General features: G+C 38.5%; 6 protein-coding genes across 8 annotated transcripts; 4 read left to right on the forward strand and 2 right to left on the reverse strand.

Annotated features, from left to right (window-relative positions):
* The first annotated feature begins 1,466 nt into the window (after window positions 1-1,466).
* Window positions 1,467-10,364, forward strand: ANKS4B (ankyrin repeat and sterile alpha motif domain containing 4B). Its single transcript, XM_082772166.1, has 2 exons — window positions 1,467-1,856; window positions 5,060-10,364. Exons 1-2 carry the CDS (start codon window positions 1,693-1,695, stop codon window positions 6,108-6,110), a joined length of 1,215 nt encoding a protein of 404 aa, XP_082628292.1. The 5' UTR covers window positions 1,467-1,692; the 3' UTR covers window positions 6,111-10,364.
* A 149-nt stretch (window positions 10,365-10,513) lies between these two features.
* CRYM (crystallin mu) lies at window positions 10,514-20,426 on the reverse strand. Its single transcript, XM_082772167.1, has 8 exons — window positions 20,160-20,426; window positions 19,766-19,916; window positions 18,648-18,710; window positions 16,241-16,342; window positions 15,527-15,710; window positions 13,263-13,384; window positions 12,483-12,567; window positions 10,514-11,817 (listed from the first exon to the last, which is right to left on the reverse strand). The coding sequence occupies exons 1-8, from the start codon at window positions 20,330-20,332 to the stop codon at window positions 11,753-11,755; spliced, it is 945 nt and encodes a 314-aa protein (XP_082628293.1). The 5' UTR covers window positions 20,333-20,426; the 3' UTR covers window positions 10,514-11,752.
* A 433-nt stretch (window positions 20,427-20,859) lies between these two features.
* UQCRC2 (ubiquinol-cytochrome c reductase core protein 2) lies at window positions 20,860-31,348 on the forward strand. The gene is made up of 14 exons (XM_082772165.1): window positions 20,860-21,014; window positions 22,405-22,497; window positions 22,606-22,755; window positions 23,649-23,713; window positions 24,701-24,757; window positions 25,129-25,253; window positions 25,772-25,869; window positions 26,293-26,350; window positions 26,513-26,608; window positions 27,476-27,675; window positions 27,943-28,023; window positions 28,578-28,654; window positions 30,131-30,284; window positions 31,107-31,348. The coding sequence occupies exons 1-14, from the start codon at window positions 20,979-20,981 to the stop codon at window positions 31,188-31,190; spliced, it is 1,374 nt and encodes a 457-aa protein (XP_082628291.1). The 5' UTR covers window positions 20,860-20,978; the 3' UTR covers window positions 31,191-31,348.
* Window positions 31,349-31,501: 153 nt separating this feature from the next.
* Window positions 31,502-39,436, reverse strand: PDZD9 (PDZ domain containing 9). 3 transcript variants are annotated; one of them, XM_082772170.1, is made up of 7 exons: window positions 39,339-39,436; window positions 38,507-38,582; window positions 37,447-37,569; window positions 35,684-35,804; window positions 35,069-35,245; window positions 33,349-33,544; window positions 31,502-32,229 (listed from the first exon to the last, which is right to left on the reverse strand). In XM_082772170.1, exons 4-7 carry the CDS (start codon window positions 35,793-35,795, stop codon window positions 31,911-31,913), a joined length of 804 nt encoding a protein of 267 aa, XP_082628296.1. In that variant the 5' UTR covers window positions 35,796-35,804; window positions 37,447-37,569; window positions 38,507-38,582; window positions 39,339-39,436; the 3' UTR covers window positions 31,502-31,910. The 3 variants fall into 3 exon arrangements, with proteins under 3 accessions (XP_082628296.1, XP_082628294.1, XP_082628295.1); XM_082772168.1 differs by lacking the exon at window positions 39,339-39,436 and adding an exon at window positions 38,698-39,014; XM_082772169.1 differs by lacking the exon at window positions 39,339-39,436 and adding an exon at window positions 38,698-39,014 and having other exon boundaries at window positions 38,507-38,585.
* Window positions 39,170-70,024, forward strand: MOSMO (modulator of smoothened). The gene is made up of 3 exons (XM_082772172.1): window positions 39,170-39,430; window positions 57,489-57,701; window positions 66,197-70,024. The coding sequence occupies exons 1-3, from the start codon at window positions 39,325-39,327 to the stop codon at window positions 66,379-66,381; spliced, it is 504 nt and encodes a 167-aa protein (XP_082628298.1). The 5' UTR covers window positions 39,170-39,324; the 3' UTR covers window positions 66,382-70,024.
* A 173-nt stretch (window positions 70,025-70,197) lies between these two features.
* On the forward strand, window positions 70,198-98,229 carry VWA3A (von Willebrand factor A domain containing 3A; the record flags this gene model as incomplete). The annotated part of the gene is made up of 32 exons (XM_082772393.1): window positions 70,198-70,260; window positions 71,033-71,115; window positions 71,348-71,468; window positions 72,283-72,407; window positions 72,482-72,556; window positions 73,949-74,003; window positions 74,730-74,828; window positions 75,868-75,974; window positions 76,260-76,385; window positions 77,696-77,804; window positions 78,446-78,511; window positions 78,974-79,099; window positions 80,511-80,649; window positions 80,739-80,846; window positions 81,083-81,159; window positions 83,022-83,116; window positions 84,598-84,717; window positions 85,595-85,669; window positions 86,365-86,509; window positions 87,502-87,700; window positions 88,117-88,187; window positions 89,132-89,290; window positions 90,073-90,163; window positions 91,270-91,380; window positions 91,855-91,952; window positions 92,100-92,252; window positions 92,961-93,069; window positions 94,375-94,519; window positions 94,945-95,089; window positions 96,132-96,283; window positions 97,414-97,540; window positions 98,128-98,229. Exons 2-32 carry the CDS (start codon window positions 71,051-71,053, stop codon window positions 98,227-98,229), a joined length of 3,495 nt encoding a protein of 1,164 aa, XP_082628519.1. The 5' UTR covers window positions 70,198-70,260; window positions 71,033-71,050.
* Between the last annotated feature and the right edge of the window lie 5,990 nt (window positions 98,230-104,219).

The raw sequence follows: 104,219 nt of genomic DNA on the forward strand, positions 1-104,219 counted from the left end.
TAAATTTAACTCAGTGCTGAGCCTGGTTAAACAGAAAATAGAATAAATCACTGAAGTTTTTATTAGAAAGGTATAATCAGCAGTGCCAGGAACCTGACAAGAGCTGAGGGTAACTGTCCCCTACAGCAGGACGGAGGTGGGCCTGGGTGAAGCACAGCCCTTCCTCACCAACCCGGGGGCCGGGCAGCAGTGGGGCAGCCCTGCCTGTGGACTGCATGAAGGAAAACCAGAGCTTCAGCTTACCCCTAGCTGGACTTGTTTATTCAGAGATTCAGACCTGTTACAGGACCTGACAGGCTCTTCTCTACGTGGAGGAAAATGTTGGTACAAGCTTGTTCCTGAAGAGCTCTTCAGTCCCTGTCTGAGAAAATAATTATGACAGAAAGCCCATTTGGAGAGGTCTGCTGTGCATTACATGGGTGGCATTATGGGAAGTAAATGAGGTGGCTCTCCATCCAGTAATTGCACCAATTTCAGACAATGAGCTGGTTTGCAATTGCTACCACTTCTGTAACAGGGGCATAATAAGCAACAGAACCTCACTGCTAATTGCTGAGAGTACTCTCTTTGAGATACAGGTTAATTCAGTTAGTCATGGAAAACAGCTTGAGAAAAAAGTAACACGGAGCTGGCAGCTGTTGTCAGCGTGACCAGAGTAACAGACAGCCCGGGACATTTTATTTACCTACTGATACCTTCTGAGCTCCTGTCTTAAAGCTGACCTTTTATGTGGTTTTCTCTTAGCAATTCTTTTGAACTGAAAAATTAGAATTGTGGCCTAACTCTAAGAGCTTTCACTCACAGATGTAGCCCTTAACTCTACTGAAATCAATGTAAACAACTTCTAAAGCAGGAAGTGCTTGTGTGAAAATGGGACTGGACCAATCTGTTCCAAGGCGATGACTGCAGTGCATGTGGGGCAGTGGGCTCGGGAACATCATGTTTCTATTTCTTGAATTCCCTGTGCCGTCTTGAGGAAATCATTCAGATTTTTTCACCTGCATCCAAACATAGAGATTACAGTACCAGTGAGATGACTTTACATTTGCCAAGTGTGTTAAGATCAGAGACTGTGGTTTTCCCTACTGTGCCTTGTGGACCAGCTGGCCAGTCTTAGCCGAACACCTCCCGGTCCTGACAGGCCTGCTTCCACCCACACATCCGTCTGCGTGCACCAAATGGCTTCATGGATGTGGCTGTTTTTGCTGGGGAGAGGCTTGTTTTCAAATGCAGTAACCCAAATAAATGATAGGTTACAAACAGCTTGTCCAGTGAAGGTTCCACAGTATTTCAGCCTATCAAAACTCAAGGGTTTGTTTTTACTTAGGGTGAAATCTGGTCACGTTGACATCAATGTTAAATCTTCTTTCAAAGACAGTTTTCCCAGAACAAATAAGTTTGGCAAAAGCAGCTGAGACATGGAAAAGATGAAGGAATCCCCTCTGTGTTTAGACAAATATGCACTGAGAGGTAAGCAGCAGAGCCACCCCTCACGAAATGAAAGCATTCAGCATACCACTGCCTTATTGCAGAACTCCAGTTGTTTGCTAGGGTGAACTTTGCCTCCTCATATTCATCCTCAAGGTGACGTCTCAACTTGTAATCATTAATGGACTATCTCTGTAATGGAAAGGTAGCTGTACTGTCTGGATATCGGACAGAGCTGCTTCGGGAAACCAGAAGTTCCTGAAAATGTCGAGCAGGTATCACAAAGCAGCAGCTGATGGCAATCTGGACCTCTTGAAAGAAGCCACTAGAAAAGATCTTAACACTTCAGATGAAGATGGGATGACGCCCACCCTTCTGGCAGCATACCACGGGTATCTAGAAGCTCTAGAGGTCATATGCCGGAGAGGGTGAGTGAATCCGCCTCCATTTCTCGTGAGCTTGTGGCTCAAAAGTATAATTACTGTGTATTTCTAATGCTGCTGTGACACCAGACCCAAAAGGCTGAAAAAATCCTGGTAATTTCTTTCAATGCATTGCCAAGAACTGTTTCTCCTCATTCATATGGGTTTAAGCCCAGAACCTACAAACAGGTCTGTACATGGGGTTGGTGAAGCTCTCTCTAATGGAGAAGTGGGCCAACAGCCTTTTGTGGTTATATATCTTTGGAACTGGCTTTAAAGGTAAATGCCTTGTCTGAAACTTTTTTAGCAAAAAAATCTATCTCTTTTGCTTCCTAAAGTGCAGGTACCACCAGAAGATCTAGTACTTTACAGAGGCAAGTCATGACTGATAGTTTTGAGACAGTAACATCTAAAAATGTTATTTCTCTGTTTTTTATAGTATTAGCTACTACCATCACACTAAAAATTGTAGTACTGTTTCAGAACTTGGGTAGGGTCCTTGCAAACTGAAAAAGAAAAAAAAAAAAAAAGGTTTTCTACTGTTTTTTTTTTTCTTTTTTCTTTTCTTTTCTTTTCTTTTCTTTTTTTTTTCCTAATAGTAACAGTTCTCATTTTATCATTTAAATGTACTAATTTAAAAGGTATTATACAAAAGACCATTACCTCTACATATCATCTCAGTATTTTCTCTGCTTGGAGTCTACATTTTAAACTGTGATTATCTAGCACGATTTAATAGAAGGAAATGCAGTAAATAAAATATTCTTTCTGGGATGAGATGAAGATCGACCTGCATTTTCAATCATAATAGTTTAAAGAAGATTGGAGTGAAAAGTTGAATAACTATTTGGATATATTTAATGTTCTTTTCTTAAAAAAATAGAATTGAAAATATAAAATAAAAAGGGATTTGTCATAGACTTGCTTTAAGGTTCATTGAACTCAGGTGTGGCTGTAATAGTACAATAAAAAAGACCTTTGGACTCTATAGCTATGGCTGTGTCCCCCAGGAAAAGCGAAAATAGACTGACAGTTTTTCAACTTGTATAAAGGCAGCTCCAAGGAAATACCTAGAGTCAATAAAGGTCTCTGAACATCTAGAAGACAGAATGACTACCTAATGAACAAATAACTAAGTAATCTTTTCAATATGTGGGTTAAAAATGTCTTCTACTATATATGCTCATAGAAGTCACAGCAGGTGACACAAAGATAAGAAATTTCTACGTGTTTGTTACTTAACGTATTTTTAACTCATTTTTTTTTTCAGTAGAGGACAACTTTGGGATAGTATTGCTCTCAAAATTATCAAACATATACATTCACTTCTATTTTAATCTAAGATTTCTTGCCACAATCAGTAGGCTGAGGCTGTCAGAGATATTGCTGTGTCTCAGTAGTTCTGTTGGCAGAAGCTGAACTTTGGAAGGTGTTCAATCTGTTCTGCAGTCAGGCAGTGTCTTCTGAAAAAGTATTTTAATTTTTTTAATGAAGCCATCCTTTCCTTGAAGCAAAGAAGGTTTCCTGACAAAGGCACTGAGATACAGGATATTTTTCCTCTAGTGGTTGCAGATTTTAGGACTCTGAAGCCTGCAACACAGTCAACCCTTGGAAAATGTACCAATACTAAAAATAAGCCCTTTCATCTTGTAAGAGTTTGTCTCCCAGACATTAAGAGATGTTTTCTCTGCCTGCTTTGAAGGCACATGAATGGAGGCAAGACCAAGTAGCAGATCTGCTCTCTTTTGTGTGAGCCTCCTTCATGCTTGAGAAAGCAGTGGAAGAGGAGTAAGAGATGCCAAAGTAGATGTAAAACTTTGCCCAAAGTCCCCCTGAGCTGGGAATTGACACTCTAGTTTGTGAATTGTTTGAGACTCAAAGGTTGGCAGGCTCCAGAGGGAAAACAGACCTCAAACAGCTCTGAAGGGGAGGATGGATGGCCCAGCCCTTCCAAGGCCAGGATAATGCAGACAGTTGCTAATGTGGGAATGAAGGAATCTGGCACACTTTGCAGCAGTTCTCCAGGGCACAGCCACAAAAGCAGAAATTTGTACACATAGTTTCCACATGTCTAAGTGGGAAAACTTTGATGCTCAGCTGCCACCTCCCTGTAGAAATGCCTGCACTCTCAGAGCCTGGCCTGCTCAGGCTTGCTCTTGTTTCTCAACACAAGTAGCTGCGTGCTTCAATTCTACATGGCCCCTAATCCCCCACTTGCCTGTAGCATTTTAGCTGAATTCTGATGTTCTCAGAACTGGCCTTCAGCAAATATGTTAGTGTTTTTAATTTTGGAGACATTCATTGACAGAGACCAACACCTGAAGGAGATTTTGTGATAGTATGTACAATTTCATCCACGGTACAACTGCCATGGAACAGATATCCAAGACTTTGCAAAATTTTCCAAGGTTATTAAAGGCTTTGGGATACTGTGGTTGCCTGACCTGTTGGTCACATATGACCCAAGTTTTGATCAGAACCATGGCTGATGTTGATCCCACCAAATACGAATGAACAGATTCAAGCCAATTCTAGCCTGCAAGCAGTAGCTCAATGTGAAGTCAGTGCAAGAGTTAAAAAGTTCTCTGGCTTTAAATTTTATTGAAAAGTCATGGTATTTTGTTTTCAAATGAGCTTCTGCTTTCCAAACCCCATGAGTAAAAGAAGCTTAAGGAGAACAAAAGTGATGAAGAAAAACAATAGCATCAGCCTCAGCTTAATCCAGCAGCAATGGAGAGAAATGTGTAATCAGGGCTTTACTCCTAATCATTTACCTATTACCTACCAAAGAAGTGACTGTATGGACACAATACGTATGCATCACTGCGATCACTGAAGAATCCTCCTAATATTGTCCTTGTGTTTGACAAACAAAAGGAAAGAGTCACCCAAAAGCCTCTAAAATATTCTGCCCAGGAGCAGTTGAAACAGTTTTGCAACCAGTTCCAATGAGTATAAGTCAAAGCCTGCTTTCAGCAGTCTGTGGCAGAGTAGGCAGGGCTGCGGCCTTTTGCCTGTATACCCAGTGCTTGAGGTAAGTAGCACCAATCGGCGCAGCACTGATCTCCAGGATGGAGCTAAGCTGACTCATTTTGTTTGTGCTGTAGTCCTCACAGCAAAGCTGAGGTAAATATTTACAATTTATTCAGTTCCACTGCAGTGTTATGCTTGGGTACGTCCAGCTCACTCTGTGCTATTTTCCTTCTCAGAGGTGATCCAGACAAATGTGACATCTGGGGAAGCACTCCTCTCCACCATGCTGCTTGCAATGGTCACATCCACTGTGTTTCCTTTCTGATCAACTTCGGTGCCAATATATTTGCTCTGGACAATGACCTCCGCACTCCTCTTGAGGTGGCTGCCAGCAGAGATCGCCATGAATGTGTCAGAATCCTGGACAAAGCTGCCACGGAGCAGAACCTGCTGAACCCAAAGAAGGTAGCCAAACAAAAAGCCCAGGCCCAGAGGAATGTGGAGAAACAAATTAAGGAATGTGAGAAGCGACAAGAGAAACACCAACATGAAATGAACAGGAATTATATGAAAGAAAATGTTGACACAGTAACCTCTTCCAAAGGGACACACTCTAGGGTAAAGATACCCAGTCTCTTCACTTCAAATACAACAACTCCTTTCTCCAAAAATCTGAAAGACACCTTCAAACTGAGGACAAAAAAGACAGCTGGTAGCACAAGAAGCCAGGAAACACAAAGCAATGGCCAAGCAGATGAGAAGGATAGGAGAAGTGTGATGCATTTATTTGATGAGAAAGAAGAGGATGAATTACTAAATGACAATGACAGTCGGCTCTCTATTTTCCAGAGGCCAGGTCTTGGCAAGATCGTATTTGGAAGGAATTTGGCTGCAGATGTAAATCCTGGAATCATGTTTCCTGAGAAAGAAGTCATAAGCTTTAAAATGTCCAGTGAACTCTTTCAGAATGAAAGTGCTGAGAATGACAGGGAAGATGATGTTGAAAATGGTGCTGATATCCCTTGGCAGGAGGAGGAAGGCATTTGGGATGATGAGGAAGCAGAAAACACACCCCTTGAGGTATTTCTGGCATCCCAGATGCTGGATGAGTTTCTTCCAGTCTTCATGAGGGAAAAAATTGATTTAGACACCCTGATGCTATGTTCTGATGAAGATCTACAAAGCATTCAGATAGAGCTGGGGCCAAGAAAGAAGGTTTTGAATGCTGTGAATAAAAGAAAACAGGCTCTCAAGAACCCTGGAAAGACTGTAGATACTTGCTTATAAATTAATGTACCTGTTGCTGTAACCTGCACACTGATTATCTTTTCCTGATTCAAAATAGAATGCAGTTCTTTTCAAACATCTGCTAAAATGGAAGGCAAAGAGGTTACCAATTGCTTTAGGTGGTATAGCAAGGTCAAAGACATAGATGGCTATGGTACACAGGATTTTAATTCAAGCACATTCTACCAAAAAGAACCGATGTGAAGGTAAAAAAAAAAACTAAAAGCTTTAGATTCAAAGCTTTTTCTCCCTTCTTATGGAGATTGGATTTCTTTTTGTCTGAATAACTTAAAATATTATTGAAGGCCAGACATAGCACATTCTTTATTAAAACCCTTTCTTTCTTCTCCAAAACCACAAAAAAAAAAAAAAAAAAAAAAAAAAAAAAAAAAAAAAAAGCATTCCCAAAGCTCGAGAGCTTAGAGTTTAGAGTTTTCTCCATTCACTCATTCACTTCTGTTAGGTTGCTACAAACTGCCTTTCCTGGTAGTGATGGTATGCTAGAAGGCGAATCTGAACCTTGATTTCAGCTGTGGCTTATTGACTCTTATAACTGCTGAATTAATATAAATATGAGTAATTTACAGCAAGTTTTGTGTTCTTGTCAGTCAGGCTTCTTGCTACTGCATTTATATTAATTTAAAAATATATGAAGTACCTTGCCAAGAGATGTTTGGTGTGAGTTGCATGTTCTTTTCTCTTGTATCACTACACTGGACCCATTTGCCAGCATCCATCATGTCCTAAGTGACATCAAGATGCAATCCATTTAACTACAATAATCTGAGGTTTTATTTTCAATATTTTTGATCTTTTCTATGTCCTCAGCTTGGCTCGTACAGGGTGCTTTTGTCATGCAAAGTCACAGAAATGAGGGCTTTTTCATCCAGCATTTTCTGTTGGTCATTTTCAGCCTCAGCCTGAAAATGGCATGTAACTGGGTACATATACACTGAGCCTAAATAAAGGGAAAGAGAAAGAAAACAATACACTGCTTCTGTGGAAGCTCCTGTTCTTTACAGTCCATCTGGAGGCACCCAGATCAGGCTTCTCTTCATCTGTCTTGGACCTATTCCCTTGGGAAGCCAGCACTATCTGACATGAATTAATCATTCCTGTTGTCCTGTGAATCTAATAAGGCTTTTGTAGTAGCCATGCTCTGGCTAACATCTCACATTTTAGAAGCACAATTATTAACAGGACTTTTACCTTTAAATCTCCTTTTATATCTTTCTATCGTATATATCTATCTATGATTTCTTCCTTCAGAGTGCACTCAATTTATGGACATTTATCAATCATTTATCTATTTCTCATGGTTCCTTCTTTCCACATCTCATTTCTTTAATTTGTTCACTGTGATTGCTTTTCTTGGCTGGACTTTATTCTGCATTCTTTTCTCCTTGGATTCCTGTACTTCAGCACATTGATATTTTCTCCTATTAAGCAGTCACATCAAAATCTTATGCTGTGCAACCTCAAGTGACTGCTGTGTTCAGCACAGTAATTAAAGCAGACAGCATCCCTCAGCCTCTGTGTTATTAACCTGCTGGGGTGTTTTGGTTTTGGCTATGAAACACCCAGATTTTTAACAAAACAAGAAGCAAATGACGAACTTTTTGTATTCATGGGTATGTGACAAGTGGATTTTGAAGGGTCAAACCCTATCATTCTCACTCACACAACTGCAGTAAAAGTGCAGGGCGGTTTGCTCGACTAGGCCTACAACCCCATTCCCCATCCTGCTCTACCCCATAAGCTATACAGCCATTTATTTTGTATCATTCAGGATAGGCACTCTCCCCCCCAGTCAGCCCCTCCATTTAGCTGCCTAAACAAAAGTTTGTGACCTTCCTACAACTCACCATCACTGAAAGGTGTTGCTCACGGAGGACCTGGTTAGTGGCTGCCCTTACAACAGAGCAGCTCCACCCCTGGGGAGCCACCACTGCTATTCTGTCAGGGACTAGTGCGGAAACAAGAAAACGGTCTTTGAACTGTTCTGTGCAGTTCTAAGGCAGCCCCTGCACTGCTGGCCAGAGTGCAAGGCAGAATTACTTTGTGGCAAAGGTAGAACAAGCCACTCCTTGCAGGTGTGGGTGGCTGAGGACAGTGCAAGAGCCACAGCCTCAGTGCTAGGACATCTGTGTCACTGCTGGGAAGCCAGGCCTGTCCCCACCCTGCTGCCAGCCTCAGCAGAGCAGGGGGGAGATCCCTCCTATTCCTCCCAGCAGCCACAGAAGCAGCAAGCCCAGCCTCACTGCTCTGCAGCTCCCCTGACACAAGGTTGAGACTACATCCGCACTGCTCTGAAGGCTTGTCACTAGTACAAGGTGGTGAGCATAACGCACCCTTAAAGCCAGACTTTAAACTGCATTGGATCCTCCAGGGAAATATTTTCCAAGATTCTGTTAAGTATGCAGGTGCCTCTGGCTGATCAGAGTCAAATGGAGTACCCATAAAGGCACCTGGAGAAATTACATTTTAGGAATACCAGATGGGGAGAATCTCTGAATTGCACTGAAAATTTTCTCTGCATATTCATCTGTAAACCTGCTTAACTGCTGAGAACCCTGACAGTCAGAGCGAATGGCTCAGACTACCTGCACATAACTTGGTTGATGCAGTTGTCACAAGCATGCAGTGTGTTTCAGTGTGTCCTTAGGCACCTGCAGTAACTACAGAGCCAGCAGATAGAGCACAAGATCTACAGAAGACCTTTGTCCTTCTAGAGCTGCATGTAGAAGCTGAAGTCCCCGAGAACCCCCCCTGGATTTTTAGGCAACTGAGTAAGCCCCAACATAGCAGCCATTTTAAACTCAACTAAAATACTCCCTGCCCTTTTCTTGCAGGGTGGTCTTGGAAATTGGCTTCTGGCAGAGAACAGTCATGTTGAACAACAGAGGGGAAAAAAACAGTAAGAATACTCACATTTCATTCCCCCCCCCCCAACCATGTTCTGCTGTTTCCCTAGTGTTTTTCACCACCCTGTTTCTTCTATAATTTGGAAACATTTAAATTAGTGAATCCTAGATCTCACTCCTTAGTAACATTAATACAGCACATTTAATGAGAGATGTGCATCACATGTGATCTTATGGTCCAATCCAAAGCCAAATTGTAAAACCATGGGATCTCACACAAACACAGCTCTGCCAACTACAAGAATTTATTTCCTTAAGGATTTATTACTCCTGATGTCTGTCCAGTGCAGAGGAGGGAATGTACAATGCAGGACAATGACTGCAAAACTGAGCATCACAATAGAGCAGAGCAGTCTGTCTGTTTTTCCCTTTACATTGTGATCACATTTACTGTAACAGCAGTCAGTGCAACAGCTTACTTTCCTCCTGATCTTCACAACAAACACTACCCAGAACAGACAAACAATGGATAAAAAAACGAAAGTCGAACGGCAGTAGCTATTTATTTTTAACATAAATCCAAGTTACACAAATCTTGAGACAGTAATCTGTAAGAGAAGAAAACATGGAAATTAAGACTATTTTTTACCCTTACCCCACCCCCAAAAATCTAAGACAACATACAAGCAACTTCCATTATAATTGAATTGAATCCTCTTCAAGAATTCAGAAGTAAAATGCTGAAGCCAGGCTCCCAGACCCTCCTATTGCCAAGGAAAGCTGGGAACACTGTTTTCAGACTCAGGTCTTTGGACTGGCTCTATCTACTTTTTAAAGTGCATAGTCTGTAGATGAGTACATGTGAATATAAACCGTATGTCTGCTTCCCAAACACGGTACCTCATCTGAAATTACAAATTTTTATCCATACAGGCACAGAACTTGGACAATATTCTTACAAATAGTAAGTGCAAGTGTCCATACAGTTCCTGAAGATAGAACACCTAAGGCTGTCACATTTGCCTCATGCTAGTGGAGTTCTCCATCACTGAAGTAACAGGCTCAGCCAACACACATTTCTGAATGCTTCATGAATGACACAAAGAAAAAGACATGTCTAAAAATACACAGGTAACTTTGCTATAATTAAAAAGTGTAAAATATAGTAGAGAAATATCTGTTCTTGTTTCCACTGATATAAACAAGATCAGTGGAATTACATTTTTATCCTCGTGAACACATCCTTTAGCCCCATTCACTTACTGGTCTGGTATCCTTCCATCCTGAAGTTGTATACATTACAAACTCTGCCACTTACTAGCTTTTCCAACTAATTTACACCAAGCTTATAATTTGGAGTATTACTTATGCCACATCTGCACTGTACTCATTAACATCTTCTACACTTACTTGAGCACCATCAGAGGCTGTAACACTAACTGCTTCTGAACCGCCTTCCTCTTGCTCCATTTATTCTATGTCATCTAATCCTTCCACAGAAGGAAGGAATAGCCTACATGAAATAATATGCAAGATGAAATAAAATTTCACAAGGCACAACTCTAGCTTGAGACAGGAATTTGTTTCCAGGGCAATGGCTATTTTTCAGATGCTCAATCTTTCATAAGGCAGTTGCATAACAGCACAGAACTGGAACTTCTGTAGAATGTCCCTGGGCTCCTCTTTCAAGAAAGGATCATTGAAATTCCTGCTCCAGCAAATACCCACTGGCATGAAAGAACAATTACCAAATGATGCATGGTACAGCCAAGATGAAAATATTTGCCTGTATACTTGAAGTTTATCCCACTGAACTCAGCATTGTTTCAACCTTCAAGAAACTTAGAAAACAACTTACAAACACAATAGATTAACAGGAAAATCTCCCAAGAGAATACAGGTAAAAGTTAAGTCAAAAAACATTTTTAGTGCTCACATTTTGGATGACTCCTTGCAACAAGAAAAGTGCAAAACTCCAAACAGGAATGTACTAAAAAAGGTACTGCATACAGTTTTCTCACAGTTAAGATGTACATAACAGCAGCTCCAATTTTGCACTCTTTGAGCCTTCCTGAGCCAGGTCTTTTACGGAAGCAAATCTAACCATAGGGAAGATTTGGAAGATTTTAACCATCATTCTTCATAAAGAAGTCCCACTCAGGAGCGTGCTCTTAAATGGAAATCAATTGTATCTGAGGGCAGGAAGTGAGGGCTGTCGGGGGCTGGAAGTAAGGATGGTGACTTCTAGACCCCAGCCTGAGCTGGAAGGGAAGATGCATGCTTGAGCCTAGGTGGGCTGTGTCCCCAGGAGAGACTGAAGACTAGGTAACTGCCCATGCAATAACAAAACCACAGTGGTATTTGAAGTACCATCACAGTTAAACGTCAAACTCTGTTCTCTGAACTGCTGTCTTCTACCCTGTAGGAATTACCCCTCTAGAAGCATGAAATCTACCCCCAGGTTCCCGCTACAGAAATAATTAAGGAGGAAATGCACTGATTCCAGAATTATACCAAAATACATAAATACCTGTTAATGTCAATGCAAATATCTAACACTTGGCATTTACATGAGATATATTTACTAATAATACTGAAGGTATCTAACACTTGTCATTGGAAAACACGTGACAGTTTACTTTTCATTCTTGAAAGTTGTAGAAGGGCTGCATTCAGACAGGATTGCTGCCCTTCTTGTTAACAAAAAATCCAAGGAAACGAAGTGCAAATTATTTTCTTCATATTTTATGGCCTTGTTGGCATCGTAGACTTCCCTCTTTAGTTAGCAGCTGACCAGGAATCATAAACAAATTTTGCTGCTACTGTATCTTCAACCGCCATCCCTGAAAGAGAATTAGTCATCTTCAAACAGTGCTTCAGCTGTATTAAATAATACAGCTTCAGAAGGAAAGAGAAAGACTTACAAAGTTATCTAATTGGACAGGAACAGGATTAACTCCCCAACCCAAACACCTGCAGTGTTATGTTCAAAGTTATTGCCACCATGTAATTGTGTGTCTGATATGAAGTTAATGTAATAGCAGGAATCTCATTTTCTGATTCAGTGTTCACATCACAGTTTGACCCTTTCAGATACATCATACAGCTCAGAACATGGTAACTCATCACCACTCCTGTTCCTTTCCCCGAACAGCAGCCACAACACTACAGTGCACTGACACATTATCTGTAGGTTGGACAGACTTCAGAGGCATGACAACAAGACATTCATGTTGGGGCTGCCTTAATAAACATTGCATTCATTTTTCAATAACTGTGAAATGGAAAAGGTACTTTTCCTATTGTTTGTTTGCTTTCTTATCTCTTTTCATTACATCAGTCCTGCTAAATCAATAAAAAGAGAAAATGCAAATCACAGTCTAGTTCCTTTTGTAGAACGTGTTGCCACTGCAGTTTTAAAGATGATCAGCAGTTTTCCCACGCATCGGGGACCTAATAAATAACAAGGCATTGTCTTCTGTCAGGCTTGCACACAGGAGGGGCTTACCTAGTGATTTAAAGACCGTTGTTTTCTCAGGCAGGGCTGGTTTTGTACCTTTCAGTACCTCTCCCAGCTCAGCAAAAATCTCCGCCTGTGAAAAAAAAAATAATACATATTTATACAGAAATGTAATATTCATATGTACATTAAAACTTTTTTTTTCCTGAGTGACTTCAAATGAAACCCCTCCAGTTCTGCTATCCCATAACTGATTCCTTCCTGTTGAAAAGCAGACCAGTATTCATATCAATAATACAGAAACTGGAAAGAAATCTCAGGAAAGTGGAATGCTTTTCAGAGAAAGACCATTTGTCAGTTTCCTCAGTAAATAAGCTTTTCAGAGTGGATAGCTTGTTACCTATCCAACAAAAGAGATGGGGCTTCACATACCTTACTTGATCTGACCCTCAGAAGTGGAAACCATATTTGTTCTGTACAAATATTAAAAGAGAAGAAGAAAACTCCAATAAACCTAAAATAGTCTCTTCCCATCAAACTTCTGCAAATCAGTAACTGCCTGCTTGGCTTCTGTCATCCAGTCTCTAGGGGCCAGATTTGTGTCAGTCACACTGAAATCTTATGCGAAAGTTACAGGTTTTAACAAGAAGATTTGAAAAATATGCAACTACCACCAAATGGTGCAGGAAATGTCCAGCTTTCAAAACAATACTTTGTACACAAAGACCAATGCTGAAAATATGCTAACGCCATATGGTGCCATGTAATGGTTAATAATGAATGCACATGGTTCTGTCAGAGAAAGTCCCTCATTTAAAAAAGCCTCACCTTTGATAATATAACATCTCCTGATTCAGTAAGAGCAGCCTCTCTGGAATCCACAAACAGAACAGAATTCTTCATCAGTTCATCATCCAGTTCTCGCCAGTCTGGTCTGCTTGCTCCAACAGCTGAGACAATAAAAGTAATGAACTTGGGAAGAACGTTTAAAGTGAATTCAAAACATGTTTTGTCCAAAAGACATGTGTGAACTAACAATGGACATTACTGTGGAAATATAATATACAGTCTCACATTGTCACTGATGACATGCTCATTGGTTTAAAAAACAAACAAACAAATAAAGATGCACCTGAACAACTGGTAAAGGCTGGGATTTCTCTCAACCTGGCCTCAGCTGTAATGCCGAGGTGTATATGGCCCATTTCTGTAACGTGCTGACTCCTTAAATTTCCATTAGTGTCAGTTAAAGATTACATTGCATCCAACCCTCCAAAAGCATTACCCTTATTAAAACATACAGCAACCTTGACCTCTAGTCAGATAGATGGTGCTGCTGACAAAGGTCTTGTAATCCTCGTAAGCAAACCCTGGACTACTGGAACCAGTAAGTCATTGCACTTCAACCTGCTGAAGCATTAAGCTGCAACTCTCTGTGAAGCAGATCTCACAGAACTGAGGTTCTTCGCTGGCACTGTTTCCATCTCTTTGGTAGAATGGTCAAACTGCTCCTACCAAGTAATGCTAAGAAGACAAAGGGGAGATAGCACTCTTAGCCCTTCCTCATCACATATATTTCTTGTATGGATGTGAAACTGTACGTGTAAGTACAAAACAAACAAGCCTTTGTTAACAGCACTGAGCATGACACCAGTACTTAACTGTGACATAATTATTCTTTTCTGCTTACAGAAGGCACCATCAGAACAGACCACAATCATTTGGCAAAGCAACTCAGGGAAGATAATCTTAAGGTTAAACAGACTACATCTCTTCTGCAGACAGTGGCCTCAGTTTCCGTGACTGCCAACTTAAACGATGGTGGCTGTTTATGTGTCACACCAAAACTAAGTTAACTAACAAAGCTTCTCTAAAACATTTTATATTTGCCAGAAGATTATCCTTGGCCAGACACTCTGGGTAGCTGAGGCATAAGAAAACTATCTCCCTTTGTCCATTATCTTTTGCACCCTCCTCCTCTTTCATCAGATCATTGCCAAATGACCTGAATTTTATCGTCCTTCAATTTGATCCAGACTGCATTCATGTTACATGTCTATAGAGACAAATAAGATTTGAACAATCCCTCATTTATCCTTAACAGATCAGAAACAAAGTAGTTTGCAGCAAAGACCTGAACAAGTAGACAGCTGAATTTTACTAACCAAGATTTTTAAACTTACAGCTTCTATCATCTCCTTGTAACACTGTAAGTAGTACAAAAAGAGCAGGTTATACACAGCTAGAGAAACTAAAGAAGTTAAACTGCTTGATTTGTCTTAAGTACAGAAAGATCATTACAAACTTTTCATAGGTTAATGAAAGTTTTACTGTAGTCAAACGTTTTCTAGAAGTGTCTGACCGTTACGGAATAACAGATTCCATGTTGCCTGAATGCCTAAATGGAGAAAGAAAAAGAAGACAAAGAAAGGAAAAGGTTTTTTGTGTATGTGTCTCTTCAGTGACTGTAGATCTTAATTGATTTTGGTTGTACTTCTGACTACCATGCCGTGACATAACACAGACAGCATTCAATGATAAAGGACTAAACTGAGTTTGAAAATTGGTAGGATGCTGCTAGAATGTGGGAACTTACTTTAAATCGTCCCCTTTGACAAGTCGCTTTTGTCTCATTACCGTGCCATTTGGAAAGTTCACAAGGTCATCTGAATTAGGCGCACAATTAAAAAAATAAACAAATCTCACCACATCCAGAAACTCCGAACAATAAGGTGGTAACATCACAAAAAGACAGGAAAAAAAAAAACAAAACCTCCCTATAATGAGAGGTCAAACTATGAGGTTCTTACTTGGTTATTGCATTTATTATTTTTTTTTTAAACTCCAGTAAAAATCAATGTGATCAGCCCCAAAATGAACAAATAGAGGAGCTTATGAAAGTGGATGAAGGAAGGATGAGTGCTACCAGCAAAACAACAGACTGAGCAGGAATCACTTTGGAAATAACATTTTTGTATGGGCTATTTAAATGGAGAGCAAGTGAACATGAAATAACAACACAGTAGCAAAAATGGTGTATGTGAACATACATGATAATAAATATGTCCTTAAATGATGAGAACATAGCATACCATTGATATGGGCACCTGGTTTTACCCACTCTCCAAATAAAATTGGTGTTGTTGCCATGGTGACTGTTATAATCACATCAGCCCCTGTAACTGCCTCCTGAGCAGAAGAGCAGACCTGCACCGGACCATTAACTGAGTTAGCAAACTTCACGGCATTCTCTTTTGTGCGATTCCATATCCTGACCTTCAAGGAAGAAAGAAAAAACAGATCAGCCTGGAGAGTTTCTCCTTGTTGAAACAGAATAGACTGTTTCAGTTTTCAGTCACATCAATCCTAAACTTTTTTTTTCCCCCTTTAACATTGCCACCATATAAGTGAGAAAATTCCATGGGTGGGCAGCTACATTTGAATTGGCTTTTTTGCAATGCCAGAGTAACAGCTCCTTGTCAAAACGTATTTATAAAACACAAGGATTTCCAATAAATACATTTAATGGAAAGTCACAGAAAGCTCACCCAAACATGGCATACATAGTAAGATTTTCTCAGGGAAAAAAACACCATCTGAAACATGACTTTGTTTCCAACACACTTGGACCAACATTTGAGCAAGAAATTTTACAGGTGTTCAGAGTATTATTGTGTTCTGCGTAAACAGGATCAAAAACACTGTTAAACTCTGAAGTGAAACTTTGTCTGTAGCATGTTTTATTTATAAAATATCCTCCTGAAATATCACAGACAAAAAAGAATGTGCCCTGTTGTGTCCATTACCTCTTTAAATGTAAACAACTCCATGAAGATTTCATAATGGCTATATGCTTGAACGCCAGCTCCCAAAATACACAGCACTTCTGCAAAAGCCGGCATTAACAACTGAGCGGTATCAAACATACAAAAAAAGCATAGGTAAGACAATATATTAACAGATAAGAAATAGGTATCAATATACTACAAAAAGAAAGCAGTAATCTTAATCCATTTAAACAACAAAAAATGGTTTTATGCAAAAGCTAGTATTAAATTCCTAGTAATAGAAATAAATATTCAATAACCACTATATATGTATATATATATCTATATGCACACAGATACATACAGTAATGCAAAAGCTAGCGTCAATAGCACCAAAGTATCCTTTGGCTTGATTCTGGATTTTAATTGTTCACGTTTGTTAAGTTCGAAATTCAGACTTAACATCCAACAGCGTGAACCAACGTAGATTCTGGGGCCTTAGCACACACTACTATTAGTATAATGTATCACATCTTTGGGATTAATCAAGTGTAAAACTGTAGTGTTGATGTTCTGTACTGGCTGAAAACAAGCATTACTTTCAGGTTCCTCTCACCCCTTGTTTTTTGTCTTTTCTCCTACACTGCCCATGTCCACATTTGAAGTTGTGAAAGCAGTGGGCCCTTTCAACGTTTTTCCTCATACATAAAATATTTCCCCAGATACCCTGTACTGCTACACGTATTTATTCTGTATCCCAAAACACAACGATCTCTAGATCTAGACACAACAGATGGTGAAACTCCTGATTTACAAGTCTGAGAAAGGAATTTTCTTAAAAACTGTATCTATGCACCATGTACTGCAAAAACAGCAATGTGAAAAACAAGATTGAAATGCAGACTTATGGCTGTTTTTGGTTTTCTGGTTTAGTTTTTGCCTGTGATTCACCACTATTTGGCAAGGGAGAAGAGAGGGTTGCTGGAGTCCAGCCCTAAGCTATCCTTGTGTCTTGTTTATGCATTTGCTGTGGCCACTCACTTCTGTATAAAAAGCTTTTGAACTGTGTAGGCTCTCAACACTTATTCTGCTGTAAGAAAATTGAAAAAAATCTCATTGATCACATTTTTCAGTAGCAAGAACTCTTTTTAATGTTTCTTTCAAAGACACAGAAGCACTTATTTCAAAGGTTCCTTGCATAAAAGCACTGGGTCTTTAAAAAGTGAATGCCATAAAGGGGACAAGATGACAACTATGAGCTAAACTCAAACACTCCTGAATAATTCCCAAAACAGCAGACAATAATGAAGGGTCTGATCGTGAAGTCCCTTTAGCAGCCAAACTCCTTTGAGGCCAGCAGAGCCCTGACTGTGTAAAAACTGTTAGAACCGTCTAAGTAGAAAATAGATTAAATGAATGAGGTCCTCTAACCTAATGTTTGAGGAATCCATTGTAAATTGTTCTGTCCCTTGGGAAGCTCTTGGGGACAGGTTCTTCACTCCAATTTTATGTCAGTTTAGTTCTATTGCCATGGATAGATTTAGGCTGGCATGAAGACAGCCACTAATGAAGTGGTGAGGTCAGCCTTCGGTCTGATGTAAAGCTGACAGGTGAAAAACAAAAGTACCTTTCAGCTCTGGCCCTCTTCTTACTGCCTCGTTCTCTGAGGTGAACACTAAAATACTGCTATACAATGGAAGGTGACTTGCTCTCTACCCAGTGCTAGGGGCACAGCCAAATATTGTTTTAAAAAAGAATTTGACAGCAACAATTTCCAACTGAAACAATGTAAAGCAACATACACTAAGATTTACATCACCTGTCTTTCAGACACTGAAGTTTATGGTTGTAGTCAGGGCTAGTCATCTGGACATCGTACAGTGACAGAGAAATTGACCAACAGATACCTCTGGACAAGTCTACCAACTATTATAGACATCACCTGTCTTAAGAGGACCCACACTGCCCCCCTTTTTCTTCTTTCTCCAGGTCCAATGAAACTCACCTGTACTGGCCTCATAGCAGAAAATACACATCTAAACAAAACTGAATACGTTACCACAGCTTTATCACCCAATGCCATAAGAAGCATGTTAAGACAAGCACAGGAGAAACAAAAAATCAGAGGAAACCAAAGCAAACTCCCTGAAGAATGCAGAATGAAGCACAAAAACACAGCACAGATTCCTCGTGCCATTACATACAAAATTTTAAAGCCAAACACAACTCACAATTAAACGAGAAAATAGTGCTTTAAGTTTTCCCTGAAGGTACGTACGTTATTTCTAACTTGAAGTAAATTGACACACAGTGAAAGACACGTCACTCTCTCTAGTTACTTGATATATATAAATAAATGTGTGTATGTGTGTGTGTACATATATATATATGGTGGTGATAACACCACAAACAGAGTCCATTCTGATTTAGGAAATAGAAGACATACCTTGGTAGCTATTGCAGAAACTGCTGCGGTTCGTTTTGCTGTAATAACACTGCCATCTAGAACCTTTTAAAAAAAAAAACAAAATGAGACTGAAACAAACAGTGAAAACATGTATAAAGGCCCAATATTTTCACCAAGTTGTGAATTATATGCATTAAGTTATATTAAGGGCACAGACAAAAATATAAAGGTCAGTAATTAGTACTACAGCAACCACAAAGCACATGAAGCCCATGTACAAAGTGGGCAGATCGTCTGCTTATTCCAGTTCTTTCATGCCCTTCCACCAGCACAAATTGAGTGAAAAATGGTCAAATCTGAGCTACTCCTAACTCACATGCAGGTGCACTTCACTTCCTTGGTTTCCAGTATAGGGACTGATACAACTGCAATACTCTGCACTCTGGTACAATCAGGGACCAGCTCAAGCTGGCAGTAATTCTTGAGCTGCACTGCTTTATCCTGTAATAGAAGGGTGACAGAGAACCATGGAACTCCTTGTGCGTGTATCATGCATGGGAGGACATTCCAGTCTCAAAGTGTATTAACTGCTATGTATAAATGATTTTTGGGCCTTTAAGACAAAGGATGTTTTTTCAATACAGTGGAGAATGAAAAGCTATTATACTTTTCATGACCAGTTTTTGTCCTTTAATAATCACCATTACAACAGTGTAATTTTTAAGAATGTTGGCCATTTTAATTATTAATTAAAAAAAAAAAAAAGACCATGAATACTATTCCCTTTGATACCAATTGCATTTCTCTTTAGATTTAGGCTTAAGATGGTGCAAGATTCTTCAATAAGCAAGCCTTTTTCCTTCAAAATTCAAGGTAAACATTTCCAGATCATCTCTCTCTTCTAGTCACCCTGAGAGCCAACAGACTCCCTTCAAATCACAAATTACAGTAAACAGCTGACAAAAGGACACAGAGTACTGTTTAACACGCATGAAAGATGTAAGACCTCCAGCCAAATTCCAATTAGGCACAAACACATTTTAATAATGATAAACTTACACCAGTTTACACCAGTGAAGTTCAATGTCTACAAATTAAAAGGGAAAGCTGGCAGAACATTCACAGAGGAGAATGCAGAAGTGTTGCACTCAACTCACAGCTTTTAAAGAGCCGTTGGTTGGGTCAAACAAGAGGACAGTCGCTTGGTGAGAGGGAACAGAAGAATCTTTCTTGTGCTCATAAAAAGTCACCAACTTGGTTGTCAGAGCATCGTCTGCAGCGCTGTAAGCAGGCATAACTCCCAGGTACCTTTCAAAGAGGATTACTTAATTTCAGCATCAGAGTCACCGAAACGGTTAACATCAAGCGCTTACGGGGAAGTTAATCAACAACTGGGTACCACCACCTTTCCCCGACACTTTGATTTCACCCATCCCTCTCCTTCCCCGCGGTGGACCCGACCTCCTCCCTCTGACAGCGGCCACGGGAAGCATCACCCCCTGCCCGGCCCGCTCCCCTGGCAGCCCGGGGAAGCCGCCCCGCTCTCCTCACCCGCCGTGAGGCCGCACCGGCACCACGGCGCGCACCGGCTGCACGACGCCCCCGGCTGCTCCGGCCGAGAAGTTGCCCAGGGCGGCCTCCAGCGCCGGCAGCAGGAGGCTGGCGCGGTGCAGGTGCTTCTCCACCTCGTCGCTGCCGATGAAGACGGGCGGAGCCGAGCCCATGGCGAGCGGTGGGGCCGAAGCACCAGGCAGAGACACGGGGCTGAAGCACCGGGCTCTGTCCCCACGACCGCCGCTAAGTACCCGGCGGCTGCCACCGCCCCCCGCCCCTCAGCAGCGCCGCCCCGCGGGCCCGGCCTCCCCCTCCCTCAGCCCCCCGCGCCCGGTCGCGCGTCCCGTAGTCCTCGCCCGCTGCAGAGGCGCTTCGCACCCCACACATAGAAACAGCGGGCGGTGAAACGGCCCCGCTGGGGCTTAAGCGAGCTCCAGAACCCCGAGAACGGCCGCTGGTCCCCCTCGGACACTGCCAAGAGACGGGGCGGCTGCGAGCGCCACCGAAGAGCCGCGCCATGGCTCGCTTCGGGCCCCCACAGCCACAAAATGGCGGCGCGCCCAGAGACCCCCAGCCCCAAGATGGCGGCGCGCCCCACAGCGCCCCGCGCAGGCCGGGCAGATACGGCCCGCACAGGCCGGGCAGACGCGCCCCGCGCATGCGCGCAGCCGCCCCCGCCTGAGGAGGACTTTTACCCGCGAGCAGTAGAGTTGTCGCTCTCGGCTCGCTAGAAAGTCGCGGCGGCGCAGGGCGTGCCGGGAAGGCAGAGTCTTCCCCCGGGGCAGCCATCTTGTTCTCCTCAGCGGGCGCGGCAGGATGAGGGGCTTCGCGGGGGTCGCGCCGGCTCTGTCGGTGAGCGCGGGCTGAGGGGTGCGGCGTGTGGCGGCGGGCAGGCGGAGGAGTAGGATGCCAGGGCGGTTGTCAGGGTCCTGGTGGCTGGTGAAAGCCGGCCTCAGGGTGGTGAGCCCGGGCGGGCCGCGTCGGTGGGCTCTGGGCGGGCGGAGCGGGCAGAGCTGTGGGGCTGCGAGTGAGGGGCAGGGGCAGGAGGACGGGGCCGGCAGAGGGCGAGTGGCGGAGCGGGAGCGGGAGGGGGCGGCTCAAGGTCAGGCAGGCCGCGGGCACGGCCCGGGAGGGCCTCAGGGCAGCTCCTGCTGGGCCGGGGGCTTCTCCCGGGGCTCCCCCGGGGCTCGGTTCGGCGGGGAGGGGGGTGAGCGGCCTCCCGGCGGTGCGGCTCGCCAGGGGCGCTTTTGCCAAGGTGATGCCCTTGGCGAGCGGGGCCTGGCGGCGGGGTGGTGCTGGAAAACGTCCCGGTGAGGCCGGGGCACGTCCTGGGGGAGCTGCCTGCTGGAAATGCCCTCAGGGGATTCTGTGTCAGAAAGCTTCGAAGTCAGTTGTAGGCATACACTACTAGTTAATAAATAAGAAGGCTTAGAGGTTAAGATTAGATATCTTAACGAATTTGTGGTGAGGGGAGAAAGGAGTTTTTTCTGGACTCGAAATATGTTAAATGGTGCCTGTGGTGAAGTAAGGGCAGTACCAGCATTGCTGTCCCTACTGCTGACTGCAGTGGTGTGCCTGTCACTCAGTTTTTTACTTTGAGATGTAAGGGGGTGAGGGTTTTTGATTTGAGAAGAGCAATAAATACGCTTACTTCACAGAGGAAAAAAATGTGGAAGGGAATAGCATTTAAGATTTGAAATCAACATTAATGTCACTTCAGTTGCCACCTGCTGAAAGGGAAAGTGGTTCAATTTGAAGGCCTACTTCTAATTATTGCTCTGCAGTTTGGGGACTTGCTTCTGTGTCCTATTTGTGCTCAGTAATCAGTGTAGATAGGTTGATATTCTGACTCTGAGTTGAACTGCCTGTACCACATAAAGTTACCTATGAAGTTATCCTGTGTTCATGGGGTTTACTTAGCTATTTGTTCAGTTAATTCCTATGCAGTAGTTTTACAGACTATATAATGTCAACAGAGATTCATGCTATGGGACAACAAAAAGAAAAATAAGCTTTCCTAAGTACTACTCATTGAACTTCCAAAAACCTTTTATAAATCATTGTACAGATTTCAACAGTGATGTAAAAATGACTGGAGGACTTAACAGGAAATAACTGTTTTTATTGTGGGACTTGAAGTTGTTTGTTGCATTTCAACTTGAAATTAATTTGCTTCTTCAGTATGCAATGTAACGTGATGAACTAATTCAGAAAATCCTTTCTTTTATGCTTTGTCCTCTAGAAGAGACTGTACTCACTTAAAGTAGCTCCTAAAGTTGCACCATCAGCAACTGCTGAACGAGTGAAATTATCTCCAGAGTCTGAGGATCTGGAGGTCAGTATGAATACTGGTATTTTTTATCTTTTTATTTATAAGTCAGTCAGAGAAGACCTGTGACAGTATTTCTAATGGATCAGTAAACCAAATTTTATTTTAATGCAGATCACAAAATTACCAAATGGCTTAGTTATTGCATCTCTGGAAAACTTTTCTCCAGCTTCAAGAATTGGTGTGTTCATTAAAGCGGGCAGCAGATATGAAACCACTGGTAACTTGGGAACTGCTCACTTACTTCGGCTTGCATCTACTTTGGTAAATTTTTATTCTCTGTTACTGTTTTTGGCGATAGATTAAATGGTGGGAAGCTTACATGTATGACTTCAAAAAGAGGTGATATGGTAACATGTAGCATACGTTATCATACAGCGCAGAAAACAATGTACGTTGATAGTTGGTTACTGGGCTTAAATGCAAGAAAAATGCCATTACTTCCTGGATGACAATGTTATTTATTTGGCTCTGTACTTTTTCATAGTGTCTTAAATTATATACACAATTCAACTATAATAAACTTTGCATGTAACTTAAGCTGCAATAAAAGATAATTCAGATGTCTGATAGAAACTCGCCTGTATGTGTAGAATGTTTCCAGATAGTTGTTCTATGCTTTTCTCAGTTGTTATCTGGCTGTAGCTGCGGATCCTTGCACACCAGCCAGATTGTGACAGAGTTACTCAGCACTAGTGACTGCTGTGAAATGTATTCTCAATCTACTTCAGTTTCAGGCAGAAAAAAATAATGTCCTAGCTGCCTATTACCTCCTTCCTAACCAATGCCAGAAGTCACTTTCCCCAGACAGCTTGTAGCCTAACAGTATGTGTAGGCATCTGTTGTCCTGGTTGTGTTAAGGTTATTTAAGTTAAAAATCCTATTAAATGTTTGATGAAATTTGGATTATTCTCATGGAATGGGACTGGGGAGCAACTATGTGAGCAATTACATTAGAAAATCAGAGCAGATGATAGAAATGATAGCAAGGATGCAGTAAGTTGGCTTAACTTTTCTTACATATATAATGTTTTCTGTATAAATGAATAAACAGATACTGTTTCAAATCTGCCTGAGTGCTGAACCACCTCTGGCAAATTTGTTCTTAAAATAGCTATAATTTTATTAATTTTTTTTTCCTATTTCTTTTTTAATAGACTACTAAAGGAGCATCTTGCTTCAGGATAACTCGTGGCATTGAAGCTGTTGGGGGTAGCCTAAGGTTTGTAACCGCACATAAACCTAATCTATTTTGGTAAGATAAAAACAAGCTACATGACAAAGGGAAACTTGAAACAATAAGCATTAAAATATGTAGGTGGATAAGCTCAGCGTGGGAATGGTGCACATTGACAAGGAATGACTTTTGTACTTCTCCTTTCACTAAGGTTCAAGAGTGCACACATGATTTGCATTTTAAATAATAGTTTTATGATTTGTACAGAAAGCTTAATGTGCTTTCTGCAGTTTAAGTCTTCAAGATTAAACTTGCTGAGGTCTGCTGATATTTTTATTATTTTTTCCCTTCTTTTGTGAATAGATAACACTCATACTGCAGTTTTGGGAACAATTCAAGCAGTTGCTGGATTTTGGGACTTGAGAGTTTAAAGTGTAGAAAACAAAACCTAAGAGAGAAAAGAGGGATCTAGCTGTACCTGCTTTCTTGCATTGTTTCTTGGAAATTAACCAGTAAGATTATTTTATGTAGAATTTGGTTAAAGACAGATTTAGATAAATCTAAACTTTACCCTTTTTGTTAAGCAAAAAAATATGTTGAGGCAAATGAAAAAGACAGACTGTTCTCTGCCCAAAGAGAATTATTTCTAAATTACCTTGCTTGCTATTTATACATGTTTTTCATGTTTGGCTTTTCATGTTTTGGCCTTTTTTTTTTTTTTTTTTACCTTGAATTATGATGGTATCCTATATTTGGATAGTCACAAGGTACTTGTTATAACCTGAATATACTTGCTATTACCTGAATACCTAAGACATGGGTTTTAGGTATATCTATTTCTCCTATAGGACTGTGTGTATCAAAATGCTCCTATTACCATTCCTTTAAACATTCATCTGGAACAGAGTTAACCTGAACTTGTATTCTAGTCAATACCTTGCTGAAAGCTTCAGGCTATAGGGGAATACGTGTAAAAGTCAATGTCTTCGTATGCTCTCTGCTAAAATGGCTTTTGTATTTTTTCTTGTTTAGTGTGTACTCAACGAGAGAGAAAATGACTTACTCTGTTGAATGCCTGCGTGACTATGTGTAGGTATCCAGATAAACTGTAAACCAAATAATTGTAATTGCTCTGTAGTAAAGCAGAGACTTACCATTTTAAAGGGTAGGTGTTACTCTAGTTTTAATGTCGTGGTAATAAATCAGTAAATTACTGCATTAATATTTAGCTTCTGTACTGCATTAATATTTAGCTTCTGTTTTTCTCTTACAAGCATATGGATGCGGCAGAACTGAATTAGAACTCTCATCTGTCATACAGCTGTGCTAATAACTACTCTGGCTTTAGTGACATACTCTGTTAATGTGCTTCTTATTGGGTGGTTTGAGTTGCTTTCAACTAGGAAAGAAATACATGTTACTTTTGTTGTGTTTAATCCCTTTGTAACTTTTTTCTCTAGTGATACAGTAATGGAGTACCTTCTAAATGTCACCACAGCTCCAGAGTTCAGGCGATGGGAAGTATCTGATCTTCAGCCACAATTAAAAGTTGACAAAGCAATTGCATTTCAGAATCCTCAAGTTGGTAGGTGTATTTTCTGATCAATGTATTGGCTTCATGGGAGTATCTTCAAAATGACAAACTTTGGAAAACTTTGCTTAGTCACCTGGTTATTCCATTTTTCACCCTTTCCCTGTTGATAGGTATTGTCTTTCTGTTGCTATGGAATTTCTTAGCAAATCCATGTTTTTTTTTTTCCAGCTCACATATAACAATGTTACTGTTTTTTACCACTCTCCATCCCAAAAGAAAAATGAACAAACAAAAAACAACTGTATCTGCAGCTTGCTGATGAGGCTCAAAAAGCATTGAGCATTTACAAGTGTTTAGTGTTTTTAAAAGGTAGAAGTCTGCAGACTGTTGCTTAAGGACTTGTCCAATACTGAGTTTTAGCTTATTACAGTCCTGCTATTGCAGATCTTGTGGATGAATGCCTTAGTGTGGAAGTGGACCATAGCTCAGTCACTGGTGTAACATTTAGATTCATTCATAATGTTCATTAAAGTAGCTATTATGTTAGTCATAAACTTTGTTCCTCTTAGGAGTGCTGGAAAACTTGCATGCTGCAGCTTACAAGACTGCTCTGGCAAACCCCTTATATTGTCCAGATTACAGAATTGGAAAAATTACATCTGAGCAGGTAGGATTCTTGTGTTATAAGTCTATCTTAGTTTCCTTAATAAGAATAGTTGATACTTGACAGAGAAAATTAATTTAGCAAATATATAGTAAGTATTTATTATCTTATTAGTCTGGTGCTAAACTAATTTGTAGCCTTGATGCTTTTAGTATTGAGTTTAGAACTCATATTCACATTTAAAAGGGTTGTTAACATCAGCGACTTTCTGTTGATAGTAAGGCTGTCAATGAAATGTGTCTTGTATAAAAGGGTTTTGCGGCTGTCACTGGAAAGCATGTAAAATGCTGTTCTACAGACAGTTCTTGGAAACATTGGAGTTGGTTGCTTTAGGAAGTATAAGGTCTGAACAGTGAATGTCAGGAACTTGCTTTTCATTTTTGTTCTTTATGCCAAATACCTTAAAATGTGACTTTACTGTTGCAGCTTCACCATTTTGTGCAGAACAATTTCACAAGTGCGAGAATGGCTCTTGTAGGAATAGGTATGTATGTTCTTTAATGGACACTGCAATTCATAAGGGAAAACTACTATAGAAATCTGAGTTCTCTGGAGAAGAAGATTGTTATGATAACACTTATGTTACTGAAAAACTATAGCAGTTACGTAACAGTGACATTACTTGGAATAAACTATTGCATTGCAGGTGTAAAGCATTCTACCTTAAAGCAAGTTGCAGAGCAGTTTCTAAATATCCGAAGTGGAGCTGGTACTTCTAGTGTAAAGGCTGTCTACCGAGGGGGTAAGTAAGTCTTCTGTACCTGTTCTGAATGATTTGGGGGGATTACTATAAATGTAGTATTATTTAAAGTTACAGATGAAAACTATGTAGATGTGCTAAGCGTTCTGCATGGGAAATAAAAATTGAGTGGTATCTCCCACCTAGATAAACAGAGGATTTTCCTTCTCCCCACCATGGAAGGTCCTGGGATAAAACAGAACCTGTGTCTTCAATAAAGCTTTACCTGCATGATCATTTGTTCTGTGAAGTGGAAAAACAGGCTGGCATATATTTTTTCTTGGCATATCTGGGAAGATTCCCTTAAAAATTGGGAAAGGTAGAGAGTAGTTTAAGAATGTCTAGAATCAGTTGGAGACTGTCTGTTAGGGAAGATCTGTTAGACTGTGTTAAGTGTTTCATAAAAGACAAAGCAAGGCTTTGTCAGAATTATGAACAGAGGGTACAGTACTTTTATATATTTGTTATCTGGAGACTCAGTTTTATCATCTTATACTTTTAGGATCAGGCTCAAATTAGGTGTAGTAATGTACTTGGTTTTATGCTTGCAAGACATTTATTTATTTTTTTTTGAACGCAGGGGATCTCATTAAATGCTTTTTTCAAAGGAATGTAATTGTTTTAATAAGTGTTAAGAGCAGTGTCTTAGGGTTGTAAGGGGGTTTAATGATTAGGAAGCTACATGATGACCTACAGCTTACTAACAGCTTCTTTCTGTCTTTCCTGACTATGTATGCAATAACTTCACAACCTGACTTCTCCATCACAAAAATAACCCCGGGCAGAAGTGTTTCCTTTCCCTACCTCTGAATGTGTAGCAGTTTTTAACTGAATGCTGCATAATTTTTTATTCTGTTACTGTATTTTTAGGAGAAATCAGAGAACAGAATGGTGATAGCCTTGTCCATGCTGCTGTTGTAATAGAAGGAGCTGCTGTTGGAAGTGAGGAAGCAAATGCATTCAGTGTCCTTCAGCATGTTTTGGGTGCTGGACCCCTTATCAAGAGGGGAAGCAATGTTACCAGCAAACTGTACCAGAGTGTTGCTAAAGCAACTACTCAGCCATTTGATGTAAGTTCAGAAAGTCACTACACATGTTTTAAGCAAAATGCATGCTATCCTTTGAGAGGTTACTCTTTCCAGCTAGAGTCTTCATTAGTTAATTCTTGCATAAGGTAAAATATTTCAGAGGAGGCATTCCAATGTGATCTTTCCTTTGCACAGGTGGAGTCTAGCTTCCTGAATTCCAGTATTTTGGATCCTTATAGTAATTTCCCTATGCTCAATACCGAGTTGTTCTGCTACTTGAGACAATAGATGATGATGTTTGTTTTTCAGGCTTCCGCATTTAATGTTAATTACTCTGATTCTGGTCTGTTCGGGTTTTATACCATATCCCAGGCTCAAGATGCTGGGCAGGTGAGTTGCCGATAAGAATTTAAGTATTAACAACCTAACTGACAAAATAGTGCTTTGGCTTGAGGCAGAGACTAATTTTTCTTAAATACAATTGATCTGCCTTCTTGTATGACAGTGCTGCGTGTTCGGTTACAACATTTCTGTAGGCTGGCAATGAGACTTACTTTCTCAAAAGTACAAATATGTAATATGAACTAGAGCTAGTAAAGTACCATGGATTGTTGATTGTAGAACTTGAAATTTTTAAACCTAAGTAGATTGTGATGAGCATGCCAGCTCATTAAGCTGACAGAACTAAATACTCTGAAAAATAGTGAGGCCATACAAATTAACATGGTGTTGCAATTCAGATCCAGACAGCTCTTTTTTAATCATGTTTTGGCATTTATGGGTGTTTTTAGTTTTGTTCTAAAGCTGTTCAATATTGAGGCTGACCTAACAATCCTACTACTATCAGCTGCTTTCCCCTGAAGTCTTTCTAAATATCAGATAATAGGAATAACATGTTTAAATTAAATGCTGGAAGAAATCTTATGTGATTTAATTTTTCTCAGGTCATTAAAGCTGCTTTGAACCAGATGAAGGCAATTGCTCAAGGCGGTGTCACAGATGAAGATGTCACAAAGGCAAAGTGAGTAAAGGACCATCTAATGTGATAGAGAGGTTCCTTAACGTGCAGCCACTTGTCAAGCACTTGGGCTATTCTGTACAGCAGGGCTTGTATAGTGCTGTAACTATTTCTATTGTGAAATGCTTCCTTTTCTGTGTTAAAATTGAAGCACTATCAATAGACTTTATTTCCCCTGAAGCTACACTGATTCTCTGTTAGCGGTATGTCCTCATAAAAACTTGTTCAATAAATGTTAATATTTTCAACTAACTGTTTCAGTGTAAGGAATTTGCAAGCATCAACAGATGATGTTGTTTTAATCATACTCCCTTGTACTAAGGCACTTAAATTAGAATTCTAAAATACATTATTTAGGTAATTCCCTGTACAGTCACACTGCAGTAATTCCTGAAACAGTCATATTAAGCAACTACGCCCTTCTGAATCTTCTAAGAATAGCAGTAATGAGGATTTACAAATGTAAAGCACTGAATTAGTGATATTACATCCAGGTGCTCTAAATATATTTTTCCCTTAGGAACCTTTGAGAAGGCGAAAATTGCTGTCAGAGGTGTAATAATAGCAGAGTTTTGGAGTTCATGATTTATAGAGGGCTATACACATTTAGTGAGATGGTGTTTAATGCTACTCGGAGTTTAAACTGCACTGAGCCTCTAAAGCTGTAATTGTACAATACAATATGGTACAGATTCACTCAAGTAGAAAAACAAAAATGCTGTCTGCTGTGTATGTGAAATGCTTATAGGACTCCATGTAAATCTTGATTACAGAATACATAAGCTAGACATGACTAGTTGTGCCATAGTCACTTGTAGCTAAATGGTACACATTCTGTTTTACATTTGTTTTACATGAGTGACAAAAAATTCTCAAGGTCAGTGATGTTTGTAGAATACCGCAATTCAGTCAAAAATAGCAAGGTACCTAGTCCTATTCTATTGAAATAAGCTATTTTCTGCCACTAACCCTTTTTTAATTAAGATTTTCTTGAGTAGCAGTAAGACTGTCTATACCAGGAAAAAAAATCACAGTATGAATCTGATGTCTTTTCCCAGAAAATTGAACTATTCTACAAGGAACATTTACAATCACTGCTGCTTTACCATAAAATTGCTCTACACACATCAGTTCTTGATAAGATGTAGGCATCAATTTCAAACCTGATTTTTTAACTTAATAGGTTTTGTCTAATTTGTGAAGTACTTGTATTAGTTACTTCAAACAGAAACAAATTTTGAGCTAGAGATCTCCTGATTGCGTGGGGTGGCTGATCATTCCGAGGCAGGTGGTATTCCATTACCCTGTTGATTTCATGCTTTGACTATTTGTGGTGCCTTTTTCAAGCATGAAAGGTTTCTATGGTTAGGAAAATCTATCAAAATCTTGAAAAGTTAAAATGCTAAAAACTCATTGCACTTGCAAGGGGTGGTAATAACAGAACCCATGTGCTCACTTGCTTAATGCTTTGTTTGGCAGAAATCAGCTGAAAGCTGCCTATTTGATGTCAGTGGAATCTGCAGAAGGTTTGCTGAATGAAATTGGCTCCGAGTCATTGGTTTCTGGCACACACACATCACCATCTGTTGTTGCTCAAAAAATTGACTCAGTATCCACTGCTGATGTTGTGAATGTAAGTATGTGTCAGCATTTACAGGTGTTTCTTAATCACTGTGTAAGATTTTAATACAAAAGTGGTGTTCATTTGTGTGTGTTTATAAAACACACACATCTTTTCTTTTAAGCAATTAGCTTACATATACCAGTTGTCTATCTTTTGAGGCCTTTATTAACAGAAGGCCCTTTAATTCAATTTAAAAGACTATATATTTATTTATATAAAGCCAGTGTAGCTGAGAGGATCAAACTGCCAACCAGTATTAAAGGAAAATGTGCTATGAGTTTCAGTATGGGCAGCTCTGTGTCAAGACTTCTAGGATTCCTGAGCTTAGAATACTTGGTGCGCTTAATAAAACAACTAGGCTTTCAGTGATAAACTGATATAGCAGCAAGGTAATTCAGAATAGCAATGTAGTTTATACTTGAAGCAAATTCCATCCAAAAATCCATCAGAGAGATGTTTTAAGACAAAACTTATTTTTCTAGTCATCACTTATTTGTGTTGCAGTAGTAACTAGCAATAGCTTTAGCAATAAGGACAGAACCACTGTATCTTGTGGTGGTGTAAGTAGAATTCTGGGAATATCCACTTCCAAAGATTTTATGCCTTTTATAGCTAGCTGTCATTCTGTCATTCCCCTTTAAAGTAATGAGGAGCTGAATTAGGAGCAAGTAAGCTTAAACAGCCAAATGAAAACTGTAGACTCAATGACCTACTATAGTAGGTCATGGAGTCACTTATTTCTTTTAATGACTTCAGGTTGAGGCTATGAGTGGCAGGAAACTCTGTTGTAGTGAATATATCCTTACATCAATTTTTCTGATGTGTTTTCAGGCTGCGAAGAAGTTTGTCAGTGGGAAGAAATCCATGGCAGCTAGTGGTGATTTGGGAAATACTCCTTTTCTTGATGAGTTGTAAAAACAAAGCTGGGATACAGTTTCATGATGGACCTGAACTATAAATCACCTGTGTTCTAAATAAATTACTACATTGTTATTTATGAATTCAGTTCTTTCAGGAAATTAACCTGGTGTAATTGTGGGCTTGCACTCATCAAATAAAGTGCTGAGTTCATACATTGTGTTGATTTTTTTCACTGAAAGTGGTATCTAAAGTGCTGGCAAGTCTGGCCCTATATGTTTAAGCTAAAACTGCTGTGAGAAAATAAGGTAACTTTTAGTTGATGTAAAAAAATATGTATGTCAAAAATGATCCTTGTGATCCAGATGAACCTTGTAATCATTACTGGTTGTCTATGTATTCTTGTATAGGAACAGGAAAAGCTCTAGCAGAACTTTGTATCTGCACCACCCTTGTGTTGCATAAATGAAGAAACTTACTTTCAAAAATAACTATATTATAGCTTCTTAGAGATTACTAGTTCCAGATGAATAGAGTTGCAGAGGTAGCAGTGTTTTGTAGTGTTGTGTCCACAACTAGCATTGACAGACACCTTTGAGAGGTGGGAGGGCACTGCTAAAACAGATCTGTATAGCTATCATATAATTTTAAATATGCTAGGACTTCTGTGTTTTTGGAAGTCTAGGCATGTATTAAAAAAAATACAACTTCTGAAGAAGTCAAAGTTTTGAAGTTTTATTCCAAAGCAAAGGCAAGTTCCTTCAGACAGGTTGTGTCTTATACAGAAGAGTGAGAAGAGGAACTGGTCTCACTGTTTTCCACAGTCCGATAGGAAGGAGGTCCAACACCACTAGCATCAAACTCAGAATTGCACAGTGCATCAAAATAATTATGAAGAACAATGTCACATCCACCGTCTCTCCCTTCTGTAAGTGTCTGGATTGTATCAGATACATGCCAACTCTTGTATATTGATGATAATTCATGAGTAAACTCAGAACAGGATGACTGGGAAGATGTATACCGAAAAGTTTCCAAGTCTGTATCATCATCACTACTGGTCCCAATGTCTTCATCCTCAGTGTCTTCACTTGTGCTGAAAGGATACAATGTGGAATTACTCAGATGTAGTAATTCCCTTAGTCATTTAGTTACCTTGCCTAATCATGGAGGTTTTTTTTTTTTTTTTTTTTTTCAAATAAAAAAGACTCCATGACTCCAAGAAAGACTCCAAAAGACTTTTTTTTTTTTTTTTTTTTTTGTTCCAGAGACAAATTCATTAGTTCTGTAGATGCTCTAATATCAAAGTAATACTATTGTCCATTACCGTTTGCACACTGTTTCTTTTGGACTCTGGCTAAGCTGTCATTTGGTCAAAAAAGAAAGCTATCCTTTTCCTGCTCTTTTGGAATAGTAAATGCTTTGATTTATTTAAACATAAGCCTAGAGGTTTAATCTTTTAGAAACCCTTTTGCTGCATGAGCTTCCTCTCTGTCTCATTGTTAGGCTGTTCCAGCCTAATTATCTGTTTTTCATACTTACGTTCCTTTCCTTATCTCTGAGGTTTTCTATTGTAACTTTGTGCCTCAGGAAAACTTGTAACTGCCATGTATCCTATCTAGATTAATTACACTTGCTATATGAACCACCTTTAGGATTGCGAGCAATACAGTTTTAAAAGCTGCTGTATTTATGTAGTGGTTCTCCCAAGATAGGTGCTTTTCCCCTCACAGTGAATTTAATGTTATTTGCTGCTGTCAGTAGTTTGAGTTATTAAGAAACAGTTTAGCTTTTAACATGGTTCTAGCAAGACCTCCATCTTGAGATCATTGGTTACTTGTAAGCATCTACATCCTTGGCTATTACGGAATCACAGAATTTCTAGGTTGGAAGAGACCTCAAGATCATCGAGTCCAACCTCTGACCTAACGCTAACAGTCCCCTCGTGGACTTCAGGGGAATTATTGGCAACCAGAATTTTTATGGTTTCTATGGAGAAAAGGACATGTCTAAAATAATATGTATTTTGACCCTGTCTTGAATGAAACTACAGAAGTAAACATCTCTCTTGGTATTTGATATTTCAAATTACAATTCTCCATGAGAGAAAGTAAAAATCTTTACAGACCCCTGAAATTAAAACGCTAATACTCTTTCTTGCTAGAATAATAAGCAAGGTATGAAATTCTAGTTATGTACAACACTTGCTTCTTACTCTTCTGTCATCACAGGAAGCTTTACTTCAGGAATTAATTCAACTGCACTCTGCCAGTGTTGAGGTACTTCAATAAAATTTCTGTAAACCCTGATTTGTAGAGTAGTCCCTACAGGAATATTGCGCAGGATTTTCCGAAGCTCTTGCAGAGTACATCCTAAAACGTCAGCATGTCCAATCTTTATTAGAACATCACCTGCCAAGGAAGTAAATTGACAGCAATCAGTTTTAAAGACTTTTTCAAGGGTTTTCTGTCCATATTACAAAATAGTCTTAATTGACATATTTTTACTTTTTTTTAAAAGCGTGTTTAGCAGCTCCTCAACTGGATGCAACTTTACTTTTGCTTTCTTTTTTTAGTGAAAGAAAAGCTCTTTAACAGCTCTGTCAAGAACTTTTTTACAACGCTAAGGAAAGCTGCAGTTGAGTTACATGCTTTGGGCTGTTTCTGAGTCAATGTACCATACTTTAGATTGCCTATTCAGCGTTACCTTGCATTTCTGTGGTATTTTATTAGGGAAGACAAAGGTACCATGGTGAATTCTCTGATCAGTAACATTACCTGTTGTGAAGAGGGGCAGTTATCGATAAACATGTATTGAACTGCAACAGAGCAACATAGGGGATTTAAATAAGCAGTAGAGCTGTCTGCTACCATAATAGGCAGATCAAGGAGCTTCTCTCCCTCTGCTCTCTTTTCTTTAACTATTTTTGGGTTACAAATGTCTGTATTTGAACCATATTTTCATTTACTTTTTCCATTAACTGCTACTCCTGCTCCATTATCATCACACTTTCTCTCCACTCTAGCTTGATGCAAGATACTGGTTCTACTGGGGCACACACAAGAATTTCTGGAACAAATACCAAGATATCAGATACCAAAAAAGCAACAGAAAACTTTTTACCAACAGTGGTATGTAAGTTCTCAGCTTCACTTAATCAGAAAGGTAAATCATGTGAGTTACTTGTTTCAAAATACATAGCCGTAAATGTCCATATATTTTAAAACATCTCCAAGAAACTACTGAAATAATCTATTAAACACCAGAATTCTGATTTTCTGCCCATACTATGCTGATACCTTTGATTTGCCACAGCAGTGTTATCTCTGAATTACAGACATAAGATAGTTTTGCCTCTGCTTCAGCATCTATAGTCTGATACACTACCTATCTTTTCAGTTCACCTCTCAGTTTTGTGCTAAATAATATCCTTCAGTGGCCACTAAAGATTTGTGTTGGGATAACCTCTTGCAGCATGAAGGTATTCTGAGGAAGCACCTATACTAAGCAGCCCTCAGGAAGTTTTGCATTACTTGTAGAATGAAATTATTTGAACAACAATGCACTGAACAAAGAAAGAAATTATTAAAGTTTCATTGCTATATAACGGTAATAGACAAACTATTTTTGAACAAACCTGCTGATGAATAGGAAATCTGTTTTATCTGCAGAATAATATAAAGATTTAAACCTTGATCTGATTATGAAATAGTCATCTTTATCAGCTATTTTAAGATCACAGGTATTCCATTATGGTGACGTGTTGGCACTGAGCTTTATACAGTTTATGCTAGTTTCTTTGCTCTGTATTTTTAAATTGAGTTTCTTTTGATCTATGTAAGTCTAGATAAATCAGAGACAGGCCTGAAGCACAAATGCAGAATGGCAATATTTTAATGCTGTTAAATTTGAATATTACTGTTCGGTTGGTTTACCTGGTTTCAGCTTTCCATCTTTAGCTGCAGAGCTTTTCTCAACAAGGCACATTATCTGGAGGTATGGTCCATTCTGTATGATTATAAGACCTAATCCTTGTTTGCCCGTCCTAATATTTGCCCTTAATTCTGTACTCCGTCTGTGCTGAGTAATGTTTCCCAGTGCTGGTGATTGTCCTTTGAAAAGTGAGGGGAAAATTTGAATAGTTTAAACTGTGATATCGTTATTCAATAAAATGTTTAAGGATACATTTAGCAGAAGCTGCACCTGTTCTTGATTGTCTAAACAGTTAAGTCCCTCATCCTTAACTGCTTCTCTTAGAAGCATTGCCTGCTGAGTAGCTGACAAAAAGCTATAATGACAACACTCAAAAAAGTCAGTTTATTCCATACACTATCTCTCTGCAAATAAATATCTTGAAAGTATTTTTTATTTAGAAACTTATTTCTTAAAAGTCACACATTTTTGACAAGAAAAAAAATCTAATACTTTTCTTACTTAAATATTCATTACAAAGGCTAATATATTCAGAGAAAGTAGAGAACAGGGTACAGAATAACAGAGCAGAGGAGCTGTCAGCTGTTAAGAATTTGAAGAAAGGATTGACTTCTTACCAAAAATGGAATTTTTCGTATCAATATTTACGGAGGAGATTGATTTCTGAATTTCCAGCAGATTGGTTTCACACCCTACTGCCAACGTGAGAGCAGCAACTGCAATTGCCATATTTAGCACCTGCAAAAATAAAATACTCTTGAGCATCCACTATCCGTTAAAATGCATAATACGGGTAATACAATATAAACAACATTATCCTAGCATCTCCACCAAGAAATATAATAGAGTAATAAACTACATTCTCTCAAGCCTGTTCTCCTCATCAATAACAAGGAAAAGTTAAGACTTACACACAAATGCTTGAGATTCCTAAAATAAGTCATCTTCCGTTAAAAATTAGTTATAAAATACTCTGTTTTAAGTAATCTCTAATTATCACTTCTTACGGTAATAACTTGAACTGCTGGAGATGTCTGTCTCCAGCTGTCTGAAATCACTTAATGAAAATTCCCACTATTTTTCTCTTTTGTAAAATATGGAACCTTCATCGCCTTTCCAGCGTCTTCTGTAAATCTTTGGATCAGGCTCTAATTGACAGCATCGAATATATGAAATTAGGATTAAAAGTATAGTAATGTGAATGTGTGATTTGTCAGTTTGGCTGCTGAACAGAAAAACAGAGAAGGAAGCAGAAACAGTTCAAATTTTCTTTTCCTTCCCCATGACAAATGCAGGATTTTTGTTGTTGATGAGCAGAGTACTACATCTGATTTGAATGAAGTATTTAATTTTCACGGCTGCTTAAGAAAAGCAAAGGAACAGTGACACTGGAACACAGTCTCAAAATTCTGAGATGTCAGATGTCTGGCCTAATACTCTTTCACCAGCTCAGGAATTTATGTAAAGTGGCGCAGTATTAATGGAAGGGATTTAAGCCTTTCCCAGGGTGTTCTTGCTCTCTTCAATAAATGTGTTTCAGTCTCCTTCAGCCAGAAGGGGGAACTGAATGCTCATTTCCTGCTTCCAGGATGAGTACTTAACTCCTAGGCCAATGAAGGTAAACAGATGATATTAGGATGCAGGGCTGCTTTATATCAATTTCTATCCACAACTTTTCAGCAAATTCTATTAAAGTTCTTGAAGAGTTGTAGGTCTGCAAATGATCACCACTGGGTAAAAAAAATGCTAGTAACAAATCCAGGTAACTCTAATATGAAGCCAGAATCCTGATTTTAAGTTTATTTTCATGTAAGTTATCTTGCTGGGCATAATAGTTTTAAAGCCATAAAAGCTGTGTCTAATTCAAAGCCCACAAAACATTTAAAGACAAGGCTGTGAATTCACTTTCAGACTTTTCTTCCTTTAACCATACACAGTATCAGTCTACTTAGTCTCTATGGGAATTATCTGGATTTAGTCATTGTTCTGTCACAGAATTTACATTACAGTTCCCCTAACATTGTACTGATTTTCTTCAAGGTCATCCTTAAATTCTGCAGTTTCTGCAGGCAGTAGCACAAGATCTTATCCAGCCCTCTTCTGCTGAAGAGTTTTCATTTCCTTTTGTCATTTGCCTATGATTCCACTTCAAATACTCAACCTCAAGAGCAGGAATATCTCTTGATACTATGAAAATGTGGGGCAATGGGACTCTGTGAAGGAGATAAACTGATAGAAGGACTGCTAGGAGGACTGACAGAAGATTCAGACAACTGAAATTTAGGACTGGAAGAACAGTATCAAGGCAGGATTAAGGAGTTGGAAATGAAGAGGAAAAAGAAACAGAGAGAGATTGAAACATCCTTAGTTTCATCCCCACCTGTAGCCCAAGACTGTTTATGTTCTGTTGAATCCAGGCAGAGATGTTTCTATGCAGTCGAAGTCACTGGGCAGGCATGTCTTCAGTGAGCCTCTTGGAAATGCACTATGCCTCCATGATGACCTGTAGAGGAAAAGTGTACCGGCAGACAAGGAGGCCACCACAACGCCCACTAACTGCTCAGAATGCTGGGGCGGGCAGATTCCAAGCCCCCTGCAATGGGTGAGCAGGAGTCTGCTGGCCAGAGATGCAAGCACAGGGACATGTGGCATGAGCCAAGGATGTGGCTGCACCCAGGGGGCTGCTGCAGTCTGGAGGAGTTACTCAAGGCAACTTAGGTTGCCTGTCTGTCACTATCTCAACCCTGCACGGGGCCTCAAGACTTCCCAGAGAATCTGTGTACTTCACACAGCATCCTTTGGCATGTGTTTGCCTCTGAATACACCTGAGAAAAATTAAGTAACTGACCACACAGTCTGCAAGGTATGAAGACTGTATTCTGTCACTATTTCTGACTTCAGATTTGTGTGTCAGAAGCCAGTGAAATAAATCATCCTTTTCTGTGTCCTCTCTACCCCTCCTTCCTTTACTCCCTTTGCCGTGAAGCTGAGTTATTTAATGATAAACTAATTTTGAGGCAGACTTTTACATAATGCTTGCACTGAAATTATTTAAACACCATTTAAAGCTGGTTTAACTAAAGGATAGTTACAGATGATTCTTGGAAATAACTTCTTTTCAAGACTGCTGGATTCCCATTGTTAGTGCAATGTGATTTTAAAGTATTCTAAACGAAATCTCAGTTCTCCCTCTTCTGCCACACACCAATTGTTCCCTGTTAGAAGGAAACAATTTCAGCTGTTTTTCATCAAAAGCCCTATTATGTTCTCCACCCTTATGAAAATCTGTCAAGGCTAGGAGAATAAATACAAGTATTGTCCTCCAAATAGTAAGGCTCACTGATTGCTGTTGAACACTTTAAGTTTACTTTCCTAACATCTCCTTTTTGTTGGTACAGCGTTCCATCTGCATTAGAGACAAAAACAAACAGCACAGTCACCTGCTTGGCTTCTGGGTCAGTTCAGACTTTCGTATACATCCAGTTCCACTCCTCTGTACGAACAGGTGGGTGTTTGCTGCTGGCAGGAGAAAACATTACTGCAATCAGGTATTTTATAAGCACCTGTGGATGTGGGGGCTGTCCGATAAATGCCCATTGTTTCATATTGCCATGCCACTCAGAATACCAACCAGGCAGTCACTGTGACCGAAGCTGGGCTGCCTCCCCACGTTTGGGGCATCCTTTATTGCCTCCAAGCATTTCCCTCTCCGGTATGGGTTAACCCACAGAGAAGCCTGTCATGAAAAGCTGAGGTATTTAAACGAGTTCTGGACAAGATTAGTTAGTTCTTTTTCCTCAACCCAGTACAGGGACAGCAATTTCGGCTCGGGGCAGGAAAAAGGACGGGCTGAAAAGTGAAAAACAAACTGGGGGGGACTGGAGAGCGTCGGGAGATATTGGGGCGCGGGCCGCGCCTCAGGCAGCAGCCCGGGGCAGGCCACGCCCACCCCCGAGGCCGCGCCCCTCCCCGATCGCCGCTCCCGGTATGGCCGCGGCAGGCCCCGCCCCCATGCGAAGCCCCGCCTCCCCGGTGAGCCCCGCCCGGCCCGGCGCGGCCCGAAGGCGGGGGGGGTTCCCTTCCGGAGCAGCCGCCCGCCCCCCCCCGCCCGCCGGGTTCGCTTCCGGCTCGGCCCGGGGGCCCCGTTCGTGGCGCCGCAGCCGCGGGGAGCGCGGGGCCCATGGAGCCGCGGCTGTGAGGCGCCCCCGGCCCGGGCCCGCTGCGGGGGGGAGCCGGGCGGAGCCGGGAGCCGCCGGAGATGGACAAACTGACCATCATCTCAGGATGCCTCTTCCTGGCCGCCGACATCTTCGCCATCGCCAGCCTGGCCAACCCCGACTGGATCAACACCGGGGAGTCCGCGGGTGAGGGGGCGCCGGGGGCTGGGGGCTGCCGGTGCCCGGTCCTCTGGGAGCGGCGGGTCGGGTCCTGCCGCCGTGCCCGGTGCGGGGAGGCGCAAACCCCGCGCAGGACGTGCCGTGCCGGCTGGCTTCTGCCAGCTTCTGAGCCTGCAGCTCGCCCGGCGTTAGTTTGGAGCCCGGCGTTGCGCTCCCTGAAGAGCGGGGCTCTGCTCGTCCTGCTGGTGGCTGCCAGCAGCGCAGCCCGCGGGGAGGGCACGCGTGGTGCCGGAGGGGAGCCGCTCCTGGCCGTCCTGCCCGCGAGGAGCCCGGTGCCCTCGTCAGGGAGGCAAAGCAGGCTGGTGTGCTGCACGTCAAGCTGGCTTTACGCTTCTGATCTCCAGGCAAACCGCAGGTGAAGGGAAAAAGGGTGCTGGGGTAAAGCTCTCTGTGGTAAATTCTTACAGAGGGCTTTAGAGACTTTCTCCCTCCGTCTTGCATCTTGCCTGATGTTTGTTGTCCATGAGAGGACGGAGCTGTTTTCAGTGGGGTTGTACTGCCTTTCTTCTGATGAAGTAGCATATTTAAAACGTTGGCAGCTAGAGACAGGTGACTGGGCATTCCCTCTGACCAGGCGTTCTTCATCTTTGTGACTTGCTTGACCAGCTTCTAGTTGCCTAGGACAGAACCTGGCTTTCCCTGCCTGGTCTGGAGAAGAGGAACGAGTCCCTTCCCTTCCCAAAGTTCGGCATTCAGGATCTCCCTAGATGCTTTCACTCCTCCCTATACCTAATTCTGGTGATCTTTCTGCCTATGGCTACATAAAGTAGTTGGTTCTTTCCTCTTACAGGTCCGCCTAGCAGCAGTGCTGCAGCAAGGAGCCCTTCTTTAGGGGCCTAAAGTCAAATAAAATAATCATCATTTGAAATGTTTAAATACATCTGTCTTAAGTCATTCCTCTTGTTGATAGACCTTATGCAGTGTTGAAAATGTTGGATTCTCTCGGCCTGTACAGAAGTGAGATAATAAAAACTGTTTTGAAGGAATTGCTCATGGGGAGGAGAAAAAAGGTCTTCGGGGAGCTAAGTACAGGCCACTTATATATTTGTTAAAGAAAACTGTTTAATATCTACTCATAAAACAAAAATAGCTTCTTGATGTATTGTTCCCAGAAATCACTAATTCTGAGTCACTTGATGGATGATTACTTGAGAATCATGTGCCATTCCTATCCCATACTGCTTTTAGGGGTACAAAGAAGTTTTGGTTTTAATTAAGCTGGCAAACACAAAATCAGTAGGGATTTTTTTGAAGCACTTGACTTTTTAAATCATGTTTTGATGGACCTAAGACTGGCTCTTTTGATGTGTTTTGAAGCCAAACAAGCTGATGGCTTTTTAAAGTCACAGAGGAGAGCTAGCTGTCATATGACTGCTTCCTTAATGACCATTTTGTAGATTTTTATTGATGTGGGATTTGATGCCCTCTATCATGAGACTGCAGGTTAAAAGCAATGTAAATGTTTATTCCTGGTACTTAGAGCTTTGCAAATGAGCCTTCTGCCCAAACGGCAAAGCAAGGAAGTGCAGGGATGCCCATTGAATCAAGGACTTCCTGTAGTAAACACTGTAGTATTGATTTACGAGGGGAATGTTTCTGAGTGCCATTCAGTAGCCAGAGGCTGCTGTGAAGGAGTGCCCAGGAAGACGCTGCCCTGACCGTAAACCCTGTCGCAGCTGCTAGCGAGATCCAGGGACACTTAGCAGAATACCACACTTGAACTGCATTCAGTCCCTCCGACTTCCATCCGTACAGCTAAATACTGTTTTGAAGCGTTGTGCTCTCAGCTGGTGAAAGAAACTATTTCTTTACTTAACCTCTGTATCCCTGGGTTCATCTCCTACGGGAATAATTCTAGAGTCTGCTTCTACAAGTCAGCCTAGTGCCAAGGAGAAAGGAGAGTAATGCTGTCCTCGGAGTTCTGAAAGGCAGTGTGAAGCAGCCTGGGCTGCTCGGTACTGCAGCTCTTTGAGTGTTGCATGTAGCAGAGGTCTGGCAAATCCGGGCTGACAGCACTGCATCAGCTCGTTTGGAGCTGTTTACAGCCATTAAGATTGGAAACCTGGGCTTATGTCTCAGGTTTAAAAAAAAAAAAAAAATCTACTCTGATTCAAATGCTAAACAGCATGTACATCTTACTCCAGTGGAAATACTGATTTTCTGCTTTAATACTTTTATGGTAAATCTAGATTAAGTATTTTGTTTTAAGGAGCCTATGTTATGCAGAGACCAGGGCTGATTTGTCTCCTAAATCTTACTCTTAAGAAAAAGCTTTGTAGTCAGTTGAAAAATGTTGTCTGTATAAATTCCTCTCCAGTGTTGTAATTATGAGGATTGAGTACAACTGAGAGCACTGAAGGTTTCAGATGCTTATCTGTCGTTAGGCCAGAGAGGAAATACACCTTCCTGGATGTGTGTCCAAGCCTTCATTTGGTGCTCTTTCTCTATGTATTTTTGAAAGACTTGTTCCTTCACGTGGCTTCAAGTATTTCTTTAAGATTGTAAAGGAAAGATGGAAATGAAATTTCAGAGTTCTCAGTGAGGTTTAGCACAAGCACAGAGTACTGACAACTCCCATGTGGAAACCTCGGTCTTCTTGCACAGGCATCCTTTTCTTTCTGACCTGATGCTCTGTGCAAGAAGTAAGGGCAGAGTTGGCTTTAAGTTAAGTCAGTGCCAAAACTCCCACTGATTTCAGTAGTAATTAATTTTGCTCTTGTATCTGTATACTTCAGCAATGAATTTCAAAAGCTGATAGTTTTATCTCCATATGTTCCCTTTTTGTGGGGGATGCTCTTTAATGATTTTGATATTTTGCCTTCAGTAGGGGAGGAAGGGGGATACAAGTTATTCTAGCATCAGCACTTGATCCCTTTATAGGTAAAAGGATATGAATAGCACGTATGGTTCAAGTTAGACATGTTAAAAGCTGTACATGTGGGGGGTTGATTTGAAATGCTTTTAAAATAGATCAAATAATTTGAAGGAATTTAATCAAACAAAATCCTCCTTCAGAAAGTTAAGCTATCCATTTGTTTATGTGACTTAGTCATCCCTTTCTGTGTAGCGTGATTGTGCATTTGATTCCAATTTATAGTACAAAATGTACCTTTGCTGTAGCAGTCATTAAATAAAACAGTGTCAGAATTTAAGGGTGCTAAATTCTGGTGGATGCTTCTAAAGCAAATACTTAAGTCCTGTAGTTTTCTGTAGCATGCTGAGTGGTAACAGTATGACAGTAAGTTGTGGCTTTCACTTGTCTCTGTTTCATTTACAAATGCTGACTTTCTGTGTATCTTCCAAAAATGTTCTGTGTAACTCTTGGTTTTGAATACTCGGTTGCAGTGACTTTCTGTGTATCTTCCAAAAATGTTCTGTGTAACTCTTGGTTTTGAATACTCGGTTGCAGTGTTATTTGTGAGGTATGAATCCAGAGTCAGCGGCATCCACGGAGCAAGCTATGCCCAATGGAAACTCCGCAGTTAATGAGGCATTAACTCGCTGCTCTTGTGCAGTAAGTGCTCTAACCCCATGTAGGAGATGATTGCCGTTCAGTGTTATTACACCACTTTTGATACCTCCTCCTGAGGAATTTCTCCCCACACTTCAAACAGTTGCTTTGTTGGGATCAGCTTATGAGGTATTGCAGGTGATATGACCTGGCAGTGATTTTCAGCTCCTGCTGGGCTTCAGATCAAACTGCTATGGAAATGTTTTTTCTCTAATTGGAGCTCTGGCTATGCATGAAACAAGCCCAAGGCCACATGAAGGTACTTGAGTCAACCGGTATTGCTAAATAAAGCATCAACAACTTAAAAAGGGTACAAACTTGAGTTCCAGCTGGTATCATTGTTCTAACAGCAGTTGTCTGCTGGAAAATGTAGCGATAAGATATTTAAAAATCAGTATGGCCCTTCAGGGTCTGTGCTGAGAACCTGGTAATGTGTCGTGCTGCTCTGTGGAGGAACTGTACCACAGAGCACATACTGTGGTATGTGCTGAAGTAGATACTGCTTTGTTTTCTTTGATTTATGTGTAACTGACTTCTCAGAAGGGTTGTGGTGATCATCTGTTAAATACCTTGCAATATACTCAAGCCACAACATGTTTGTCCCATCTCTTAACAGAAAATGATGTGGCGTGATAGGACGTAATTCCTTGAAATGCCTTTTTTCTGATTCTTTTGCACCATACCACGCAGTCACTGTGACAAGTTATTTGCCCTTCACTGACTTGTTTGGGATGTGTACTGCAAATATGGAAGAATGCTCTGATGATACAGAGAATGAAGAGTTACATGCTGTCATGGCTTAGAAATAGGCAACTACTAAAAAGCAATCTGCAAAGCCGTTGTGAACATCAGAGGTGTTTGAAGTCAGGTTCTGGAATATAATTTCCAATAATACACTTGCCTTTAGGTGTCCCAGGCGTTAGTGCAGGAGGCAGAGGCAGAGAGGTGGTGCTCTGTGGTACATTTCTGATCTGGGCAGCGAGGGAATCAGGACCTGCCATAAGATGTAGGCACTGCTACCAGTGCTTGCGGTTTAGCGATGCTGCCAGTGCCTCTAAAAACCACAAACAAAACCGCATAAGAACTGGTAAGGCCTGGTAAAGAATGTAGAAACCAAATGGTCTGAAGACAAGAGCAGCCTGATAGTAGATGTGCCTCCGCTGGGAGTGCGGTGCTGTCCTTAACATTTCCATTCCATGTCTCTAGATGTTTTTCAAGTGGATGTAAAAATCTGACAAAGCAGAGGGCTTGAATTGTGTTTGGGTTCTGCAACTGACCAGGCCTTAGGGCACAAGAAAAATTAATAGCAAGGCATTGTTGTAATGAATTAATGTTGTGCTTGCTCAACATTTAAACATATGGAACTGTTTTATGTGTAGGAAGAATCTCCTGAAAGAGAGCTGTGTCAGCCTGGTTATTTGAGCTTGCCAGGGCCGGGATGAAGAGATCTGGTTGGTTTTGTCCATGGAGGAACTGATGTTTTACATTTGCATTTTAACAAATACAAATTAACTCTGTCTGTTAGGTGAATGTTCTGTTTTCTCTGTAGTGTCTGAACATACAAAACCATTAGTTTGTGTGTCACCAAATCCTGTGGAATTCCTCTAGTGCTGAAAAAAACATAATTTGTGGAGTGCAGATCTGGGAGCCAATAATGTGTATTTTCCTTTCAAATCTAGCAGCTGGCATGACTGACTTTGGATGTTGGAAAGTTGTCGTGGTAGTGCTGCAATTCTTTCCTCAGTAAAACTGAGGTGGTATTCTTTATCTCAGAAATGCCTGTGAGCACTATCAGCAAAGCTTTGACTCTTTTTGTACCACAAAATAAGGATTTCAAACTGTTTGAAATCTGAAAAATGGAATCCTGTTAAAGACTTAGGCTTATTAAAAACATTTGTATCATTTAGTTCCCAGCCAGCACTTAGATGCGAGTAGCATTATGTAAACTCAATTTGTACTTCTGCCAAAGCAAAGATCAGTAGGTCAAACTTCTAAGCCTGACCTACATTTTTTTAATACGTATCTCACAAGCTCAACTTTTTCCATTCTCTTTTTTTAATTGTCTTGAAATGAACTAGAGAGAACTAACTTTTCTTGCCTGCTGTAGTATGGTATTTAGGATCTACACCTTATGCAGGAGTTCTTCTCCACCTGGATCTAGTATCCTTTTCCAGAATTTGTTGACATCTGCATATTTCAGAAAAAAATGTAACCAGAATAATTCATGGATAAGGAAGAGTATTAACCTTTGTGGAGGTTAAATGCTGCTTTCTGCTTTAGAATTAAATAGAAAATGGCATTTGTAGTATGGTGGAACAAATACGATATGGAGGCTGTTTTTAATTCTTGTACAAAGTAATATGGGAGTGGTAAATTATTACAAATTCATGGTTTATGAAACTTCAAATTTTAAAATAAATTTATTATTGCTTAATTAAAAGTTGTTATTGTAGTTTACAGTGCCTACAAATTTATTAATGGATATCATCTCTTTTTATTGGGAACTATATGTGGGGGAAAAAATTTCAATGGTAACTTTGCTGCAGTCCCCTGTTGTGTGCTCCAGCTGCCCTTCTCAATCTCACTTATCTTCCCCAAGCCTCTGACTGATGGAGATATACACAGATCAGAAAAAAAAATGGAGATATGGCCAAGAAGAGGATCTGTGCAGGGTATGTGCCTGTTTTAAGGAGAGGGAAAACGTGCTAGAGCATTTGGGTGGCAAAACACTTAAATTTATCTAATTCTGTATGAATTGATATGGAAATAAGCTGTAGGTTAGAGCCTTTCTGAAGGTGAAGTTCTTGGCTTCTTCCTATTTTATTGCATTATATTTCCTATTTATGCATTATCGTGTTTGTATATGTTTTTTAAATCTTGTAAGTAGGATTGATAGCAAGAGGTTGGGCGTTCTCAGGTACCTTAGGGAGCGTAGTCTGATGGTTTGTCTGCCAGGCAAGCTAATCAAATATGAAGCACTAGCACACTGAAACACTAGTCAGAGGTTCAGAATTTTAGAGCATCTAGAGTTGCTTCCTCTCTTCGAGCAAGACATAGTCGATTATGTCTACATCCTTGGGATGAACTGAAATGTTCCCTTGTGTTGGCATCTAAAGCCTCCCAGGGAGCTACTGCAATATTAGAGGCCATCATTTCCTATCTGTGCAATGCTGTGTGATAAGCAACAGCTGGCTGCTACCCAGGAGCCTCACGGTAGGTGCAGTTCTGTGCTGGAGTTCCCAAAGCACTTTGGGATTATTAAGGATGACAGTTTCTCAAGGTGTAATGGCTAATAATCCACTTAAGTTTAAATATTTTTCCAGTTGAATACATCTCACGTTATGCCTTGAACTTGACCACAAGCCATTCTTTGTGTGGATACTGGGGCGTTACATTAGTAGGGTTGAGCTGTCTCTGAGCTAGGTGTTTCCAAAAAAAACTAATCAGTTACAGTGTTCTTAGGCAGTAAAGTCAAGTTGTTTACCTTTGTAGTGCTCATCATTGAGTTGACTTCCCTGTTTATAGCTTTCTCATCCCTGTGTTTTCTGTTTTGTTGCTCTCCAGTCATTGCCCACGTTTTCTTCTTGCCTGGTTTCCTCTTCTCTTGCTGTGACTGCTTCCAGCTCTTGGCAGCCTGTGATACACAAGAAGTGTTGATTATTTTAAGAAAAAAAAAAATGCAGAAATTTCAGTGGAAGCACTTGTAATGGAAACCAAATAACCAGCGTGGCCTTCGCTCCTGAGACGAAGCCAGTTCCCCTCCTGACAGTGTGTCAGAAGACCAGGGGTCTTTCATTCTCATCCATGACGCTGCAGGGCTCAGCTTTGCGCTTGGCTTAAACCAGTGGAGTGGCCATTGAGAAGTAGTGGCTTGTGGAAAGTGAACTGACAAAATCTGACATGCAAATTCAGTAAGAACTGAAAGATGTTTGTTTTCAAAATGGTGTTACACCAGCTGATGCTTACTGGCTATATCTACAGGTTGGAACCACAGTTATCCTCCTGGACTGCCATAAAGTTAGCTGTTCTGGTATGTCTTGGAAAGAAGCTGTTGCTGTTTTTGTGAAAATAAGCAGTGCCCTTTAACATGCAGGCTTCCTAAAAGAGGAAATCCAAGCTAGTTTTAAGTTTAACTTATTTCTAACCAATTTAATGCGTGCAGGAGCATGAGGCTTGCACGCTTGCAGTAAGATTTGTTCCTAAAGAATTTCTGAAAATCCTTCACAAGTAGCAAATAATGTTTTAGAGCAACAGAAGTGATACTACTGGAACATCGTACTGGATAGCTGGAACATCAATGATAATTTTAGTCTCCTACAAGGGATAATTTATAGATAGATAATCAGTAGGTTCTTCATAACCTTGCAGAACCTTGTGGCATAGGATTATACTTTAATGTTACAGCATAACTTAAAGTAATGTATGGATAGTCCCAAGAAACAGTGAGGCTTGAGAAGGGGAAAAATAGTACTGGGTGTCGTAAAAATATTATTTTATGAAAAAAGGAATAATCCCATTTTAGAAAGAGCCCCTCCAAAAAACTGGTCACCTTAGCAACTTTGTTAGAAAAACTAAGTGACATTCTTGTTTTTACAGATTTGTGCACGTCTGTTTCTTAATTTAATTACTGTTGATGACAAAGAGTAGACTTGGGGACACTGTTTACTTATGACACTAGCTATGGATCTGGATTTGAAGCTTGCCTGCTCTCCTACCGCTATCATCCTGCTCCCCAGTCATGTAATTTTGTTGTATTTTAGGGAGTAGTTACGGGATCAGAATAACAAAGAATGGGACAAGCTGGTTGTCTAGTGTTCCTCAGAACTGCTTTGCTGTGAGAACATCAAAACAATTGTTTTGAGTCTAGGTTATTTTTACGCTTTTCTAACTGATGGCACACATGTTAATGTTATTTAGATATTTAAATGGAATGGTTTGCTTTCTGCAGTAATAATCTTTGTAAACATCTGAAGTGAGGTGGACTTTGATCTCCTGGATAGGCACAGCAAATGTACAAGGGGGAACAATTTTATCTGTAACTTTGTCAGTGTGAGCTTAATGTGTGAAACATGCAGCCTTTAATTGTGACATCCTTATTCCAAATGCAAGTGAAAACAATGGAAATAAGAGGTTGTCATGGACCTCAAGCTTCCTGAAAGCTGACTTTTGTACAGAAAGCAACTTGTTTGATTTGCAAATATTTTTTTAGCTTGCATCCCCAAAGCTTTTACTGTTCTGTTCAGTCTTCTCTGTACAGAATAGAAATATTCTAAATTGCAGCATTTAGAGCTACCTTTTTCATTTTTTCCAAAGCACACATAGCAACCAAATTTATTCCCATAGTCTGTGGTAGTGGAAGCATCAGCTCCAAAATTGCCACAGTGGAGGAATCTGATCGCTGTTCTTACACAGGAGAAAATGCACTGCAGCTTCTGCGCCTGTTAATACAAGGAGCTGTAGGCGTAGCATGCTGTGGGGGAAGAGAAGCCACAAGGGTGAAGGAAAACCTTTTTTTCCTTAGGTTGAATTCCATTCTGAAACTAATCATGCACCTAAATTCATATGTTAATGATGTAGTTCTTCACTGCAAAAACTCAGGTGGGAAGAAGCATGTTTCACTTTGTTTTTTAAACCCACACTTGTTACATGGTTTTAAAACTGAATTGAGATTGTGCAGGAAACCTGGAAAGATCGATTGGCCAAGGATTTCTAATGTGGCCTCAAAATCTTCAGTGGAATACTATTGGATTATTCAGCAATTACAAAAAGCACCCTGAAGCTTAATACATGAAAAAATGTGAAATAGGGGTGAAAAGGGTGAAGTAGAGTAAAAGCTAGAAGCAGTAGCTGCTCTTTTACAAACAGAATTCTGTTGACACGTGCCCAATGTAATCTGAACTAAATGCTCTGTGTGTTTGGTAAGATGAAGTTAATGATAAGGATAGAGCATTTCTTGCCTGCTTACATTGAATCTAAAATTAGAGAGGCTTCTGTTTCAGAATGGCAGCGTAACAACTGTATAAACATATGTGAGCAGATAGGCTTTTTGGAGCACAATATAATATCTGATTGCTTTTTAAGAGTAGTCCCACTTGTTCAGAAGGGACTGAGCCCTGCTGTTCAGCGGCTCACATTTTATCTCAGTCAAGTGCAAGGTGAACTGTTCAGAAGTAGTCTGTCTTCTCTTATCCTATCCAAGAAAGTCTCCAGGCTCTTCCAGTCTATATTTGTAGATGATGATCTGTGATAAGGGAAATTGTTATCACCACACAGACAACACGCGCAAATTGCCTAAATAATCCAGCCTTAAATTCAGCAGGTTTCTAAAAACAAGGACTTCCCATAGGAAAATGGATAAAGAAAAACATAACTTATGGGATAAATCCTGCCTATGCTTCCTGCCTTCCTGTTCTCCACTGTTCTTAATGTTTCTGTTCTGATGGGAGCAATGAGGAAATGCCTAAATTTGAGAATTTTTACTACAAAATAAGCTTTTTTTTTTTTATTTGCCAGAGAAGTTAAAGCTACCCTTTAAATTAGGAGTGCTTAAAATGTTTATCAGCTAGAAAACTGCTGGCTGTCCTTGAGGATAGATTGTATGGAGTTAAGCTGTGTGTCAGTCTGTCTTTCAGCACGAGGCTTTACTTATAGAGAATAAATTCTACATTGGAGATGTTCTTCATTGGACCTGTAACCTCTGAGGAGCAGACACCTAAAATTTGCAAATAAGTTTCAACACTTCTCTTTTCACCTTACACTACGGGGAGGCTCGTCAGACCATGCAGGAGCCAGACCAGTGGGTGTTCTCAGAGCTTGTCTGACATGAGCTGAGATCAGCAGCAGCTATGGCTGACAGGAAAATGATCCTTTTTCCTCCCAGTTTTCACTTCTTAAAATGTGTGGTCTTGAGGGCAGGGCCAGAACTTGATTTTTCATCCTCCCCTTGGATGCCCTTGTCACAAGGCCAGTGAAATTGCTTTAGGTTGTGAACAGGAAGGTTGACAGATGTTCCTCCTTCTTGAATAAGGAAAGAGAGAACAATGGGGTGGTTTACTTGGTGTGATTTGGGGGTTGTGGTACATCTGGCCTGATCCACATGGACATCTGAGTCTGTGTAAGACAACAGGTCAGTGTAAGACACCAGTGTGGGAGGTGATCCCCTAGGAAGTGCTGACTGAGAATTCCTGTGCTGGCTGTGGTGCTGCCCCGTGGCTGATGCTGCTGTTACGGAGCCAGCCTGGCCACTGCCTGCTGCTGGCTCTTCTGAGTGCTGGCCGGCCTCGGGGAGCCCCCAGCTCAGCTGCCTGCCCGCGCTGCTTCAGAGGGCTCTGAGGAGGCTGGGTAGGACTGCGAGGCGTGCTGGAGGAGAGGGATTGGGTTCCAGGCCAAATATAACGCTGTTCAAAAGCACACACGCTCATCAGATGCTAAACGGCAGAACAGCTGTAGGTGTCACAGCTTCTGGCTTTCTCCTGAACATATGGCATGAAACTAGCAGAGCTGACTAGGAAGAACACTTAAATATTGGCACTGCCTTTGATCTTTTTTTTTTTTTTTTTTTTTTTTTTTTTTTTTTTTTTGGCACAATTTTGTCAAATTTGAGTAGCTCTATTTTGGTTGGGGGAAGACTGAAAATAGCTATAGATTCATTTTATTTTTTTATTTTTAAGTTAAAACCTTAAGCTTTTTGTTGATTTGTTTTAAAACGAAGCAAGATCTTTTTGCCAGGTCCTTGCCACTTGAAAAACTAAAGATTCCAGTCCTCCCTGACAACACTGTCCTATTGTGCAAATGCTTATAGTGTCAGAAAACAACCAGAAGGATGCAACTTATTAGAGATCCTGTTTACCGACATTTAATTAATGCTGCATTCCGAAGTAGCAAAGAATACCTTTGGCGTGGGCAGATTTCTTGGCTCTGATATGTGAGAATGCACAGAGCTTTTGTTATGTCCTCAGGAGAGTTGTTCCTGTGTTGTTGCCTGAGGATAACTCTTTCAATGTGTGGTGGTCCATCTCGCTGTTGTTTTTTTCTTTTTTTTCTTTTTAAACTAAATAATAAAAAAATGCCTGGCACTGAAAGCCTTGTATGTTGGAATTCAGAAATAAACTTATGGCTTATTAGTCCAAATGTCTGCAATTTAAACACCACTTACAACTCCTATATCATAATGATTTTCATCTGCAGTAATAAACTTCTCTACTACTACTAAGTCATAAGGATCTTTCCCAATATATGGCCCCTATTTTTTTCTCTCTGGGGGTGGTGGGAGGGAGGGAAAAGGCTGCTTTTTGTGGAAGGGGGATTTGGTTTGAATTAGGCATCATACAAATACTGAATTGAAAACTTCTGAGACAATTCAGGCACCAGATGGTCTTCAGCAGCAAGGCTGCTTGATAAACCATGACCCTTTAACGTTGACTAGATTTTTAAAATGAGAATTCTTCTGTTTAAAAGCCATTAAGCTTTGGATTTCTAAAGAATGTCAAAAATGGTACCTAATAAGTTAAGTTGTCTGGGTATTGGATTGTTAAATAGAATTCAATTAATAGGTTCATCATAGCTAGTAAACTGTTTGAAGCTAGGGAAGCTACCTCATCTATTATTGCCAATATGAGTGTTTTTTCACAAGAGAGCCACTTAGTTTCTGACAAAGGAACACCTTTTGTATCTCTAGTGCAAGAAGAAGAATAGCGCGTTTCAAAGTTGGTTTGAGAAGTGAAGAACATTCTGAGTTCTGAGAAGGGGATAAATGGAGTAGAAGAGAAATAGCAGCTTATATAATGTACCTTGCAATGTTGACTTGCTCTTAAAAGATTCAGTCTAGGTATAGCAAGGACTTTGCAAGTAAATCTAGGTCCTTATCAAAACTGATTTTTCAACATTGTAAAAAAATACTTGTTAGATGTGGGTTTTGAACCAATAAATATCTACGGGACATATCAAATGACCAGAAGCAAGGTGAAATGATAAAATAATACTGGTCTGCTTCAAAGTGATAAACTCTTAAAACTTTTCTTTCAGGGTTACTGTAACTGTTAGGTAATTCAAGAGACAGAGTCAAAAACCTAAGATCTGGCATACAAAATACGGGAATGATAACTCATAATCCATTTTGTTTTGCGTTCCTCTGTATTCTGTGCCTTTGCAGTTAATCCTCTGTTGTTCTTTTAACGCTTTCTCTAAATCATCCTTTAACATTCATAAATCTTATTTTAGTGAGTCAGAACTTGGTTGCCTTTTATCTACTAACTGAACAACACAGTGGATCATCTGCAGTAAAAGAATCAATCTGTCATACCACATTGTGAATACAGGACTTGCATGGTAACCTTGAAGTTATTTTAGTGGTGTAAGTGCCAAACAGCATCTCTTCAAACTATGCCCCATCCCTCACAAAAGAAGTAATTATTTATGTTGGAACAGTAGCAGATGTGGTTTTCTCATACTTGATTGGAAATTGGCATTTGATCCTATCTTACATTCTTATATTTGATCCTTTTACAGTAGTCTTTATATTTATCTAGGTAATCCAGATATTATTGTCCTACAACACTGGCTTAAGCGAAGAAGTGTAGAAAAAGGTGTTATTCCATTTAGAGTTACTTAGCTGCAGTTAATCGTGTGTGTACAGTAATTTACAAATGCTCCAATGTGACAATTTCCATTGCAGGAAAATGATTTTGTATGTAAGACTGGGAAACATCCCACTTAAAAAAAAATAAAAATGCAGAGTTCTTTTTAATTACTTGGGGGGGAAAAAGAAATCTTCTTGGAAACACTTCCTCCTTGTTTGCTGTTATGGGCAGTTGTGTTGGAACCATTCTTACCTTATTTTGTTGTTTGTTCCTCTCAGGAATTCTTCGGCTATGCTTCGCTCACTTTGAAAACGTTCTCCTGTCAGAGAGGCTTGGTTGCAGGCAAGGAGCAGCAGACATGTTAAAGGCAAGATGGCCAAAGTCAACTTGATGGTTAACCTGAACTTGATACAGGGAATTAGTTTGTGATGAACAAATCACTGCATTCTCTTTAGACTTTTCAAGTTTCTGCTTGGATCAAGTAGTGAGCTGTGTCTGTGCCTAGACAGCTGCAGTCTGTTCCTCCTCTTAAATGGACCTGGCCCCTTTTCCATTCGAGTTTATTAATTGGACAGAACTTAGAAACTTTCCAAGAATAATCTCATTTCCTCCTGTCCCTGTCTGTGGCCCAGTTAAGTTGCAGGAAACGGCTTAACTGAGCTGCCCTTATTTTACATGTCATTGTCTGGCATGTGACTGTTACCTAACCAGCAGCTATGAATGTTTTAGTGTGCCCAAATAACATAGCTCCATGTACTGTGCTCATTACTAAAACATAAAACTTTTCAGTGTCCTTGCCACATTGGCAGTGCTCTAAGATTTACATCACCAGTGGCTCATTAGGAGCCCTGTAAACTATGTTCTTTGCTTAGCAAAGATGATATAACAAATCTCCTGTACACTAAAAAGAAGTTTGAGAAGAAATTGTCAGGCAGACACAACTGGGGTTTCTGGCAGAAGCACTCCATCTCATCAGGACTGCAAAGGAGGGAGTGCAGGTGGGTGGGCTGTTTTGGAGCAATTGACTGTTTTAACTTCCTCAGTAGGCATATTGGTCCATAATATTAATTTAATGTTAGTAATAAGCATGTTGCTTGGGATGTGGTTAATATATGGAAGGTAAAAGTGAGGAATCTGTTGTCAGGGAATATAGAAGGTTGCAGATACATTTAAACCCAAGGAATAGCGTTTTCTCTAAAACAAGGGGAAAGTGTTTGCAAGTGAGGGAAGTGCAGAGGACAGGCAGGTATCCCAAGCTTTATGAGGAAAAGCAGATCTGAGGATTTGTGCTTTGTATATTCGTGTGACAGTGTAGCTGCTGAGCTCTGACTTTGCAATGTTTGAGCCACATCTTGTTCACTGCATCATGCTTTTATCATATTAATTGCTTCTTGTGCCACAGTTAGCTCTGCAGGGCACTGGCATCTCTGCTGTGTCCATGTGGCATGCTTGATCCTGCACATTCTGGCAATCAAATAATAGATGAACAGCAAACATCTGAACAGCTGTTCTTATGCCCCTGCTTTCCAGCCGTGGTTTCGCTGTGCCACTGTTAATAATTCAGAAGTAATGGAGAGGTGGGGGAGTGAAAGGGCTGCAGCAATCTTTGTTTCTCTCCGCAGTGTGTGCTTCCTCCTTGGTGGCTCTGTAGTTACCACGGAAACAGGAGAGGGATGGCACAGCACCGGCAGGGCTGGCGTGGGACTCGTGGGTCTGCTCAGTGCAGCGGCACATCTGCACAAATGGGAAAGCCTAGGGCTCGCCTGCCCTTGGTGGGGTGCCTTCTCCCTCCCTCTGTCTCTCTATGGTTTTGTGAAACTTAATTATAAAATAGATGATGCTCCCAAATCTTAGTGCATTTGTTAAATAGCCTTTTTATTAGTGATCCTGCTAAAAGAAAAAAAAGGCAGTGTCAGAATAAGCATTACTGGAGGAATGAGGTAAGGTAGTGTGGGAATGTGATCATGAAATCTCTCAGTGGTAAAATGTGGAGTCCTGGTTATAATCAGACTCACTATTGGAAGAAGGTTTCACATGCTTGAAATGCCCTGGTACTTTACCCTGGTGCTTTAGGGAATAGATTTACTGGAAAAGACTAAGGACCACTTCACATACATTTGCTCATCCTTTGCTTTGATCAAGGCCGAGCCTCATTTTTAGTAACTCTGAGTGCATGTACTGATCACTCCTTGCACTGGCTGTACTGAGTTGCACAGTGCCAGACTGGGAGGCTATGGAGGGGGAGGACGTGAGGGGAGGGGACCAGCCCTCTGCATCCCCATGCTGTCCTAGCTCACAGCAGGCCTGGGGCTTTGGAGGGTGGGCAGGTGTGCTAACTCTGCTGCACGTGTTTTAGGGCTGTAGAGTGTATCTGTTTAAGCTGCCTTATCTACTAGCATTACCTCTGCTGTTTGTTTTACTGCTGCATTTGGTGCTTAGATTTTCAGCAGTTATGTTGGCATTATTCTGAAGGAATGACTAAAAGCCCCTTTTTCCTAGGGATAAGAGTGGAACTTGATGACCGGCTTGAGATGGACTATTGGGCTGTTCTATAACTGTGGGCAGGAGGAGACTGTCCAATTCAGTATCTCTGTCCCTACTTTCAGTGGTAAATCAGATAAGGGTAACCAAGATTTTCTATACCTAGATGTATCATTGGAAGCTGCCTAGCAACTGTCTGCTTGCTGGCTTTAGAGCAGGACCTACATAATCAAATACCACGTAAACCCACTCTTCTGTAGAGTTCTATGGCAAGTAAATACTCCTTTTGCACACCAAAAAGAAGTCTTATTTATGGAATCAAATTTTATGTCTGTGTAGGTATGAATACACCCAGCAGAGTAATCCTGTCTGGCTTGCATGAGGTTTTGTGGCCTCAAGTGTTGATTCATTCTGTACCTGCTCTTCTTCTGAAATCTGCATTCAACAGGAGATCTGTCACTGGGACCAAGCTATGAAGTTTAACTTCCTGCTGCCTCAGTTTATGTGAGATATCCTGGTATTGTGAACTTAATCTGGAACTTGAAATTTATGAGTGAGATTGTTTCTCCTAGTTACTTTTATGGAACCTTTAGAAATAGTTCACAAACCTTTTCTTATCCTCATTTGACCTCCAAAGAGTCTGTAGGCTTAGGGTTCAAAGCCCTAGTGCTGTTGCTTTTGTCAAAGTTAAAAATATGCTCAATTATTGTCCATGAATTCAGGAAATATCTGAGTGCATGATGTAATTTTCACACTTTTAAAAGTTATACTTCAGTTTAGACAGAACTGACTTTTGCTATAAAGGCAGCAAAATTGTTGTTAAGTCCTATTCTTGCAGAGCGATTGGAATTAGTTTATTGTTCTGTCAGGCTGCAGTGAATAGCCTCTTTATCCCCAAGCTACTTAGTGTTTTATATGAGGTTCTGCAATACGTGTGTGTTTCAGGGAGCTTGACTATCAAGGACACATGCACATCTCCCTTCTGTCCTGGCAGCTGATGTAAAATGAAAACATTGCAGGCAGCACAAAAGCAACTGAGAAGCACTGCATGCAGAACTGTAGTGTATAGGCATGTGGGCTGTGCAAGTCTGCTTGTATAATTCTGGCTGAGTTCTGTTTAATCCCGGTGTGCAGCCATGGTGTGATTGCTGTATATCTGGAGTAGAAAATGCCAGTTTTGCAGTAGTGGGTTTTGTAACTGATGCATTTTTAAGGATTTTACTCAAACTTTTACTCAAGTTGAAAATACATCTCTGAATCTTCCAGTGAATCTTTCATTTTTTCTGAGTTGCACTCTTTATTTTAAGTAAATAATGTTATAGTTGGCCTGTTTAAAATAATTTGTGGAGGAAGATGTTGACTCTAATGCTATCCATTGATGACTTTGTTTTAGATAAAGAACAATTGTGATTATTTAAGGACGTAGATCAGAAGAAGAGAAATTGTGAAGAATTGAGAAATATAGGACTTAAGTGATACAGGAAGAAATAGATTTTAACATTACATGTTAACGTTGCATTAAAATTTTCCAGGTAAAGAACTTCAGTATTAAAGCTTACTAAAAGCTGCTTTATGTATGAGTCTCAGATGCACTGAAATAGATATTAAATCAGATTTACTTGGATCTAATTGAAAACATCTGATTTTCTGTCACAGAATTCTGCTTGTTGTGATATGTCTTAGGCTCAGCCTGTTTGTTGCATTGCTGTTTGCTACTGCAAACTGCATTTTGTTACTGCAAACAGTTGATGGCAATTTTAAAATGATTTGATTGTTTTTTTTCCTCTGGTGGACTGTGACAAAACAATATGGTTCCTGTGCCAGCCTTGTTCTCTTCCTAGGATCTCTTTGGCTAGTAGTATAGATATCCCAGGTGGTGTGTGTTGTAACTCTTGTTAGCTGACAAAATAATTGACCTAAGTCAATTGACTCTTAGACAGTTATTGTCAATAAGTGGATTATTTGGGAAACATTCTTAAAATCTTCATATGAACTAAATGGAAATTCTACAGCAAGACTTTGAGGATTAAAGCTGTGTTTACAGATGAGAGAAAAAGACATTAGACCAAGACTTGTTAGGGGGCTGCATCCTGTTTTATCAGATTATAGAAGTATTTTTTCTTCCAAAGATGAGTGAGAGTCCCCTCTACAACTCCAATACCATTTTAGCTGATAGTGGTAGGCTTCATAGGACTGCTTTATCCCTTTGATTAGACCTCGACTGCCACTCAAGAACCAGCTTGTATAGCCTGTAGCCATCTCACTTCAATTTGTGCAAAGGTTTGATGAAAGAACATGAAGATAGATGTCCCTCCTATCCTCTGTCTTTGAAAGACTTACTAAGGCTCATCAAAGAATCCCTTATACCTAGACAAATCTGAGATTCAGTTTGCAGCTGAGCGCCCCTCAGAGAGGATTTTGAAAGTTTACTTGCCTCTCTGCTATGTATTTTCAGGTGCTCTCACAGTTGGCCTTGTGCGACAGTGTCAAACCATCCATGGACGTGACAGGACCTGTATTCCTCCACGGCTGCCTCCTGAGTGGGTCACTACGTTATTTTTCATCATTATGGGAATCATTTCACTAACTGTCACATGTGGTTTGCTGGTGGCTTCCCACTGGCGAAGAGAAGCTACTAAATATGCCCGCTGGATAGCTTTCACTGGAAGTAAGTGACCTCAACTACACAGTTGACCTGTACACAGGATAAACTGGTGGAGTCTAAAATAATACTGTTGTCAGGCAAAAATGTGTAGGGCTCCTACTATATAAAACGTTCTTTCTCTTCAAATACCACATCTGAGAGAAAAAAGAAATTCTTCAAAAATTGAGGGATTAATAACTGAGAGGGATTAATCACCTGTTGGCCCAAGGTGAGAGTATAGGAAGTCATTGCATTCCCTGATCCCTTTACCTTCCTTGAGGAGTGCCGTTAATTGGCTGAAGAGAATGAGCAGAGATGGAAGAGGACAGTCCCAGATTGTGTCTTCCCCATGCCCTTATCTCCAGTCTTACTCCTAGCAAAATGGAATGACTGGAAATTCCTTCCCCTAGGTAGAGGAAGCAGTTGATGCATCTAAGACTTACTACAGTTTGAAATCCATCCCTATTTCAGGTGTCTCATGTCTCATGAATACCTCATTCAGGGTTGATGCTGGTTCAGTCCTGTTTGATGCTCACAACGGGTTTTTTATTTGGAATATCTGCATCCTAATTGGCTATGCAGGAGGGTTGCCCACTGCAGAGCATCTGCTGTGCTTCACAGCACTGAGACTTTTGCTTCCTGTGACCTGCAGCAGTGCTTTAGCAGAGGGACTAGTACCAGTGTTTTTCTGCCTCCCTTGGTTCTGCTCTGCACAAGTACGGGCATAATAAAGTACTGGCTGAGCCTCCTCTAGCAGCCCTGTGTTTCTGCATGGGGAAACATGCTGTGGCTCCTTCATTGCAAATGAAAAATAGTTATAACGAGTAAGGGGAGTAACTTTCAAACTTCCTTTTCTTGGTGTGTGTTACAGGCTTATGCCAACTGTGAAATGATGCCTTAATGGTGGGGATGACAGCATGAAAAAACTCGAAACCTGAGGGCTTTTAAATTGACTTGAATTATGACATACCACTAAAGGTAGTGTGAACACTAACTAGAAGATGCAAGTTTGTGGTTTACACAGACATAAATAAGGTTTAATGGAACTCTATGACATCTAATATGAATGAGATTGAAGTTTGTTTGGGGGAGGGAATAATGTAAAAAAGCACTGAGCTTCAACAGAGGCACTTTGCTGAGGCACTTGTACAATCAAAGCCATCCTTCTGACAACTTTGCTACATAGCATATTAAATTGGTAGTGCAGCTTTTGCAGACAGTGGAGCTGTTGAAATGCTGTATTCATTGTGATTGACTTCTATTTTCAAGTGAATGACTAAAATAGACATGAGTATTACTGAATATTAAATCCCAACTTCCAGTTGTCATTGTATATCTATACATATTTCATGTGCATCTGATGTATGCAGGGAGGGTTTGAGCTCAGAATGCTATGTAAGATTAGAATGCTTACAGTGAGCTGAAGTCAAAGCTTGTTTTATGGTGTTTTTTTTTAGTACTATATGTTTATTTACTGAGGTTTTTTCTTTAAATTACAACTTGCATTTTGGGGTTTACATATTTTAGTGTTTTAAAATATCTCCATTAATCCAAATCTTGCATCTTTAGCTTTCTATAACTTTGCGTGGTTCAGCTGAAAATTCTGGTAACCTAAAGCTCTTTTTTTCTGTAGATTCCTTTGGGCTTGCAACTGGTCCATTATTAAGGTCTAAATATAGAAGGGTCTGCACTTGCCTTTGTTAGGAGATGTTTAATAATGAAGCATATTAACTTTTTTCTCTTGCAACTCAGAATTTCTTATGATTCTATTAAGATCTGATTGTGTTGCTGAAATTCAACATCTTTGATATTCATCTCCAATACGTATGACTCTGTGACCTTTCTGTTCCTGTTAACAATGATGATGGGAAATTGTATTGCTTGACTCACTTGTAATAAAAGTCACTTTGGGAAAAGAAGTGAATGGAAGGCAGAGTTCTTTACTTTCCAGGAGGTAGACGAGAACAAATTCTCTCGTTCATTGAACGGCAACACAAATTAGTAATCTATATGTAGATTGGTATTAGGCGACATGTGGAATTAACTTGGACTACAATGAACAGGTCCTTCCTGTGAAGTGCCAGAGTACCGTGTTATGAAAAGATAGGTAACTCATTAGAAGGGGATAGAGAAAACTTCATAATTGTATTACATATCTTCTGCAGGTGATTTCAAGACTCCACAGCACAGGCAACTAGCAGATATTGTTCTTGCAGAGCTTTCTAAATGTGACAGAGTATGTGATGTCCTAGGTGGCAGCAAAGTTTGCTAGGGTTGCTAAAGGCCACCCTGGGACTGGCAGCTCTGTTCCCTTCAAATGCAAGGGGGGTCTAAATTAAATCATGTAACAGCAGAGGAATCCTTTTGTTCAGCCGTTTCCTTGCAACTCTGCCAGTAGTAAGGAGGGTCTGGTAAGAGGTCAGTCTTGCCCGGTTCATGCTGGAATTTGACCCTGATGGGTTGAGTCTGTTTGTTTCCAGATCCAGTGTAAATACCCTTCTGTCCAAGGGGGTGGAATGCTATCCAGAGAAGTGATGAGAGTCTCACTCTTATTCCTGGATAACTATCTGAAATATCCTCTCGTTTTGAGGAAGAGAATGAAGATCTCCCTTGCAGAAGAGTAAAGTCTTGGAAGCTCAGCTTCCTGTAGCTGTTTAACAACATTGTGCAGGGAAAGAGAAGCTTCCTGATTTCTTTGTTTTGATTTTGTGATAATCATGTGAAAGACCCTAAGGGACTGTTTAATGTTTTTCTCAACTGATAGAAGTCTGTAGAGCAAACTGGTGCAAACATCCTCAGCGCTTCATTCCTTTGCTCACTTTACAGAGCACAGTATGATAATTCAGGGAAGAAGAGTCCAGGTCATAAACTAGTGCTGGTTGCTTGGCATGCCTATACCAACCCCTTCAAAGAGAAGCAAAGGTAGGATAGAGTTTTTCTGCTACAACTAAAAGATTAAGATAGTATTAGATGGATTTTTGGACATTGTTTTGGATTGTGGTGACTTTATCCAGGCTGTTGGTATCACCTTTTATTGCAGTCTGATTTTCATTTTCATGTTTTACCCAGGTTATGGCTGTAGATGGGATCTACAGGTTCTTGGGTCACCCATCACACACATCCCTCTGTATTCAGCAGTTTGTTGGCACTACCAATTATGTTAGAGAAACCTGCTTGCTTTTGTTGTTGTATCCAGCAAAGGTTACAGGAGGAGTAGCTATCATGAAGTAAGAATCAGAACCTTTTTCCTCAGCAAAAACCTGTGTCTCTCCTTGATGTCTTAATCATATTGAGAAATTAGGCTTGGAGAAAAATTAAACATATTATGTACCTTATCTTTACTGGAATTTTTGCTTATAGTCTTGTCATCTTGGATAACACGCTTTTCAATAGTGCATCTACTAAATATGAATTATTGCCAAGTGATCTTGTCTGCCTTAGCTAAAGGACATGTGAAGGACCAAATTTTAATTTTTATTTCATGTGTATTGCTTTCCTGTATACACTTTTAAAGGGATGCACCTGAGAGTATTTGCTAGCACAGCATTTGCATCCTTCCTCAGCCATTGGTGACTTTACTATGTAGAAACTTGTCTTTCAGGCTTCTCTGCAAACTGTCTACGCATACAGAAGAGAGATTTCAGTCTTCCAAATCATGCTGCACACTTGACAAAAGTCTTCTAAAGGCAAATGCAAAAGTTTTCCTATGCTTCCTGTAGAGAAGATTCTTTCAAAAATCATAGTATTCCTACTGATGTGATAGGTATTGTCACCCTGGGCGTAGACACTATCAAAACTATTGTTGTTCTGAGTCCCATTAGCTGTAGTGCTGAATTCACACAATGTAATGAAGAGTAGATTCCTTCTTGGTGTTCATTTCTGTACTGCCCAGGTTTCTGTGTGCTTCTTCAATAAAAGAGGAGTTGCAGACACACAGCTGTGCCTCATCTGTTGATGGCAACCAAAGATCCGTCAGCTATTCATTGCATGGTATTGTTTACCTTTTGCTCAAGTGTGAGCTAACTGTTACCATCCCAGCTTCTGTACTGCTTCATCACTAATTTTGCCCTGTGACAGGGAGGCATAAGTTGGTAGCAGGCAAGAAACCTGGCTTTGGTATTGTTCTATGTATCTCTGAAACTACTCCTTTCTTGCTAGTCCTACTTCAAATTAATCTAAATCCCTTTCCTTTACAGGTCATTATGCCATCTTCTGTTTTAGAAGATAGGATGTGGCGAACCTATGGTAAATCCTTAAAGCTGTAATTCTTGTGGTCCTTGGGACAGATACTGTTAAGATCTATAATTAGGAACTATATCCAGAGCTTATCCTCTGTGGAGGCCACGTATGTGGTATTCTGTATATTATAACAATCTGGGATGTTGCAGGAATTCGTAGAATAGCCTACAAGGTCTGTTTACATCTTAAACAAATTCAGGTCTCTACCATCTGCTACAGTTAGAAAAGGAACTAATTCTGTTACCACCACTGAAGTGTAGGTGCTTCTCTGAGATATATCACAGGAAGAGATGCTGAATAGAAAATCATAATTTACCTTTTTTTTTTCCTAGCATTTACAAGAGAGTCTGTTACTGATTTGTATTAGGATTTAAATGTTCATAAGCGTAACAGACTTGATTTGTGGAACACAAGTAGAAACACAGTAGGACAATCATATTCTTAACTAGTATTAGCTATCTTGCAAATACTTGTTCCTGGTGTTTGAGTGAATAAAGGGCTTCTTGGGTTACAAAGGATTTGTACCAGCTTCTGCTTTCTATGTTATGCATCTCCAAATAGACAAGCAGGTAGTACCATACTCCCCTAAAGACTAGACCATATCCTTTTTCTTCTTTCAATACACTTTATCTTGGATTCTTTGAAGTTACTGTCTCTGGATGCTGAAAACAATTTCAAGCTTAAGAATTAAAGGATCTAGACTTTTTTTGACAGACAACATTCAGAAGCAGACTAGAAATTGTGTTCTGTTACCTAAATATTTTTGTTAATACCAACTGTAATGATTGTGTCTTTCTGCGAACTTTCCCTGAAATCGTAAGTACGTACTCCTGAGGAAGAAGTTCTTTATGGGTTGCTGGAGATTTTGCTGGAAATTCGCTGAGCTGATATGACCAGATGTGGAAAGCTGTGTTTTGTGTCACAGCTCTAGCCAGCAATTCTCATTCTAGAACAATATACGCTAAGTTAACTCAGTGCTTCCTTTGTTGGATTTTGTCTTTTTTAATTAAGTAATCATGCATCTTAATATGTCATTTTTTTGAGATGATAACTTAGATTTCCTTATCTGACAAACTTTGAAATCTGTTTTTCAGTAGATTAAAAATTCTTAGACCACGCTAAGGAAAATTGCTTGGAAACCCTCACAGCGGAACATGTGTGCTGTTATTTGGAAAAAAAAAAAGACTGCTGGTTACTTCTGTAACAAACATTTGAAGCGTGTATGTAAATTAGCATTCTTCTCAGTCTGCGTTTGCAGAATTTATTTTTTCTCCTCTTGCAAACTGAGGGAGGGTTGAGGTACCTGCCTATGTTATCCTCCCACAAGAACATGAGATACTGGGCAAATTTTTGGCTTGCCAGTAACAGGTCTCAGACCTAGGAGTGAGTGCTTGTGGGTGCAGGTATGTACAATGTACCTCAAATAAAATTGGTCAGTAGAGGAGAGAATAAAGATACGTTCTTCAGCCTTATCCATGAGGCCAGCAGAACTTTTCCAGCTATGTAGTTCTTGAAAACAATAAAGGGGATTTAATCCTGGAAGTGGAGGTGGTTGTGTCAGAGTCATAAAGCTATTTCCTATAAGCGCATTTTTGTTAAAAATGCAATAGAAATTTGGTAAATAACTGGAATGCTCCTCAGGGACAAACTGGATGTAATAGAAAACATGCTGAGTTATGATAATGTGACTCATCCTCAGAGTATTGTTGAAACTGTTACTAATTATGTGTTGCGTTAATAAGTATGCATTATCGACCACCGTTTTCTGGACCACTTACATACAGAGCTCTTCTGTGCTTACACAGATCTGCTCAGGAAACATATACCTGATCTTTCTCTCGTCAGATGGACCATTTACTGGTTAAGATACAATTAAAAAAGAGGAAACAATCTTCTAAGGATTTGATTATGTGGACCAATAAAATAGATAAATACTTTTAGATTAATGTTTAAAGTGTGTGATGTTTAATGTCTGGTTTCTGTGTTTTGTTTTTTTTAACAGATGGTCTAACGTGGTAGCACTGAGCAACAATTCAGTAACTGCAGTTGCCAGATTTGTTTGTGCTTTTTCTTCCATAATCTGCTGGTGTGGTTATATTAAAATCAAGTCACATGCTCCCTCTAGTGGAATGTGTATATACATATTACTTTATTTTTATTTACTAAAATGCTTACTGGGGAATAAATAAGTAAGCGGAGAGGCTGATTCTTGTGTTAGCAGCATTCAACTCAAGGTATTGTGTAAGCAGCTTCATGTTTAGGAATGCAAGGATCAGCCGAAGGTCTGATGTGCATCATGTGATGAAACAGTCCTTTTTTTTGTTCATGTCCATAATTCTTCATGGACATTTCTTGAATTCAGGTTCTTCATGCCCATAACTAGTCTCTTCTACAGAGCATGAGTATTTTTCCTCAAAGCTGAGACCTGTGCTATGCAAATTACAAGAATTAAGCATTAAGACCTGATATACATAAAGACATAAGCTGTTGATCCTTGAATAAACATGGAGTTGATAAAGTTTTTAGTATGGGCATGAAACATTGTAAAGCTGGAAGGACTGGAGCATGTGTATTTAGGCAGGAAGAAGAGTAATGAAGTTGTTTGACGAACTATTAAGGCTGCTCTAGGCCATCATCTCTTCGTTTGGAAAGAATAGAGACTGTCCTGGTAAGGACAGATGAGCTGCTGAATTTAAGGTACCTTTTGGAAACAAAAAGATATGGAGCAATGCTGACTTGCATAGGAGCCAGTAGTTAAGGTGATGGCTATTACTAGAATGTTGCTTTTTTTGTTCCCAAGTAGGGAACAGCACCCCTAGAGTTTCATCTCTTAGTGGTAGAGAAGAGCGTACTGACAAGGACAGCACCTATGTTTCTTATTAACAAATAAAAAGCATCAGTGTGTGTTAAGTGAGAGGAAACTCAATGAACTAGTATGTAGTGTGCTTTGTTGAGAACTGAGAGAACTGTGCATCATGTGGGATGAGTATGTGTATGGTTGGTGGAACATGTCCCTCAGATATAATTTAGATTTGCTTGAATGAGTATTGTGAGTAGAACATGGTACCCCCAATAAATGTTTGAAATAACATTGAAATACGTATACATGAAATAACAGTAAGGCACTAAATGTTGACTTAAGTTGTAGAAAAAAATCTGTTGTGCTAATACTGATTTAAAGAAAAAAATAACTAATGCTATATTCACGAATATGCAGTCAAACCAACTTAAAAGCTAATCCTTTTTCTTGTGAAGAATCTCTTCTCTCTTTAGGAAGTCATTCCCTTCATTGAGACTGTACAACCCTGCATTTTGTATGTTCAAATTCTATAAGATTATTTATCCAGAGGTATCTTATAGGAACACTGGAGTTCTCATCTGGGAAAGATTGCAACACTGGATATCCTTTACTGGATTTGATCAGAGCACTGAAGTGTGTTGTGAGAAATGAGGGTCACTTAATATCTGAAGGCCTGTGAAATCCGTAGTGTAATTTTAATGAATGGCTTTAATAGGAGTTCTATTCTTTGTATATCTACACAGAGACAGTTGTAAACATGAAACATGTACCTAAGTCCAACTATTAAAGTGAAAAAAGAAGTGTCATTGCTTGGTTCTCTAAGTTCATGGAGTCTGAACTTGAAGTTTCTTGCTAAGAAGCTTAGATTAAATTGAATCAGAAAACTTTCTTTAAACTCCACTGGAAAATCTTAAGGATATATGAATATTTTCTTAAGAAATAAATTTAGGAAACTGCTGTATTTTAGTCTAAAAGAAACCATAATGACAATGTTTTCTATTTTTAACAAAGCTTGGATAGAAAAAGAACTTGGAAGAATGGGAGACGGCAGCTACAGTTGGAAAAAGACAAGTGATAAAAAAAAAAAGTTTCTTCAATGTTGAATATTAGTTTATCTTGACTTTGGGGGAGGGAATTTCTAAATTAATTAGGAGTAATGTGCTCTATGATTAGACTCATGGGTAGTGGTAGAAGTACATACTTTAAATGTATTTATGTAAAGAGTTCATGATCCATTGAGCAAGGCTGAAATTACTGTTAAAAAGGGATCTTTTAGTCTGTCTTGGAAATAGACAAGGGATCTTTTAAATGCAAGGTAGAGCCTACTCAGTCATTTCAAGCTAGTTATGTATGGGAATATCTCAGATCTTGGGCTTGGTCAGAATACGTGGCTTGCTTTCCTATACTGCTCTATGGATTTGTAAATATTTTGACTCTTCTGACTCACAGCAATGACTTTTTTTTTCTCTTTTCTTTGCAGTGATTCTATTCTGTATGGCAGCCCTAATATTTCCAATTGGATTTTACATCAACGAAGTTGGAGGTCAACCATACAAGTTACCCAATAATACAGTGGTTGGGTCTTCGTATGTACTGTTTGTTTTATCTATTTTCTTTACAATAGTTGGACTTCTATTTGCTGGCAAAGTTTGTTTACCTGGCTGATGAATGTCTGGACTGCGGGACTTTATTTTGGAAAAGAGACACAGAACTGCATTCTCAGGAGGATGCCTAGATATGACTATCAAACACTTATTGAAAAAGGAATGCTTTGACTTATTCTCACTATGCACTTTGGATTGAAAAAAGGAGAGCCTTTCCCATAACCAAATACAGACAACGTTGACTAATCTCCTGAGCATATTTAATGCAGTCAGGTCTGCACTGTGATAGGAACTAGTGAAGAATGCTTTACACTGAGAAGCATAATGCCCCGTCTTACTGTACTGTTCCCATTTTTAACGTCTAACAATTTGGAAGTCAAAGTATTTATGAACTTTGTTGTAGACCAGAGGGTTGCAGAGGAATTCAAGTGAGGCTGGCCTCACTGATTAGGAAATTAGTATTTTACATCCTTCTAATGCGTAAAGCCTTTGGCACCAATATGGATCGATCTTGCATTGCTGCACCAAGAAGCCAATAGATCACTTGTTCTCCAAAAGATACATAACAGCAAGAAGACGTACATCCCCTCCTCTCCCATAAGCTCTAGAAAAACACTACGGAACATTTCAGAGGGGGATTTCTTCCTTATATTTATATAAATATATATATAAATATATATATATTTTGCTGATGCAGTATACAGTGTGTGTGTGTATGTGTGGGTGTGTATATACATATATATATATATGTATATATACACAAATGGTTCCTGGAAAAGAACTCAGAACGCTTTGCTAGCAAAACACTGTGGTGTGCAAAACTAGAACTCAATAGAAAAAAAGCCATTTCTCTGAAGGCCACATAGCTGAGAGTCTTCAGTTTACCTCATTCTTTGTAGCAGCCCTTGATTTTAACAGTTTTGTAATAGGTACAAACGATCCCATGCCTTTCTAGGTGCAATTTTAAGTTAAGCTAAAATTCTTTTTATGGTAATTTATTTGTATATGAGGGTAGAAGGTGAGATCATGTCATACCTTAAAGTTAAAATCCTAATTTGGGGAAACTGACACTATTTAAATTATTAGCAACTGTTGCATAGAAAGTCTCTTTTTCTACAACATTGTTATTATTGATATTCATATGAGTTCAAGCACTGCAGTTTACAGCAGAGATAAACATTTCTCTAGCGCATGTAAAATGCAGTGTTTAAAGTAATGCAAATGCTATTTCACTGCAAAGATGGATGAACTTATTAATTCACCTTTACTAAAAAAGCAGTATAATTGTTTAAATAGTATATGCCTTGTTCACTGCAATTATAAATGTGGATTTAAGGACCATCCAAATTTGAAGTATTATTCATGAAAAGCAGTTTTACTTTCCATTACAACTCCATAGGTATTGTCATAAATTACTACTCAATCTAAACTTGCAGAAATTAAGATTTTTCTTAGTGCAGGGAGCTTTCCTGGGCCACTGTCTACATTCATTTTCCAGTTAACTCATGGTTTATTTGAGGTCCATTATGAAAGCAAACAAAAAATTGTATGTCTCAAGTTCTGTTTTATGGAGCTTATTTGAGCTACATTACTAGGCACTGTTAAAAAATGTTAGTGAAATAATCAGAAGCTTCCAAAATAATCACTTATCTTCAGACACTTAAGGTGATAAGACAGTTTGCACAATTATTTGAAACTCAGTGCCATTCAAACCCTACAGGGTTCTGGTCCTCTAACTTCTCCCTGACTCTGCTGTATTAAACAGTTCATAGTTCACATTTTGGTGGTTTTGAACACATTTGCTACTTTAATGGTCTATACGTGATTATTTTTTTTTCCAGTTAGTTCACTCACAAAGAAAAGGAAGTGTTCATAGAATGCTAATTTTTTTCTCAACTAATCTGTAAGTACAGCCAGGCACTTACTTAGAGCTGATGCTTTAAAGATAATTTGGTTCCTTAAGCCTTCATCTGCATAGATATTCTAATTCCCTCTAGCAGTGTTGTGGAAGACAGATAAAATGCCAGGTTAAGATGCCGGATGTGTCTAAATTTTCAGTGTTATTGGTGGTGTAGCAAAAGCTGAAGTATTGACTAAAACATAGGAATTCTGATGCAGAAAAGCTCTTCTGTTTTCAGGAATGTCACTCCTATAAATAGTTCTAGGAGGTTTTTTAACTAGAACATGAGTGAAGGGGTCAGGTTTCTCAACCTCTAAGATTCTTCCTTCTTACCTATTTTGGATATAGTAACATCATGTACACAGTTGATTTAGGCTTTGAGTAAATGGATCCTCATGCAATAAAAAACATGAACACTTATCTTGGAGCATAGCCAGTCTGTGGCTGGCTGGCTGGAAATTTTTCTGATCTGCCAATGCTATTGCTTTGAATTATTAAATAGTGGAGATTTAACTAGCTGGCTGTTTGATTAAATATTTGAGCATTTCATGTCCAGAAATAGATACAGCCATCTGCATTGTAAATAAATAAATAAATTATAATAAAAAACCTTCCCTCAGTAAATGAAGAGACAGCTATCAACAGTTGCTTCTAATGAAGTCACTAAGTACTATGTAGTACAGTATTAATTTATAGCAGAAAATCATATCTTGTAAGCTGTATATAAAACACTGTCTTATGGTGCAATCATTTGTCAAACTTTTGTCTGTTACTTTTGTTTGAAAGATGTGTGCATTCTTTTTCATACCTAAGAGCATCACTGTAAAATCTGCTGAATACTATTTATAGGTTTTATTTGCACAAGGTTTAATTTTAAACTACAAGAAGTTCGTATTGAACATGCCTAAACATCTGTAGACTTTTTCAGTTCATGAAAAGCAAATGTTTCCATATGACTCTTCTCCAAAGGTAATCCCATATTTATGTTGAGTGTTTACATAAACTTTTCTAATTCTGGCAGCCATTATATTTAACTTCTTGAAGGACAGCTCATTTCATGCATCACTAGACTAGTCTTACGCTTCAAAATTCTTTAAAACATTTCATGTCCCATCACACTGTGCACGCTTTGTCACTTATTTGCCTAACAACATGTGAAATCAGAAGCTTAAAATACCTTCAGAAGGGAAACTAGTTAATTTGTCTGCATAAATGTTATGGTTGAGCTCAGCTGGAAGCCTTTGGAAGCTGGAAGCCATTCCTCTCAGAGGAGGGTGGGATGCTCGAGTACATGAGTCTAACCATTTAATATTCTGCACTCAGTTGTTACCTTGCTGGCAAGCGCTACCTGTGTTACTGGAGCTGCTGGCAGGGTGCAGCATCACCTGAGCCTGACCCCCTGGCTGCTGTCACTGCGGCCAGATGAGGGCCCTTCTGTAACACCTGTGTTTAGAGCTGTTGTTTAACCACTCCAGAACACACCTGTAGAGTACTGTGTGCCCCAACAAATGAAGGGGGGGGGAAATGAAAGCTGTCCTTTAAAAGCTTTGTGAAGGATGACAATAATGAAGGAAAGAGTGTCTGCCAGCCGCTTGTCCCGCTCGAGGCCTGGCCGTCTGAGTCCTCCGTCCACCCTGCACCACCCTTACCGAGGATTGTTTTCTAATCGGTTAGAACACTTTTATTTTTTTTTCCAATTAATGATATCTGAACAAATGTTAATACAAACTGTATAAAATGAACATAATTTTCTTCACTTGTATTTTTGTTATTGAGCAAGTTTATCAAAATAAATTGTCTACTAAAGCCATCGGCCCCGGCTGCCCTGACTGGAACGAGCGCCTCGCGCGCGGGTGCCTTCCCCTCACACACGGGCGCTTCCCGCCCATCGCTGCCCTCTGGCGGCCGGCAGCGGCCCCGCCGGGCCCGCCCCGTCTCCACAGGCAACGCCGTAACGCGGAGCTGCCGCTGGGGCCGGGGGGCGGCTGCTCCCGGCCGCTCCGCGCCGCAGGCACCTGAGCCTGACGGAGGAACGGGCGGGTGAGGGCCGGGAGGCGCCTCGGGGTGCTGCTGCTGAGGGGGCGCGGGGGGTTCTTGGCTGCGGCGTGGAGGGGATGCGGGCTGTTCGGGGGTGCGGAGGAGGGATAAGGGGCTGGGGAACCTTCCCCGTGAGGTGAGGGGAGGCGCTGGAGGGAACGGGCCGGTGAGGGCGCTGAGGGGGTCTTTCTGCCGCCTGTGGTGAGAGGAGGTGTTGGGGAGGGGGCTCTCTGGAACCTGCTGGGACGGGGCGAGCTGGAAGAGCCCGGTGAAGTGAAGGAACGGCAATAGGACTCAACAGGTCAGCCTGATGGTAGGACTTGGTGATCACGAAGACCTCTTCCAGCCTAGATGGTTTTATGGTGGACCGTCCTGTGCCGGTTTTGTCAACCTAACCCTCCCAACTCACCTCTGTGCCTCACAGCCCACTCCTTGCCCCTTGTCCCTGCAGCTCACGCTCACCCTCAGAGCCCTGGATTTTGCTTTTGCTAATTTTTTTCTGCTTGAGCTCTGTCACTTATCTCCCAGCAGCTGTGCATATATATAATTAGCTTCATAAAGTCCCTGAACAAATAACTAGTCCAGAGTAATTTCTAAATGCATTTTCTATAGATGGTTAATTGTAACTCCTCTTTGCAACTGCTTTTTAATTTTCTGTTGTCCTACATGCAATGTAATTATCATATAAAAGTTGATGTCAATTTTAATGTTTTTGTGAATAGTATATTTTAAGCAGTTTGCTGTAATACTGTCACTTGTCACTTTTTTTTTGAAGGCTAAGTCTGTTCATATAATGGATACACATGTCAGGAAAATGGCACAATTGCTGGACAATGATCAGTTTTTGGAAAAAGTTGGGTAAGGGTACTGTTACAAAATTCTATTGGGACTTCATAAGTATATATAAAGTAAATAACTGTAGCTTGTATAAACTATGCAATATGTCCCTCCAAAACACTTATCAGATACCAAATGGAGTGTGTAAACAAATGGCAAAATATAAAAACACTTCCCACATTAAAAACTTTATGTGACAGTACAGGAATATTCTTGGCAATTAAGTCATCCCATAAAATTCATTGTCTTGTAGTGTGACCACAAAATCCAGTGTACAGAGTGATCATCCACCATGGCAAGATTTTACTCTGTCTGATCTAGGACCGGACAATGGATTGCTGGTAATGCATGTTAACGAGACACAAGATCTCCTGGTAGGCAAGTTTTCCTGCTAAATGGAGCAACTAGAGAAGTAACACACGCACTGTAAATAAAGAGTGTGGAATAAATAAGCTGACATACAACTGATAAGTCTCCTTAAATATATTGGCATATATATATACAGATAATGTGATAGATAAAATCACAAAAGTCATGAATCCACATAAAGTTTTTCTGCAGAGATAAATCAGTATGTGAACAGGTCAAGCAAAATGATAAAAGTAAATTGGAAATTGCTGCTGTGTTTTTCTTTAGAAAAATGGAATACAGTATATACCCCTTCAGAATCCGTGAGGCAAGTGTTGGAGATGCTTTATTTTTCTCCCTTTCTTGTTAATCACAGGGGTATATTATTTTATTTCTTTTACTGAACTATTTGTTGTCTTCCTTTTTACCTCCTCCAAACTAAGCTCTCTCTTTCTTTCCTTTAGCTCTCTATCTGGAGTATTCTGAAACCTTTTTTTACTTTGTATCCCAAATTCAAGATAGTGTACTAACTGCATTATATTGGACTATGTTGACTCAGTCATGCTGATAATACTGAGCTTTCCAGCACTATTTTTCTTAGTGTACATTTCATACAAATAAGTTAGTAGGTCTATCCCAACTGCAGAGTATTTTTTTCTATCCACTGTCCTAAAATTTACTGGTTGTTGAATGTAGCTATGTAGCAGTACCTAAAATTACATTGTTTTTGAATATGTACAGCCTCACAGCAGCCATTCTTGGGACTTAGATGTTTGTTGCATTTGAACAGCACATTTCATTTTTTATACTGCATTTATTTTTTTCTTAATTGATCTATAGAAAGTTGAAATGAAGAAAATACAGTCAGAAAAGGTACAAACCACAGAAGAATGGCTAAGAAACTACAGTTTAGAATCCTTGAAATTAACATTAGAACATCTGATGAAAGAAGGCAATGTTATTTCGTAAGTATAATGTTGCCCTTTAATTAGTCCTGATTTGTGTGTGTCTCTGATGCTAATTATGCATAGTGTTCCAGGGATTCAAGAAACGGTGTTGAAGAGGTAGAGTTTACACAGGAGACTGTTACCGATTTTGAGTCCAGACTTTCTGAGTAAGTTTTGATCTTGTTGATAATTTTGATACTAAATGATACCATATCCCTGTCCTTCTTTAGGTGTTTACAAATGCTTTCTTCAATCCTAATTTGTAATCTCTGTGAATTAAATCAGTATTAAATCCTTTCTGTCGAGATTCAAGGCAGGCGATGATTATGTGTCAGTATAGCTGAGGTTTTTTATTTGAGAAGGGGAAGATGCCTATCAACCAAGTTTTGAAATGAAGCAATAAGCTGATTTTTGTAAGGCAGATAATGAATTGTTTTTTTGCAGGTAATACTAATATATGTGAGTTGTGTTTATTGCAACTTACAGTAGTTTCAAATCATGTGTCCAGTTACAAAAGACAGTATTGCTCGGTTTTCTGTTCAAGGAATGGAATGTTGAAAGTAGTTTGAATTGGAACCAGGAGGGAAAAAGCCTGTATAGCAGATATATAGAAAACTGTTAACTACCAAATGAATTTTAAATGTATAAAATGAAGAAAACTTAAACTGAGGAAGACATTTAATGAATAGGTTCAATAATCTGTACAGTAATAATTTTGCTGGTCTTCACAATATTTGTTAGACTGTTCCTAGAAGTGCCGTTACTTCAGCATACCTCACCATGTCAGTCATGAAGATCCAGAATCTTCAGAAGGTCCCTTTTCAGTACTCTGCCATCTAAACAAAGTCTCAGCAAATCTGGTTAAAAAAAGTAGCTTTCATGTTTCAAGGCAAAGATTTTTTCCTACTTTGAAGTGCTGATTAAAACCTCCAAACAGTAAAAACAAAGCACTGGGTGTTAAAAATAAGTTGGTTAACATAAAGCAATGTTTGGGGACAGCAAGTATTTTGTTTTACCTCAGTTTATACCTATTTTAAAATTAAATTGTTGAAAGTTGTGCTGCAACTAGTCCAAAACTTCAGTGAATGTGCTGCCTTCCAATCACAAAGTTGTATTTCATGAGTGTCTTAAACAATTTAAACAATTGTGTAGTTTACATTAAATATATCTCCTGGCAATAAGCTATGTGTGATGAACTAGCTCAATTTTGCCTGAACTTTTTTTTCTTCATGCATACACATGGTGAACACGCCTCTCCTTCCTCTCAGTAGAAAAATAAATAAATACATAAATAAATAAATAATAAAACTGATAAGAAAACATTTCAGTGATCCATTTTTTCAGCCAGCTAGTTAGTCAATTAAACAATTTAAGGGGAAGAGGTATTTAAATGGTTAGCCCTGCAACCACTATTTATATAAATGCTGAAAACAGTATTTTTAAAACGTGATTTTGCATCTGCAAGAAAAAGGACATGATAAAGACAGATTGTGCAATACTACATTGATACAGAATGCAAAAAAATGTCTTGGCTAAAGCTGTGCTATGCCTTTTGTCAGGGTGATTGAACTTTATCAGCAGCGAATTCAGTGGCTGTTGAAGGACAGCAGAAAGGTAACTTTAACTTTGCAGGATATTTTTAGAAGGGAACTCTTTATAGTATTAAAGAATAAATTAACCTTTGAATGCTAGTAAAAAGTGGCCTCCAGAAAGGTTATGTATTTTCATTATTTACTGCTTCACGTTATATGCAGCGCTCCTTATCTTGACAATTTATTACTTTTGGTGATCTTTCATTGGTATGTGAGTTTTTTGCTTTCTAGATTTTAATCGGGGCCTCTCAGTGCCACTTAAACAGAAGCAGACAAAGGGGAGCTTAACTTCTGACTGGAACGCAGCTGTCTTTCAGTCAAGTGGGCCCTCTGTTGCTGGTTAATCACTTACTGTGCCTAGCAGTTCTAATGGTCAAAAATGGGTAAAGACATAACTCCCTCTCAGAGAGGACAGGGAAATGAGCAGCATCCCAAAATCCAGCTTCCACAACATGGCTTGATTTAACCTGACCAAGAAGCTATACACGAAGTCGTGATTTTATTGTCCCAAATGATGAATACATTGTCTTGGAAGGGAGGCAATGTGACTCACTGATAAGGATAAACTGTGAGGCGGTAGTACTCTTCTGTTTTCTTGTCTTTGTCACTGTCTCATTTTTGTGCTAGAGAGCCTAAACTGAAAGTAAATACGTAGTATTTGAATTTACCATGGCATTGTGCAGAACAAACAGAAACATTTTTGAACTTTAGGTAAGCTTAGTATTTACAGTGACTTTTCTTGTTGAAGGTGTTTGGCCTTGTAAAAGGTACCAAAGTTGGACTTGTGGTTGATGTGTCTGATATGAACTACAGACCTCGACTACTGGATTTTCAGAAAGACCTTTTGGTAAGTAATAGCAAAGCAGACTTTGGCTATTGTAACATGATAATCAAGCCTCGGAATAACTACAGGTAAAGAACTAAGGGGAGGAAAAATCTGCTTGAATTCATAGAGTATAATACAGTGGAACTTTTCTGTAGTAAGAAGTATTTTTTAAATGTCTTTGGAATTACAGGTTTTGTTACTGGAGTTTGTTTGGATCTAGACATTGCCTACTATAATAATAATATCAATTTTTATAAGTTTCTCAGTGCTTGTACCAGCATTCTCTAACATTCTAAACTTGACTAACAGAAACAACTTCAGAGTGAGAACCAAGATGTACACAAAGCTATGTATATTAAATGTAGGTTTTTTATGCCTGTATGTTTTGTCGAAACAAGATGCACATCACAATTTTGGTCAAAAATTTGGTGAGTTAATTGCTTCCCAAAGTCCCCAAACAAACTTATCCTTTATTGTGCCTTTTTCTTTTATAAATGTTTTACAGTAAGGAATGTATCATGTAGCTGTTTTACTCTAATTTTGAAACTTTGTCTGTAGAACTTCATGTACTGCAATCAGAAATTATTTAAAATTGATTTGTATTTTCTGCATTTTTCACTTGTGCATTTTAAATAAAGCTGCTTTAAGAAAACTCAAATTTGGTTGGCTTAGCCCTAATGCCTGATCTGTTGTTTAGCCCTATCCATGAATATATTATATTCAACATTTTCTGTAATTTATTGGTGGGTGAACATGCCCCTTCTAGATCAGTATGTTCTATTTTATATGGACATCAACTGAAGAGAAAAAAATACCAGTAGAACAAGTATTCCCTGCCTTCATTAACAAATTGGCTAGTTTATCATAAGTTTGCAGGTTTTGTTTGAGTACTCCTTAGGAAATACTTTAATCTGTATGACTTCCTGTAGAAGCTTTTCTCTGCAAGAGCTGAAAACATTACTGCAACTACTCTTAGTAAATTTCTGTTTTTATTCTTTTACATAATAACTACTAGTAGCAGCATGGATAGTAATGTATTAATAAACTTTGTATTCATTAGTGTTTAATAGATGAACAGCTGTGTTATAAGAAGCAATTGTATTGCCTCTCATTTGGTACAGAAATTTCACCTCTGTGGGAGAGTCCAAAAACCATCAATGTTCATGTGTAAGTAATTTAGTTTCTCTATAAAATAAAGGTGTTTCAGACAATGTCTTCGTGTAATTAAAGCAATCTCCTGGAGATAATAATTACTGTTCATCATCTTGTGCCTGTTGTGATTCGTAAGAGGGAAAAAAAATGAATTTTAAGTGCAGTTAGTGATTTCACACTGATTGTTCATATATAAAATATCTTAGCAGCCCCTGTGGTTTATAGTAATCTTCATGGTCCATTTTATTCAGTATCTGCAGATAGAGTGTGCATATTTTTTTTTTTTTTCCTCTCCTATAGGCTACATGAAGCAAGACAGTGGGTACAGCAGCTGGCCCCTGGTGGAGGCTGCAATTTACTGAAAGCCTTAAAACATGTCCTTACAATGAAAAAGCTGAATTCTCTGGTTATTATTGTAGGAAGCTGGTAAGTCCATTATTTGTTCTAACAACCAGTTTTAGCAGAATTAGTACAAGAATATGAACTTGATACAAAAATAAATAGAAAATTTAAGTTTCAAGTCTTACATCTTTTAAGTTGGTACCACTGAATTTCTTTAATAATTCTTCCCACTTTTGCTATTTATAAATCTGATCTCTTCTACTGTAAAGTCACTGTTTTCGTTTGCAGATCAGCTAATGCAGTAATCTTGTGAACGTTTGTTAGCTCTAGTGTTACATCAATAAAAATTCTTCAATGGATCTCACTGCAAGGGTCCACATTTCTGGGACGATTAGATGAGTAGCTAGATTTTGCTGTAAAATAGCATTAAACTTTGGAAGGCAGTCTTCACTCTGTGGTCTTAGTGGTGCTGGTGGAAAACTTGAAATGTGTGATTGATTACAACAAACCAGTCAACAAGCCCTGCTGAGATTATATAAATTATGGACTGAATTCTTCAGTTCTACTGTTGTCATTTGAAAACTTGCCTTACTGGAACCATGATACAAGAAAAAGGCTGCAGTAAGGGCTCTGGGATTTTTACTGTACTCTGTATTTATATATTGTATTTATTTTAAAAGTGCAAAAAAGGGATGGTGTAAGCTTGGCAAGTTGGATATTTAAGAGTTTATTGAGATTACATTTCAGCTAATTTACTGAATACAAAGTGCTCATTTAAAAGGTTCCAAGTTTTGCTTGGGTCTGCTTTGAACAAAAAGCAGAAGTTTATAGTATGTACAAGTGAAAATTTCAGTAATTTCTGTCCCTGGCAGAAATGTAGCTGGAAGGAAAGCCTTTTATGAGCCATGGAGAGCCACCAAAATTCCAGGAATGAAAGCTGTGGGGGTCAGTAAATTCTAATCACAAAGCAAAAGTTTTGCTTTATTTGGTGCCTTTGGAAAGCAGTGGACATACACTTAAGTAAATACACTTGAACATCTGTGTTGAAGACTTTTCTATTGAAGTTTGTTGAAGGGGCAAAAACATAATTCCTGATTTTTAGCTTCCATGGCTAGTAATGAACAACTTAGAACTCACTTCATCCACAGGTCATTATGAAGCAAAACAGAATCCTAGTGCTCTTATTAACATTCAGACTTTCAGGACAGACTCAAACTCCAGTAGTTGTACCTCAGTAATTGTTGAAAGGGGAAGGGGAGGTCAAATTTCTTTCTCCTTAATGTTGTCTTCCCTTTCTTCTACAGTATGGCCTTTCCCCCCACACTGTTTGATTGCTGTCATTGCTAAGATCTTTTTCTTTTTTTCCTCCTTGTTTATTTATTTATCAACATCAGCACTGATCAGCCTTTGGAAATACTGGCTGACTATGCTCAGCAATGTATGCTGGGGAGAAAACTTCTGGCTCATGTTGTTATATATGATTGCAGCAGTCCTGCTGCTCTTGTAAGTAATTGTGTTGATACTCACTTCCTCCAGTGTCCTTTCATTTATTTCCTATCCAGCTGCAATGTCTTCTCTCATATACTTTGTGGAGATGCTAAACTACTCATTAAAGACTTCCTGATGTAGAGTTGTATTTTCTTCAGAGCAGATTTGCACAAATGAAGTAACTTGTTTGGAGCATCTGTTTATTCATCTTGGTTCATACAAAACCATGATGTGGAAAAACAGCATACAATTTAGAAGTAAATGTGGGCAGGGGAAGCAGAGCCTAATATTTATACTTCTTGACTTCAGTGATATACTTTTGATCTGACTAGCACAAGCCTGCCTTCACAGGAAGTAACTGGCATTTTAATGCAACAAATAAACTTATTAATAAACACACTGAATGATATTGCCCCTTATTACCTGTTTTGTAAATGTCTTTACTGAGTTTTTCAGCCATGCTCTTAAAGTAGAAGTGAAAACATCTCCTATTTTAAAAAACAATGGAAACATCTTACTTCTTTGGCTTTCTCGCTACATGTATCTTAAAAGATTTCTTCTCTATCTCTAGTTGAGAATTGAATACTAACAACCCACGTTATCAAAAGAGATTACCAAATTGGAGTAATTATTTTTCTTCCTATTTATATATGTAGGCAGTTCTAAAGAACCTTGCAGAACATGTAAGAGGCCGTTATCATTGCTACTCTTCAAAGGGGGAGGTAGGTGACAGCCAGAGAGGTAAAGGATTTTTCTCCCATCTATTTGATGATTCTTGACTCTTAGAAGGTAAACTACTTATCATCTTCATAGAAGTTTATGGCAATACCTGGTTCTAAAGTTCTTGGTCTGACAAGTGCTGAGGATGTGGTCAATAAACCTGTGGTTAATTCTTTCTGTGACTAAAAATGTTTTTGTAAATTGCAAATATTTCTCACTGACTCAAAGCTGATGAATAAGATGAAACTAGTGATGAATTTATTGTACACTGACTCAAAACAATAATCAAATTATATATTTTTTTGAATAACTTCTATATGTAGTGTGTTGGGTACATTTATGTTCTATTCTGCAATGCCAGGCAGTCTTATATGAATGCATATCCATCAAATAAGAAAGCTGTGCTTAGCTGGTATTTGAATAGCAGTTAACTTATTTTCTCCCCCTTTTTTTCATATATACAGATTTCTGATAGTAGTGATCTTTATCTGCTACTTCAAGAATGCCAGAAGGCTAAGGATCTGCTCAAGAGTATCAAACAAAATTTTCAAAGGCGAATTGGTGGCTCACTTACCAGTAGAATAGCAGATGTATGTGTATATATTTTGTTTTCAAATGTACTTTGAAGTATTAGAGGTAGAATTTCTTAGCATTCACAATATTAAAAAAAAATGAATGTGATTACTTGGATATTGTGATAAGTAAAGCCTGGATATTATATTTTGGCCATCCATTGGAAGAGCAAAATAAGGCCAAAACTAGCAAAGGAGCCATTTTGCTAGATGTTCTCCAAAATGTCTTTTCTTCAATAAAATAAATTCAAAGTGCTCTTGATGAACTTTGGATGAGAAAGTAAAAGAATCGCCTGTGATTTTTCCTCTTTTTATGGAGTGTTTGGTGAATTTCTAGTTCTGCTTTGTTTTGATAGGTTATTTATTTGTATTTTTCTTTGACCCTGTGCAGATGGTCTTAAATGGAAATATGCATCTCTCTTTTGCCTTACTCTCATCTTTGCACATCCGTAAGCCTCGAATTTTAGAAATTTGCTGAGTTCACATATGATTGACAATCTTTCATGCTAGAAATTTGGCAGCACTGTTCTACAAATCTATGGCTGTGGAGGAATTTTTATATCAACAAAATAGTCTGTATCACTACTCTGTCACTGCTGTGTGAAAGCAATTGTGTGAAGTGGACGTTTACTTTTAAATAGGGAGTGAAATTTTCCATCAGGTGCCCTTGTATGTCTCTATGCCTCCAGGTTGGAGGCATACGTGTCATCTGTGAATAATATTTCTAGCTCTGTTCCCTCTCATCCTGCCTTTTGGGTGTATATAGTGAAAGTGCATAGATTTATCTCTCTTCCAACCTCATAATTACTAAAGACCATATAGACTAAACAGGGAACAGAAGTTATCTAGAAAAAACTTAGAAGGTCCTATATCCCCAAATAAAAGCACATCATTTCAGAAACTTACTAGTCAAGCCTTCTGTATGAAAAAGCATCTCCACAAACTTCCATCCACTCATAAAAGCAAGGTCTCTTACCCATTTTTAAGTAAGAGTTATAATGTCTCACAGGAGTTTGTTGACTTGTTTCCATTGGTGTGAATGGAAGTAGAATGTGTTTCATTTTGACTCTATGCTTGGATGAGTAGGAAATGGAGAATGATTTGGTGTGTGTACAACGAAGATCTTTTTCTGCCTTGTCTTAGAGAAACAACTGGCTATTTTCCAGCCAGTACATATGACCATGATGTTTTCATTTCCCCTGCTGATTTTTGCATTGTGGCCAATACAGTCAATTTAATGGAGCACTGTTCCACAAAACCTATTTGTTGGAGAACCAATGGTAGCAATTTTTGAAGTATTTTGATTATTGAAATCTCAGCACTCCAGTGAGCATAAGTAAAACAAATATTCTATGCTGGATATTTAGGATTAAGGTGGAGAAAAAAGTATACTAAAACTTGTAAGAGTTTTTCTTAAAATCCATTTTAGGTTTCCACAGAATTTGCAAATACAGCAACTTCCAGCTTCCTACCAAAGCCTCCAAAGCATGAAGGACCATTAGTTATTCAAACACCATGCTTCCTGGCCAAAACTTCAACAGACTGGTTAAAGACAAATGGATTGAAAGGTAGCACAGAAAGGAAAGCTTAACAGGTATGAAACAGGAATTAAAGATGGAAAACATGTTTTATTTAATGTCTTTGTTCCTTGCTATAGCTAAGAAGTTAAACCTTTATCAAGTTTTGGCTCCCAATGCTTTCTCTCCTGTGGAAGAATTTGTACCAATTCTTCAAAAAACAGTATCATCAACTCTGCATGAGGCAAGTGATGGGGACCTGTTTCTTCTTTTTTTTTTTTTTTTCTTTGTACTGCTACATTTTTCCAACTAAATTGGTGCTTTATGAGATAATGAAATCCTGCAGGCTTTAACTGAAATTGGAGTTGTGTATTCAAACCAGATGCTTATATTATTCTCAAAAATAACCCAGGAAGGAATTCCATGCTAGTGCAGCCTATAGGTTTCTGTAAACATGTAAAATATTATTTATCTTTCTAGAAAGTGATGATGCAGTTTGAATGGCATGATGGAACTGTGAAAAATATCCATGTTGACCTGCCAGTATTATACAACTATCAGGTGAGTTGTCTGTAGTGACATGGCTTCATCAGGGCTGGATTACTATCTAATTATTTCATGTGAATTTTCATGATACATAAGTACTGCAGGGATTCACATGCAGACAGCTGTCCATGCGAGTCTGCAGCCATCTGGCTGGATTTGGGACCTAGCTTGATGTGGTAGTGAGGAAGAAGGGTAAGTGAGAGAAGAAGTTCATCAGTGAACTCATAATTTATTTATTACTCATAAATATAGCAACGTGCATTTTGTGATTTGTGTATAAGGGTGTATTTACATTATTTTACCCATACCGTATATATGAATCTTTTAACCTGTACATTGAAAGGATATAGTGGAATAGAGGACTCTTCCTTGCTTTAACAAAACTATCCCATTTTATCTTAGTTTAATCATTAAAAAATAAATTTCTATTTTATCTCTTTGGAGGTCAAACAAGTCTTATGAAAAAGAATGGCTAATTGTTACTGGCTAGGCCACGAAGGACTCGAGGCATACAAGAAGAGCATTCTAGGAAGTACTGTAGCAGCAAGTGTGGATGATTGTTACATGAAATAAAAGTTGTTGCATGGTATGAAAAATTATGCACAAAGGCATTTATAGCGGCAAACAAGATTTAATCAGGAATTTCCCTGTTCTTATTGAATTCACCAGTGACACCATGTACAGCACTGTTTGTGAAGCTCTCTTCTAAAGCTTCCCTCTAGAATGACACCAAATATTTAATTACTGATTGCGTTGCCTCAGGTTAGAGCAGCTCTTTATTCCAAAAGGTGTTCTTCATTTGTGTTAAGCACAACTGGAATTGTGTTCAGTCTGAAGAACAGATAAGATTGATGTCTAAGACAATGCTCTAACATGTCTTCTTACTATTTTCCTTCTGCCTCCTTCCAGCTGCATTACACATTGTTTTCCGACATCCCTCACATTCACCTTAAGTTTCTGAACTGGCTGCACAAACTTATCCAGTTTTGCATTTGCCTTCAGCCTGGTTGGCAGTTGTCAGACTTTCTTCAAGAGGATACCAAGGCCGTTACTAGAGTTTTCTGTTCAAGCTTGTATATGAATTAAGAACATTATTAGGTTAGGGAGTTTTAGATTTAGATTAGGATTTTTAGATATTTGCCACTGACAATATTACTGTATAGGTAGTCTTAAAACTACTGTCATGCCAGGAGAACTTTTACACTGTATGGGATATTGAAGATCTTTGAGTACTCCTGTGAGTGTGGAAGAAGTGGAGATTATATATACAGGTAACACAGTGAAGGCAGATGGAATTCTTACAGGCAGTAGTGATTCTTGAGCATTTCCTCCTTGGTAAGAATGCAGAGTATCAGAGAGTAGAAGTTTAATGAAATAGAAGCTGCCTGGGGATATTGGTAGTCAAGATGTTATATAGTGGTTTGTTCTTTTCTCTTTGCTCTCTTCCATACTACTCTGCTGAGGAAGGGCTATGAGAATGCTGCCAGGCAGGACAAATATTCCTTTAAAAGGGAGGAGGGATAAGAAATCTGTAGAACTCCATTTTGTGGTCTGACTGTAAAGTCTAACTGGCTGACATGAAAGCAGCATCTGATTTTTTGATTCCTGGTAGATATTCGTATTTTGTGCACCAAAACAGTGCTATGTTGTAGTTGTTTTCTGAATTTCATGTCCTTTTCTAGATTGACTTGACCTCATGCATGTAGTGCATGCATATGCTTGAAAAGTTCATACTCTGTAGAGTTTGGTTAAACTGCCCTAATGTCTTCAAATTGATATTGTGTTAAAGAATTATATGTTTTTAGTTGAAATGATCTGTTAACAAACTACTTAAAATGCTGTTGAAGAAATCGTAAGCTTTCTATATTTATTCACAGAAACTCCTTGCCAAAATGGTAAGAATCTATGAAAAACGAATCAACTGGCTGTCCGTTGCTAGCAGAAGAATATGGGGAAGTGTTTATGAAAAGAGGTATGGTATTCTGACAGTTGTATTCTGTATATTGGTGATAATTCTCATTTGTCAACCTTTCCTTTTTGTGTAAGTGAGCACTCAGGAATGCAGGGCAGAAAAAAATCATATGCAGAAGTGGTAATTGCAGATACAACCAGTGCAAGCAATCCGTGTTTGACAACTGATGCTGATACTCTTGTATTTAATAATGTAGTGAATTTACTGAATCCAATGATTGTCAGTTAAGAAAACTGTGCAATTTCCAAGAAACAGGATGAGGCTCTTAAATTTGAGTTATCTAGGGACATCTTCTGTCTTAAATCACACACATGTACAAACAGAAACTGCTGTTTCTGGACAAATGTAGTTTTTACATCAGGTTTCAACCCATGCTATTAGTATTTATACCAGAGTATTTCTTCACATCCTCTTATGGATTCTTATCAGAAAATGAATTTCAACTTACCAAATACCTTCTGCCTCCACCACTTAGTAATGTGCATTCAAGTGCCAGATGACAAATGTCAGTGTAGATATACCAATTAAAAAAAAAAAAAAAAAAAAAAAAAAGAGTTTTCTCTGAATGTGTTTTGAGATCTGTACCTAACTTTGTTTGAGGATCATCCTCAATAATAATAACAACATTTATTTACATTGTGTCTGAGTCTTTACCAGAGGTCTCCCATCCAACATCAGTTGCATAAATGCTCTTATTGTTTGGTTTACAAACTTTGAATATGAAATTTCGGACAAGATAGCTGAGGCCTCTGTTACTAGAGATCTCCTCATTCATTCATTAAGGACTGAATTAGCCCTTCTGGTCCATCTGGTGATTGTATTGTGTTGGGAACTCTTGTCCCATTGACTGTCTATCACATCTGTGATTCTTTTCATAACCACTGCTCCAAAGGTATCTCCTGTCTGTTAACACTGACCATCCTGCATTGTGTTTACAAGCACAATCTCATATGTGACCATACTGAAGGTGATCATCATTAACACTTTTCTTCAAAATAGGTAACGTGTACCAGATAACATCAATCAGTCGATACCTGAGCAGCCTGTCTATCATGGAATTACTGGGAGAAAACATTCCATTTATCTTTGGAATGATATTATATGTTTGTTGAATGATGGTTGGAGAAAGAAAAATGAACTATCCAACAACTCTTCTTGTTGGATAACACCCACATGTTTCAGCCATGTTCTGGATATTCAATTACAGAGAAGAAAGAGGAGTTGTTCAGGGTTCAACAGCCAATATAGCACTACATGTGCCAGTATCCTGATTACTGTACAGCTTAAGGAAGGCAGATTTTTTTGTTATTGTTTTTTAAAAAAAAACTCACCTGATGTTCTGCAGGTTATTTTTTCTTACATAGATCATCTTTATTTTTATACATAGCTAGAAGATGCTTTTCTTGGTGAGCTAAAGAGTGCAGTGAAGATTTAAAAAATGTAATTAAGTTCTTTTGACAAATAACATGTTTCTTACACAGGGTGGTTATACTTGTTGATATATCAGCGACAAACTCTATGTACATCATCCATATCCAACATTATTTGCGACTTTTACTTGAGGAACAAATGTCAGATAAGGATTACTTCAATATTATAGCGTAAGCAGCTACTTAAGACTATCTTTTAAAATACTTTGCAATGAAAGAAGGATGCTGATAGACTCATTACTAATGGGCATGTTTTAGATTACTGGTAGTATTTCAGATTTTATGATGAGGTAATTGCGAGAAGAACACTGATATAACTTTATTGAATAGATTTATGGACCAGATGTACAGAGACCAAATTAGTAATTAAAAATCATTTGCGGGGGGTGGGGGGGCACGGAAACTGATTGAATCAAATTCTCTTTCTGTTATTTTGTTCATAACAACAGTATCAATTCACATGGCAGAAACTTTTACTGGATGAGGGTTTTGGAAGTGTCTCAGGATTACTGAGAGTGCCCTTTAAATTTTACAGTAACTCCAACACTTCTTTACTGTTTAATAGTACTAAAAATCCATACTCATGTTGGTAGTGAGAAATATATGGCACAACTGCTGAACAGCAGCTGGGCAGGTTCCTGAATAACAGGTAAAAAAGAGACAACAACTCGTGGAGTTCCAAATTTGGTAGGAGAGGAGAGCAGAGTCATGAAGGCAGCGTCTCAGTGTTACTGGTTTGGGGTATTGGGGGTGTTTGGTTTTGTGGGTGTTCTTTTTTTTTTTTTTTTTTAATTGCAAGCCTTTCTGTCTTCTTCTGAACTTTTACTAGCTCATTAGCATCCTGTTCAAGAAAGAAAAATGCAATCTGGCCTGCTGCTTTGAAATTCTGACAACCCCTGAGTGATGGATAAATTGGAATAACTAAATGATTTGAAACAGAAAATTTTACCTCTTAATAACCCAAACCATTATTATTTTTTTTTTAAGAATTCATTCAATCCTTTTCTTTGTTCTATGAAAATTAATTGCTATTATATTTCTGTAAAAGATTTGGGAGTGACATTGTGCCTTGGCAGCTGGAACTAGTTCCTTCTCAACCAGAAAACTTACAAAAAGCTTGGAGGTAGGATGAAATAACTTTCTTATACTTCTGAATTAAGTGAACATAGATATCATAAAACAGATGTAACAGAGAAACATAATTAATTGGTATTGCAAACAGTTTAGAAAATTGTCATGTTTACCATATCACAAAAATAATTTGACATGAACTGTTCTACAGTGATTGTTTATGATGGTTTGTTGTGAAAGCAGTGTCATAAAGTTCAGTATGTCCTAGTGACTTTGTATTTCATGTGTATCCAGAATACGTATGTACATGACTAGAGAAGTTTTTAAGAAATGCACAGGTTACATGAAGAATTTAAAACTATTTCAAATTCAGTTGAGATCTGGAATTTAAACCATGTTTTTCCCCTCATACACTGGAACCAAATCCCACATTTCTCTGTGGAATTATATCTTCAGTGATTTCATTATACATCTGTGGTTTTCTTTTATTCCTGTCAGTTCTTCTCTTACATTTTGTCTTCATCTCTGTGCTTCGAATCTTATCTTAAAAACTACTTTGTCATGGTTGCAATACAGAAACTAGAACAAGTGATTTGGATCCTTGTATAATCTGGTTTTACTGGATGTCATTGTCAAAAATTTCAGACTCCAGAGCAGTGTTAGTAAAGATTCTTAGTTTTCTTACTGCTTTATGCAGAAACAAAAGCTTTTCTAGATTAATTCTTTGAACTGTAAACTTATTCTTAGGTGGGTGTTGAGCTTGCAATGCAGAGGGAGTAGAAATTTCATGAGTGCTCTCAGGCAAGCTGTTGAAGTAGACTTCAAATATAAAGATAAACACAAATCACAAGGACTTTACCTCTTGACTACTGGAATACCTGATCAGGAAACAGTGAGTATCATCACAGGTTTTACAGCTCTTCTGAAAGTTCCTATCAGAATTAATCTCAACTGTATTTATCTTTTTTTTTCTTTTTTTTTTTTTTGGCTACTTACTATAGCTTGTTGGTGGAATACTTCTTTACTTATCTAAGCCAGCACAAATGTTGGTATCTCAGACCCTTCTTTCTGCAGTCACTATTTATGTGTTGGAGGTAGTAACTATTAATAGTATGTGAATCAGAAAACTCTAGAAGTGTTTTTAAGCTCTTTGTCTCACTCCAGCTGTGGCTATCATTTCACTGCATATTTCTTAATTTGAAGAAGCCCACTCAGATTTTTGTATTATATCATTTCCTTATGATAAAATGGTATAAAAGCCACAGATAATTTTACAGTGAAATTTCATAGTACACTATATAGAAACAGCTTCTATTTTTAATAACAATAGTCAGCTGTTTGGTTGTATTTTCACAGTGTGTGTGCTCTGTTGCTGTTGAGCCACTTGCACTGCCTAGAACTTCGGAACTCAGAGTAGTCCAATTGGCTTAACTATGTGTGTCTTGCCTGTCTTGCCTTTGTTACTAAACTTCTGGAAATTCTGGGCAAACACAAGAAATTGTTAAAAGCCTATGGAGAAAACATGAGAATGACAGATGCATACAGAAAGTCCAAATGAATAATTTCCATCCCTACTTCTTTGCTACAGTGCATGGGTAGCTTGAAGACCATCACCTTGTGGTTTTGATTCTTATAACTACCCCAACTCAATTCTTGGCTGCAGCAGTGCAGTTGGTGTTGTCACTAGTAATAACAGCATTAGCTTTTGCGTATATACATGATTTAAGGATGCATTCAGCTACTCAGGGTGTATTCCTGCACTGAATTGCACATGCTGGGCACTGTTTGTTCATCAGTTCAGAAAACAGTGGAATAGATGGAAGCTCATCTGAGGTACATGGTTGCTACTGATTTTTTTTTTTTTTTTTTTTTTTTGCTTTGCAGCACTTAATCAGTACCTATATGGCTGAGGCTTGCAGAGGTTTTGATTTGCAGCTTCATGTCTGTCTGTTCAGTGTAATGGAAGATGTTGACTCCAGTGGGATTATTCCAGCCCGCTATGCTAACCCAACTGAAACTGCCATCGCTTTTAAAGAAATAGTACATGCAGCCAATGGGAGATTTCATTGGTTTGGAGAAGCAGGTATGTGAAAAAGAAAGCCAGCACTTAGTTCTTTTTCATTAAGCAAATAATATACGTTAATGTATTTTCCCCCAAACAAGTTGTTTAGTTTTTAGGATGTGATAATACTACAGTAGTATTGAGATATAAACAGGTCTTAGTTTGATTAAGGCTTTTAGCTGTCTTGCAGAATATTATAATGCATCATTAATGCAGGAATTTGTTTTTTTCTATTAAAATTCACTATTTTCTGCTAGATATTTTAAGGTATACAATTAAAATGTATTTACTAATGTAGTAGGTCCAAACTGCCTGGACCTACTGGAAAAGAAGGCTTTCTGGTTCTTTTCATTGATATTTGACATGTTCTACAAATTGTTGTATACTTTATATATATAACATTTTAAAATGCTGATTAGCATATATTTGGTTATCAGGTATTTTTGAAAGTGATGATATCACTGTTATTGTGTCTGAAATTGAAAAAGCAAACAACTACTCCCAAAAGGTATGAATTATATATCTTTTTAAATTCTGTTTTTCTTCAGAAAAAAAATCCACAGTGTTCGTGTAGCTGTCATTGCAGAAGATTGGACAAAATGAAAACCCTTGTAAGATGGGGAGGAATGCTCTAGAATGTGAGAATTGTCACTGTAGAGCAAACATGGAGTAGAAAGCAGTTATACAGTAGCACTGCAGTGAATGATGTTGGACTGTCTGTGGTTTCCTAGCAAATACAAGGAGTTTACGACTGAAGCAATTCTCATCTTTGTGGCTAGCCCTATGATGAGTTCTTCTCAAGTAGAATTAATTGTTCATTTACTCCTACAAAGCACAGCAGAGGGAGTGTTATTGCGTTATTGGCACAAAAGTGTACTAAAGGTGTAGAACTAGACAACCTCTCTCAATATTAAATGTACTTTTTCTAAAGTTATCCAACAAATTTGCTGAGGTGGTGCAGCCAGACTGGCATTATGACAGCTGTTTCTTATAAAAGTGTGATGAGAAAGGTATACACAGTGAGATTATCTGTCCAGAGGTCATAGCAATTTGTTGAATGCAAGTCTGAGACAAAAATCTGTTGTTGTTTTGTTTGGTTCTGTTTTTAAAGAAAAGTCAATGGATACTTAATAGGATCTTGACATATTTGATATTATAGTTTAATAGTTGAATGTATTAGGTTCATCTTCCTCCTATTTGTTCTGGTTTTGATGCATATAGCATTGCATTTTCTATTAGAATGTTTGCTCAGACCACAGAGGTTTTTCCTCCTGTGTGTTTGAGCAAACACAGTACAAAGAAGTTAGAGGCGTTAAGCATTACCAGATTAGTACTTTTTCTATTTGTATTATTTACTATAAAAATAATAAATACAGGGTGTCTGTCCTTGAAATGTCATTTACTTAAATTTCATGTATATGAATTACTGAACAGTGTGAACTTCCATTTCAGTGTGCATTCTTAGTGGAATCCTTAAAGCAACGTTCAGGAAATCAGTCTGCTAACCCATTTGTACCAGAAGCAAGCTCAAGCATGCTTGTGACAAAAGAGAAAAGAAAGCCACAGAAGCTGCTATCTCCAAAACCCACAGCTCTGAGCCTGGCTAGAATGGTTTGAAATTCTTCAAAGTCTTATTTTTAAGATTGTCTGTTTTAATTAATGACTCTACCCAGCTCATGGTGGTCTTTGTGAAAGAAGTGCTTAAGCTGAAAATTTGAAGGAAGTGAAAACAGTACAGTGATGCTACTCTGAATTTACATTTTAATTTGCATTCAAGGTGCTACATAAACAGACAAGTACATCTTAATAAATCCTGCTAATTAAATAGAATTGTAGTAATTAAACAATACTGTAGTATCTACAATTATCTAAATAATTCCTCCTCTGACCTTAAAAAATTAGTGTTTAATACAAGCAAAGGCAAAGCAGAAATGTGTTTTACCAAGTTACTTTTATTTAGCAAGACCTTCTAGGAAGTACTGAATTTTGTGGTATCCCATTCATGTATACATGAGACAGCTGCAGTTGAGTAGCGTGTCTTTGGCCACACAGAGAGGTAATAAAAAGCAAGAAATAGGATTTGGGATTTGTTTCCTGCTCCCTGTGCTTATTTCCATTGAGTTATACTACTTCTGAGACCCTTGGGCTTTGCTGATGCTTTCCTCATTAATTTTGACAGCGTACATGTACATGTATGTATCTGTTTTGAGAGAGTGGACAAATCTGGCCAGTGCTTACCACTTGGGAGTGTAAATTACTACTGACTAGTCAGAAGAGACAGAATGAAACAAGAATTAGAATTAATTATGAAGGATAGTTCCAGTTTTTAATAATTTATGTAATTACGATATGGTTGAAATACTTTTTATTTTTTATTATCTATGCTTATGTAGTATATTAAAGAAAACCACAGTGCAGAGAAATCTTCTTCCATAAGAGTATTGGCATGGCGTCCTACTAGTGCAAAAGCAGAAATTCCACCAGGTCTGTATGGATTAGGAGCTTTTTGTCTTTAGTTTGTTTGGGTTTTGCTTAGAAGAAAGTATTAAATTAGAATTGAGAGATTTTATTTTAAACTTTTAGAAACATTAGCAATTTTAACCTGTAGTCAGAGTGACAGGAGACATTGGAGTTGTTTTTGAAATAATTCTGTATGAGTTTTAGTTGTAATGTATCTAGATTACATATAGGTTGGAAGAGGAAGGAACAGTGCCCACATACATAACTATTTCCAGGTTCTTTGATTGAATGTTCATCCTGTAGCAGGAAATGTGTGTGTGGCAGAAAGTAGAGCCCCCCTTTTGTCATAACTTTGAAGACAATTAAAACCTCACTTATCTTGGTTTTGAATTCACACTCCATTCTTATCAAAGGCTCAACAATTCAGAGATTTATGTTACTAGTTCAATATGTAATATTTCTGTTAGTATTGTTGTAGCCAATTGTTCTTAATATGCTGCTCTCTTTATGATCCAGCAATGAAAGAAAACTCCAACACAAACATCAGGTTATCCTCAGTGCTCTCTCTTGCAGCTACTACTGGTGTATAGAACAGTTCTTAAATTTATTCCAGTCACTGTTGGTTAATTAAAGTCCAATTCCTTCCTCCCCTATTTTTATAATTTTCCCACTCTTTGTTCTTTGCATCTTTGTTAACATCTGCAGAGGTGTTTTTCTTGTTGTTTGTTTTGTTTTTAATTTTTGCACTAAATTTGGGCCTTGATATCTATTGATTCATTGCTAAACAGCAGTGTTTACAAATCTGGATTCATATTTGCATATGAGCTACTGTGTGCAACGACGACTGGCTTTTCTAATACATACTATACTTCTTCTGAGCCCCTAATCTTTTCAGGTTATACCATGTGACATTCCTCCTGATGCTAATTTATATGTTGTAAAGATTACGGTTCCATTTGTATGAAATGAGCATGACTAGTTCTATAATATGGATTTTTCTTGACCAGTATCTAAGAAAATTAAGTATGTATAATTGTGGCAATAGGAAGTTATGAACTGAAGAACTGGGTTACATGTCAGTTTTACACTTTGCTAAATTAAATGAGAATTTGTATTTTTTTTATTTGTAGTACAAACAATAAAAAAATGGCCTCAGACTGAGAATAAAAGAAAACATAAATCAAGGAAACAGACAGAGTGTTCTGTGTCAGTATTCTATACTGATAAAGGAAGAAATGTGGGTATGTGTTACCATGATATTATTGGTGAAGCCTTTTTATTATCAGTCTTTGTATTATCAAACAGTTTGGATGCAAAGTCACATATGATCAGTGAGCTTTAAATAGTGAATGGAATTGAGTTTCATTTATCAAATAGTAGTGAGTGTTTTAATCATTTTTTGTAAAGTACTTTGAGATCTTCTGGTCAAAGATGTTTTAAGAAAAAATGCCACGAGTTAGGTGAATAGAAGATTTTACTTTTTAAGGTAATTTTTAAAGCTAAATGGCTTCTTTAGAAGTCACTTTTTTATAGAAACTTTCCATTTTTGTAAAATGAAAAACTGTGTGTGAAATAGTAGGTGTCTTTTTGTTTGGCTGTTTGTTTTGTTTTGTTTTACCAATATGTAACTTCAAAAAAGCTATGAAGTCATGTATGAAGGGCTATGAAGAGGTAACCTAAGGTTCCCAATACTACTTTGTTCATTTTCTTGCTAGGTACAGTATACCGAAAGTATCCAAAGACAATGTGCACAAGAAAGAGTGTTCCCTCTGTTACATTGCCAAAAAAAGAGGAAATCTGTTCAAGCAAAGAGGTATTTTGTTCCTTATCAATAAATAGCCATTTTAGAATTCTTAACATGAATTATTTGAACGTGTTAATTGTGATTATGTACAACATGTTATTTAAGCAGTTTTAATATTTACAAAAAAACAATTGCTCCATTTGTTTTTCTTACAAGTGGCTGAATAAGTACAGTATTAAAAAACTTAAACTGGAGTTGCCCAGACTGATGTTTGGTCCAAGCTGTACTCACCGAAAGAAAATTGTGGAGTCTCTGCACAAGAAAGTATCAGCAAAATACTGCACTATCTTCCCTAGTGTAGAAGTCAATGTAAGTTTTGCAGATGTCATATACCTACATTGCTGAAATGTTTTATATTTGCTAAAGATAGTACATGATAATCAGTGTTTGTGGAATGCGAATGTAATGTGTGTTTTCCACTTTCCTCCATTATTTTCTGTTCTAAACCACCTTGCTAATAGAAGACTTTCTCTAGCTTTCTGTTCACCACAGAAATATTTAGTATATTTGAAATGCAAACTACATGGGATCTTTGGAATGTATGGCAACTCTTCTGCTCATCCAGCATGAATAATAATTTTAAAATTTCTTTGTACGTAAGGCTTTGGAATATCATGAGAGTGGAAACTAGGAAACTAATTGATATTGATTGGTTTGGTTTGTGCAATTACCAGAGAAACATAGCAAGTTAAGTCCAGGGTATTATTGGTCTATTATATCTACAAAAAATGTCAGAAGGAATGCAACATAAGCACCTGTCCAGCCATGTTATATAATTTTGTTGCTCGATGCAACTGGCTGAGATTAGAACTAGGCTTTCCTAATTTGGGTAAACCAGTTATTTAGTAGTGACAGAGCCACAGAAATTTTCTTACACTATTTCATAGAGTTAAAGACAAAAAAAAAAAAAAAGGCAAACAACTAATCACCCTGATTTCTGTTGCTGATACTGCATATATAGCCACAGAGCTCATACCTGTTGACGTAAGATGCTTTTGTACAAACTGAATTTTCCAGGGGGTTGTGAAACATCTGCAGGTTCAATCTAAAGAACTGGAAATCTACACTGAACAAATGGAGAAGGTGTTGCAACGCTATCTACAAAGAATACAGTGGCTTCTGTCAGGTAGTGCTGTGCATCTTTATTGTAAAACAGAATTTAAACATTTATAAAATCTTCTTGTCTACTATTTCAGTGAGGTTAATTCTGAATACATGTGGATCTCAAACATGAGGTTCAAAGAGCTATTGTGCCTATTCTGTGATTTGTAACTGCATAATTCTAAAATTCCATTTGTTTGCTTGTAGTTTCAAACTATGCACTGGAAACTAAGTTTTCTGTTTCTTTAAAAAATATATATTTTAGCAGTGAGCCTTTGTTTGTGGACAAAATATTAATGAAGTGTGAGCTTGACACACAGCTTTAAACAATAGATTTGAGTTATGCCAGCTGCCTCCTTTAACATGAGTTGTTAACCTCAAACCCAAATGTGGTAGGTTAAATGATGGTGCTAATTATTTAACCTTCTAATACATGTTTAATAACTTAATGTCGTAATTGCAAATCATTTCCTCTTGACTCCTTTGCACTAGAAGTCTTTGGCATTTAGTATCCAACACTAGGAGCAGGGCAAGACAAAGTATCTAACACAGGGTAGGCCAAAGTTAGCAAGTTCTTTAGTGCAGTTTATGACAGTCATCATAAAAAAGGTCTGTACACTGTAATTGCACAAGAAATGTAAAGGTAAAAGTAAGTTTATCATCAAAATAATTTAAGTTCTGTTTTGTTGTTATAATTAACTTATTATTTTGTTGAACTGTTTTTAAAAAGTATTTTTATGATGATAAAATAAGACTGTAAGAGAATTCAACACCTATGCAGTAGATATACATCCAGCTTGCAGTGAAATAATTATGGCTATGATGCAAAATTTTAATTTTTACACATTGTGTTCATGAATACAAGGTAGATGTCTGTAGTGTTAGAAGCTTTCCATCAACAGAAGAAACACAATCATGTACATACAAAAAATAGCTTTTTTGGTTCTTTTACTAAGAACACGCCATATTTAGAAGTTTAGCATCGCTGCTGGTGAAAAGTATTTTGATCCCTCTGTTGCTCATAAGTATGTTTGTTAGGAAATAGTTCGTTTTTTTCTGTGTTGCAAAGTAGGAGCTACGCATTTTTAATGCAAGTTGTAACAATTGGCTAGTAATTAATGGTTGATAGTACTAGATTTGTAATAGCAGAAAACTTTTCTATCACTAACCCTTGAACTGCTTAGTTTCCACACAGGTTAGAATTTATTATGTAGAGGTGTGTCCAGAATAACTCCTAAAGACTGAAGGTTTTACTGTATGCTCAATAAAATCTTAATGTTCAACAAAATAAGCTTATGTAATGACATGACATTTGAATGATCTGGTGCAGGAAGCCGAAGATTGTTTGGTACCATTTTAGAAGCAAATGTCTGTGTTTTAATTGATACGTCTGGTTCCATGGACCCATATTTGCCACATATCACAAAAGAACTTGCATCCCTTATCTGGGAACAGCTGAGAAAAAATGAAGTCAGGTATGATAGACTACTGATACAGGCTGAAACCTGCACTACTTATTCTTATGTAATAAGATTATTTAGTAATTACTAAAAATACAGTACTGAAACACAGTATGTTAGTGCATAGTATGCACATGGCATAAATGATTTTTTTTTTGTTTTTCATTTTAAGCAGCTTGGAATTCTCAGCTCTAAGATTTGTGCCATGTTTGCCATAGGCTGATGCTGTTTAACGTTTGGGTTTAGCATTCCAATTGACTTTCTGTTGATGCAGAATGAGTTAAACTTTCTGACACTTTCTTATTCCAATAATAGGTTCTTGATTGTTTTTGGTTGTTTGTTTTTTGGTTTTGTTTCTGTTTCAAAACTAGCTTATCCAATGAGATTGATATTGATTGGTATTGATTAGGTTTAAATATTTTGGCCATTTTTCTCCTCAGGTTTAACCTGCTGAGATTTTCAGAAAATACAGAGAGCTGGAGGGAATATCTTGTAGAGGCAACTGATAAAACATGTCATGATGCTGTACAGTGGGTGTCCAAATTCCACGCTCATGGTAATACATGTATCCTTATGGCTTTACAGGTTAGTAAATTATATACTATAGTCTGGAGAAGAAAGAGTGTCTTGTGCTGATCATATGATTGATAATGTACTATAAAACATTTAGGTAAAACATACTATACAACACTTCTTGTATTCAAAACACCAAATGGATCTGGAATTAAGCCACTGTTCCTGCCCACAAGACTCAAAAATACGACATTCATTGTTCATACTGAGTTTAGAAAAAAGGGAAATGTCAATAGTTTCATCAATCTTTGCATTTAAGGAGCCATGGAGAGAAAAAATAGCTAATTCCTCAAAATGATGGTTATGTACAATTGTGGTTATGATATATTTGGTATGAACCAAACATGAATTTTAAAGAAGCAATGGTGGTTAGAATCAAATGAGCATTGAGTGTGATTCTTGGACTTCAGTAACAGGTGAAGGAACTTTTCTTCCATAAAAATTCTTGGTGTAGAAATTAACTAGTAATAACAATTTAAAACAGAGGCTGAAAGAACTTGCAATTTCATGAGATTTTAAATTTAAATCAGTAGAGAAATTGTGCCCTAAATGAGTGATTCTTGTTCTAGATACCTTTACAGAATCTTCATATAAATTTTCTGGAATTCTTGGCAAATCAAGTGCGGTAGAATTAGAAGACATGTTTATATTGCAGAAATGTCCACTGAGCTAATTATCACAGCAAGTTTTCATAATATAAAATGGCCGGGTTAGAGTGAGCCTGATTTTCAGACATTAAGCATCTTTTACTCCCACAACAGTTAACTGAATCTATTTACTTGAAGCTATTTAGCTTATTTAAAGGAGTCAGTTTTTGGTGGTGCCCTGCTTTTGTGATTAAAGTGCCTTATGCTACAAATTATCTACTTGTTTATTTTTACAAAGTTATATCCTTGATCTCTCATATTTGGTGAAAAGAAAAAGACAATACTAACTTTCATAATGAAGTGGTAAATATACAGCTGTCTTAAATCATTGGAATAGTGTTTTCATTTTAAAGAATTACTTTTCATATAAATGTTCTAATTATTTTAGCTTGTTTTCTGCTTTTCAGAAAGCTCTCAGTTTCCAAGACATAGAGGCACTGTATGTATTGACTGATGGAAAACCAGATACCAGTTGCAGTCTGATTTTGAAAGAAATTGAAAGGTTGAGAAAGAAACAAGATATTAAAATCCACACCATTTCATTTAGCTGTGCGGACAGGTATGTGATACTTGATCAAAACAATCATGTGATACAAGATCAAAACTATCATGAAAATTATTAGTTTATTTATTGTCAGAGGGCTGCATTCTCAGGGCATGCCATATGCTCAGTTCACTGAACAACAGGTTTGAGCTAGGCATTCATTCAGGTGGGAACTGGGCAAGCTGTTCTGACACAGGTAATTGCCACATGGCCTGTATCTCCCACAGCTTGTCCTTGAGAGAACCGCCTTCACACACATGGAGTTGTGATGTGCATCCCTAGTCTGCAGCAGAAAAATAATAGACTAGGCTGAACTGGAATAAGGAGCACTGGGAAAGTGTTAGTGCCAGCCATGATGGAGTCTGGGTTGAAAATACATCGGTGGTTACTCTTCTGGAGGGATCTTTGCATGGTCCAGAATTGGAGACCATGCAACAATACCACGAAGTGTGTGCTCTTCTACATTCACCTTCATGGTGGCTGTATGATGCAGGGAGCAGACAGCCAAACAGACCACTTCTACAAGGTACATTCCACCACCTCAAAATGCAGCAGTTGTTGCAGGTCTTAAAGAACTCAGCCGTTGTGGTCTTAAATTGAGACTATTATAATGCTAGTGCTTCAGGACTCTAGAAAGGACTCTAAAATGACACAGCAGTAAAAGTGTGTTATTTAGCATACTTGTAATAAGAATACAATAGCAACTGTATTAGCCATTGGACATGTTGGACAATGGCAAGCAATAGGGGCTTAGACAAGAGAACAAGTTATGGGGCATGCAAAAATGTTACTTCCCCTTATGGAGTCTCCCAGCTTTTGGCTTTCTTACCCTGTGTGAAATATTGCTGCCTTTTCCTTGCCAACCTGTTTTCTTTTTTTTTTTTTGATTCTGTTATTACACTAAACCTCATGTTCAAAAATAACCTGTCTTTGGAGGTTATGATAACTAGGTAGAGTATATTCTTCATTAGCTCTTGAAGATTAGAAATGATACCAAAATATATAATCATGTCCTCCAAACTGCTTGTTTAGTTATCATACTTTTTGAGGAATGCTTAGAAATTGTTTGTTTTTTTTTTTTTTTAATTGTTGCTGCTTTCAGAGAAATAATTTTAATGAGTCACTTACTGCTTTGTTGTTAACAGAGAAGCTAATGAATTTCTGAAGAAGCTTGCGTCCCAAACAGGAGGGCGCTACCACTGCAGTTTTGGAGATGCGGATGGCCAACTAGCAGCACACCGAATGTTGATGGAGGGGTTTGATGATGAAGATGTATGTTAAGTGGTTTGGTTTTGTTAGGCTTGGTTTTGTTTCTCTCCAACTTAATCTTCATCTGTAGTAAAACTGCATTTTAAAAAAGAAAAATCACTAGAAGTAGTAATACAGGACTCAGCTTAAGATATGTTATATTGCAACCAAAAGGAGAAATCCTAATATCTGGTTTTGTATGTCTATAAGCTGCCTTGGCCAGGTGGCCTAACCTTTGAAAGAAGTATATAATGCAATTTAGTTTTTGAAAAAGAAGCAAAATCATCCTATCTCTGGACGCTGTTTTTAAGCTAGCTTTAGCTTTTACTGTGCCTTTTTATCCTCGCTATCTTCTGTTTCATTTGTCACTGTAAAATCCTTACATAGCACATTAATGCTACACCTTAAGAGGCCTTAGTGATTGCCACGGTAGGAAAGAGTATTAGTGAGAATCCAGAGTTGCTCTGCCCCTCCCACTTGTAATTCGAAGGACTCTGCAAGTAGACAGGGACAAGGAGGTGTAGAGCTTTAGCTCAATTAATTAAATTGGTAGACATTGAAAATAATAAGTAGTTGCATGATAAAGCAGAATATTTTAATTCTATTTTTAGGATCCAGTTTTCCCTTACTTTGAAGGAGATGATTTAAAGAAACTTACTGAAGAAGTAGCAAAAGCTAGAAGTTTTTTAAAGCAGGCAAAATCTTTGAGGTGAGTATCAAGAATCTCTCAATAATTACATTTTTAATTCACAAAGTAGAGGCAAGAATATCTGACTGTCAGTATCAGCTATTTGCAAAAGAAATGCTGTTTCCTGTACTGTCAGTTTTAGAGTTTTTTTTGAGGCTTCGGAAAGGACATACAAATGAATTGTCTGCTTTAGAGAGATTTAGTTTTGCAATCTTATAGTATTAGCAACCATCATAGTAAAGGATCTGAGCAGTGGTGTAACAGTTTGTTAAACTTACAGGCTATTGTTTTTTTCTCAGTTGTGGTTCCTCCATCTCCTATGTCAAAGGGAAATGACATGAAGTTGTTCATCTCCTTGCTGAGTTCTATCACCTACCAAATCTTTGTATTTCTCTTTGTATATATTATGAAAAAATAAAATATCCTTTTTAGTACCTCTTCCTTTAGTCTGACCTCTTATTCTGAAATACAAATTATTTTTTATTTTCTGAAATCTGCATGGACTCCTTCTATCCTACCTTACCCTAACTTTTCTAACTGCATCATCATCCATTCTCTGTCTGCTAGAATTGTGTTGTCGCATGAAATTATGTAACATCTTCTGTTCTGAAATAATCCCATCTCAACCCATCTACTTTTCAAGTTACCATCCATTTCCTTTTCTCTTTGCTTCTAAAGACCTGTGAAGTTTCCACTAACCTTTTCCTGGCAGGATTACCTAAACCACCTTCTTCACTCTTACATGTCCTGAATTACCAAAGGATTTGCAAAGTTGTTCTCTCAAAGATCTCACCTCCTAATCTGTCTTTTTTCTGCTTTCCTAAATAATATGACTCAAACTTTTTCCTTTCCCCTTTAAGTCTTGGACATGCCAGAATTTGTCCTGTGTCTTCTTTACTCTAATTTTCAATTATCTTATCTCTCTGTATGTCCTGCCAAGCACTCTTCAGGTTTTTTCTTTGTTTTCTCTTCCTTATCTTCCCTTAGCATGGAGTTTCTTTTACCTTTTTCTGTTAACAGTAATGTAACAGATAACAGTACAATGGGATGTTAGGCAGAGGTATCCCTGTGGACTCCAAATGAGCTAAGTCAGTTCCTTGGAGCAATATAACTGTGTTAGCACTGCATGCCAACTGTATCTCAGTAGACTGAATTGGCTCAGGTGACACACCATTCCCTGCTGTTTCTAGTGTCATTTAGAGCTAGGTTTGATACCTGCCTAGAAACAAAAAGGGAAGGGCAATTAAATTTTATTGATCCTTACGTTCCTTCATGATTAATGCTTCTTAACTGCCAGTTCAGAATCAGAAAGCACCACTTTGTTAGTAATAGCAAGCAAAAGTATTTCTAAAGAGCTTTCAAATGCATTATGCCTCTACAATAAAAAGATTTTCTGTCACACAAGGACATGGCTAAGCAGACATACAAAGCTACTGTGTATCTTCATGAAAAGCTGCTGTAATTATTTGTTTTTTATTTTTTCTTTCAAACAGGTTATTACTAGAAAATTGGAATATGAACCGAACGGACAATTCTGTCTTTAAAAAAAGTGCTCAGGTAAACAGTCACCACAATAGATCATATCTTACATATAGTTTAAGTATTTCAATAGAAGGATAACGTTTTGTAAAGTTAATACGAAGTGTATTAAGTTGCAGGAGTGACACTTCCAAACCTAAAAACATTGTAATGATTTTAGTGCTTAACTGAAATAGTTCCACAGTATAACCTAATACACAAAGAACACTTCAAAGAGAAGTATGTTGTTTGGGGTGAGTGAAGCTAGGCAGATGTGAATTTATTATTAATGGTTTAGTTTCTTCTAAGAATAAGCAGCTAAGCACGTTACAGAGAGAGTTAGGACCAGATATAATGGCTGTAATAAGAAGTGCTACATGGGCTGCACGTTTTATCAGCTAAATGAGCAAGACTGATCGGAAAAAGACTGCATTAATAGTAAAGACAACCTCAACAAACACAGAACTATTATTACAAGATTGTAGGAGAGGCAGCTGGACAAACCAAACCACTCACAGAGCCAACCCGCTACTTCTAAATTAGCAAATTAAAAATACAGGAAAAGAGAAATTGCTGGTTGTGCATGCAACAGTGCTTTCTCAGGGTTAAACAAGAAAAGCAAGAGCTGACAGAAGCATTTGTCACAGAGCTGTTTGAGGGGAAAAATGGACAGGCAAACAACTACAGAGAGAGTTGTAGTAAAAAACTCAGGCCTGATGAGATGTTCGTCAAGGATTGGGTGAGGCACAGGCTAGTGTCCCACAGCTATCATTTGTCTTTCAGCCTTCTGAGGTAAACTACTGATTGTAAAGTGTATAGGAAGCCATTCCTGTTAATGTACTTCAGAAACTACATAACATTGTAGAACAATTAAACACATAAATAAGGAAGATTTAAAGTTACTCAAGTTAATTTATATTGTATTTCCAATGCCATTTTTTCAGTTGTGATGGTGAGCTTATGTGATTCATGTATTTTGATTTTGTATTTTAAAAATTATTCATGTTCTTGACTTTTAGGATTAAATTTTATACCAACAAAGGATGCTGAATATGATTGGAGTGGTACCACTAGCCTGCTTCTCTTTAATTGTATGCGTAAAGCTTCCAGCCTCAAGCAGAAGGAGGAAAGATGTACTCTGTTGTCTCTAAACTTCTGGCAGAGAAGAGATTACAGATGATAAGTGATACTAATTTACTTCACTTGCAGGTTTTGCAGGACTTGAAGTAAACCAAAGTCTAGCCAAAAGCAAAGGATAGTTTCCAATGTGGTTAATACAAATTTTAGAAAACACAGTGAATTTATATATAGTAGTTATACAGGGATCACAACTCTTGTGTCTCCTCAGGCAGGGAAAGAATATTTTACTGCATCATCCTTGTAATTGCTTCAATCAATTGGTGGTTATGTCAAAGATGTCTTTTTTGGCAGTTTTTTTGAGACTTGTTGGCTGGTGCTCTTATACCTAACAGATGTGACAGATGGTTATGATACTAGAAAAGGAATTCTTTACTCCAATTTTGAATAGGAAGTCCAAGAAATAACCTTAGTGTAGAAAACAAAGCTTGGAACAAATGTTTTTGCCAAAAGAAGTTTGCTAATGGGTATTTCTACTTTTTTCATTTTATGTTGGCAGTAGAGAAGGAATTAAAGTGGATGATTCAGAAATCTTCAGACATGCAAACAAGAAATATCTTGATATTCTTAAAGCATGGTTATGTTTGTATAACCAGACACTGCCCATCTTCTAACTAATTCTATTAAATTCTTACATGTTTCCTGTCATAGAAAGATTAAAAATTTTTCCAGTACCATTACAAGAAAATCCAATTTAAAATAACTACAGTATTCACATTTTTTTTCCAATTTATTTATGAAATATAAGTTTTTGTAATGAGGAATTCAGTGATGACACTTCAGTAGCATTTTGTAGGTGTTTACTGTTGTCTTCAGAGGGCTAGGAATTCATCTCAGGTTTTCGTATATGTAATATTTAATGAAAAATAATCCAGTATGCAAAATACAGATACATGGTCTGAATTTATTCAGGAGCTATTCACATGTCCTCAGTGCCAGCTGATGGGAATGACTTAATATGGGAGATACTCTCTTTTTCTTTTCCTTTATCTGTTTTGTCTCCGTAAAGAATTAAAACTTATTTCTATCATAAAAGTCTCTTTTTAGCCTTGTATGCTCTGCACCACCTGCTTTCTGCCTTCCTTGTTAGTACCAACCTACTGTGGAATACTGCAGTTATCAAGGTGCCTTATGCTAAGTATCACTGTCTGTGATTTTTAGTAGTATATTTTATATGTGTTGGTGTATGTGTAACTACTAGGATGCTTTGATATGAAAATCTTGGCTGTAAATCAATAGGACTGATTACATTTTTATTGAATGTATTTAAATGTTAGATGATGATTAATGACAAAAGGGATGGAAAGATGCTTATTTATTCCTTGGAGTATTTAAGAAGTGTCACAATGCTGTAGCATATATTCTGATATTGTTATACAGAGCTTTAAAAGGTAATACACTTGTGCAGCTATGTTAAGTGATATCATAGACTCTCTATGAAGTAAGATAGTAATGCATATGACAAATTTTGCGAATCAGAGCATTTCCGTGTGTTGTGTTAGATTGCAGTCTGTCACACCTCTCATTCACAGCCTTTTTTCTGTAAGGTATTTGTTAATTTTTGTAGATTTTACTAATTCAAAACAATGAGGTTTAAACAGTGTCTCATAGACTGATCATCAATGGATCTATGTAATCTTCAGTTCAGTACAACATATACTAATACTCATCTCATCTCTTGTTTGTTTGCAGTAGTTTAGACTAGTCATTTGTTCATAGCTCTGGTCTCTTGAGCATACTCCCATGTTCAGACAGTAGACTTAAATACATGTTAGGAATTTGTGAGTTGCCTTCTTGCTGGTGGAGTGAGCTAAGGGTTCCTAAGCCTTCCGTTCAAGGAAAATGCAACATAAAAGTAAGGAACAAATTCTTACATTATAATTGTTGTAACCACAGAAGGTCTAAAACTGTTGGAAGTTGCAGTATTTAGCCATTGCATCCCATCCAACTTCACTTCTTTTAGAAGTGTTTTCAGGCTGTGTAGCCTCTATTTCCATGCTTCTGAAGCCTTGTTGTCTTGCAGGTCGGTCAGTCCTGCTGCCTGCAGAGCAGCTTCTTCCTTTAAAATACAGTTTCTGTCACCTTCCTATTACCTACCTGGAAACTCTAGTCCTACCTGCTCGCATCAATCTGAGGACTACTTAGTCAGGAAAACATTTTAAGGAGGTGGGTCAGCAGTGACGACCACATTAATCAAGCTCTGTTAATGGCTTTTCTATGTTGGTCTGTCATGTAGATGTCATTTGCTTTCCTGGTTCATGCTTCCTGGAATGCAATTCACTGTGTTCGAGCTGTAATAAAAGACGAGTTTTATAATTGACAAAGCTGTGTATTTTTCTGCCAGCTTGTTTGTAAGAAATGTCTTTGCTGTGACTCACTGAATATGTTGATTTGCATGTAATGAATTAAAGGCAAACAGCTAAACCAGTTGTTACCCTGAAGGATGTGTTCAACTTCTTATCAGAAGATTTTTGGCTTTGTAGCAAGAATTGATAACCTCTGTGTGAGTGCAGATGTTCTGTATGATGTTAGTATGAACTGGCAGTTCAGGAACTCCTTTGTGTGTACTTCACCCATACCTGCTTCAGGGGAAAACAGCTGACAGAAGAGGGGGAGATGGCTTGGGACAGTAACAAGTTCATCCATCTAACTATGCCTGAAATTGAGACAACCCCAGCAAGTTTATGTGGCTTCTATGGAAGAAATCAGCAATAAGTGTGTGTTGTGCTCTGCCCTATGGAAATCTGTCCAGTAAGAATTTCTCCATGTTTTGTAAGCATGTTATCTCTTATTAGTGTTTCTCTAGATTTGAAACCACAAAGTTCCAAGATTTTAGGCACACAAAAGTGTTAGTACAATTTAGTAATAAAAATTTTCATTCAAGCATTTTAATGCATCTTGAGCAGTTAGATATATGTATGATACATTTCATTCTGTCACACTTCATTCCTCTGTGAAACAACCTCAAGCAGACGTTTATTAGATATTTGGTTTCTGAATAGTTTTGAGAGAGAGAATGGAAAATCCAGTTTCAGAAACCTGCAAGCATCAGAAAATATCCTATTTTTTCACCTGTATCTTTTATAACAGATAGAATCTAGGGTTTAGGTATCTATACTGAATGCACTGATGGAACTACAGCACAAAGAAATTGATGATCTCTGTCTTATCATATGAGGCTTCATCTTTTAGAATCTTGAATTCTACCCAGAGAGTGATAGGTAAAATAGACAGACCTTGTAGACTAAAAGTTTACATGCTTTCAGTGGTAGGGGCTTCCTCTGTCATTGTTAGTCTGTCATTGTCACAGTTAACATGGCACCGAGGCTTTTTAATTTGTAGTTCTTTCTTTATTGATTA

The sequence above is a fragment of the Aythya marila genome, assembly GCF_965140915.1.
Source record: "Aythya marila genome assembly, chromosome: 15".
NCBI classification, from domain to species: domain Eukaryota; kingdom Metazoa; phylum Chordata; class Aves; order Anseriformes; family Anatidae; genus Aythya; species Aythya marila.

What these genes read in the sequence shown, in the direction of transcription:
- CRYM (XM_082772167.1), bottom strand. Translation starts at nt 20,332, where the DNA reads ATGGGCTCGGCTCCGCCCGTCTTCATCGGCAGCGACGAGGTGGAGAAG. An exon ending in CCGGTGCGGCCTCACGGCGG is followed by an intron (nt 19,917 to 20,159) that starts GTGAGGAGAGCG and finishes CCTCTTTGAAAG; the next exon opens with GTACCTGGGAGTTATGCCTG. An exon ending in GAGATGTTATATTATCAAAG is followed by an intron (nt 12,568 to 13,262) that starts GTGAGGCTTTTT and finishes TTTTTTTCACAG; the next exon opens with GCGGAGATTTTTGCTGAGCT.
- MOSMO (XM_082772172.1), top strand. Translation starts at nt 39,325, where the DNA reads ATGGACAAACTGACCATCATCTCAGGATGCCTCTTCCTGGCCGCCGAC. An exon ending in CAACACCGGGGAGTCCGCGG is followed by an intron (nt 39,431 to 57,488) that starts GTGAGGGGGCGC and finishes ATGTATTTTCAG; the next exon opens with GTGCTCTCACAGTTGGCCTT. An exon ending in CTGGATAGCTTTCACTGGAA is followed by an intron (nt 57,702 to 66,196) that starts GTAAGTGACCTC and finishes TTTTCTTTGCAG; the next exon opens with TGATTCTATTCTGTATGGCA.
- ANKS4B (XM_082772166.1), top strand. Translation starts at nt 1,693, where the DNA reads ATGTCGAGCAGGTATCACAAAGCAGCAGCTGATGGCAATCTGGACCTC. An exon ending in GAGGTCATATGCCGGAGAGG is followed by an intron (nt 1,857 to 5,059) that starts GTGAGTGAATCC and finishes TTTCCTTCTCAG; the next exon opens with AGGTGATCCAGACAAATGTG.
- PDZD9 (XM_082772170.1), bottom strand. Translation starts at nt 35,795, where the DNA reads ATGGCAATTGCAGTTGCTGCTCTCACGTTGGCAGTAGGGTGTGAAACC. An exon ending in TACGAAAAATTCCATTTTTG is followed by an intron (nt 35,246 to 35,683) that starts GTAAGAAGTCAA and finishes CACTTTTCAAAG; the next exon opens with GACAATCACCAGCACTGGGA. An exon ending in AGATGGAAAGCTGAAACCAG is followed by an intron (nt 33,545 to 35,068) that starts GTAAACCAACCG and finishes CTTCCTTGGCAG; the next exon opens with GTGATGTTCTAATAAAGATT.
- UQCRC2 (XM_082772165.1), top strand. Translation starts at nt 20,979, where the DNA reads ATGAGGGGCTTCGCGGGGGTCGCGCCGGCTCTGTCG. An exon ending in CAGAGTCTGAGGATCTGGAG is followed by an intron (nt 22,498 to 22,605) that starts GTCAGTATGAAT and finishes ATTTTAATGCAG; the next exon opens with ATCACAAAATTACCAAATGG. An exon ending in GAAGATGTCACAAAGGCAAA is followed by an intron (nt 28,655 to 30,130) that starts GTGAGTAAAGGA and finishes TTTGTTTGGCAG; the next exon opens with AAATCAGCTGAAAGCTGCCT.